This window comes from Gossypium hirsutum, chromosome D01, assembly GCF_007990345.1.
Source record: "Gossypium hirsutum isolate 1008001.06 chromosome D01, Gossypium_hirsutum_v2.1, whole genome shotgun sequence".
NCBI classification, from domain to species: domain Eukaryota; kingdom Viridiplantae; phylum Streptophyta; class Magnoliopsida; order Malvales; family Malvaceae; genus Gossypium; species Gossypium hirsutum.
In genome coordinates, this window is record NC_053437.1 from 61,298,265 (window position 1) to 61,442,443 (window position 144,179).

Consider the following 144,179-nt stretch of genomic DNA (forward strand, 5'->3'; position numbering starts at 1 on the left):
ATTCGCAAAAAAAATCGGTTGGGATGCATTCTTGAATTTTCGATTCAAAGTATTACATCCATTCAAACTACAATACAATATTATAAATTTTATTACGTACCTAATATTAAATTTCAAATCCTTACGAAAATGTTATATAATTGAAAAATTCAAAAACTAACATCAACTTCTGATCGTTGATCTAACAATAGTCGAATATCTTCGAGCTCGTTCGGTACCCTACATGACTCGCGTCATTATTCCACCTATTCAAATAATATGTTATTTCACAAATATAATAGAAAAATATGATAATTATATTATTAAATTAATCTTACCTTATTACGAGTGGAAATTGATAAGGGAAGTTTACTCGAGGACGTAGAAATGATAGGCGGTACCATGCTCATGACTGAAGGAGTATGCAACCACTGATTTTAATTTTTTGTGTTTTCGTTGCTCGACTCATCTATCAATACAATATCGCCAACACAGTTAACTCCCAATTGAGTCACCCGACTTCATTTAAGTCAACTAGTTGTAGGAGCCACCTTAAAAGTACCAGATTTTGAGATTTATCTAGCATTAGAAGACCTTCGATTAACCTCAATATGAATGCTCATGTGAATTATTGTCTTTCAACCGCACTAGAGGAGTTGTCGAGATATGATAAATTGTCTTTTAATCATTTCATTTCTATTCGACTACCACTAAACTTGTACGACACATTGCCTAATAGTTGATAGCAAATTGCGCTTCAATCGCCAACACGCACTACCCCCCTAACGACCGGCCCACCAACCGGTAAAACAAATTGTAATGCTACATCCTCGAGTGTAATTGTACACTCACCGCATGGAAAATAGAATGTGTGTGTCTCGGGTCTCTATCTGTCCAACAAAGTGCTAATATATGAGACACGTGCAAGAATCCCACTTTTGCAAGTGTTGTTCAATGACATGCGGTGCCCTCGCACTTAAATTGTGTATATACGTCTCAATAATTCGATCTTCGGTATGATTATATAAGCATAAAATATTAAATATTAAAAATATTAACAACTTAATAATTATATTAATTAACATAAAAATGTAATGATATTTTCTTACCAATTATAATTGGACGTTGGAAATGTGTTTGTGATCCAAACGAATAAGAGGCATCAACATTTTTAATTTTATGAAATTCAATTAAAACCAAAGAAATTACAAAATATAGTGAAAAGAATAGATGGATTGATAGAATTGAGAGAAGAGGATTGAATGAAGAAAAAAGAAAACAAGTAGGGTATATATAGAAAATAAAATATTCTTTGGGAGAAAAAAGAAATTAGTGGTTTCTGACCGTTGAAAAAAAAAGTTTTTTGACTGTTAAAAAAATTAGCCATTGAGAATGTTGGACTGTTGGATGATTACCATTGGGACGAAAATGCCTCTAAATGACCTGTTTCTCTAAGTTTCGGGGACAAAAAACGATCTATAACCCTAATTTTGTTTCAAAACTGACATATTGCCTAATTATCCCTTTTATTTTCTATCAAATTACTAACTTGACACTTAAATATAATTATAATTTAATTTAAAATTATTAATTTACATATAAAATTAATTATAATATACATTATAATTACAATTTAAAACTAATTATAGTATATGTAATAATTACAAATTATAAACATATAAATATTATTATGTGAGTGATGGTAGTTTAGAAGCTTTGGTAAGTTTTATATATGCTTTAGTTTATGTTGGAAAAAAATAGATTTTTTGGAAGTTTTGAGGCATATTCTCAATTAGTAAATGTAAAGATTTTGATGTCTTAATTGATTTATTTAATTTTTGGTATATAAATATTGGTCGTAAAGATGGATGATTGAAGATTATGCGTAAAAAGTGTCCAATTGAATCCCTTTGAAAAAAAATCAACAAAAAAATTATTTGACCGATAAATTTTATCGAGAATTATTTTTTGAGAAATTGACAATCGAAAGATTTCACTCCAATTTTGAAATAATATCGATAACAAATGAACTTTGAAGGAACAATTTTATTATTGTTGAATAAAAGCAAGATGGTATAGTCTATTGGCCGATCATACCTACTTAAAAGGCATAAGATTTGACCAAGTGCAACTTAGGTTGGTACTCTAATCTTGGGGTACAAGAAAGCTATAATTTCTGAAAAATAATAATAAATTAATTATACAAGTTTGAACTTAAGATTTAAGTGTCATACGTTTTACTAAGAGTGGCATGTTGAATTGTGTAAATGCACGATTATTAATTTAACAATGCCTCTGAAAGATTCTTTAAAAGTGGCCACAAGACTTATAACGAAAAAGAGTATGAGAATCATTTCTTTATTTATACTCAAATATCAACAATTTATACCCACTCATTACGACATATTAAGGCCTAGTTTAGGAATGTTGCTCAAAAATATTTTTGGAAAAATACATTTTTGGGAGAAATTTTTAGCTTCTAAAAAAATGTTTTGGGGCCAATTTTTAATTTGGAAAAATACTTTTTTTTACTAAAAAAAAAACAGCTTATTTAAGAATATTTTTCCCAAAATAATTTTGATACCTTGCCCTAAATATGATATTAGACATTTAAGTTAGTTCTAACAAAATGAAAAGTCGACAAATTAAAACTACTCGCGTCTAAACTCTAACTTATCCTAAGTACTTTCCAAAAAAAAAAAAAAGAAACTTGGCTAATTTTTACTTGACTTTCATGATTGCTTTACCCTCCAACTTCAAACTTGTTTTTGTAACAACAAAAGACTTCCAAGTATAACATTTTATCAAAGATTCAAATTTTTGAATAAAGAATTTTAAATTTTGAAATCTTAAATTTTAAAATTACTTAATTAAGAACTTTCATGAACAGTCGGGCAGTCAAGGATGTTTACCCATAAAACTCACTTGAGTTTGAACTTCTAAGAGAGTGAGTAGTAAGCCTTTATTTATACTTTTGTTTTGGATGTAGTATGTGCGTATGTAGTGTGTGTATGCCTCTATCGTGTGTAACTACTAGCTCTAATTGTACAGCACACAAAGATTCACTTAATTAGACCACGGAAGTCCATAATTTGGTTTTTATTTTTTTGAAAACAAAATTTTAAAAATCTTTCTTGGTGGATTAACAAGTTTGCCTTCAATCACAAAATAATAATAATACCATGTTTGGTTGGGTGTAATGGATAATCCATTACACCCCTAATTCGTGGCCCCACCGATTACCCTGTTTGGTTGGTTGTATTGCCCTAATACGGGCCTATTACGCTGTTGACGAATTCCCTATTTTCCCTTATGCCGCGCCGATTTGCAATCCCTTCCAAAAGAAAGGATTACCTAATCGGTCCTCTTTTACCCTCCCAAGCCTCTCCCAAGCAGTCATCACTGAAATCAATCTCCACCCACCCTCTCCCTCCCAGCATCGACAGAAGCTGCCAGAGAACCAAAGCTCCAGCCGGTCCCGACTTCCATCTTCGCATATTTCGCCGACTCCACGGTCTCAGATCTCCAGAGGCTTTGAAGCGGCAAGTGAGTAATCTCCAGCCGGTCATCATTTCTCATCTTGGCATCTTTCCTCTCTGTATGCATTAATGGGTGTTATTGCAATTTTTTTTTATAAATACGATTGCGATTGTTTCAGATCATGGTGTTAGTTTCTTGGTAAATCGACATAGGGTTTCTTGCTGGTTATGATTTTTTTTCATTATTTGTTTGGTTGCATTATTTGCTGGTTATGGTTTCGTTTCAACACTTAATCGATTTCCCTTTTCTCATTACAGGTTCTTTGTTCCAACACTTCTTCATCACAGTCGTCCCCGATTTGCTCATTACAGGTTAGTTTTCCATTAGTATTCATGGTTTTGTTTGTATGTTTCCCCAATTGCATGTTTGTATTGCTGTAGCAACTTTTGTTGTTTCCTTTGTATGGTTTTGTTTGTATGTTCGTATTGCTCATTACAGCTTTTGTTTGTATGGTTATGGTTATTGCATGTTTGTATGGTTTTGTTGGTAAATAAAAAAAGCAACGTTTATCCGAAAAAAATCAAGTTCAGCTTTTGTTGCTCATTTTGCATGTTTTGATTCATTACCCCCCCCCCCGATTTAAAAATGCCAACTAGATAACAGCAAATAATGCAACCAAACAAATAATGAAAAAAATAGTTTCAATACAGCTTATTACTAGATTACCCTGTTTGGTTATTCTTGCTGCCTCTGGTGAGAAAAAGACTTCCCCTGCTCTATTTCATCTTTACTTCCATGTTAAGTGCTATTTTCAATTATTTCCTTTGTTAGAACTTAAATGGAATTTGATCTATCTGTTGGCTTTGCTAAAATGATGAATATAGTGCAATAGGGATGCTTTGTATGTAAGGATTATTAGTACCATGAGGTCCAAGATTTCTGATATGAACTGAGGAATCATATTCGTGAGCGAGACATCTCTATTGATATCATTTGCTCCACTTGAATAGTTGTTGTTAGATATTATTTTTCTACCTCTTGATTGTTTCTTCATTTACATGTGGTTTCACTCTGATTTTCCTTCTGTTTTGAGATGATATTCTCTATTGATTTTCATTTTCTCTGCTAAAATATTCGTATTGATACAGTGAGCAATGGAAATTGTCTACTGTTTTCAATTCAGACAGTTTTTTCATATTGTTGCAATGGAAATTGTTTGCTGTTTTCAATGAAACTGGAAATTGTTGCATTTGTTTTGATATTGTTCTTGATTTGTTCTGGAAATTGTTTTGATAGTCTGCTAGAAATTGTTCTTGATTTGTTAGTGAGTAGAAGATGAAACTGGTTCTTGATTTGTTTTGATATAGTTCTGTTATGATTTAGATTTTGAAATCAAATGCTGTAAATGAGTTACTTGAGCTATTATTTATATTCGATTAAGGGTTAATTATGTTGTTTTCTATTAAAGACTCAAATAATTATTGAATTATTTTACAAGGATTTTTTTTAGTTAATAAGCTCTTTTTTTTTTAAATTATGTAAAAACAATCAAATTTCAATTTCGATGCTTATATAATGTTCAAATTTAAGTCAATTTAGAATACTGAATAATTAGGTATCAATATTTGTAATTAAAATTTTTTAAGTATATGGTCTAATTGATATTTTTCATTTCTGGGTTATTAAAATAAATATTAAAAGTGTTTTTTTAAAGAAAGTAGTACGTATTCAAATCTAAAGTTGAAAACATTTTGAATTTAAAATAGGTTATATGTTTTTATTTGATATTTTAAAATTACAAAAATAAATAATTATAGTTTGAATAATATATTTTCCATGTAAACGATTATACTATAAAATTACTCAATTATTGGCGTACCAATGCACCAACTTTTTACTAATATATAATTTATTAGTGAAAGCATACATAAAAAAATTTGATACAAATTTGATATATAATTTATTAGTGAAAGAATACATATAAAGAGTACATACAAAGTTGATACTAATATATAATTATGTTCAACCTTTAATTGATATTATTCAAATAATAATAAAATGAGTTTGAAAATGAAATTTGATACAAAAGAAAAATAACAACAGATGATAGATGAATTGATGAAAAGAAGAAAGATGGATGGTGCTGGTGGTAAAGTGGTTGGATAGATAGTCTAGCCTTTTTTAGTGAATTTGTACCTGCTTTTAATTAACCCTGGCTCATAATACCACTTGCACAGTTTGTTTTTTCTCCTTTCATCCCTTTCTTATTTACTTGGGTTCTTAGTGCTAGTAGTGGTCTTAGCCGAGTTGGTAATAGTTGAAGACGATGTAGTTTGGTTAATATTGGAAGTTGATGGTCTAGTAGAATGTGTGGGATTAGGTACTTGATTTAAGACAACCCACTTCCCAGAATCAATCTTAAAGAGCATTATGCTTACAAATAATGGGCTTAAATCACAATTATTTGTACATGTAAATACAATACTACATTTCAATCTTTTCCAATCATAATTGCAAATACAATACTACTTTTTAATAATTATTTGTACATGTAAATGAGATAAAAGTTATATATATTTTTACAAAATGAAATTTAAATTTAAAATGTTATAAAAGTCTTAAAACTTCAATTTCATTATTAAACCAAACCCTCATTCTTCATTTTATTTGTTTTAAAATTAGAAAACCTTAATTAAACTAATCATCAATAAATAAACTAATCAATGATCAAACCTTGAACATGCTTTATTAAACCTTCAATTTCATTATACGAAATTATATTTAAATTTTAAATTTAAATTTAAATGTTCAAACTAATCAATGTTCAAACTTTGAACATGCTTTAATAAACTAATCAATATATTTATACGAAATGAAATGTAAATTTAAAATGTTATAAAAGTTTTAAAACTTCAATTTCATTAGTAAACCAAATCCTCATTCTTTATTTTATTTGTTTTAAAATTAGGTCACCTTAATTAAACTAATCATCAATAAATAAACTAATCAATGTTCAAACTTTGAACATGCTTTATAATTTTAAATTATAATGAGTTTAGTTATAATCTAACAAATACCAACAATTAATTTTAGGTCAATTATACATATACCTTTGAACTTTAATATATTTAAAATGTATTTAAATATATTTTCTTTCATTATTTTTTGGGTGATTGATAAAGAAATGAAATTAAAGTTGTAACGATATCATTTAATAGATACTTTTTTGCTTCGTGTGTTCTAAATTTGTGCTGTTTATTTTTATTTGATATTGTGTAATTGCAACTTCAATTCTTTGATAGTGTGTTCTAATTTTAATATGTTGCAGTAATGGCTCGTCTGCCTTTAATTGCACAAAGTGTGAGGCGTAAAAGAATTGGTATTGCATTGACAATATGGTTGGAAATCTGTAGAATTGCGGTTTGGTTCTTATTTAGAATGGGTGCCAGCCTTAGCCTACATAACATACTTATAGACCAAGGATTAGGTCCTATACCTTAGATTTTTATGCAAAACGGGATTATGTGAAAAGGCTTGTATATGCTAGTGACGATACTTGTATTGAACAAGTTAGGATGAATAGAACTGCCTTTTTTAAACTATGTGAGATGTTAGAATCGATAGGGGGATTAAAGTCGTCAAGAAACATGCTTGTTGATGAGCAAGTAGCAATGTTTTTACATATCATCTCCCATCACCTGAAAAATCGAGTTATCAAGCATCACTTTAGAAGGTCCGGGGAAACTGTTAGCAGAGCATTTCATAGTGTTTTAAATGCTGTCATACGCTTACAAGATGTGTTATTTAAAAAGCCGGAGCCAATTACAGTATTCTTCTGACATAAGGTGGAAATGGTTTAAGGTATTAGACTGAGTTTTATATATAGCTTGTACAACATTTAGTTGATTTAGATTTAAATTAGTATTCTAACTCAAGGTTTTATATCATGTGATATAGAATTGCTTAGGTGCTCTTAATGGAACCCACATCAAGATTAGGGTTCTAACAGTTGATAAACCTAGATATCGAACGCGAAAAGGTGACGTAGCAACAAATATGCTAGGTGTTTGTACACCTGATATGCAATTTGTTTATGTTCTTCCTGGTTGGGAAGGTTCAGTTGCTGATGGACGGGTTCTTCGAGATGCCATTAGTAGAATGCATGGACTAAAAGTTCCTCATGGTAAAGTGGATAGTTAGAGGACTTTGATATTGTTCATTAAGATCAAATTTTTTGTGTTGAATTAATCATTTTTTTAAAAAAATTTATTTTATAGGTTGTTATTATCTAGTTGATGCTGGATACACAAATTGTGAGGGATTTCTTGCACCTTTTAGAGGACAACGATATCATTTGAAAGAGTGGCATCAGGGTTATCACCCAAGTTCTCCGCAAGAGTTTTTTAATATGAAACATGCCTCAGCACGTAATGTTATTGAAAGATGCTTTGGGTTATTAAAACTTAGATGGGGAATACTTAGGAGTCCATCGTTCTATCCTGTAAGGGTGACAAATGAATTATTATTGCATGTTGTTTTCTCCATAATTTTATTCGAACCCATATGAGTATTGATCCTATTGAAGCGGAGGTGGGAGAAGGATTACCTAGTAATGTGGTGGATGACGATGAACCGAATATCATAAATATTCATCCATCGGATGCTTGGGCTACTTGGAGGATGGAACTAGCCAACCAAATGTTCAATGAATGGCAAGCATCTAGAAATTAGTTAGGTTTAGGGACAAAATGAATTTGAGTTAATTTGTTTATGTTATTTTATGTATCTAGTTTGTGAAACTTTTGTGGTGTTTGAATTGATTTTTGTGTTGTACTAAATTTGTTGAATTATAATTTAATTTCTTTTCATTCAGCATGTGTTATAATTTATAATTTAGTATTGAGCTTTTGATTCATGATATTGAACTTAATTATAATTTTATAAAGTGTTCACCTTTTGATTCATGATATTAATAGTAATTAATATAATTTGTTATTTTTTTCTTAAGATAATTATGTCAGGTGTCCCAGAATCAAATGCTTCTTCTCAAGCTTCTCGAGGAACCAAAAGAAAATGGGTTCCAGAAGAAGATGCAGCATTGGTTTCTTGCATGGTGGACTTGCACAATGTTGGAACATTTAATGCTGATACCGGGTTCAAAAGCCGGTTATTTAAACGAGTTGGAAAGAATGCTACAAAAGGTTTTACCAAATGCAATGTTGAAGGCGAAACCTAATATTGAATCAAGGATTAGGTTACTAAAAAGGGAGTGGTCAATCGTCTATGACATGCTTAATGGCCAAAACAATAGCGGTTTTGGTTGGGACGAGCATAGGTAGCTCGTTGTTGCTGAAGATGCGGTTTGGGACTCCTATTTAAAGGTAAGATTATTTCAAGTCTTTATTATCTTATTTTTACCAAACTTATAACTAATATGATTTCCTCATTTTTTTAGAGTCACAAAGAAGCTGCTCAATTCAGACATCGTATTTTCCCTTACTACGACCAGCTTACTACCATATACGCAAGAGATCGAGCAACTGGGAAAGATGCTCAAACAGCTGCTGATGTTCTTGAAGAAATAAATGCTAAGGGTGTACCTACTACAGGTATGGATGAAGAAGGAAACTCATTCTATGACTGCGAAGCTGACGTCTCTTTGGATGACATGGATGTTTCTGCTGCGGAGCCGCGACGAGGTAGAGACCAAGGGGGTTCCTCATCTTCAAACAAGAGAAAGAAGAAATCTGATGCTCGTGATAATATGTCTTCTTCATTTGATGAGGCTGCCACTTTATTGGCCGAAAACATGCGGGCCATTGGCGATCAAATCAGTAGGAGTATTGCCTCCGATGTGGTAGTTCAGCAGAAGTCAGAAGAATTCCAGATCATCCAAGAGAAAGCTACAAATTTATATTCAGCCTTATGGGAAATTGAAGGTTTAACCGACGATGAGCGGTATCGAGCTTTGAGTAAAATTCCAGATCATCCAACTCAAATGCTCGTTTTCTTTAGTTTACCTTCTGCTGCGCGATTGGAATGGGTCAGAAGATTTCTTTCTAACCATTAAAAATCAAAGTTCAAACTTTTTGATGTTGTAAAACTATATAACATATGGATTATGATGTAGAATTTCATTTTCATCTAACATTTTCTTAATATAAGTTAATTATGTTTATGCAGAATATAATTTTATATTATGATTTTAGTAAATTCATATAAGAACATTTATTATTAAGAATTTTATGAAATTATATATCATTATTAAATTATATTTAATATTAATTATTTTAAATTATATAAATTCATATAAGAAAATTTATTATCAAGAATTTTATGAAATTATATATCATTATTAAATTATATAAATTCATATAAGAAAATTTATTATCAAGAATTTTATGAAATTATATATTATTATTAAATTATATTTAATAATAATTATTCTAAATTATACAAATTCATATAAGAAAATTTATTAGTTATAATTATTTTAAATTTTATTAAATCATATATTTTAATTAAAATATATTTAATATTAATTATTTCAAATTATATTTTATAGTATCATATATTATGATTTTAGTAAATTCATATAAGAATATTGATTATTAAGAATTTTATTAAATCATATATTTTAATTAAAATATATTTAATATTAATTATTTCAAATTATATTTTATAGTATCATATATTATGATTTGAGTAAATTCATATAAGAATATTGATTATTAAGAATTTTATTAAATTATATATTTTAATTATAATATATTTAATAATAATTATGTTAAAATATGATTAAATTATTTATTATTGATATTAATAATCTTATTAAAATTTAAATAACAATAACAATAATCATTTACCCAAACAAATTTATGCTAAAGGTATTCTAATCATTTTAGTTTTTTACATTATGCTATTACGCCTCTATTCCATTACATTCAACCAAACAATTGATTTGCTATTACGCCTCTATTCTAATAGAGCAAACCAAACGTGCTGTAAAATTGTTTAGTGGGCTAACTTCAAGTCATCATTTAAAGTAGCAAATGTGGAACTTTGTATGAAATTAAGAGCAGAAGTATCAATTCATATGATTACATAATTTGTTATAAGATCTTCAATAATTTTGAACACACAGTTTGCACCCAAAATCCAAAAGAGCTATTTGTGTTTTGTAAAATGCTTGTTTTATAATCATATTCATGTTAAAGAAGATATAAATGTTCTGGCTAGGATATATATGGTGCCAAAAGGACCCAAGCCTAAGTGGTTAATTTTCGATATATCAGTGTTCAGTGGACAGGCTAAATGGTCAGTTTCCTATGTCACCAGCCTACAGCCCTCTACACAACCCCCTATGTTAGAACCCAGATTGATGCAAATGCTAAATACTGAAAAACAGAGAATGATCCTTGAAAATCTGACGACAAATATATATACTCAGCGAAATACAAAATATATAATCCAGTATAAAGTGGGATCTAATCCCAAGCACTTGTCATCCCCGGAGCATATCCTCCACCATAATTCCCGGGAACTCCGTATGCAGTGCCACTATTACCTCCGCCGTAGTGATCTAGGTTCCTACCGACTGAACCCTCCCTTCTGAAATCACGCCCACCAAAACGCCCTCCTCCTCCTCCATATCGTCGGTTTTTATTACCACCATAAGGAGCCCGGGATGCATATCGGGTGAGCCATGCAGGTACCTCTTGATTTGCTTCTTGCATTAGCTCAGCTAGCGGCCTTGCCATTGACAAATTGCCTTCGTTAAAGAAAGCTGTTGCCAATCCTGTTTTACCGGCACGCCCTGTCCTTCCAATCCGATGGACGTAATCATCAATGTCATTAGGGAGATCAAAGTTGACCACGTGAGCTACATGGGGTATATCAAGACCACGAGCAGCCACATCTGTTGCCACTAAAATTGGGGTCTTTCCGCTCTTGAAAGATCTCAATGCTAGTTCCCTTTCCTGCATAAAAACAAACCATGCATTTATACAGGCATTCAGCACGTACATTGCAACACATCTCAGACCAGCTTTCAACTAAAAACCCCGCTCTACTAGGACGTAGTGCAACTTCCAAAACCAGACTTAATCAGACACAAGAAGTCACCTTGAAGACAGTAATGCTCAATAGAATAAAAGAAACTAGCATATAATATAGGCAAAAGAGCATTAAGATAAATTATCATATCGAGCAACATATTTCCTAACAATTACCTGTTGAGTCCTATCACCGTGGATAGTGGTTGCTGGGAATCCATTCATGCACAACCAATGTTCCAATGAGTCAGCTCCTTTTTTTGTCTCCACAAAAACTAATGTCAAAGCTTGCTGAGAAGTAAAAGACATACACGGATCAACAACTACCAATTATCTCAGACCTATAGATTCAGTGAGACTAGATACCAGAATTAGCACCCTGAATGGTAAATATTTATCACAACATATATATACAGTAATTAACTCCAATCCAATGTATATCGTTAAAGGAACTTCAATAAGCAAGCCCATTTCTGATGGTCTCACATTACCTTTCCATGAGCTCCATTTTCCCTTTGTGCATGCAGAAGATCCATGAGATGACTTCTTTTATCAGACTCTTGAACAAATTCAACCCTTTGAACAATCAAATCCGTGCTAGAACCAACCCTCCCAACAGCCAAGAATATGTAATTTGCAAGAAAATCAGATGCAAGTCTCTGCACAATCACCGATTAACAAAAGAATTCAAACATATATAGAGATAACAAAAATAATTCAAACCAGCACTAAGTTAAATTCCAATGCAAAACTTGACAAAAATACGTCAAGAAAACCAGCTATAATACAGAGAAACTATATTTAATAGTTATAACCAACCTGTATCTCTCTTGGAAAGGTGGCACTAAACAACATTGTCTGTCGCACACCCCGATTAGGCATGTCCATTTGTTCCACTATCTTCCTGATTTGTGGCTCGAAACCCATATCAAGCATACGATCTGCCTCATCGAGCGCTAAGTATCTTATCATCTGCAATGATACTCTAGCCCTCTCTAGCAAATCAACCAATCGCCCTGGAGTTGCCACTAGAATATCAACTCCTCTCTCCAGCTCTCGCAACTAAGTATAGAACAAAGCATTATTATTCAGAAGTAGGGTTTTGCAAGGAGACTGATAAACCATCTAATCATTACAGATTTAGAAAGAGAAAAAAAGGGTCACATAAGAACAAAAAGAGAAATGCCAGGCAACAGAATTTGATACGGAGCATAAAATGAGTTTACTTAATAGTTAATCTAAACAAGCTAGTATACATATTAGCACAATTCAACCTAACCATATATTCCATGGAGAATATATCTAATAGCTTATGAAACACAACAGACCCCCCCCCTTTCACACTCTCACTCAATGAGGATAATACTGTTTGAAATTAGACAGAAATATCGAGTCAAAATCAGTCATCTCTCTGCACCATTGTTTCTCCTATGAATACATAGACTTTCCTTTCTGCTTGTTGCATTGATAATAAATAAAACATAAATTTTGTAAAGAATCCTGAAACCAAATATAACATAAAAGGAAATTGATATTCAAAACTTAATTCGATGCGATAATAACCTGTTGGGTAATTGGTGCCCCTCCGTAGGCAACTACAACCTTGACACCAGTTTGATATGAGAATTTTTTAGCCTCGTCGTGTATCTGAAATTTAATATTATCAGAATAAAGAACACATAGCACCATTCTAAAACATCAAATGTTCTAAAGAATAAGAATCTTACTTGACAAGAAAGCTCCCTTGTGGGAGATAAAATGAGAGCAAGAGGGTAAACAGTTCGTGCTACACGCGGTCTCTGTACATACTGTTCCCGCATAATTCCACTAATAATTGGAAAGCAGAAAGCAGCTGTCTTCCCAGACCCTGTTTGAGCACAAGCCATTAAATCTCTACCTCCTAATACTATAGGGATAGCGTGTCGTTGAACTGGAGTCGGTTTCACATACTTGCATCTCCTAATGTTTTGATTCAAAAGCTCCCCTAAATCTATATCAACAAATGTATTTACAGGCGGTGGCACATTTTCACCACTAATTTCCACCGGAATGTCCTCGTAAGCATCGAAATTGATCCCCGAATTCTCTTGTTCACCACATGCTTGGTCCTTAACATCAGCTTCATCATTATCATCAAATGGATTTACTTCCCTTTCTCTCCTATTCCAACCACCACTTCTATTGTTCCAACCACCACCACCACGTCCAGAAGAGCCATATACCTGACCCTGACGCCCTATTTCGGGCTTAGTCCCGCCGCCACCGCCCCCAATGCTTGGCCGGGACCATTGGGACACGCCGGTGGTACCATTAAAACTTGTCCTCTCAGTAACCGGTCCTGAAAGGTTATGTGTGTCGGAAGATGGACGGTTACGAAGGTGGGGCGGGACATAAGTGGACCGAGTTGGACGACGTAAGGAATTGTTGTCTGAAACTACAGTTTCAGATGCAGAGTTTGCTACAGAATCTGCCCATGAAGTTGTCATATTTTCCCAACCCTAAGAAAAAAAAACAAAAAAAAAAACTAACAAACACCTAATTCAACCACAAAAGAAAAACCCAAAATCCTCCAAAAAAAAAGCCTTCTTATCTCCTCCTCCTTGTAGATCAGACCTTATCAATGAGAATGCAATCAAAAGTCAACAAATGACAATCAACAAAAAAATTTCTGGAGAAAAAGTAAGAAAATAATCAAGCAAAAAGAAAAAGAAAAAAATCAAAACAAATCCCACAAGAAACAGATGAGAAAGAGCAGAAACCTTGTTGAAATTTCTTTTAGCAAGATGGGGTAGGAAGCTGAGAAAATGGGGGTACCTCGATTTTTTATAGTGTTGTTTGCTTTATGGATTTAAAGAAGAAGAAAAAAATCAGATTAAAACCTCTTCTTTTTGGTCTTTTCTGGTCTTTTATTTTCTTTGATTTTTCTTTCGCTTTTGGTGTTGGCGTTGAGCTAAAAATCTAAGAAACGAGAGAGTGTGAGAAAAAATCTACAGAAGGTTGTTTGGTGACCGTACAATTTGGGGCTTGCGTCATAATTAAAAGATCCTACCAACGGGTAACGGCGTCTTAAATTTGTGTTTAATTATGGATATTATTTTTTTTATCTTTTTAATTATGGGATATTAATAATAATAATAAAATGTGTTTTTAAGTTCATTTCTAATTATATAAATCTTATTTAAGAATTAAACTGCCGCATTAATTAATTTTTAAAATAATTAAACCATTAACCCTTTTTTTTAACATTTTCAATTACACAAAACTTCATACTCTTCTTTTCATAATTTTTGAATTTGTATTTGTATCAAACATTTTTAATTGTTTTATTTATTTGCTTGATATTAAAAATTATAATTACACAATTATATAAATTATTATTTTTTTGACAATATTAACTATTCTAAAAAATGAGAAAAAAAAAAGTAAACAAGTAACAAAAGGCATTGTATGTGATATGTTAGTCCAAATCATCATATATAATATATATGAGTGCGAGAAAGTAATCAACAATATGACAAATAAATATCGTATGCAATTTTATTTACTTACTCTAGCATTCTATATTTGTTGGGTTATAGGGCAATTTTTTCATCATCTAAACCTGAATATGAATTTGTATCATTAATATCATCAAGATCTTCTTCTCCATGTACTTTTCAAATTATGAATCATCTTAATTTCACCTACAAATGAATGTATGACGTATGCGACATGTTAACACGATCCAATCTCTTTTAAACTATACTAAGTAGTGGTGTTAACGTGGGAAATCTTTTTCTAAAACAACAAATGTCCTCTTAACTACATTTTGAAGTTGTGCATGTCTCAAATTAAAGAGTTCACAAGCTGCAGTTGGTACTTGTGTTTAGCTTCATTCTCTCAAATAGTATCGTATTATTTCACATGGTTTAAAAAACTTTTTTATTTATAATATAACTTTAAAAAATTTTATAAAATTTCAATAGTTTTTATAACATTTATGTAAATTATACGTGGATGCAAAAATAATATAGAATTTATAATATAGTATTTATATATCTAATTTGTTATTAGGTTAAAAATAGTGCGAAATATTTCAGCTTGATGTGTTGAATAACAAAAATATAATTTTTTTTAAAAAGTAATATATTATCTTACAATTATTATATAATTATATTTTAAAATTAAAATATACATCTAAAATTAAAATATATTATTATTGTATAAAAATAGCTTTTGTGAATGTGTAAAAAAACAATTTCTTAAAGCATGTATGGGTGTTTGGGAAAGCAGTAGGGTAATTGGTATTTGCTTGTAATTCCCCTCGTAATTACCTCAATTCTCAACCACTTAAGAATTATAGAGTGTAATTGAGGTGTTTCAATTACAATGGTTGTCCAAACATGCCACAGATGTGCAATCATAAACAGTTACATTAAAATCTAATTACTAGGTGACTTTCCAAACACTATCTTAAAAAAAAATCCAAAATTGTTAATTAAGAAGGATGTGCTTTCCCCTAAAACACGTTCTACAAGACATGCTTTTGCCCTATTAAATGCCCATTTAACAATTTCGATTGTCTGTTTTTTTTCCTTCTTAATTCAAACCGTTGATCCAATGATAACTAAACCTAGACCTTTGGATAAAGTTCAAATTTTATATTTGACACAAGTTGATATAAATCGATTTTCAAATAAGTGCTTTTCTCTTTACAACATTAAGTTGTTATATTTCATTTTCACGATTGAAGTTGGTAGTTTTCGAAACATAATTTGGATACTCGATTTTATAAATTAAATTGTTTGAAGTAAGTAACTAATTGCTTGTTGTTGTTACTCTTGTATATGATATTTCGTCCAAGTTTTCAGATATTATACATTTATGTTTTAGTAATTATGTTGTAACAATTTGTCAGAATAATTATCTAAAAATATCTTTATGCGATTAATATAAGTGAAATTTAGTTCGGGTATAATTACTGGTTTATATAATATTCTCGTATTTACTTTGTTTAGTGTGTCATGTTATACAAGTTTTAGTGTAGAAGATGAGAAACAAATTTATTATTTATGACTACGGGCAAATCCATAATACTGAAATCAAGGTTGTATTTGATCAGCTCATCCTATAAGCTTAGCTTTCGACAAAAGCACAAAATTGGATGAACTTATATAAAATATTAGTAGGAAAGTTTGAGGTTCAAACTAGAAGAGATTATCTAAGTTGAAATATGGATTTTGGACATCATTAAACCTAGTCAAATATGTTATAATTGAGTTGAATGACAATGAGGATATCAAAATGATGAATGATGCACATTGTTCAATTGAAATATTGCAACAAATATACATACCCAGTTTGACAATGTAGAGGTAAGTGGTCTAAGTTCACCAAGAATTCTCGTTAATATGTCTCCCAATGTTAGCCAGCAATATGAAGCAGAAAGTCCAATAATATGATTGTGTAATAAATGTTGGATCTTGTGCTCTGAACGCAGTATTTTCGTCTATGTACAATTATATTTTTTTAAATATTATTTAATAAAATTATGCATGAATTGGATTAATACCCTTTGTATATTGCCCCTAATGATTTTTGCACGCAAAGCAAAATGAAAGCAAATATTAGCTCACTGGTTATTTAATGTTTAATTGGAGTAATATTACGCGGTCAGATCGTAATACAGAAGACGGCTTGTCTTAGTAGATGAACCTAAACATGTCCTTAGTCTAATTGGAAATGAGCAAACCAATTGAAAAACTAATATATTGTTTATCAAATCCAATTTGAGAGATGTTTTGTCTTGAGCATCAGAACGAATAACTCCTAGAAGATAGAGATATAGATGTGACTGACTGGATTGGTAGTACATCAGACAGGACCCATGTAGAATAAATCATGAATATGTTTATGAATTTATTTACTTGTAACGTAACGTTCATAGTATGTCATAACTTAATTCTAAATAGATGATGGACCATGTATGTATGACTCGTATAACTTAATGTAAGTAAAAACCTAAATTCAAATAGATAAGGAATCAAAAGTTGGTGCATTGAGTATACGACTTCTACAGTATGTAGCATAATTTACAATAGTGGAAATCATAGCCCAATTCATGGGTAAATGATATCTCTCATTGGCATTACATGATAGATGAAAAGTAAACGTGGCTACATGTCATTTATCTTTGTGATGAATTACTTAATTACTATTTGATAGTGTTTGGCTTTTCATGAAGGAAGATGTAATGCTTACCATGAGATAAAAAAGATCATATTGAGAGAACAGATTTATCCCAAAGATATTAAGGATACCTTATGAAGGTAACACACTTACGACAAGGTCATTAGACGAGCATTAATCAAGTAGCTTTTGTAATGGTATGTAATTGGGAAGAGCTCAGTCACGATACTATGGTGGAATGACGTTGTGACTAAATTAATTTATAATTAATAGCCCAAAAGTCGAAACTTAATTATAAATCATTTGAGCCCTAATTACATATGTCCAATTAGGCCATCTACTAGCTCATTGAAATAAAAAAAATGAATTGCATGTTGAATAAAATGAACATAAATGAATATGAATTAATAAAGTTAGAGAAATGGTTTATGACTTATGTAACGTCCCGTAAGTAAGGGATGTCGGGAAATATACTTTCGGGACCACGCCTTTGAGTATCGAGTTTAAAAATATTAATATTATAATTTAGGAGTTACTTTAGAAGTAAATTGAATATTAAATTGATAATTTTAATTGCTAGGGATTTAAATTTTATTATAAGAAAGAAATAGTTGCAAGGACTATTTAATTAAATAGTCCATTTTGTTTTGGTCAAATGGAGTTAGTGGCTACGTATGAGAAAAAAAATAGATATATAGATGATATCGTTAATAATTATAATAGGATAACTACTATATATGTAAGAGAAATAAATAACAGAAAAAAATAATGTAAAGAATAAAATAATAATAATAAGAGATAAAAGAAATAGTAGGTGAAAAGAAGATAGGGGAATGGAGTAAAATTTTCTTTTGTTTTCCATTTGCTGGCGAAAAATAGAAGAAGAAGGGGGAGAAGGGGATGTTCAGCCATGGGTGTTTAATGCATGTATAAAATTGTAAGTAATGTTTAGTTATCTTGGCATTAAATTATGTTTTTGAAGATATAATGCTATGAGCTAGTTTACCCATGTTGAAATTTTAAGAATGAATGGAAATTGTGAAAGTTATCATGGATGAGAAACTCAAAGGTTTGGGGTTATTTTGTTGAATACTAAATGTTTTTGAGGTGATGATTTGAGTATAAATTTTGTAGACTAAATTGGTCATATTGGGTGGTGATTTTATTGATAATAATTCCTAGGGACTAAAATGTTGTAAATTCAAAATAATATAGCTTAAATTGTTAATTTTGTGAGTAAAGGGACTGTTTTAGTGGACTGTTCTTATGCTGGAAAATTTGGGACTTATTTATTAAGTCCATTAAGTATATAAAATATTTTGTGATATGAAATTGATTAGCAATAACTAAAAATGAGTTAAATGCTATAAATAGTTTTAGCAAGGTATGACTTCTTTAAATTTAAGATTATTGGGGTTTGATAATAAATTAAATGTATAAGTATGAATTATTGAAATAAGAAGGAAATATGATCAATCAAATTTGGATGTTAATAGTTGAGATGAATAAATGACCGTTGTTGTTAAATGAAAGTATGCACTATAATATAAATTTAATTAATTTTAGTGGAAACAAGAATGGTATTATTTGAGTTGAATTGTTAAAAAAAATAGATCAAGAGAAGAATAGAGCGAGTATAGCCGTGAAAAGGAGAAGATCACTGAGTAGATATCCGTCGTATTTTGGTAAGTTCTTGGACTCAGACTTAATCATCTAATTACTATTTAAATTAATTAATGCTAAATTAGCTCTTGATATAAAATGTATCTATATTATCGAAATAAATGTTAAGGAAAATGAATGAGGAATTTGTGGAAGTAAATAATTGTACAATCGTTGATATATATTCGACTAGAGCTGGACTCACTATGAATTTTGTTGATATATTCAACTAGCGTTGGGCGCAATCTTTTTCAGCTTGTTTGATTAGTGTTGGGCACATAATCGTCGGTTAATCCAACTAGCGCTCGGCGCAAACACCGTTGGTTCATCCAACTAGAGCTGGCCTCACAATTATTATCGTCGGTATACCCGACTAGCACTGGGTGCAAATAGTGTTGGTTTATCCAACTAGAGCTGGACTCACATTCTACTGTTGGGAAATCCGACTAGCGCTGGGCGCAATCTCCTTTGCGGTTTACTGCTAGGCACCGGGTGCCACGACACTAATAGATCTTACGATAAAGTCACTTGAATTATCGAAAGAATTGAATTCTTATTTGGTTAAGTTAGAATTTCATATTAATGGTGACTGAAGTTGTGTTTAACTAATAAATGGAACCTATTAATGATAAATTGATTTACATGTTTTAGGTTAGATAAATAGTAGAATCGAACTTGGCATCCTGTAAGAATCCTGTACTCAATATTGGTGATTTTTCTTTTTTTGTGTTTTTGGCATGGACTTAGGATGTAAATTTAATGTTAGCATCTCTTTTGTTTATTGAACTTTAGGGTATATGATTTTGTAAATGTAAATAGTTGTAAATACATGTTTGAAGTCTTATGCTATAGTGGAAGTAATGTTTGCTTAAGTTGATCATTTTGGTATTGGTTGTTTGATAGGTAAAGTGAAACAAATTGTTATCACTTAGGTTGTGAATTGGATAGGAATGATATAGGTAGGTTGTGCATTTAGTAAATTCAATAGTTGTATGTGATGATGTTATATGTTTTAAGCTTGATTTTAGGTGGGTTTGAATGCCTATTATATCATAGTCATATGCATATTGTTAAGTTTAGGTTGATATCAAGTTGGGTGAGAAATGTGGCTTGCAAAATGACATATCTTTGTCCACACGGGCCTGTGTCTCAACCATGTGTGACACACGGGCAGATGACATGGCCGTGTCCCCTGATATTTCTATAGATTGTAAGCTAGAAGCTTCACACGGCCTAACACACAGGTGTGTGGCTTGGCCATGTGGCACAAATCAGTATACCCTCTAGTTTTTACACGGTCTGGCACACGGGCGTGTGGTCTGGCCGTGTGACCCAAGTCGGTGAGTTACACAGAGTAGGAGACGGGCTGGGACACGGTTGTGTGCCCCCAATTTGAATGCACACACGGCCTGGGACATGGACATGTCTCTTGGCCGTGTGAGACACACGGCCTGGCCACATGGGCGTGTGTCCCCTGCACTTTAAAATAAAAATTCACTGTTTTTTCTAAAAATTTCGTAAGTACTTGGTTTAGTCCCAAACCATCTCTAATGTCTATTTTAGGCCTCGAGGGCTCGTATTAGGGACTATATTAATGAATTTAAATGGTTTATGCTCCGTAACCCTATTTCGACGACGTATACGGGTTTAGGGTGTTACAGGTTAAATTTTGAAATGAATGTGGTTTCTCACTAAATATGTAAATGAGCTGAGAATTAATTTAAGGTTTTTGAATTATTATTTAATTAAATAATTGAAATTAAAAAATAGAATTAAATTAATTGGTTTGAGAATCCGTTGAATATGAAGATTAAATATATTTTCTAATAAATTCTTTTACGATAAAGTTGCCATGACTTTAATGGAATTAGAACTGGATTGAGAAAATTATTAAATTAAGATATTAATTAATTTAAATTAATTCAATAAATAATATTTATTTTATTGAATTAAATTATAAAATGATAGATTAAAAGTTTAGGAAACACATATAATTGGACTCAATACATGAGAGGCTCAATACTACCCCCTCTCTCCTTATTGAACTAGGAGACTAGTTTTTCGATCAGATCAGTATTATTTGTATTATACTAATTCAACTAGGATTCATTTATCTCTCCCTATAAATAAATGACAATAGCAAGACTAAAAGCACACAACTTTGACATATTGTTATTCTGTTCGAATATAGTTAGAATTTATTTCTAAGCATAAATTCTATTTTTTGGAATAACAATTTTATCGGTTTTTATAAGAGAGAGACTTACTTTCCTACTAAAAGTAAGAAATTTATTTCTAATTCTGTGTTTTATTCGAAATTGTTCGAGCTCACACTTAAAGCAATGTGTTGTGTGAGAATAGCGGAGAAGGTCGTTCGGTTAAAAGCCAAGAACATCTAAGATCCATCTCACTCATATCACAAATACTTTTCGAAAAAAATATTATTACAAACATCGCAAACCGACTTGATTTTCAAAATTTTTATGTTTTCTTTTGCTGTAATCGGGACTAAAACTTTTTCTAACAATTAATAACATCACATGTAGCATCGCTATCCAGAATCCTTGAAGATGAAGGTAAAGAGTGTTACAATCTTATTTGACGTTGGAGCATGCATCTGCCACTGTCAAAATTATAATGAGGACAAAAATATTTTCTATTTTCAAAAATAAAATCTAACAATTTTTTAGATATTAAACTAAAAATCAAATTAAAATAAATGAACAAATTTATAATTTGTCACTTCTATAAATTTTATTCTTTTGAAGAAAATAAATTAATATTTAATGTACTTGATTAAATCTTTTGATGTGGTACATCAATTTTAAAAATGCCTCTACTTTATCGCCATCTATAAGTGTGGTACTTCCATCTAGTGGTAAAAGTTTGATTTTGAGGAACATATGGACCAATTCTAGGATGCCACTATTTGTCAAAATTTTATTTACACACCTCAGGTAACTTAATTAAAAAATAAAAATAAAAGCATTAGAAAAACCCTCATAAACTTATGGTGGGTTTGGATGGGCAATTGGGTACGGTGCATTTAGCTTATTTTTTGTCTCACGCTACAGTATTTAAGGTAAACGCACCGTCCATCCAAACTCACCCCTAGTCTTCTTCTTTATCACGTTGTGTAGTGTTAGGTTGTTTTGGATGGGTATTTATTTTCAATGCGGTGAGTTTAATTTTTTTTATCTCACGTTACTATATTATTATAGCATCTAATCTTATCACTATCGTTACTTTTACATTAATAACATGTAAACATATCGCCCATCCAAAAAAACTTTTAATCTCTTTTGACAATTCTTTGATGCAGCTGCTAATGACGGCCAACACTTAGCTTCCTCCAACACATTCTCCAATAATCCATCATCATTCATTTAGTTATAGTGGAGCTCTATTTTTAATGAATTTAAATTGTAACACAAAGCTATTATTATTGTTACTTTAAGTTTCATTATGTTTGAATCATTGTTGGTTATGGAATAAATTGTTCAAGAAGAAGACTTGCTTTGATGCCCATTTATTAACCAAAATTTATAAAAAAAATTATTAATAATAAATAAATCTAGAAATATTCTTCCTCAAAATATCTAGAAATGTAAAAAGAAAGAAAGAAAGTAAATATCAAATTTATAAATAAATTTTGATTTGATGTGCAATTTGATGCATGAATATTGATTTTGTGTAATTATATACATGAAATTTGAATTAAGATTATATGTAAACATAAAACTTTAATTTTGATTCAATTGTATACATTTAAAGAAATAAATACATACATTTATTTTCCTATCGTAAAAGATGCTAATTCGACAATAGTGTTATTAGTTTGTTAAAATTGAATTAAATAAAAATATCATGTATAAAATTACACAAAATTAAAGTTCATGTATGGCATTGCACATTGAATTAAAGCTAACGTATAATTTTGATATTTATCCCCAAAAAACTAAAAAGGAACTTAGAAATGAGTACTTAAATAGAAGGATATGAAAGATAAATTTCCAAAATTGATAATTTTTTTTGTTAATTTGGTCACCTAAAAAAGAAGTTAATCAAATCGGTCACTCAATCGTTAAACGGTAACAAAATGTTGATTGTGCATTTCCATATTAGTTACTCTAAAATTAGGGTAAACTACCCATTAATTACTCTAAATAAGAGTCGTTCTTATTTTGGTCACTCAAAATAATACGTGAAAATATATTGTTAATATTTTTGTTACTGTTTAGCAGTGGAGTGAACATTCAATCAATTTTTTTTTTGAAGTGAGCAAATTAACAAAAAAAAATTGGATGAGCAAAATAAAAACGAACATTATTTAGAATGACTAATGGAAAAATTTACCCAAAAATTAATAAAGTACGGGGATAAATATGTCATTATCTCAATTTGAAACTATTTGCAAAAGAGAAATTATTTTTGAAACTCAGATCTGCGCCGGACACTCCCACGCTACACGCTCCTATCGTTACCTGCATTCACGCGCTCTTTCATTTCGTCTTCGTCACAGAAGCAAAGAGACATAAAGAGTGTAGAGAGAAGAAAAAGTAACATTTCCCAAACCAAACTAGGGTTAGGGTTATCCCTAATCCGCATAAAGTTTTTTTTACACGCTCTATTCTTGCTACTTAATTATCAAATATGGGCGCACCAACAGACTCAGCCCTCGATCTCGATGAACAGATCTCGCAGCTCATGCAATGTAAGCCACTTTCGGAGCAGCAGGTACTTTTTTTTTCACGATCTGTTTGTTTCTCAAGAAATTATGGAAATTTTGAGCACTTAATTTAATTGTATAATTATTTTAATAGATTAGGCTTTATTTGGCTGCGAAATGAATACCAAAACGATTTTGAATTGAATTTTGTTTTAAGATATTATTCCAATAGCACTAATTTCTATCGCCGTGTGAATTTTTAGTTATAATTAATGAAAAAAATCAACTTTTCTCTCTCTTCCATTTAAAACATTTATATATTCTTTTGATTTATTTGATGTAGTTGATTTTGAAAGAACTTGGTGTATTTGCACGAGAACTTTTGTGTGTTCGCTGCAAGACTTTTCTACGTTTTACTTGTATTGTTTTGTTCTCAGGTTGATCAATAGAAGTCCTCGTTTTTCTTCCCTGTTTCATCTGGGTTATAATTGGTTGTAACTCTGTTTTCGTGTTATCTTGTTTAGGTCAGAGCATTATGCGACAAGGCAAAGGAAATATTAATGGAAGAAAGCAATGTCCAGGTTTATTATTTTACTGTGTTTAGTCTCTAACATTAGGCTTCCATAATCAATGTGTTTATTAGCCTATGTATGTTGGAGATGTTGAGATTCCTTATTCTTGAACAAGAAAAAACATTGATTTGTTTTGTTTTATTATTCTTTTTCTCTATCACAGCCTGTAAAAGCCCCTGTTACAATTTGTGGTGATATTCATGGGCAGTTTCATGATCTTCAAGAACTTTTTCGAATTGGGGGGAAGGTACTTGTTTTGATTGTGGCCTTTCTTTTTCCTATATTCTGTTCTTCTGTTGAAGATTAGATTTAGAGCTTGCAGAGGTATTTTGATTTAGCAAATGCCACTGTAGTGAGGGTATTTTTATGTTATGTTCTTCTGAATGTGTTAGGCAAGTAAGCTTTTTGTCTCTGGGACTTTCCTGCATAAGTTTTGTTTTCATAAATTTTTCTACTTAAGCTTTTACCTTGTTTAATTATAATGATATTGCCATTCATAGGATTTATTATAACTTATCATACTTAGTTGCCTCATCTGTTACACAATTTTTGGTTGCTTTCTACATTGCTCATATCAGTATTTATATTGAGACTATGCCTTACGGTTGGTTTTTATCCTAATTAACAGTGTCCGGATACAAACTACTTGTTTATGGGAGATTATGTGGACCGTGGGTACTATTCTGTTGAAACTGTTACGGTATGTACTGTTGAATTGAAAAATGCTTTTTTTTCTACCCTTGTCATGAAATTTTGTTTTTAATTTCTGCTAAAGTGTGGTCTAAAGGCAGAAACATCACATTACGAAGAAATTGGATTAAGATTTTTAGGATTCTGTCTACTAGCTGTGTGAATGATATGTGGCCAGTTCCTCTTATCAGCACCAGAGAAGAACACCTGACTTGTTTTAGCATCAGTGGCCTTTGATCCTATCATTTTGAGATCCCTTTGCCTATTGGAAGATTCCTTTTGGTTGCAAATTTTTTTGTTCAGAGTTATTGCATTTCTCATATTTAGCACCTTTGGCTCTCTATCTAGTGGAAGGAAGTTAAATTCAATGAAATGCTGAACGTAATTGGGAACTTTTTTGTACGGTGGTTTTTGTCACTACTTTCCATTTCAATGGGAGCATACTTCATGCTAGATGTTCCTTAAACAAGTCAAATAAGTTTTCGTACTGTTACTTCGCTGATCATAAAGATACATATTATATTAAATTTATTGAAGGTTTTGCATTTGCTAGCATAAGCTTTGTAAAATGACCTCTATATCAAAAGTTAACTTAAGCATATATGCCTTGCATTGGGATGATACTGATTTTCTGTTTTTGCTCTTTCAGCTGTTGGTGGCTTTAAAAGTCCGTTACCCCCAGCGGATTACCATTCTCAGGGGAAATCATGAAAGTCGCCAGGTACGAAGTCTGCATGTTCTTCCAGCCCTTCTCACCTTGTCCAATTACATCTGTGCAGACATTGGCACAAACATAAACACACACAGACATGCAAAAGTTGCCATTTTATGGTGCTATACTTCACATATCAGTCTTAACTCAGAGTTTGATATGAAATTTTGACCAACTATCTTATTCAATTTCAAGCTAATTCTTGAGTCATTCATTTTGGCAGATCACTCAAGTTTACGGGTTTTATGACGAATGTCTGAGAAAGTGAGTTCTGCGATAACCTTCATCTTACAGGATGTAGTATCATGAGCTTCTAATCTACTAGCTTTACTAAACTACTCTATTTTCCAGTTAAGAAAATAAATGGTATTATATTTGCTTCAATTTGTATGATAAATAAGGTGAATAAAGTGTACTCATGTGGAAACAATATAGTTGTTCCATCTTCTTGCAAATCCATATTAATGCTTCTTCTGGTGGTTTACTTACAGGTATGGTAGTGCTAATGTTTGGAAGATCTTTACAGACCTTTTTGACTATTTTCCATTAACTGCTTTGGTAAGTTGATCCAATGCAGTGCGTAAACTCTTTTGATTTTAAGTAATAGCAATGGGATGTCAAGGAAAGAAAGATCTGAGAACATACATATCAACATTAGTGATATTTGACCTTTATGTTTAGTCGGCTTCTTTTTATCTGGCTTTGCAGTTGACTATTATTTTTGTCCTCCATGCATTTTGTTGTTGTGGTATTAGAGTATTATATAATTATTAAAATGTTTAATCCAATTTCAGTTTTGGAGATTGAATAATCTCATTTTGCCTTATTCATTGAGCATGAAACATTTGGGATTTGCAGCTTTCCATCTATAATTTCATTGTAAAGCATATTCAGACCATTTTAAGTAGTACCTAGAAGTCTCTTAGTTCCTATCTTAAAAATGGCATAAAATCTTTTTAGAATGTCCACGGAAGCAATTGACTGTTTCTTGTGCTTGTTTCATCTAGATTAAAGATGCTGCTAAAAAATTCCACCAATATGCTTTTCACTGCAGAAGATTAATTGTTTAATGAATATAACCAACTTTATTACTATATTGTTTTACTGCTGGTTAAAAAGATTAACAAACTTCATAATTTGGACAATTTACCTTTGTACATAGAACTGTAGTCAAAATCTGTAAATTAGATTTTGGTGTTACCATTAACTGCTGTTACTGTTTTCCTCATTTAGGTGGAGTCAGAAATATTTTGTCTGCATGGTGGGTTGTCCCCATCAATTGAAACCTTGGATAATGTAAGAAACTTTGATCGTGTTCAAGAGGTTCCTCATGAAGGGCCCATGTGTGATTTATTGTGGTCTGATCCAGATGATCGATGCGGTTGGGGTATCTCGCCACGTGGCGCTGGATATACTTTTGGTCAGGTAACTAATATTCAATTCAATCATTCTTTTGATGTTTTGTGGTTGCCTTTCCTTCAGTCTTTTTAATTATCAAAATGTTGCATTCTTCTCTGCAGGATATATCTGAACAGTTCAACCATACAAACAGCTTAAAATTGATTGCTAGAGCTCATCAACTGGTTATGGATGGATTTAACTGGGCGCATGTAATCATGATTTCAAAATTTTAAATTATTGCTCTTTCTGTTCCCTACTGTTAGTCTCTCGTCTACTTTCACAAAGTTTTAGAATAAGGCTGAAGACTTTGGTTTATATAATGGTAAATTTTACTTTTTTTTTAATGGCAAAAAGTTAAAATAATAAAAATTATGAAAAATAGTTTTGGAAGATATAGAAAGAGATTTAAGTCTTCAAAAAAGAACGACGACATAGTTTTGGGACATCCAGGAAAGGAAAGGTAGACAACTAGTGTGACGGAGGAGTATTAACTTTTGCTTGTATGCTCATTATAAGTTGCTTTGTTTCTGAATCCAAAATTATTTCCTTGCAACAGGAACAAAAGGTAGTTACTATATTTAGCGCCCCAAATTATTGTTATCGCTGTGGGAACATGGCATCAATCTTGGAAGTTGATGATTGCAAGAACCAGTCATTCATCCAGGTTTCTGTTTCTGTCCTCTATGTTCCCCTCCCTCTTTTCCTTTAACTATCAATGCATGCGCATTTGTACAGAATAAAGGTTTAAGATCAACGTCTTAACTTTTGAACTTGAATTGTATGATGCTTTTTTCTTTTGTTTAACATTATTAAGTTCATCTTGCTGCAGTTTGAGCCAGCTCCAAGGAGAGGAGAACCTGATGTTACCCGTAGAACGCCTGATTACTTCCTCTGAAGCTGCTACATTCCATAACTGATTCAAGATACTCCGCTTTTCGGCCTCTCCTCTCCCCCTTTACATTGTCAGGTAGTTGCCGATCCTTTACAGAAATCTTTTGCATCTACTGTTCTTTTGGTGATTTGGGGGGGGGGTACCAAAAGCATACATGGGAATGGGTTGGGTTATGAACTTATGATCTATAATCCTATCATCGAGTTGATCAATTTATCTTACACTTGGATATTCTGTTGAAGAGATTGTCATAGCTGGTGAAACTCTGACACTATCAGAATGTAAATTTTTGTGTTTGTTTTTGATTACCTGTTCTCTTTTTCTTTGGCTTTAACCCATCTTTTTGGAATGCGTAAGTTCAATATTTAGTGGGTGTTTCCTTTTGTTTTTCTTCTTTTTGTCATACACACCAGCTGGATTAATCTGAAGTTTAATTCTATATTTCTTTTAAATCTATTTATCTGATTTAGGGTTAGTTAATATATATTCATAATAATAACATTGTATTAAATGCATCAGTTAACCACTTCAGTTCTTATTTTCAATGTGGGAATATTATTTAGGGTAAATTATACCCAAGGTCATTAAACTTCAAAACGTTACAAAGTGATCATTAAAGTTTTCAAAAGTTTTCATTCAAGTCTTAAACTATATGAAAGTTTTTATTCAAGTTATTGGGCTATTAGGTTTTTTCTAAACAAAAATTCGATTAGTGAGTTCTAAACGACAATTCGATGATTGATACGGTTGATTTTGGCTTGTAGGATTGTGACATTCAAAACAAATTTATAAAAAAGAAAAATTGAACTCTTTCATTAAGAGAGCTTTTGATACAATAATCATTCTAATCGAATGAAAATTTTTGAATAATTTGATTATTTTGTGATTCTTGGAAAGTTGAAAAATTAAAATGTAAATTTATTAATTAGTGAACTTAGTTTATCTCGGCTTATTCATGTTCCCTTTTATTCATTTCCGATTTTCTGGAGGTGATTAGCGTGCAAGTTTCGTACGTAAGAACCAAAATGATTTCATCTCCCAAAGATTGGTGCCATATCCAAGGGCTCCCAAATTTCTTCAAATTTCTACATTTTATTACACATGAATCTATGATATAAAATCATGAGAAACGTCCATCTTATCCCATGTTTAGTGCTTACATAAAAATCCTATTTATGGTTAATTGGTAAATTCTCAACTCTTATGGTTTAATGGTGTTTTTGAGGCTTCCAACAATTTCCATTTAAAAATTAGACAATTTCAAGGCATTAATTAATACTTAAATATTCAAATATACTTGGAAGTCGGAATCTATAATTTGACATTGGAGTTGTGCCGTTACCGACACTAAGAATTAGACGTTACATGGAAATTATAAGTGGAAGTGTGATATGTGTCCAATTGAGACGAGAAGAATGAATAAATGCCTTGTTAAAATATGTAGGAAATAATTTCGAATGTATCATGCCAATAAGGATTAGTAGTATTAACGGATTATTTATGGATGGGTGTGTACACAAATTCCACCTTTGAGTGGGTCCAATTTGTTTCATATGGTAATCCCACCTTTGAGTAGCGACTAGGAATTCCCAATAGTCTTGGGATTGAATTGGTGCGTTATCTCGTAGATCCCCGTCTGCCAGTTTACTAAGTGCTACAAATGAATAATTCCTAAATGAATTTTAATTTAATATGTAATTGTATATATGAATTTTAATTATAGTTTAAATGTATACTTGAAACTTTAATTTTGATATAATCATGCACATTTAAAGAAATAAATATATCAATTTATTTTTATATTGGATAAGTATAATTATCTTATGTGTGCAATATATAAACATAAAATGATGTTATATAAATAATTAAGTTAAGAAGTTACAATAATTTGATCAAATCAAAATTTCATGTATGAATTGCACAAAATCAAAGTTTATGTATACAATTGCACATTAAACCGTAGTTCATGTATAGTTTTGAGATTTATCCCAATGTAATGTGGTGCAAATCTATATGGCTTGTATGAAATAAAAAAAATATTTATAAAATAAAAAATTAATAACATAAGATTTTAACAGTTGTTTAATATCCATAAAAAATAAATTTAATATTTATGTTTAATTAAAATATTTAATTATATTTATTGTATTTATATTTATATATTTGACAAAAAAAACATGTGACAAATTTAAAGCAAGGTTGGATTCAATTTCTTTGATCCAAAATTTTAATCTAAGTATTTCAAAAATATATATTTTAATTTTGACCTATATTATGATATGAGAGGAAATTTAAACTCAAAGGAATTAACACAGTTATATTGATTATTGAATTATAGAAAATGCAACTAGAAGAAAAAAGAAATAAAATATTAATTGTGGCTTACACATTTTTTCAAAGCAACACAGAATCAACTAAAACAGAAAACCTCATCTTCAGGATCTAAAACTATAATAATCATATAGGTTGATATGTATATATGTATGCATGTATACACACATATTCGACTCACCACCTTCTGGGTTTTTATAATTAGATTTAAAAGATGGTAGCTATAATCTTTGACGGATCAGCATTAAGGAAGACGCTTTCAACAGGCCTATGGATGAGAGCTTCGCAATAATCGATGTCAACTCCGACGGCCAACATATGCGGCTGTTTGAAGGCAAGTACGAAGTGGAAGGTAACCCCGAACAGATCGCTGCGCTTTACAAAAGTATCCATTGCGACGAAAGCGTTAACTCTGATCAGTTCAGGGTTGAGATGAGGAATCTCTTGACTCATATTGCTGGTATGTTAGATGCTTGCCCCATCCAGATGGAATTCTGATTATGATCATCACTAAATTACAATGTTTTTTTTTTATTATCGAAACATGTATATGAATTTGAGGGTAAACCATGTTTGGTTCGCCCTGTAAATCCTCTGAAATTTGCTCAACCTTTTTTAAATTACGGTGTTAGTGTAGGAAGGTACGAGTTCAAGGCATTATATCATGGATAATTGTAGGCATTGTATCAAAAAATAAAATAAAATACGTGTTTTATGAAAGTACTTGTACCATATGTGACATTATCCCTAAAATTTATGATTTCACCCGTAATTAAAAATATTACTTTTTGAAATTGAATTGTTTGGCAATCACTTCTTAACAATGACTAAATTCAAAAATTGAAATGGTTGGTGCATCTAAGCGACTGTAGTTGTTTGATTAAGCGACATTAGAAACTAGAAAATTGTACTGGTGATCTAGAACCTCTTAAATTAGTTATCGAATACGTTGCTTTTCTGTAAAAATTAATTTCTCTCCTTCTTTAAGGTTGAAATTGGTTGAATTAGTTAAAAAATAAACTCATCTTTCTCAATGCGAATCTTACATGACACAAGAGTGATGTTTTTTTCCTCCCTTCTTATTTCAATCGTTAATTTATAAGGATTCGATGACATCCCAACGCCACCATTCTTGACGTATAAAAACTTTGAGAAGCAAATCGTTTCAATCCCTTGCGTTATATTAAAAGAATATTAATTTTTCCAAAAATTAATATATTATATTTTGTGTTTTTTAATTATCTTTTCTTTTTTAAAGTTATATTTTTCAAAATATGCATTAACATAATCATTTTCGCAATATCAAAGAGTTAAAAAAAAAAAAGAAAGAAGAAGGAAAAAACAAAGTTGAAATCCTAGTTTAAGTTCAAATTTTCTAAATGATCCAAAACAAAAGCTATGAAAAAAAAAGTTCTTAATTTTATAAACAATATTCATCTTTATTGAATAAAAAAGAAGAAGCCATACTTAAAAATAGCTTGTTAAAATATTTTTATTTTTATTCTTGATCAAATAGTAAAAAATATTGAATCTATTGTTGTTCGTGAAAGTCTTTCTTTTCTCTCACTCATTTATCAATTCTTAATGGAGGAAGATGACCTCAAATTGAAGAGGGAGGTTCTTACTGCCAAATTGAAGCTTCTTAAGATTCCTAGTAAGCTTTTTCCCACAACGCATGTGAATGATCTTTTACAACAAAATATGGAAGTAGACGTTTCTCCTATTTTTACAATAGATAATGCAACAAAGTCTTCACAAGCTGTTGTAGCTACTCACAAGGCTCAAGTTTTGGATATATTAATGGATGAACTAATTAATTCGATCAATGCTGAATTCAAAGGTTGATTATAAAAAAAAGACAAAATTTGCTGAGTTGATTTGCGACTTTGGGAAGATAATTTGGTGATGGGAAGTCCCTTTGACATCTTTGCCAAAAAGGAGGATACTATTGGTAGCGATAAATGCTCAAATTGCTCTTGTTGATTCGTTTGATTTTGTTGTTGCTATTGCTGGTTGGTTGATGTGATGCATTTTTTTCTTATGAGGTAGTTTTTGAGCAAGACCAATGCCAATAAGTTGTGGCATTGCCTGTTCATAGAACTTGTCATGTTTAAGTTACAAATTTTGGCAACAAAAATCCTTGAGTTTTGATTCTTGCTAATACTTTGGATGTCAGACAACCCATCTTTGATATCCAAATTACTCATAACAACATATCTTGAAGATTAGTTTGGGTTTGGATCGAAGAAATCTACTTCCCAAGTTTAGTTGATCAAATCAAATCGGGCAAAATTTAAATGTATATCTTGAAGATTCAAAACTTATATTGAGCTAATTGAATATACTTTTTATACTTATTATCTTTCTTGTTTTGGGAAAAAAATTGATTGTAATTGATATAGTATGTTAGCAAGTCTCAATTCCATATAAATCGAGGAGACTTGTATAGGTGATGCATCGAACTGAGAGCATTTATTCTTGTTCATTGAGGAATGTTTCTTTTGAGTGCATTGAGTAAATAATCAAGTGTGTGATTTGGTTAATGTCCTAAGTTTTTATTGGGGGGGGGGGAAACTTAGAGGAGAGTTGTCTAGATTTTAGGTACAAAAGTGAGGAGTCTAATATGGTGAGTGTTAGAGGTTGAAATCACTTGTTGTATGAGGTGCTAAAATAGTGGATATTCTCTCTAGGCAAGGCCTCGCAGATGTAGGAAAATTGAACTGTGCAAACATATTGTGTGTTCATTATTTTTCTACATTGTTCATCACTAGTGCCTAAGCAGTTGGCATTGCTTAGCACTGCTTTTGGCACTACTTGTTTTTTGCTTGCAAAATTCAAATTTGGACCTATAATATTTTCTATTTGGCTCATATTAATTTATTTTTATTTTCAAACTTGAAGTTGGCTATGATTGTGTTTGGTTTTGTTCTTAAACCTTGATACTTTGTTGGATGTATGCACTTTACAGGTTGATCATACTTTATTGATAAATCATTTGAGATTTGCTACATGTTTTTTTATGCTTGATAAATGATTTAATGAACAATCTAAGTGCAGTGTGCTACAAGTGTGACAGATTAGTTCTAATATTTATAAGTGTACAATGAAATACTTCGAGTATTTTAAGGATCAAACTGAAGAGAATTAGCGATTTAATGATTCCTACTTGACAAGCATGCAATAAAGGTGTCTAGCTAGCTACTCATTAATTTCTATATTACAACAATACATAATTTTGAGGTTAAATTAATCTAATTAACTACTTAGCACTAAAAAAGACAAAATTGCAAAATAGACACAATTAAATGACAAGAAGTAATTGGTTAACTTTCAAGTTACTAATTAACCCTTGGATTAGGGATCTAAATCACTAAACTCTTAATTTGGCTTAATTTTACATCTCCTTCTCCATTTTACCAACTTAGACAAATTAGTCCAGTTTATCTCACAACCTTACCAAACTAATCTGAGACTATTGAATTGGCGCTAAATAAGATCTCCTCTCGGTCACACTTATATAAATTTTTCCTTAGGTTCGTCAATCCTAAGTTTTGAAGTCTATTCGATTTAGTCCCTATACCAAAAACTTACTAGACAACACTTCCATCAACCAACCACCTAATATTTAGCCATTCATCCTCATTTCTCAACAAACAAAAATAAAATAAACACCTAAAGCATGCATTAAATTAAGTGCAAGAGATAATGTTAAGAAATGTTAGGATTTTCTTGAAAGATGCTTGAAGTAGATGACAATGGCAGCAAAGATAATGCACAAAAACACTAAAGATCAATTTTTTATCTAAGAAACTAAAAATAGGACTGAGCTATATTAAAACATTGGAATGAAAATGAAAATACAATGCAAAGAACAAGCACTTAAAGGTAAATAACACCTAACTACAGTAAAACTAAGTAACTAACAGCTAACACCCTAAAGCTATATCTAAAAACCCTAAAAATGAAGAAGACAACTCTAAACCTAAGCTAAAAAGATGAAAGAAAAAAAATAAAGCAACCTCTTTTAGTTCTCAACCAAAAGTGTCTTTTAACATATTATTACAACCCAAAATTTTGGACCAAAATGCTCTAGACGTTGTATTTTGATTAGTGTTGGTATTGGACAAAAACTACCCCTTGTAGTCATTTTTCTTCTCGTTAGGAAATGGTATCACAATATCCAAGCTCTGGTATCACGATACTCTAGGCATTATTTGTAACACCCCCTACCTATATTCGTCGCCGGAATAGGGTACGAGGTATTACCGGAGTTTTTCAAATTAATTTTTCCGTTATTACGAGTTAAATACTATTATTTTATTGAAACATATTATGGCGTCCCTTAGATGGGCCTCCGAAGCTCAAAACATACACCGATATCAAACCAAATCAATTCAACATATTTTCAAGATAGATTTACGCATATCTATAAGATAACCTCATCACATACCAAAATCAGGATTTGATAGCCATACCAATGACTAACTTTACATTCATTTCATATTAACATTTACTTTATCAACTTATACACGCCATTAATTTCCAAAATAAAGTTTCTTAATATACCAAAATGTTGAAGTTGATAGTGTGATGTGTCTCCGACCGAATCTGACCTCCAAGCTCTTAATACTACGAATCAGGGAAAAAGGAAACAGGGTAAGCATGTTGTGCTTAGTAAGCTCATGTAACAAGAATTATACTTACCTAATATTTTCAATACAATAAATATTCATACATCCATTCAATCTACCATTTACCTATTACACACAAACTCAACCAAAACATTAATCAAATAGCATCATATGAGTTCAATACAAAGATTAATGATTGATGAGCTTATCAATTCCATGTTTTCTATTACACTTATTATTTCTCATATTTATCTCGTTGAATTTCTCAGAATTTCGATGGATTTTCAGAGGTACACTTTTAGCGTACTATTCTGGGTCCGTCAATTCATATTCATGTGCATACATTTCCATTTCAGAGAGCACACTCCCGCGAACCTCATCCTTATAGCGGGATTATCAGTCCAGGCTAAATCCCTTGTAATATAAACTTATAGAGTATTGTCGGGATTACCAGTCCAGGCTAAATCCCCTGCAACGACAATTTACTCTAATGAGCTTGGATCTCAATTACCAGTCCAAGCTAAATTCAAACCCTAATTTAGATTACCCGTCCGGGCTAAATCCATTTTACACATATTCTTCGGGAGGGCTATATCAGGATAGGATCACTCGTCCGGGCTAGATTTTTTTACCGTCAATTTCTTTTTAAAGATCCATCGAATTTTCTTTTCATTCAACCGGGATTACCTCCCCTTTTTATCAAATATATCAATGTTTCATCAATTTTCATACAATGAACATTTAAATCATATTCACATCAATAACATACATTTCAAGCATTTAAGAATATAATTCAGGTTACACGAACTTACCTCGATACTTGTTCGTATTCAAAAATCTACTAATCCCGAACTTTTTTCTTTCCTCGATCTAGCTTCGTATTTAAATTTTTTGGATCTAAATAAATAAATTTAATCATCAATTTAATACATTTCATGTTCATATGTAACATTCTCTATAATTCCACTATTATTTATAGTTCATTCAAAGTTGTCTACTTGACTCATAGTCACTAAATTATTTATATCTCAAGTTACAGAATTCCAAATTAAAAACCGCTTGGTGATTATGAAACTAGACTCAAATAGCTTTCTACCATAAAATTTTTAGAATTTTTGGTTCAGCAAATAAGTATAGTAAAATCTTCAAACTTACCCCTGTTCTGCTGTTTGACAGCTTCGACCTTTCTTTGCTAAAAATTAATTATCTCTTAGTAAAAAATTTGGATTATGTTTCCATTTATTTCTATTGAAAATAGACTCATTAATAATTTAAACATGTAAATTTTAACCCTTAATTAAGTTTCTCCAATTTTTGATGATTTTCCAAAGTCAAAACAGGGAACTCGAATTCATTCTGACATTGTCTCACAAAATTTATTATATCTCATGATTTAAAATTCCATTACTTACACCGTTTCTTCTATGAGAAACTACACTAAATAATCTTTAATTTCATATTTTGTTCATTCTCTAATTAAATTTCCAAAATTTATGGTGATTTTTCAAAGTTAGTCTACTGTTACTGTCCAAAACTGTTTTAGTGCAGGATGTCTATTACCATTTTTCCCCTAAGCTTTTAATAAATGATAATTCCGTCCTTGCTCAATTAACCTCTCAATTGAGCTGATTTTTCTCAGTTAACACTTTATTCTATCACTTTAAACTACTTTATAACCTTTGGGAATCAAAATTTTGGCACTAGACTTTAATTCCAACTTTTTCACAATTAGGTCCTAAAAATCAATTTCTATTGAAATTACCTAATAAAATCATCTCATAAACAAATTAAAGCTTGAATTTCATGCTATTTCTTCATAAACTTACAGCACTAAACCATGGTGACTTTCAATTTCATCCATGAAATCAAAAACTAATGAATTTAATAGTAGAACCTAGTTGTAAAAGTCTTAAAAACACAAAAAAATTATAAGAAAAAGACAAGGATTAACTCACTTGGTGCAAAAATTATGAAATACTAGCTTAAAGAACCCCTCCTATGGCGTTTTGGCTGATGAGAATGAAAAGAAATCACAAGAAATCTAGATATTTCTACATTAGTCCTAATTTTATTTAGTTAATTATGCAATATTCCAATTTTACCCTTAAATCATCCATTTTCTTGCTGATTTCATGCCCTTGCCGTCCAACCCAAATAAATTTCGGGTCTAATTGCCTTTTAAATCCTTCCTCATTAGACACTTGAGCTATTTAATCATCCTAGCCATTTTTACACATTTTTCCAATTTAGTCATTTTCATTTAATTGACTACCCAAACATTAAATTTTTCTAAGGAAATTCTAATACCACATTACTAACATTTCATAAGTATTTATAAAAATATTTTTGACTCGGTTTTATGAGATCGAGGTCTTGATACCTTGTTTTTACCCAATTTCTTCAATAATTTCTTTTTCTAACTAACCACTAAATCGGTAAAATTTTTCTATTGATATTTTTATACGCTTTTCCTATCATATCAATATTCATGCAAAAATATTAAAATAAATTTCTCTTTAAATCGGATTTGTGGTTACGAAACCACTGTTCAGATTACCTTAAATTTAGGCCATTACATTATTGAACTTGAGAGTCTTGGAAGGTCTTGGTAAATCGATACCCATCCTTGGTATTGCGGTATCATTAGAAATGGCCTCAATTTCCTTCTCTTCAGAACTGTCGAGGGTATCACAATTTCCATGACTCAATATCGTGATACCCCCCAAGAGGTGATTTCTTCGTTTTCAGGTCATCCTTGACTTCCTACAACACTTAATTAAATTGTTAGGTTCCCTATGGTGCATTTGGCCAACTCAGGTTTCAAAAAGGGCATAAAATGCACAAAATCATTTATTAATGCGAAAAGCTAAAACTCAATAAAACTACGTTAAAAACACCTAAATCGTTCAAGAATAAGCTCCTTAAGTGTAATGGAGAGCCTATTTTGACGTATCAAATTATGACAGATTAAACTCCGTCACACTTAAGTCTTTACTTGTCCTCATGAAAACACACAAAACATGCAAAAGACGACCCTTAGACTAAATTGAGCAATAGGAAATATGATAGTCAAAAATTGAATTTGTACAAGACCTTTCTCACATGCAACTTAAGATTGATGTTTATCTAACTCGAGTACTCCTAAAGTAAAAATTCTCAATTCAATAAGTTAAAGAAATAATAAATCTAGAGGCAATTTAAATGAATACATATATTCAATTGTGTTACCCTTCAGAATAGACTATACAGATACATAGTGGATACAGAATGCGAATCAAGAGCATTCATCAAGGCAAATATACAGAAGTTAAGAAGATTATGAAATGGAAACGTTTAGGTTGAAAAGGTTTTCTAGGCTTGTAACATTCAGAGGCTCAGTACGGTTTGGATTTCAAACAAAAAGATAGCTCAAAATGATGTGTGTGCATGGTGTTATCTTTGTGTTTTTATGTGTTTATTTGCATGTTTTCTATTTTTTTTCTCTATTTTCAAAAAAAAATTCCTTGTTTTTCTTTGACTTTGTTGTTCTTGCATTGTGCTTGGACTATATTGGCAATTGGTTATTGGTTGTGGATATTGAATGAAGTACTTTTGACTGTCAAGCATGCAAATTTTGATTGATGTTAGAAAATTCGGTTATCGTAAAGGTAGAATAATTAGATCAATAAGTTAAATTGCATAATAGATTGGAGGTAATTGTGCTTTATGAAAATATGTAGAATTTGTGCCAAAGGATAGATAGATTGTATAGATATTTGTAGATAGATAATGTTTGAATCAATGGTTGTTCATTTGGATAAATATGTGCATGATAGAAATTATGTTTTGGGAAATGTTTGGGAAGGACCTAAGGCATTGTTTGTGTTAAAACTAACGTTGGTAATGCCAATATAGAACGATCGCAAAGCAGCAAGAAAAGGAAATATAAAACATATATATTTTATGTGGAACCCTTTCGGAAAAAAACCATGGGCAGAGGAGGAGAAAAATCAACTAATGTTGAAAACTGAATGATATAAGAGGAGTTACGACTACATCTATTTAAAGATTTGAAAAATCTTATTCTAATCAAAGTCGAATAGAGGAAGTGTAGTTCTATATGGATTTTTCTTGTACTGCATGGCCCTTGGCCTTAAGCCCTCCATAGATCTCTTAGTTTTACCACTGTATTATTTCTTTAATAGGATTTTAGGCCACACAACTCTAACAATTTGATTACTCAACAGTCTAAACGACCAATCTTTATGATATGTACCCCTTAGTTCCCATGATTTGAGCTTTAAATAATCCTTTCTTGATGAGCTTCAATTGTTAAAATCGTAAGCCTAAATTTAGTTATAAACTCGACCCTTCTTTGTCCTTAATCTTAAATGCACTATGAAATGGACATTGAGCCATGGACGTTGAGGGTTAGGTAGACACATTATGGTGGGTTCAATTTGTTCTCAAGAGAAAATAGAAGAATTTGTTGATATGGTGCATATAGAACCTTGCTAAGTGAACTAGAACGAAAAAGAAAATTGAGTGAGTAAAAAGCAATGTGACGGTTAAAACAAAAGTGAGTGGAATAAAAGCATAGTTAGTGATAAAAGCATTGTGAGTGGAAGAGTGAAAGTTTTAGAAAAAAGAGCTCAAACGAAAAATTAATTTTTAGCCTCAAAGAAATCTTTCAGTTCATAATGCACTAGTACTCACTAGCTTGTTGTATGCACCAATATTAAATAATATCTTCCAAGTTATGGAGAGATAAAGAAGGTGAGAGAAGGAGAAATAAGGAGGTGAGTTTAATGATTAAACAATTTGGTCCCTTACCATGATATCCCACTTTTTCTCCCAAATTCATTAAAAATTTCCATAGCCACCCAAAAGGAGAAGTGAAGTAGAGACACTAGAGAGTTAGAATATCATCTTGGAAGAAAGAAAGTGGAAGTGGAAGTGGAAGTGGAAGTGGAGAAAGTTGTGAAAAAAGTGAAGAGATTAAAGAGACAAGGTAAGTACGTAATTCAAGAATTTTACTTTATTTAATTTTAATCTAAGTATAGAGTATGCTAAAATAGTTGAATTAATTATGAATATGCAAATATTAGGTATAAAAATTGTTAGTGAATAATGATAAGTATCATTTAAATTTTAATTATGTTACAAAATTAAATTAGTACATTGAAGTAATAGAAAAAAAAGACTAAATTGTAAAGTAAACAAAATAAGTTATGTGGAAATTGAATGTTGAAAAGAGAATATAAATGAAGTGTGATGAAATAGTGATGATGTAAAAAGTGAATGTATGGTAAAATTTCAAGTAACATTGAATTTATGATTTATAAGGACTAAATTGTAAAGTACACAAAAGTTTATGATTTAAATAAAGTATTATGATAAAGAGTTTAAATGAAGTGTTAAGTGTTAGTGAATTAATTTCAAAGTGATTTTAAGGTGAAATTATAGTAAATAATGAATTTTCATGATGTTAAAGATTAAATTATAAACTTATGAAATTTATAATTGAAACTAGAGAGGTGAAGTGCCTGAGAGTTACTATGTGAATAAATTATTTGATTAAAGTGTTTATATAATAAAAAATAATTTTGATGAGAGTAAAAACTAAATTGGAAAATATACAAAAATTAAAGTATGAAAAAATATTTTTATAAAGAGCATTATTACGGTCAAGCACTTGATAAAAATGCATGTATGGATAAAGATATTTAATTTCCATTATTATTCTAAATTTGGTGCACATTTTTCTAATATTTCATTGCGCCCTCATATTTAATTTAACTATTATTAAATAAACAAGAATCAATTGTAAACTTTTTCAATTCAAAATTATTTTTTATTCACAAGGTTATGGATGATTTATATTTTACTTAATTTTTTTCAAATTATTAATGCTAAATTAAAAATTCACACACACTAATTAGTAAAATTGAAAAGTTAAGCACAAATTGTATTTTTAAATAATAATTCACAAAGTTAATTACTTTTTAAAACATTTATTTTGATTTAAAAAAAACATTTTCCGACACATTAAAATAGCTTAACCAACCACCTGATGATCAGGATCGCCACTCATCCCAGCAGAAAAACCTATGGACAATTTTAATCTCATCTATTCTTATAATAATATACATACATATATATATATATGGATGCATACCACCTTGAGGGTTCAGAATTCATCGACGAAAAAGGAAACTAACGAAGAATTTGTTTGATTGAGAGATGGGAGTGGTAATCATTGACGGATCAACGGTGAAGAACTTTGTGACAGACGAGGAACACTTCAATAAGAGTATGGATGAGAGTTTCGCAGCTCTTGATCTCAACGAAGACGGTGTCCTCTGCCGGTCCGAGCTTCGCAAGGCATTTGAGTCTCTTCGCCTCATCGAGTCCCACTTCGGGGTCGACGTTGCAACGACACCCGAAGAGCTCAATCAGCTATACGATTCTATTTTCGACAAGTTCGATCTCGATGGCAGTAACACGATTGACCCACAGGAGTTCAAATCAGAGATGAAGAAGATATTGCTTGCTATTGCTGATGGTTTGGGATCTTGTCCTATTCAAATGGCTCTCGAGGATGATGACCGAAGTAATTTTCTAAAGAAAGCTGCTGACCTTGAAGCTGCCAAGCTCGTAGCCAACCATGGCGATGGTTCCTAATCGACGCTGCATGGTTTCTCAATCAATTTTTATGGACTGTTTTGTTCAGATTAAGTTTACTTCTCAATCATTTTCTCATTGGATTTGTTGTTTATGGTAGATGAGTGAAATATGTTAGGATTAGAATCTTAGGATACCCCATGTTTTGTTTGTTTTGTCCTGATCCTGGATAAACAAAATAAATATATCTTGGTTTGCAAGGATTTTTCTCAGGGTGTTTCAAGCTTCGGCCGCAATAAAATATCCCCATCATTAAGCATTCTCAGGATAAAAGTTAAAAAAAAAAAAAACTTGTTTTACCCTTTTGGAACAATTTAGAACCTTGAGAGCTAAACATCATGAAAGAAATTGCACCATCTTGGTTGGTCCCAACTTGCATGAAGTACTTCCGTATATCATCATCAAGCCAACTATGTTGTGGAATGTGTCTGGCTATTAGGTCCAAACTTAAGGTGCTTTGATCAGCGGTGAGACTAAATAACGACGGTTGATCAACGGTAAGACTAAAAACAACGACAGTTGTGAAATTAGATATTATAATGACAAGATTAAAATTAATTATGAGATATATACTTCAATTTAAATGTGATCGGGGTAGTGAAATAAAGATAAAAAATGATCCTTTAAGGACATTAAATTAAAATATGTATGCATATATAATAAAAATAACAAAATCAAATTTGTTTTAATATAATATAACGTTAGCTAAATCTACCGACCACCTTAAAATCCTCCAAAAGATAAAAGGCATACATGCAATGGACCTTGTTGCTAGGCAACACCATTCCTTCGACTGTAATGAAAGTAAAAATTGAGAGAAAAAATGCAACACCCCTTGCCCGACCCGATCGTCAGGTCCAAGTTACGAGATGTTACAGTCGTTGCCTGAGCAACTACGGATAGTTAAGATTCAAATTAAACATAAATTATACAATCATAACCATATAAGTTTATAATCGCCATATACAACCTTTCTCGAGTTTTATACAAGCCTACGTATGCTTTAGAATTGACCCGAAATCGAACAGGGACTAATTTGCAGCAATTCCAAAATTTCGAAACAACATCGCAACTTGATGGGTTTCCTTGTCGCAACGTGACATACTGACTTTCCTCATTGTGACGACCAAGATTCCTCGTCACGCTGTGGCCTAGAATCCAAGTCTCATCGCGACGACCATCGGTTGACATCGCGACGTAGACTCTGTTTTAGGCACAAAATAGGCCTTTTGGTACCCATTTCAAGCCAATTATATCATTAACCTATTTGGTGCATATTTACACCTTTGTACCTGCACAAAACCAATTAAAATACATACAAAACATTTCATATATCCAATCCCAATATCAACTCATCTATTAAGTCTTAATTGGCACTAAATCAGATCAAAACATCCCAATTAAACCATTTCACGTCTCACCTATTTCATCATGCTTTTAAACCATTCAAAACAACCATTAACCATGATTTACTAAGCTCAATTATGCTGCTTAAATACCATACACAATATCACACAAGTTACCAAACACACAACTACACAATTGAACATTAACATTCAATAATTCAAGCATTTACCAAGTTTAATCAACTATCAACTCAAAGTTAATACACATAGTAACACCTATGTACATGCCACATAACCGAGCTAAAACGATAAAAAATCTACCAAGTCAATGGTAGGATAGTCTGGTCTTTAAACTGATCCAATCAACAGGTTTCGCAAATTAACAATCTACAAGGAAAATGAAAAATAACTGGTAAGCATAATGAATGCTTAGCAAGTTCATATGAAATTTACTTAACGTATTGATCCTTCTTTTTCAAAGCATCCATGCTTTAGTGTATTGATCCTTCTTTTCCACAGTTGCATGTAGTGGAAGGATCGGTTCAACAAGCTTGTACAACCATGTGCACTTCACCCAACACTTATCTAAATCCTTTTTCAATTTCTCTTCACGACACCCAACAACTAATGACACTTTGACTCTGGGTCAATGTCACTAGTTGCAATTACTACCTCTCATCGATTATAAGGTTTATTATTGAAGCGACATCTTTGAGTGTAATGGTCATTTTTCGCATGCAAAATGGATTGTAGATGTATTTGGTCTTCATCTTTCCAACAAGGCAACAACCAACTCCAGAATGATGTTGAACTTTGTCATCGTGGATGCCGCGTATAAATCAGTATCCTTCAAGCATTCTTTGATACAATGATCATGTTTTGAGAATTTTAAATTTATGTTGGATTCAAAGAACTTGACGTTTCCACTATTAAAAAATAGAAAATGATAATATTAATTTAAAAAAATTCACAAAAAATTAAAAAGATTGGAGTTGGAGTTTTCATCATATTGACAACATAGTTGGTAATGTGCTTGGCCATTTTTCCCATTCGTTCACAAAATGAACTGTATCTAATTGGGTTGGTTTAGCCAAAGACCAAATAAATTTCTGGATTAAACCTCACAACCTTGAACTAGACTTCCATAGATTTCGAGGTACTACGCATATACTTCACGGTACAACCCTCTGACATACATGGTACTAACTCTTATAATAATTAGACATCATCTAAACACAACATCTATAAATGTCAAAATTAAGATTAATTATTAGATATTAGACATGTGGTGGTAATCGAAATTTTTCCCAAATTTAAGATTAATTATTTGTTTTTTTTTTCAGTCAAAATAATACGTGGTTGGATAATAGATAGCGTCTCTCTCATTCTTAGTAGTTCTGTAAAAATTCGCCTCAATTCTTATAAATATAGCTCCTCCAAGAATAGCACGAAAGAGAGATCTTTCAAAGCAAAGCCAATAGGCCAATCTTTTGTCAATCATCAGTCTTCTCACATTCTTCGCTCTTTCTCACATTTTCTTACCTAACCCAAAGTAGCCATTTTTTTTTAGCCTCCTTTCTTGTTTTCTTTCATTTTTAAGCTTTTGTTTCTTTGTTGTTTTCATTGATTCATCAAATGTTACATCCCACAATTTTCATCATTTTTTACCCTTGAGCTAAATGCTACGGTGAGATAGAATTTTTTCCCTATATTTTGGAATTTTTTTATGAACAATGTAAATATTTTTTTTTCTTTTTGATTCCGTTTCAGTTCTTTGTTTTTTCATATATAGAGAGAGAAAAGATTGTATGAAACTTTAATACCATGTCATTTGCATCCCTTTCCAATACAGCTAAAATTTAGGATGAAAATGTTGGAGTGACATGCTCTTATTATAAAGAGATACAAATGATATATGGTATCCCATTTATCATATATATTTATTGCTACAAATAATCAAAGAGCATGAAACATTCAAACTGATTTCTTTTTACTGCAAACAGTTTGCATTAATTTTATGTTAAATCCGCAATTACAGCGCTAATTGCATTTAATAAAGAAACAAAATATAGTAATTAACAATATTATAATTAGGGTTTTTGAGTTTGTACTAAACAGAATCTTATAAAGATTCTGATATCTGATAATTCTACTCTCTTTTTGTTTATATTAATAGGTATTGAGACCTCATAAACCATTTATTGTGTGAAGAAGATATAGTTTGAATATCATGGGAGCAAAATTTTCAAGTCCTATTAATAGTCTCCATAACTTGGAAAACCAAGTTCAAGCTCTCTTTACGAAATCAATAAGTTTCAAAGATGTGAATGTGAAGACAGTGATGCAATCATTCAGTTTCAACAGGCTTGTTTCAAATCCAAAAGGATTAGAACCAAATGGTTGTGGGACTGGGAGCATGCAACTTGAAGAACCTTCAAGCTTTGACAAAAAGGAAATACTCTCACATATTAAGGAAAATAATACAGTGTTTGTTAAACCAGAAAGCTGTAACAATATCTCACAAAGATCAAACACTGAAGAAAAGTCCGGTCCCGGCTTTGCCGAGCACGGTGGCCGACGATATCAAGCCGCATTGAAGTTACAAAAGGTGTACAAGAGTTTTCGAACAAGGAGACAGTTAGCTGATTGTGCGGTTGTTGCTGAGCAAAGATGGTGGAAATTGTTGGACTTCGCTGAACTTAAACGAAGCTCGATATCGTTCTTTGAGATAGAAAAACCGGAGACGGCGGTTTCACGATGGTCTAGAGCAAGAACCAGAGCTGCCAAAGTAAGTTTGTGTTGATGAAGAAGGAGGTGATGTTAATTGAGTTAAAAGCTGAGTGATGAAATGTTGGTCTTGTGTTTTTTGCAGGTAGGAAAAGGATTGTCTCAAGATGAAAAAGCTCGAAAGCTTGCTTTGCAGCATTGGCTTGAGGCGGTAATTACCATTTATATAAGTTATTTTTAAGAATTTAATCTTTTATTTTTAAAATTTTTTTTGGCTAAATTAGAAAAAGAAAAATTAATTGGCCAGAAAATAAGTCGTTTTTGGAAGGGTGTGAAAGCACGTCCAATTGAGAGTGCTTTCTGCACAGTTAGTGTGGAAGCGAGTTCAGTTGGACGAGTTTTCCTACTGACATGTCAGGGAAAGCATGTCCAGCTGGACACTCTTTCTTTGTAATTATCAGAAAATACATCCAGCTGAGCATGATTTCCTTAATATGTTAGCGTGAAAGCTCGTACAGTTGAACGCGTTTTCACACACTCTCTCTCCAAAAACTGTCTATTTCTTAAAATTTCAAAAAAGTCGACCTATTTTGCCAATTAATTTTTTTCGGCATATTTCGCTAATTTAACCTTACAACTGTTTACACTTTTAAAATTATTTTATTAAATTATTACAATATCATTTTTTAGTTATATTACTATTAAGTAGTATTTTTTTTAATTTCAAAATATCATACTATTTAATTTAATAAAAAACTAACATTGCTAATAATTTAACTCAAATTTTAAAATTTGAAAAAAAAAACTAAATTTATAAATAAAAATATAAAGACTAAATTCTAATTTTGTAAAGATTACGGGCATATTTTAAATTATAAAAAACTACTAGCTTTTCAGTTTTCATATTTATTATCCTTCTTCATCATGTTTTATATTGTTGATACTAACAGATCGATCCTAGGCATCGTTATGGTCATAATCTCCAATTTTATTATGCCCAGTGGCTTCACTGTGACAGTAGACAACCTTTTTTCTATTGGTAAGATTTCTATGAATTATGAAACAGTTTTGAGGAAAAGGGTTAATGTATTATTTGGGGTTTAAATTTGGTTAGTGTTTTTATATTAGGGTCTGAATTTTTATTTTATTCAAGTTAGTCTCTAAATTTAGTAATTATTTTATATTAAGGCTTGACTTTTTTTACCAAGTTAATCCCTAAAATTTGGCTATTGTTCTCACATTGGGGTTTGAACTTTTTTTATTATCCAAGTTAGCACTTGATATTTCCTTTTTAAAAAGTCTAAACTCCGATATAAGAACAATTATCAAGTTCAAAGATCAGCTTAGACCAAAAACACATTTAGGACCTAATACGGAAATAATTGCCTAGTTCAGATTCTATTGTGACAATAATTGTCAAATTCAGAGAATAATTTGAACTAAAAAAATTTAGACCTCAACGTAGGAACAGTTACAAAGTTGAAGCTCAAAAAAAGATTAACCCTTAAAAGTAAATTAAAAAGAAGGTACTTGACCAATACATGTGTTTCGTAACATAAAGGCTTGATATTGGAGATGGGAGAGAAGTAAATCTTGAAAAGTGCCCTCGATCAAAGCTTCAACAGCAATGCATCAAATATCTGGGTCCTGTGAGTTTAATTTCCCCCTTTTTATTTGAGCAAGTTGAAGCAGGTTTGGTAATATGATGTTGGATTTGCAGGCCGAAAGGGATGCATTTGAAGTAGAGATAAGGGATGGGAAGTTTTATTACAAGCAGAGTGGGGAAGTTCTTGATACCACAGGAGGACCAACTGATGCCAAGTGGATTTTTGTTCTTAGTGCTTTTAAGACTTTGTATGTTGGAATGAAGAACAAGGGAACTTTTCAGCATTCCAGTTTTCTCGCCGGCGGAGCCACGTTGGCGGCCGGTAGATTGGTGCTGGAAGATGGTGTTTTGAAGGTAAAGAAGGAAACTCAATTTTTGTTTCTTTTAAAACATATATACTTTTATTTAAACTTTTGATTCAATTGATGTTACGAATTAACCGTACACCAATTCGATTGTTGAAATTATTAAATTACCCATACATATTTGAAGCAAGTTAAATTATATTATCATTCCATCACCATGCTTAAAATATTATATCATCACTACAACCAATTTTTTTTTTAAATTTTTCTTGTACAATTTAGTATTATTATACCTATTTTTCACTCAGATTATTCGTATCTATTTATACTTACTATTATTTAAATTTTTGACTGAGTTGATATCACGAGTCGACTGAACACCTATTCGGTTGAAATGATTAAATTACCCTCACTTTAGAGAATAATTAATATTATTACAAGAATATTTTATTTTTTAAAATTTTTATATAATCTTCCAATACAAAAATTAAAAACGTTAACACAATACTAATAAATTTATATAAAAATTTTCGGTACTTTATCAATAATTATTTATTAAAATAATTTTATAAGTCTATTATATTTTCGTTCATCTTAATAAAATTCAGTAAGTAGTAAAATGATTGTTAACTTGATAGGCGATTTGGCCTCATAGTGGACACTATCTCCCAACTGAAGAGAATTTCCGGGAGTTCGTTTCATTTCTTCAAGAACATGAAGTTGATCTCACAAACGTAGAGGTAATGAACACCAAATTCTTTTTAATTGTTTAACTTAATATGAGTAAAAGTATGTGTTAAGTTAGATTGTATTATACCTCCTTTACTCGGAAATTGAGTAAATTAATCATTCTACATTGGATTAAAAAGTAAATTGATTGTTTTTGTCAAAACTTTTATACATTTTTACGGTCAAAAATTGGTGCGACGGAGAAACGTTACCTATTACGTCTACCTCATTTTGACATATAGAAACTAATTTTTAATAGTAGAATTGGATGAAATTTTTAACAAAAGAAAATCAGTTTACTCTTTAATCTAACGTATAAGGCTTAATTTAACTAATTTTTGAGTAGAGGGAGTAAAATGCTATTTGATTCAGCCCATGGAACTTTTACCCTTAGGATGCAAATTTGGGCACTAATCCAATTCTTGTGATGGAAATTTTAACAGCAAAGCCCTTCTGAAGATGAAGCCATTAGCTGGAAGAACAGTAGTATCCTTGAAAGCAATGATCCAAAAGATGAAGGCTTGCAGCCAATTGAGGCAACTAATAACAATGAAAACTCAATTCAAGGGAACACTGATTCAAATGACCAAGATTCTAAGGCTGTCCAAAATGCCAATAAATCCTCATCAAGATCATCAGTATGGTCAAAAATAAGTAAACTCAAAATACCAGCAAAAGACGATGTGTTCGATATCTTTAAGAAAGAAACGTTGCCACTGAGTTGCCGCAATGAGTGTCCGAAACCCACCGTGGAAGGTGGCTATGAAACGGAGGAAGAATATCTATCCGATGAAGATTTTCTCTTCACTAAAATCAATTTATTTGGTGATGATGACGATGATAATGAGGAAGATAAGAAGCTATTCCAAAGGACAAATAATGAGAAGGATAGCCTCACATAAAGAACCGAAGTCATATCAATTAGCACATCAATTATCCACCAAGTGGTCTACAGGGCCGGGCCGCGGATTAGCTGCATGAGGGATTACCCATCGGAGCTTCAGTCCCGAGTTTTACAGCAAGCACACTTGTCCCCAAGAAGTGCCAATGCATTACCTCGAACACTATCACGTTTTGTGTTGACACCAACATCACTGGGTACACGAACAAGTTCACTTAGAAGTCCAATTGCACCTCTCCCTACAGCAAGTGGTATAAAAGAGAAAAGCAAAAGCGTAGGCAGTTTTGAAACACAACTGTGAATTCCGCATATCATTTGGCTCCTGAATTTGATTTTTAAGATTCCATTTGGTACTTAAGTTTGACGTCAAAATTTAATTTGGTACCAAAGAATCTTTAAATACCAAAATGAATATTGAAACCAAACTCAGATATCAAATTGAGACAAAAAAAAACCTTAAATACTAAATTAAATATTAAAACCGAACTTAGAATTAACCCTAATGCATATATAGTTAGGGCATAAAACATAATTTTGAGCCTTTCTTTTTATATGTTGTTTTTCACATGCACTATAGTGTTGTGAAAAATGAAAAGATAAGTTGAAAGGGGTATTAGATTTGGTGTATATACCATTGAGTTTAGAAAACATAATTAATTAAGTTCCTTTTTGAGCTGTAATCAACAGATTTGTAAATCCTACTTAGATGAGATTTGGATTTGTAAATCATGAATGAGATTTGATTACTCTTGGCAATTTAGAAGGAATTTTTTTTTTTTGAAGTTTCTAGCTATTCCCAACTTTTGTTTTTCAACGTCATTTTCTCTTTATCATCAAATTACATTTAAAAAGAAATTAAAAATTGTTGTTAATCCTTGTACTTATATAAAATTTAAGATTTGATCTCTATATTTAAAAGTTAAAGATTCAATTCTCCTACATTTTTAATGTAAAAATTCTAGTTCAATCATTACCGTTGTTCATAATTTTTATTAAAACTTATTAATTTAACATGTTTATTTTTTGCAAATCACATGTTATATCATATGAGAAAATCCTAATCAAAATTCTAAATTGATTAATTTTGACAAAAAATACTTACGATTTTAATGATTAAATTGAGATTTTTAAATAAAAATGGTAGAACAACTTAATTTTTAACTTTTCTAAATATAATGACTAAATTTCACAATTAATCAATCTACAGGGATAAAATATTTTAACCAAGAAACTCTTGATTGTGCAAACTTTTTTCTCTTGTAAATCTAACACTCTAAGCGGGGCACCTTGCGTCCTTGAATCGATAACCATCTTTCGGCTGATCTAGCTTCTTTCGTCTCTCGATATCAACAAGGGGTAGTACAGGAATATTCACATGTTGTCCATCAACTACGCCTTTCGGCCTGATCTTAGGCCCTGATTCACCTTCCGTGGACGAACCTTATGTCTAGTTATACTAAAATTTCCCATATCAAAGGTTAAGATTTTTTTTTATCAACTTTCATTAAAAAAAAAAGAGTTAAAAGAAGTCTTGTAACTCCGACAAGGGGTTAAAAATCTAATCCTTTAAATAAGTCCCGTGCAACAAATACTTAGTAATCCGATCGCAATCCATATTACCTTTCCTAAGAGAAAAGGAAAAGGAGCAACTATAATTAGGAGGAATGAGGGAATATAGCAGCAACTTCTCAAAGTGTACCATTTTTACCAAGCAATGCATCAATGCAAGATTTGTTGTCGGATTCAATGGAGGATGGTTTTACATAAACGAGTTGTTTAATTTAAACCTTTGAATACGAGGTTGGAATTGTTGACACTATTTTTTTGATAAAACGGGGTTGACTTGGATTTTTTAAAAATGAAAACAAAAATGGGAGTCGCCACCAATCTTTTTTGATAAGGTGTGATCGGGCCACCTTGAAATGTGGTTGTTTTTAATAAACAATTTAATTTTATTAAAACAACGATTTTGGTCCACGAAATTCAGAAAAACGGGTTCGGGAGTCGGTTACGTACGAGGAAGGGTTAGCACGCTCGACACGCCCAAAATTGATACCTAGTTGATTAATTAATGTCTTAGTGTCGAAGATTAAAAACTTTAAAGAGTTTTTAAAATACGATCTTTTATTGAAATGGAAAATTTTCAGGAAAATGGTGTATTTCACGTTAATCGAGAAAGAGAATTATATCCAGTAAGTTAGAACACAATGTCTTGAATTCCCGATGCGTGAATGGATGCCAAAAATTTACTTATTTAAAAGATATTTAGCTATCTCGGATTTAAAAGAGAGATCATGCCCAATAAGTTAGGACACGATCTTTTTAATTCCCGAGATCGTTTAAAACTCGAATTTGAAAAGATTCGTGTATTTAGATTTATTGTGAAAATCAAAACCCAGTAAGTTAGGGTACGACCTTCTCGAATCTAAACATGGAATTTTGCTTATTCAAAATCGTAATTTGTTTATCGAGTCTAACTCGAAATAGTAGAAATGAAACTCGGTGTTAATAGGCGTATAAAACAATACTGAATACGTTGGTATAAAAATAATACGAGCATTGCAACAAAAATGAATGAATATAAAAAAGGACAAACTAATTACATGCGAAATAACAAATATAATAAGCAAGTAAAGTTAAAATGTTCTTTTAAAATAATGATGTAAACGCAAATAAATAAATAAATAATGAGAATGAATAGAATTATAAAAAGACATATATGTAATGTATATATATTGATGAAAATAACATCTGCATATTGATATATATAGATGTGTATATAAATTTTTAAAAAAAACTATGAGCATGCGTATGTACATATATAAATAGATTATAAAAATATGTACATGTATATGTGTATATATATTATAAAAATGTATGTATATATTTATTATAAAGTATATATAAAAATATAAATAAGGATATATTTAAGTCAAAGATGTATATGCATATATATAATTAAATCTAAAATTAAATGGCACAAATGAGTAAATAATAGTAATAATAATAATAATGATAATAATAATACAAAATTAAAATATATTTAAACTTAAATAATAAAAAAATAGAAATATAATAAAAACAATGATACACAAATAATAGCCTAATATAATAATATAATAGTGAGAAATAAATAAAAAAATAACCGAATTAATTAATAAAACAATAAAATAGCAAAAAAGGACTAAATCGAGAAAGAAATAAAATTAAAGATCCAAAATTTAAAGAAAGTAAAAAAGATTAGGGTCCCATTGTGCCGTGCGTAAAAATGAAGGGGCCGAAGGGAAATATTCCCACGTTACTCGAACGGCGTCGTTCCAAAGGACGATATTTGCGCATGGTCTATGGACCGAATTGAACCAGAGGCAAAAGTTTGTGGCCAAAATCAAAAGAAGAAAAGGATCATATTGAACGCTCCGCGAAAGTGGGGGGACCAACCGCGCAAATAGACCATTAAAGTCAAAACGCACGGATCTGCTCTGCGGGTCGGGTTGACGCGTGGATCCTTAAGGGGAAACGACGTTGTTTTAGGGCTATCAGAACCAGCCCTAAACGACGTCGTTTAGTATCTCTATATAAATCAATTTTTTTTTAAAAAAAAATCATTCCTCTTCCCCTTTTAAAAAAAAACAGAGGGCCTTTCTCAATCTCCCCTCTCCGGCCTAGGTCTCCGATCGAGGGCTCCAACGCACCTCCGCCGTAGCTCCGCCGCAAGAGGCGGCCGGAGGTGCAAAACTCAGCCTTTTTTAGCCCTGTTTGGAGCTCGTCTCTCCTAGAACCAGGATTCGAGGCTGAATCCTTTGAAATGTCAGTATTTCCTCCATTCTTTTCCTTTTTATTTCCGTATGCAAAAAATAAAAAAATAAAAAATGAAATAGAAAGATAAAAAAAAACAAAGCAAATCACCTTGAAATTATCTCTGTGTTTTTTATTTTTTATTTTTTTCGTGAAAAAGAGGATCCTAGGGTTTCTGAAAATTTTAAGCTCTTTAGGCTTATCGGGCCCTAGGGTAGTGGGTTTAGGTTTAGGTTGGGTTTGGGCCATGTTGGGCTTTTGGGCTATTGCTGTAATTGGGTCAGTCTATTTATTTTTTATTTGTAATTGGGTTAGTTGGGCCCCGGGCAAAATGGGCTTGTACAGCTGCCCCTCTTTGCTCATTGTCGTGTAACGAGAACAAAGCAAAGACTAAGAAAGGCCAATTTTGTCCGGTTTCCCCGAATCTTGACTTCTTGGTGCCTTTCTTCTTCAGATAGCCTTCTCGCAGTCCACTTTTTCTTGTTGCTTCGATCCACTACACTACACTTTAGAGAGATCTGGCTTGTAGCTTCAATCTTCTTCGCAGCAACTTCAAAGGGGACGGGATTCGTGGTTTTAGTCTGCTCCACCTCAACTTCGGGGAGACGAGACTGGATGCGATCTGCTCTACTGCAACTTCAGAGAGATAAGATCTGTGGTTTTAATCCGCTCCACTGCAACTTCAGGGAGATAGGATTGGTTTCTTCTGTCTACTCCACTACTGCTTAGGGAGATAAGACTTGATGCGATTTGCTCTACTGTAACTTCAGAGAGATAAGATCTATGGTTTTAATCCGCTCCACTGCAACTTCAGGGAGATAGGACTGGTTTCTTCTGTCTACTCCACTACTGCTTAGGGAGATAAGATCTACAATCTTTAACCTACTCCACTGCTGCTCAGGGAGATAGGATTGGTTTCTTCTGTCTGCTCCACTACTGCTTAGGGAGATAAGACTTGATGCGATCTGCAATCTTCAACCTACTCCACTGCTGCTCAGGGAAATAGGACTGGTGGCTTAAATCTGCTTCCTATTATCTTGGGAAGATAAGATTCGTCGTCTTCGATCTGCTCCACAACTGCTTAGGGAGATAAGATCTACAATCTTCAACCTACTCCACTGCTACTCAGTGAGATAGGACTGGTGGCTTAAATCTGCTTCCTACTACCTGGGGAAGATAAGATCCGCTGTCTTCGATCTACTCCACTACTGCTTAGGGAGATAAGATCTACAATCTTCAACCTATTCCACTGCTGCTCAGGGAGATAAGGCTGGTGCTTTCGATCTGTTCCCTGGGGAACATGACCTGTAAAATCTATTTCATAGACCTATTTATGCCTAGTGTTTAGGATGTCATGATTAAAATGACTCAAAATCTTCTAACTAAATGTGTATGCATGATATTTGTATGAATGCAAAATGTCATGAAAATGATATCTTAATGTTTGAGTTGTAATTGCTCATTATTCATTAAGGCTCTATTATTATCACGCCAGAACGCCATCTTGTTCGTCTGGTAACACTCATCTCTTACTTAATCGGATTGACCCCACTGTAATCTTCAAAGTTCAATCCACTATAATCTTCAACGTTCAGTCCACTGTAATTTTGGGACATAAAATTTGAACCATCTTTCTCCCACTGTAATTTAGGAGTATAAGGTCTGACTCTTTCTTAAGCCTCTCCCACTACAATTCAGGTATACATGATTCGAATCTCTTTGGTCTAGTACACTATTCTCAGGGTGTCGTACCAAATTTTTATGCACAATTGTAGTCCTTTCTCTTCCAAGAAACCTCTTCTTATCACTCGATGATCATTACTTGTTTGTTCATTGAAGCTTTGTCACGAACACGACATTTTGTCATTTTGTTCAATCCATGTTTGGACAACAAAATGTGAAAGGATTGTCTTAATTTAGACTTTTCCTCTCTAGACATTTCGACCTTTAAACTTGGTGTGTTCTAAATAATAGTCCTGTTTCAGGTTCCTGTATTATTTAGAAGCTTTCAGAGTAATATGTAAAACTCATTTTGCTTGAATATTCAGTCCATTAATCGTTATTTCAATGAAAAATGCTTGAAAAATATTATCACAATTGACAAAATAAAATTTTATTGACAACAAAACTCGAAATGAATAAATTAAGATAGTAAATTTTGCTAAGACAAGATGAAAAAGATTATCACAATGGATAAGATGAAATTTTGTTGAGAGCCAATCTCGAAATGAATAAATTAATCAAGATAGAAAATTTTCCAAGATTCAAAATGAATAAGATAAAAATAGGTGTCCCAGATATCGCAGCATGAGCTTCTCTGCATGAGCTTCTTGAGGACCCTTTTGAACCTGATGTGTGTTTTGAGGATTCAAAATGTTTTGTCAATGTCCCAAGATGTAACATCACTCTTTCTTGCTAATTCAGGCATAGTAAGACTACCACATGCCCCACCTTCGATCAAAATTTGAATTGCGCTTTTTCTGGGTTTTCAATTCAAAACCCCTTTAGTCTCAAGACGCCCTTTGCGGGTTTTCACGTTGGCCTCTCATTTTTCTTTACTTTTCTTTTTCTTTTTCCTTTTTTCCTTTTTCTTTTTCTTTTTTATGAAACATTCTTTGATTGAATTTGAACTCGTGGGATTAGGCAAGTCCTTGTTATCCTTTCCGGTCAAAATCAACACTTTTCCAGATAAGGCCTTCCATATAAGGTCTTTTCCAGTTTGGCATCCACTTCTTTTTGAAGTCTTTTATGAGGGGAGAATCTTCTTTGGTACCAGGTCCTCCTCCTGGAATTCTCTGAGGCGAACCTTTTTGGTGAGCTTGCATCATTTCTATTTGACAATGACAAATAACTTTGAATTTCTCCCATCACTCGGGATCGAATCCAAAACTCGGAGAGAAGGAATCTTGATCGTAATGAGCAAAACTACGGTAAGCCAATATGTTGCCCCGACAAAGATTTTTTTTTGTTTGCGCTGTTCATCTTGGGGCGATATGGTATTTATCTTGAACAGACTGCAAACTTATGATGTCATGCCGTTGTTCAATTCGATGCATTGTCTGATATGAGTCTTTTGACATTCCATATTGACATATGATTTCTTTTTCAAAAATTTGATGACCGTCGACTTTGTGACATCGGCATATGAAGCAGCTTCTGCCCACTTAGCGAGATAATCGATGACCATAAAGATGAATTAATAATCGCCAAAAACCTTATGTGAGATTAGCTCAATGACATCCGTGCCCCACATAGAGAAAGGCCATTACTTCAATTGATTCTTTGTAAGGTAGGATCTTGTTCTACCATCCTTAACAAATCAGGAGATAAGCTACAGTCTCAGTTATCTCCAAAGTCTCGAGGTTCCTCTGGACACATATCTTGCTCAAAAAGAGGTTCTGAGTCAATGGCAGTGTCGCTCATATCATTGATATCTAGAGACCTGTTATAGGGACGAAAATAGATCCAAATAATAAAAGAATCTAAGAATATTTATCTGTATAGTATGGTTATGAATAAAATGGAAACAATAAAAGAATATTTGCTCGAATTGAGAAACAAAGATACATTTTATTGAAATAAAGATACTAAACATAAGTCCATCTTACAAAAGGATTCTTATTGCTCCTAGGCTTAGAGCAATAAGCGTGTTTTGGACATTACTCCGAATTAGCTCTAAAAGGTATAGGGATCTATTCCACAGTCCCATTGTTCAAAACACTCCCAAGTGTGTAAGGGTAAATGTCTCATAAATCCTCTTCCTCGGCTCCTTCTTCGGAGGCGGCGTTAATATTCAAATTCCCCAACATTCCTCTCGGGGCTTTGATTTCTTCAAAGAATTCCAACTCTTTAGTATCCATTAGGCTTTGCACCAAGGCTTTGAATTCAGCGCACTCCTGGATTTCATGGCCTTCCTCAGTATGGAACTTACAGTAGCTCCTCATCCCTTTTGGTCTCTTCTTCAAATTCTGAATGATTAATCCCATGTCTATCATTTGCTTCAAAACCCATTTCAATGGGGGTTTTTACTTCCACAACATTGATTTTGGTATTCTTCCCTCAATTCTCAATTATCGCGTTTGCCCTTAGGTTTGAATGACTGGGTAACAGATTTCCTGCCACATTAGGTCCATATAGATCGCCAAATTTTACGATACCCATCTTGATGAACCTTTCAACTAGCTTTTTAAATGTAGTGCAGTTTTCAATCGAATGTCCCGTTGTTCTCGCGTGATATTCGTATTGGGCGTTCGCATCATACCATTTCGAGAACGGAGGTTGTATGGGTTCTGAGTAGAACGGAGCTACTACATGCACATCAAATAGATTCTGATACAAGTCTTTATACATCATTGGGACAAGCGTAACTTAAAGTTTTTCAGTGCTTAGCCTAGAGTTGGATTCTTGCTTTGAGGGGCCTTAATAGCTAGCAGTTACCGTCCTTGGCTGGCCTACAGTGACCGATTTTGAATACCCTTTATTATACAAGCTTAGGTTGCTCACTTCATTTTCTTTGTTCTTTGGGGTTGATCTTTTGACACTTTTCCCCGTATCTATCTTTTCACTTTTTATGGCATTTTCTATCATCTCGCCAGACATTACCATATCTAAGAAGCTCATGGTAGCGCTTCCCAACATGTGGTTAATGAATGAGGCTTTTAGAGTGTTGATAAAAAGTATCGTGGTTTCTTTCTCTAGAAGAGGTGGCTGGACTTGTGTCGCTATCTCTCTCCATCTTTGGGCATATTTCCTGAAACTCCCACTTTGCTTCTTTTTCATGTTCTGTAGTGTAATTCTATCAGGCGACATGTCTGTTATGTGGCTATATTGCTTCATGAAAGCCTGTGCCAAGCCCTTCTACGGGTGGATATTGACACGGGTCAACTGGTTGTACCATTTGGCAGCCGACCTGATCAGACTATCTTGGAAGCAATGAATTAACAGTTGATCATTATCAACGTATCCTGTCATTCTTTGATAGAACATCGTGATGTGAGCTTCAGGACAACTAGTCCTGTTATATTTTTCGAATTCTAGAGCCTTGAATTTCGGCGGGAGTACTAGATCTGGGACCAAACTTAGATCATTGGCGTCAACCCCGTAAGGGTAATCAGCATTCTCCATTGCTTTGAGTTTTTCTTCCAACCTCCTATACTGATCTTCAAGTTGCTTTGGCAGTTTTAACCTTACTTTTTCTATTTCTGCCATTTCATCTAAATCAAGAACTGCAGGATTGGTTGGATCATTCATTGGATTGGAACTTGAGCATGTCGGGTAATTCATTGGTGCCGAGGTACTGGCCTGATATCACTGGGGTCTGTTAGTAGCGGGCGCCCCTTGTTGATGCGCGTTGGGTTGGGCCTGGACGCTTATTAGGGTAAAACTTGGGGGATAGTCAGGGTCTTCATTATCATCCCCTAAATCGACTACAGAGTTTTTTCATTTATCATTCCCTCCAGCCACTAGCTGCGCCAATTGACTCATCATAGATTTTTAAGATTCTAGCATGTCTTGTTGGATTTTCTCTAGTTGTTCTTGCATCTAGGCTTGCATCTGTTCTTGCAATTGCTCTAATCTCTCTAGTCTCTGATCTATTTCTTTGGTTTTGTAGCGAGTACTGTAGTGATATCTATTTGGTGGATTTTTGTTAGTTTCTAGGGTAACTAAAATAATTTTACCGAATTAGGGTCTTTTAATGGTCCTTAATGCATGTAATGTCATGTAATGCAAATGAATGCAAAAAAGATGTTTTTTTTATTCAATTCCATTTAGAAAACTTTACTAAAAAACAAATTTCTTTACATATAGCAGATGCACGTACGGCCTCGCCCTCATATTCCAAGAAACAACATTGATTTTCCTCTTTATCCAAATATAAATTTCCAATGGATGCCACTACTAGCTCCTTCTTGCTTGATCCTGGTTGCGATCCATCGTCTTCCCATCCTCGTAATGCTCATCAGCTTCTTTAAGGAAGTTAAAATATCGGCGACTCTCAAATAATTAGCTTGAATCTTCTGGCCAGGAAGTAAAATCATGTACTCTTCCATCATCTTTCTTTCGTCGTATTTCTTAGAATGTATTCGGGCAGCCATATTATCTTCCACTTTATCAAGAAATCCATTTTCCATGACAAGCTTTCTAATTTAGTAATCAAACTTGAATCAACACCTTTTTCTAAGATAAAAATGCAATGCAATCAAAACGAAAGAAAGCATGTTAGTATAAAGCAAAAGGAAACAAGAAAAATAGACTACCTATTTGGGTAACCACTAGGGGTTTGAAATGGTTCTACCTAGGGTGGGCTCCATAGGTCTTCTACATGTGCTTTGGTTCTAAAGCAAAGGTATCTGAACGATAAATTCCTCGATCCTCACCCATTATAGGTTCATATGGACCAAGTTCAGTTCAGGGGAATATATTTCCCTATGGCTGCACGGAGATGAAAATCTCACAAAGACATAGGTACGGATGTATCCCGAAAGCAATCCACTATCCTGCACGGAGGTGAAGACCTCACGAAGGAAATAGCTTCTCACTCCCACTTAAAAGGAAATAATCTAGCAGTTATGTAATGCAATATGCAGAAACACATCAAAATTTCAAACCGATAGAGTAATTACAAACCAAAGTACTAATAACCGTAACAAAAACGGACAAAATACAACAAAATGATCGCAAATTTAAACCAAGTTTTCGTGTAACCTCTAAGGATTCGGTGTAGTTCTACCTAGGGTAGGCTCCTAGGGCTCATTATATGCGGTTCGGTTCTAAAGTAAGGGTACCTGAATCGGTAGATTCCTCGATCCTCACCCATTATAGGCTCATACGGACCAAGTTCAGTTCAGGGGAATACATTTCCCTATGGCCATGCGGAGATGAAAATCTCACGAAGACATAGGTACGGATGTATCCCGAAAGCAATTTACTATCCCATGCGGAGGTGAAAACCTCACGAAAGCTTAGTTTCTCACTCCCACTTAGAAGGGTATGACCGAGTGGTCATGCAATGCAATGCAATGCGCAGAAATATATCCAAACTTAAACTAACACAACGATTATAAATCACAATGATGAATATCATAATAAAGACAGATGAAATGCAACGAAAGGATCGTATATTTAAATCTAGTTTTCAATTTTCGACAAAAAGACAAAAAGTAATCAACACGTGGCTTGACTCTCTTTTTAGATCCCCAGTGGAGTCGCCAAGCTGTTGACACCATTTTTTTGATAAAACGGGGTCGACTTGGATTTTTTAAAAATAAAAACAAAAATGGGAGCCGCCACCAATCTTTTTTGATAAGGTGTGATCGGGCCACCTTGAAATGTGGTTGTTTTTAATAAACAATTTAATTTTATTAAAACAACAATTTTGGTCCAAGAAATTTAGAAAAACGGGTTCGGGAGTCGGCTACGTACAAGGAAGGGTTAGCACCCTCGACACGCCCAAAATTGGTACCTAGTTGATTAATTAATGTCTTAGTGTCAAAGATTGAAAACTTTAAAGAGTTTTTAAAATACGATCCTTTATTGAAATGGAAAATTTTTGGGAAAAGAGCGTATTTCACGTTAATCGAGAAAGAGAATTATATCCAGTAAGTTAGAACACAATGTCTTGAATTCCTGATGCGTGAATGGATGCCAAAAATTTACTTATTTAAAAGATATTTAGCTATCTCGGATTTAAAAGAGAGATCATGCCCAATAAGTTAGGACACGATCTTTTTAATTCCCGAGATCGTTTAAAACTCGAATTTGAAAAGATTCGTGTATTTAGATTTATTGTGAAAATCAAAACCCAGTAAGTTAGGGTACGACCTTCTCGAATCTAAACACGGAATTTTGCTTATTCAAAATCGTAATTTGTTTATCGAGTCTAACTCGAAATGGTAGAAATGAAACTTGGTGTTAATAGGCGTATAAAACAATACTGAATACGTTGGTATAAAAATAATATGAGCAATTGCAACAAAAATGAATGAATATAAAAAAAGGACAAACTAATTACATGCGAAATAACAAATATAATAAGCAAGTAAAGTTAAAATGTTCTTTTAAAATAATGATGTAAACGTAAATAAATAAATAAAGAGAATGAATAGAATTATAAAAAGACATATATGTAATGTATATATATTGATGAAAGAAACATCTGCATATTGATATATATAGATGTGTATATAAATTTAAAAAAAAAAAACTATGAGCATGCATATGTACATATATAAATAGATTATAAAAATATGTACATGTATATGTGTATATATATTATAAAAATGTACGTATATATATTATAACGTATATATAAAAATATAAATAAGGATATATTTAAGTCAAAGATGTATATGCATATATATAATTAAATCTAAAATTAAATGGCACAAATGAGTAAATAATAGTAATAATAATAATAATAATAATGATAATAATAATAATACAAAATTAAAAGATATTTAAACTTAAATAAAAAATAGAAATATAATAATAGCAATGATACACAAATAATAGCCTAATATAATAATATAATAGTGAGAAATAAATAAACAAAAAAAATAACCGAATTAGTTAATAAAATAATAAAATAGCAAAAAAGGACTAAATCAAGAAAGAAACAAAATTAAAGATCCAAAATTTAAAGAAAGTAAAAAAATATTAGGGTCCCATTGTGCCGTGCGTAAAAATGAAGGGGCCGAAGGGAAATATTCCCACGTTACTCGAACGGCGTCGTTCTAAGGGACGATATCTGCGCATGGTCTATGGACCGAATTGAACCAGAGGCAAAAGTTTGTGGCCAAAATCAAAAGAAGAAAAGGATCATATTGAATGCTCCTCGAAATCGGGGGGACTAACCGCGCAAATAGACCATTAAAGTCAAAACGCGCGGATATGCCCTGTGGGTCGGGTCGACGCGCGGATCCTTAAGGGGAAACGACGTCATTTTAGGGCTATCAGAACCAGCCTTAAACGACGCCGTTTAGTAGCTCTATATAAATCAGTTTTTTTTAAAAAAATCATTCTTCTTCCTCTTTAACAAAAAACAGAGGGCCTTTCTCAATCTCCCCTCTCCGGCCTAGGTCTCCGATCGAGGGCTCCAACGCACCTCTACCGTAGCTCCGCCGCAAGCGGCGGCCGGAGGTGCAAAAATCAGCCTTTTGAAGCCCTGTTTGGAGCTCGTCTCTCCTAGAACTAGGATTCGAGGCTGAATCCTTTGAAATGTCAGTATTTCCTCCATTCTTTTCCTTTTTATTTCCGTATGCAAAAAATAAAAAAATAAAAAATGAAATAGAAAGATAAAAAAAAACAAAGAAAATCACCTTGAAATTATCTCTGTGTTTTTTATTTTTTATTTTTTTCCTGAAAAAGGGGATCCTAGGGTTTTTGAAAATTTTAAGCTCTTTGGGCTTATCGGGCCCTAGGGTAATGGGTTTAGGTTTAGGTTGGGTTTGGGCCATGTTGGGCTTTTGGGCTATTGCTGTAATTGGGTCAGTCTATTTATTTTTTATTTGTAATTGGGTTAGTTGGGCCCCGGGCAAAATGAGCTTGTACAGGAATATACAATTTTTTTTATATTTTTTATATTCGTTTTATAGTTTATGTTTGTGATCATCCCTCTTAATAATATCATTTTCAAAATTTGAACATTAAAAATATAAAACTTTTTCTATTTAATTAAATAATAATTATTTTTAAGATAAAACTCTAACTTAACTCCTAAGATATAATATGGATATCAACTATTCAATTACTTTTTGAAGATAAAAGCTGACCATGCAAAGCACAACTAAAAATATCTTATAAAAAAGTTGATAATTTTTTATTTGATTTTAGTTGTCAAATTATTATTATAAATCATCTAAAGAAAATATTTTAAGTAATAGAAGAATAAATAAAGAGCAGGAAAAAAAATAATGCTTAAGAAATTTCATATGAGTTATTTTAACATCAAATTTGCTATCATATATCATCATCATTATTTGAGAGAGAAACAATTAGAGTCAACATATTGATACTTTTACGTTGATTGAATTTTAGGTCGGTTAGCATTGGCATTATTGTCAATATAAGAGAACGTAAGTTTGAACGTGCTAAAACGCGTTTATCTTTTTATTTAAGAGTTGAGAAGAGAATACACCTAATTTTAGACCTTGTATAAAAAATATATATTAATGTTTTTATACTATAAACAAAGCCGGTAACTAACCATTCAGAAAACCTAATTATCTTTAAATAAAAATATTATTAGGAAAATATTTATGCTTTTTAATAATTTATATAATTTTTTTAAAAAAAAACTACCCTTCTAAAAATTACATTTAATTTCAAAAATAAATATCTCTTTCTTCAATTATATAATAGAGTGAATATTGACCGAGTAATATGGGATATCTTCGCCTGATTGCATGCTAGATAGTATAAATATATTTTTACTTTATCAACTTAATGAATACAAATTTCAAAAAAAAAAAAATCAAACAATATAAATTCTCTTATATCGTTTTAATTTCTTTATTTTTGGATCACATCTTTGTAAATTATTTTCCTTTTTTTCACAAATCTTGATTTTTCAAATATTATTGCTTCTCCAATATCAACATTTTTTCTCAACAATTTAATTTTAAAAATAAGTGAAATAAATAGATATTTAATAACATAATAGCTAGTGATATTTGACAATATTTATGATTTAATGATTTCAGCTCTTGAAAAACAACCATGTCAATGGTCTTGAAAGATACAAAACTTGAAGTTACTTTGCCAAAAGGTAAGAAAATTGCTTTCTTTTTTCCTTATTTTTCACCTAAGTGAAATTTACAAGACAAATATATTCGCAGCTATGACAATAACGGGAGTCGTCGTGAACTCCACTAAAAATGAAAATGAGAAAGCACAGACTCAACCTTACACTGAAGTTAAGCTTTTTAACTGGAGCTTTCAAGACCTCGAGGTATTTGCTTCTATTTTTTTTCCTTTTCCCTTTTTATATCATTACATTAGGGGCCTTTAAAAATGGTAAAATTCCTTTGTAGCTCCTTCAAATTTTTAAAATAATAAGTTAGTATAATGGTAAATTTATATTTTAATCCTTCCAAATATTTATGATTTATCTTTGACCCCTTTAAGCAATTTTCTGACTTCACCTTTGATTTACTTTGTAGCCCCTTTAATTTTTTTTAAAAAAAATACAAGTTAGTATAATGGTACATTTGCAATTTGACTCCTCCAAAAATTTATGGTTCATCTTTGGCCCTCTTAAAGCAATTTGCTTTGCCACTAATTTGCTTTGTAGCCTCTTTAATAAAAAAAATTTATAAGTTAGTATAATAATAAAATTTCAATTTGACCCTTCAAAAAATTTATGATTCATCTCTGGCCCCTTAAAGCAATTTGCTTTGCCCCTGATTTGCTTTGTAGCCTCTTTAATTTTTTTTTTAAAAATTATAAGTTAGTATAATGGTAAATTTTCAGTTTGATCCCTCCAAAAATTTATGATTAATCTTTTATCTTCTAAAACAATTTTTTTGGCTTCCTCAATGATTACAATATTGAGGAGGCTAATGGGAAATTATAGGTTTTGAACCCCATGTCATCTAAGTGCTCGATGAAAGCTTTAGTCCCAAACAAGTCTTGGCCCTTTTGCCTATTAAAAACATTGGTAATTAACATGTATGATTTATGGATTTTTAGATAGGTGATATCTCTTTGAGTGACTACATTGGCGTTCATGCATCAAAGCATGCAACCTACGTACCACACACACCTGGTAGGTACTTGGTTAAACGATTCAGAAAAGCTCAATGTCCAATTGTCAAGAGGCTTGCACACTCATTAATGATGCACGGTCGAAACAATGGGAAAAAACTCATAGCAGTTAGGATCATAAAACATGCAATGGAGATCGTTTATCTCCTCACTGATCAGAACCCAATTCAAGTCATTGCCGATGCTATTGTAAACAGGCAAGTGTCTCAACTCTCAATGACCTTAAAAACTTTTCTCAACTATGGTTCATTTCACCACTTAATGCTATAACCTTTCATGTTATAATAGTGGACCTCGTGAAGATGCTACCAGTATCGGCTCAGCTGGTGTTGTTAGGCGTCAAGCTGTTGATATTTCACCTCTCCGCCCTGTGAATGAAGCCATCTATCTAATAACCACTGGTGCTCGTGAATCTGCATTCAGGAATATTAAAAGCATCGCCGGATGCTTGGCCGATGAGCTTATTAAAGCTGCAAAGGGATCATCCAACAGGTGGTAAATCAAGGTCTTCGTAAATTTTGTCCGTTTTGTCTTTGCTTTGAAACTAAGAACCAGTGGCAGATATTTGGACTAAATTTTAGGGTCCTAGTAAAACTTTCAAAAAATTCATAAATTTAATGAGAATCTATTTTAAAAAAATTGGGGGGGGGTCTAATTAATTTTTTTAATTTTTTGTGAGATTGAGAATTTACAAAAAAGAAAAAAGAAAAAGAGTTTAATTACAATTTTAAAAAAAATTAAAAAATATAATGAGAATTTTAAAAGTTTTGAGGGAATAATTAAAATTTTCTAATGAATTCAGAGGGGGAATATTATTTTCAAAATTTTAGAAATTTAATTAAAATTTTCTAAAAATTTCTAATTTGAAAGGCGAAAGCCCCTTAGGCTGCCATGTCGGTTCGCCTCTGCTAAGAAGTGCTTTCTCATGCGTCTTTTTTTATGCTAATTACTCTAATTTGGTGTAGCTACAACATTAAGAAGGATGAAATTGAAAGAGTTGCCAAGGCCAACAGTTGAGGAAGGATTTTGGAAGAAACAAATTACACCATGGCATTTGGAGAGTTTTTTTTATTTTTTTTAATAAGACATGTTTTGGGTTTGTTATTATATGGTTAAAAAAAGAGAGATTTAGTCAATTTTATTTTAAATATTTTCATAAACTTTTAATTATTTTATCTATTTAATGTTTAATTTTTTAAGAGTTTAATATTTAGTTAAATCAATTCTATTTTAAGCCTCACAGCAATAATAAGATTTGTTGAGGCAATAGATCAAATTCAATTTTTCCTCATAGAACATTCAATTTTAATACCTTCATAATTAAAAAAAAAAGGTTTTTTCTACATTATAATAAATTATTAATTTATTATTATAATTAAGTCATGTCATTTTTTTAAGGGTAAACTATAAAAATAATCACATTTGTTTGTCTCAGATTACATTTTAGTCACTTATATTTGAAATGTTACATTTTAGTCACTTACGTTATCTTTTTGTTATGAAATAACCACTCTTCCGTTAAGCTCCGTTACTTCCCTAATAGCAATCCTACATGACAATCCTAATGAGTTTTAAATTCCAACTTGAATGTTTAACTAGGATAAAAATAGTTTTTTTAGTCAAAATGGAAAAGAAAATTAAAAGAAAAAGGAGACATTCAAGTTGACATTTAAAACTCATTTGGACTACCACGTAGGATTGCCGTTAGGGAGGTAATGGAGCTTAATGGCAGAATGACCACTTCATAACAAAACGATAACGTAAGTGACTAAAATGTAACATTTTAAACATAAATGACTAAAATGTAATATGAGGCAAACAAAAGTGACTATTTTTGTAGTTTATCCTTTTTTAATGTTAGGACTCAACTATTGGTTGGACACTTATATTTATAATAATTAAATAAATAAACTTGTATAATTATTTTACAATTAATATTTTATAATTTTTTAAACAATCTTATTATATATTTTGATCATATCTGATCTTTTTGACAGCATGTCTAAAATTATCCATAACATCCCCTAACCCATAAATAGAAGGATAATGCATTTCAGCGCACTCGAACCCACATCCATGCCAATCGAATTAAGATTCAATTGGCATAATTTTCTTTTTAGATGTATATCAAAAACATAGTTGATAGTCGACTATAAGTAATTTGATAATTATAATTTTATATATATTTACGACTTGAAACATATTTGATATAAAAAATTATTATGATAATAAAAAATTTAAATTATAAGTTAAATTTAATTTTGTTAAATATAAAATTTAAAATAGAAATTATATAATTTTTAGTAATTATTATAATATGAGATAACATGATATTATCATCATATGTTGCCTACTTAAAAAAACATATTATAATTAATTAATTAATTAATTTTAAAAATAATTATATTTCCGAATCATGAATTTAGATTTATTCAACAAAATTTTATATAAATACAAGATTATGCATATATAAATACTTGTTTTTATATCGCTATTTTCGTGCGATATTTAGCTTAAACAATATTCATTCTAAATGTTGATCTATTGAAATATGCATGAATTTATTAAATATACATTAAAAAATAAAAATATAATTAATTATAATTCTATCTATAAATTAAGTTAAATAAATTATAGAAAATAAAAACTATAAATAAAATTAACACAAATATATATTAAATTTTTAAAATTTAATTTTAATGCCGAAAATATTAAAATTATTTTACAGTAAACTGTTGAACCTAAAATATATTTTTAAGTAAAATCACATTTTAATAACATAAATTTAAATTAATTTTGTTTTTTTTTTCAAATAACATTAAGTTTTTTCAAAGAATTTAAACAAAACTAAAATTATAAAATATTAATACAAACAAATAATGCTTGCATTACATGAGAATCCAAATTATTTTATTTTATTTTAATTTTGTATATTAGATATATACTGTTATTATTAGATTCAAAGCATATATATTATTATTTATTGAATTTTATTTTTATACAAACACTTAAATAATACAGAGTTTTATTATTAGATACATATTCGATGAGAAATGATTGTATGCAACTGTAATTTCACCTCATCTTTAATATTTTAGATAAATATGAATTTTCTAAGGAGAGAAAACTAAAAATCAAACAAAAATCTGATTTCTTATTCACTTGTGGAAAAATAATAAGAATAACTTGAAATTATAGTAATCCGCGCAACTTCCAACTAGTTTTCCACGTGTCTCTTTCCAATTTGTTTGTTGTCATCCCTTGCACCCCACTTAATTTTTGCATTTTCCAAAATCACCTTTTTCTATGAATATGAAATGTCAATGTTAACCCTCCCATTGAAGTAAAACTGTAAAGACTCCTTTAATTTTTGTTTACTGAAACCTCAGTTCTCTCTGCCTTTTACTCTGCTTCTCCCTTCCTTCTTTCTTTCATCAAAAGTTCCTTTTCTTTTTTTTTTTCAATTTGATTTTGCTCTTTAATTCATATTTTCTTTTTTTTTCTTTTTTCTGATTTCTTCGTTTTATGATCGACGGCCCACGTCCGCACTCATGACTTTGATGACTACTCCGCCGGTAGATGTACGTACCATTCTTCCCTCTCTTCACTTTGAATAAATACTTCGATATTTTTCTTTGATTTTTTTGTCTTGGTGGAAATGCTTAAAGGATTTTTTCTGAAGTTCTCTTTTTCTGTTATGTTTTTCAATTGATAAGTGATTAATTTGGACGTGGATTTCGTGGGATTGATAGTGTTTTTCTTAATGTATTCAGAGTGTAATAATTAGGGTTTTAGTTGAGAGCGTTAGGGTTAGGTTTAGGTTGATCAGTGCTTTGATATTTTGGAAATTTGGATTTTGTAACAGCAAGAAGACGAGGAGATGCTCGTGCCGCATACGGATATTGTTGAAGGACCTCAGCCAATGGAAGGTTTGTGTTTTTATTCCTTCTAGAATTCTTTTAGTATACTGTAATTCGAATTTTTTTTCTGACAATCTTAAGTTGATCCAGAGTTCGGTTTTGTTTGTAATTATGGTGTGATTATGGAATAATAAGTTGATTAGTTTTAGTTTATTTCTTTTTTGTTGATTTCATGATTTTGCTTAATTCTAGTTTCTCAAGTCGAGCCGGCTAATACAAATGAGAATCAGCAAGTGGAGGAACCTCAAATAATGAAATTCACTTGGACAATTGAGAATTTTTCTAGGCTGAACACCAAGAAGCACTATTCAGATATATTTGTTGTTGGTGGCTATAAATGGTAAAGTGGGAATTTCTTTGTTGTTATTGGAATTTGTTTGGTTGGTCGGGTGCAATCTCTCATGCTATTGATTTTTTGGATGTTGTGCTGATTCTTCTCTGCAGGCGGATACTAATTTTTCCAAAGGGAAACAATGTGGACCACTTGTCAATGTACCTAGATGTTGCGGATTCTTCCGCATTGCCATATGGTTGGAGTAGATATGCTCAGTTTAGCTTGGCGGTGGTTAATCAAGTCCATCACAAGTATTCAATAAGAAAGGGTATATTCTTACTGTTATTAGGTTTGGTGTTTTTCGTAAGTAATTTATAACAGCAGCCTTTATTGCATTTCCTACACTTTTCATTCCTATACATGGAGGTTTCACTTTAATGCAATCTTGCATTGCCTGGAAAGAAATTGTTTCTTGTGCCGGTAGTCAATGCTCAATTGTGTTTCTTATGTAGTGTTCATTCATTAGCTTTTTCACGGTAGGTGATGGTTCAAATTGTGGACATAGTTACAACCATGCTTTTTTGTAGCTGGGCTAAGGAATGAAAAATAGGAGATTCATGATTTGGTTCAACCAATTATTTATTGCACTTGGATTTTGGGAAGACTTGGTTTGAAAGGAAATATAATGTTTACGAGAATCTGTTGTAACATATATAAAATTTCAAAATTAGGGAGGTTTTGATCAAAACTAGAAGTTTGTGGTAATCAAAACTGATTTAGTGCTCTGGATGTTAGGATATTCTTTTTGATGATAATGACTATTTTAGTGGTTCTCAAAACATTTTCTTCTCAATATATTATTTTTTGATATTCTGTCTATATATTACAACCTTATATTGAATTCATTTTAGATTTTCAGACAGCTATTTAGTTACGAACAGGATATAACTTTATTTATTTATACCCCTTTTCAATATTAATTTCTCCCACAAGCATTCTGGTCCAAATAGAGTGAACAGGATATTTTTTGTAATATTTCCTTGTTCTATATTTTTATGCATTCTATTTTCAAGGTGATTTAATTGGGAGTTGAGTTTTTAGTGACAATTCTAGTATATGTTTTGCATGTTTTTGCTAATGTTCTGGTTTTGGCCACATCTTTTTTGTTTTATTTTAGGTTGACATGATCCACTTCTTTTTTGTTTTATTTTAGATCAACATGATCCACATCATTATGCTTTATTAAATGTTGACATGATTCGTCTTATGCCCCATTTGTTTCTTGAACGGCCAACAGATTTTTGGCATTCCTATTTTATTGAGATCAAGTAATATTGCAGAATTGAAAAAGAAATATGTCCATGGATAAATTTGATGAGCAGAATCAGTATGAAAGGATTAATTTCCAGTGTTATCTGAAATTGATTTTTTTGTTCACGATAGGGTGATTAGATGATGCCCTTTCTTAGTCAGATCATTTTTGTTATGTTTATTGCAAGCAGTTGGGTGTTTAGTGTATATAGTTGATATATTGCTGGAAGGAAGAAACCTCTGTGATATTGAAGATTCCTCTTGTTATTGCTAATTCAATAGTAAAGTTCATCCAAACTTATCTAGTGTCTTGCTTTTGACTTTCATTTGCAGACACTCAACACCAGTTCAATGCAAGAGAGAGTGATTGGGGTTTCACACCATTTATGCCTCTCAGTGATCTTTATGACCCTAGTAAAGGGTATATTGTGAATGATACTGTTGTTGTTGAAGCTGAGGTTGTTGTCCGTAAGATATTGGATTATTGGTCATATGACTCAAAGAAAGAGACTGGTTTTGTTGGACTTAAGAACCAAGGAGCAACTTGTTACATGAACTCGCTTCTGCAGACCCTATACCATATACCATACTTCAGAAAGGTGTGTCTCTTGTTTTTCCATTCAAATTGGATTGTTCTTGTGCTCTTACTTTAATTGGAGTGAAACATGTAATTTCAATGTTTTAATTCAGGCTGTGTACCACATGCCAACAACTGAAAATGACATGCCTATAGGAAGTATTCCTTTGGCTCTGCAGAGTTTATTTTACAAGCTTCAATATAATGACACTAGTGTTGCAACAAAGGAGTTGACCAAATCTTTTGGATGGGATACATATGATTCCTTCATGCAACATGATGTACAAGAACTCAACAGAGTCTTGTGTGAAAAGCTTGAAGATAAAATGAAGGTACTCACTTTGAACTTTTTTTTAATATTCCCCGTTATATGCATATCAAATCATGTTATTGATTGTTCCCCTTTTATTTTTTCAGGGAACTGTTGTAGAGGGGACAATACAGAAGTTGTTTGAGGGTCACCATATGAATTATATTGAATGCATCAACGTGGATTACAAGTCTACAAGAAAGGAATCATTTTATGGTATTTATTTGTTACTGATGTTTCTAACAACATTAATTTGGAATACTGAATGTATCCCATAAAAGCAAATAGTGAGTGTGTATATTTGTTCCAGACCTTCAGCTTGATGTCAAAGGATGTCGGGATGTTTATGCTTCTTTTGATAAGTATGTGGAAGTTGAGCGCCTTGAGGGTGACAATAAATATCATGCTGAAGAACATGGCTTACAGGTCAGTTACATTTTTTTCCACTTGAGGTGGTGAGAACTGGGCTAGAAATTTTTTTATAAATGACCCATTTATTGTCAGAATATTGCATAAAGAAAGGCTTGACAATTTGTTTATGGTTGAACTTTATCTGTGATGAAATTTCTTTCCTGGGGGTTTGAACTTTGAAATAGGGATTGAAGGTTTAACTCATCAAGTCACTTTAAGCCAGGCCATATTCTACTGGCACAAACTTGGGTAATCAGATTAATTTAAGTTCAAATGACATGTTGTAATTGTGTGCCAAAATCTGTTGCTCATTTCAGGATGCGAAGAAAGGAGTCTTATTTATTGAATTTCCCCCTGTTCTTCAGCTTCAGCTAAAGCGTTTTGAGTATGATTTTATGCGGGATACAATGGTAAAGGTCAGTGTTGGAAATCAGTTTACTTCTGAAGATGTTAGATAGTTGGGGTGCTTTTGTTACTCATATTTTAGTATTTATTTATAAAATATTTCAAGGCTTTGGTCTATGTAATGTGATATGCTAGAAAAATAATTCTACTGATTCCTTGCCCTGCTGCACCAAATCCAATCTATATACTCAAATTCTAATCTCTATGTTTAATAGAACTTTTCTTTTTTTCCCCCTGTCAAGTCTTCAGATCCCCTTTCTTCAATATTATTGATCAATCATGTTGTGAGGTATTTTGGAAAACATTGATAAAATCTTCTTTATATTTGAAATCATAACATGCCGCGATCATATTGCTCCTATTAATGAGTGAAAGTGTATAAATAGATATATTTTCTTAAAACTTTTATGTTGTTGCTTTATCTTTACTTAGTATGTTTTGCTTTTCATTACTGGAATTACTACTACTGTCTGATCTTGTTTAAAATTTTGCCAATCACTGTTTGGAAACTGGTTCCCAGTGATCATGTCCTTTTAACTGTGGGAATGGAACTGTTTCTTTAAGTGGGCGTTGTGTTTTTCATGTGAATTTAGATACTATGCATGATAGCATGGGCTATTTGGATTAACAGTTGCTGCCATTTTCTAGATAAACGACCGCTATGAATTTCCTCTTCAGCTTGACCTTGATAGAGAAGATCGGAAGTATCTTTCGCCTGATGCTGATACGAGTGTTCGCAACCTTTACACTCTCCACAGGTATTATTGTCTAGGGATTTTTTATATAATTCACACCACTAATACTTCTAATCTGTTCCTAACTGAGGCAAGTTAGTAATACTTTGTACAAGTTGTTTCCCTGCTTTACTACCTTGCTTGCCCGGAAATTTTTTCAATGTACTGTTTTGTTTTACAGTGTCTTAGTTCATAGTGGAGGAGTACATGGTGGACATTATTATGCTTTTATCAGGCCGACCCTTTCTGACCAATGGTGAGCAGCATTTTTGCATTGATAGTTGACTAATATGATCACAATCTCATGTGCTTCTATGTGTTCCTATTTTTCTTGAACTGAAAAAAGATTCTTAGAGAATGGTGTGATTGGCTTAAAATATGTTCTCTGTGATTAGTTTTAGTATTTAATGATACTGTTTAGCATGAAATTTCAATGCTCCTTTTTCTACATTGAACTAATAACATTATCATACTCTATAGTTATTCCAGAACTTGGTGTTGTTTTGAGACTTGCACTTAATATATGAATGGCTTGTGTTTAGCTCAGGCATTTCTCAGTTGTTCAAATTAGTATTGTCTTCTAGCATTGCTTTGTTTGGAGTTTAGTTTTGGTTTTCATCGTTGATCTCAGTGTATTATATGTCATCACATCCAAATATATTTTGGCCTTTCGAGTACTTTTCCATTTAATATTGGTTTTAATTAATTTTTTACTTTAAGATGGGGGAACCCTTTAATAGATATCTCTGTTTTGTCAGGTATAAATTCGATGACGAACGGGTAACGAAAGAAGATATGAAGAGGGCATTGGAAGAGCAGTATGGTGGCGAGGAAGAGGTAATGTTTCTATATTCCACTTTAAAAACCCTGTCTATTTGTGTATAGTATGTCAATTTATTTGATTTTTTGCCTTTATCTGTTGATTCAACAGTTGCCACAGACAAATCCTGGCTTCAATAACACACCTTTCAAATTTACAAAATACTCAAATGCATACATGCTTGTTTATATACGTGAAAGTGATAAGGACAAAATAATTTGCAATGTTGATGAGAAGGATATTGCTGAACATTTGAAGGTAATATCTCCATTTACTTGCAACTGATGTGAAAGCTCTAACTTTTGGCTTTATGCTTCTATTAACATAGATGTTGTTGATCTGGAGTAATGATTTAATTTCTAATTTCTCAGATAAGGTTAAAGAAAGAACAGGAAGAGGAGGACGACAAAAGGAGATATAAAGCACAGGCTCACCTTTATACTATTATAAAGGTTATATATTACATTTAAGGTTTTGGAATTTTTAGCTATTTTTACTTTTCATCTTCGCATTAGTGAATACCATTAATGCATTTAGGTTGCAAGAGATGAAGATCTTCTAGAACAGATTGGAAAGGACATATATTTTGATCTTGTGGATCATGACAAAGTTAGGAGTTTCCGTATTCAGAAGCAGACACCTTTCAATGATTTTAAGGTACCACTTATAACTTATAATATGCAATTGAAACAAAATATCTCATCTGATTATTGTGGTTGTTGAGTGATGACATTGCTATCTATTCTTTGTCCAACAGCATGTTTCTGAAATGTTTATTGAAATCTGAGAATATGGACTTGAGTTATTTTGATAGATCTTCTGGGGATAGTGGTGCTAGAGGGTAATTTTTGGGGAGCTTGGTGTTTCAATATTTGTCATGTGGATGAGCAGATGGCATTTGTGTTGGCATTCTATAAATTTATATATTATGTGCTATAAGTATGTCTTAGCATCCTTCTTACTTTTTCCTACTGTCCTAATGAGCAAACGACTTTCTTTCTGTCTTTGGAATTTGTTGTTTTGGGTTTAGTGATGTTATCATTTTCCTTTAAATGTTTAATTCGGCTGGTTTCCAGGAGGAACTTGCAAAAGAGTTTGGCATACCAGTGCAATATCAACGTTACTGGATTTGGGCGAAGAGGCAGAACCATACATATCGTCCGAATCGACCTTTAACCCCTCAGGAGGAGGCTCAGCCTGTAAGTAGTTATACTTTTTTGTCTTCCTGTTTTGCATCTATTCTTTCTCATTGTTATGTATAGTTTATATTTCCTTAACTTTGCTTCTCAATTCTAAGATATCTAATAGAAGGGGACCAGTGCTGGATTTACATGGGAGTGGGAATAATAGATGTTGATTCAAAAGCTTTGGCTAAATTTATAGAATTATGTTAATTTAAATGGTTCTTTTAGCAATTTTTTATTCTTTGGAGAAGTTTATGATAAGAATTTTTCCAAGATGCTTTCATTTAAACAAAGGTGAACCAATTTTATGGGATGCAGTAGTTGATGAGGAGCACTGTTTGTCTTAGTTTTTGGATTATTATACCTATTATTTAAGCGGCTTCTATTTGGTTGTTTTAGGTTGGACAGTTGAGGGATATGTCAAATAAGGCTCATAATGCAGAGCTAAAACTGTTCTTGGAAGTTGGGTGTGGACCGGTAATGTTGTTTTGTTGATCATTGTTTTAAGTATTCAGATGGTACCTTGTTTTTGTCTCATTTTGTGGGTAACTTCAGGATTTACGGCCTATTCCTCCACCTGACAAAACAAGGGAAGATATTATGCTTTTCTTCAAGCTTTATGACCCTGAGAAAGGAGAATTACGGTATTTACACTTTCCTATTTATCTTCTGTATTTCATGTTTCTCATACTTTCTGACATTGCACGTTGTTCCATTGCAGTTATGTTGGTAGGCTCTTGGTAAAACTTTCTGGTAAGCCAATAGAATATATAGCCAAGCTAAATCAAATGGCTGGCTTTGCTCCTGATGAAGAAATTGAACTTTATGAGGTTTGTTACTCCTTAAATATGTCTGCAATGCATTGACGCTTAACTAAAATTTCTTGATCAAATTATCTTACTTGATTTTCGTAACTTTTAGGAAATAAAGTTTGAGCCTTGTGTGATGTGTGAGCATCTTGATAAAAGATGTTCATTCCGGTTAAGTCAGGTATATTTTGCTTTGGGACATATATCTTTTTTCAATGCAAATTGCCAGTGATACCATCTTTGCTTGCAGATTGAAGATGGGGATATTATAAGCTTTCAGAAGTCTCTTCCAATTGCAAGTGAAGAAGCATGCCAATATCCAGATGTGCCTTCATTTCTGGAGTATGTGCACAATCGTCAGGTACTATTAGTATGTGGAGACTTGCTGAATATTTTATTGGTATTTCTCAGGTTTATGTTTACTGATTTGTTCTGGGAGGCTGATAAATGTTTATATTATACCCTGTGTCCTTCCTGTGAGGCATTGGAGGTCCACCATTTGCACCCGGGTATTAGTTTTATAAAACAATATGTACAAGATATAGTACCAGAGAGGAGAGGAGATGCCTATATTTTATACTCAGCTCCTGTAATATTCTCTTCATTGACATGGGACCTTCATTCTTTCAGGATGTTAATTAATTGTTGATCATAAAAGGAAAAAAAGGAATACCATATTGATGGCTGTTTCTATTTAATTTTTTGAAGAAACTGCATTGAACCTAACAACATAGCTTCTATAGGCAAAAGGTTTTAGATTGTTTCTGTGAATTGCCCGTAACAATTTTTATTCTTCAATTTGTGTTTGGAGTCTTGCAACTCAATTAAGTTTTTGTGATTTGATGCCTACTTAGATTGTTCATTTTCGTTCTCTGGAGAGACCAAAGGAAGATGATTTCTGTCTAGAGTTGTAAGTACTTCTAATGCAAATTACTGTTCAGAAAGTACAAGAATTATTACGTAGATGTCAGATACTTATACTTGGTTTCTTCTTTAACATTCAAGGTCAAAGATACATACTTATGATGATGTTGTGGAAAGAGTGGCTCACAAAATTGGCTTGGATGATCCATCCAAAATCAGGCTCACATCTCACAACTGCTACTCTCAACAACCTAAGCCTCAACCTATTAAATACCGAGGAGTAGAGACTCTTTCAGAAATGTTGGTCCACTATAATCAGGTAGCACATATGGGTTTTGACATCCTTGCTATGTCTCTTCCTTCTATGCAAAATTTATATTGACTGATCACTTGTGTTTCTTAATTTACAGACTTCTGACATTTTGTATTATGAAGTTCTGGATATCCCTTTGCCAGAATTGCAAGGTCTGAAAAACCTGAAAGTTGCTTTCCATCATGCTACTAAGGATGAAGTAAGTACAGAATTTGTATCTACTCTTCCCGGTTACCTCTTTCTTCTATGATCTTACATGGTTTATGGGCCTTTTGTGTAACAATATTTATCATGATTTTTAGGTGGTAATTCATAATATTAGATTGCCCAAACAGAGCACTATTGGAGATGTGATTGATGAACTTAAGACTAAGGTATGTTTTGGATACTATTGTTCTATATTCTAAATGCTTGAAGCCTAAAGATGGATAGTGTTATTAAAGATGATGGGCTCCTCTAGCTCTGTTTTTGCAATGAAAATCATTTTCTAGTCTCCTTTTATTAGAGGAAAAGTAGCTATTGTTTGAATATGAGAACCGGCCAGAATCTTTGCATGTTTTCATATCATATGGAAGATTCTATCTATCATATGTTAATGCAGAATCTCCCATTCGAGGTGTATTATCTTTATAGACTTCCCATGCAACTTGAAGTTCATACTGACTACAGCTTTGCTTTTCTATTCTTGCACTATGAAACAGGTGGAGTTGTCACATCCTAATGCAGAGCTTAGATTGCTTGAAGTCTTCTATCACAAGATCTACAAGGTAGAAATGGTTGAAATCTGATTGCTAGTTGCAATTTAGATTGTATATGAATTTAATCTAGAGTTATTCTAGACAGTTGAATCTGAAGCATCCTAATGGGATCGCAGATAAGTATGTGTGTTTCTTATGTGACTCATTGTTTCATCTCGTGTTTTTTCTTTTCTCCAGATATTTCCACCCAGTGAAAAGATTGAGAACATAAATGATCAGTATTGGACATTGCGTGCAGAAGAGGCAAGTTTTCCCTTTTCCATCCTGTTGAAGTAAATAGATGAGGACTGTTCTTTATTAAAATTATGTGGGTATAGCTGTTCTGGTGGTTCATCGAAAGTATAAGTAACATTCTATTGTTTGTACCTTAATTTTTCTAGAATGGCTATTGAAGAAAAGTAACTTCATATTGGAACAAGTTCTGGTTACAAAAGCTGGTATATTATATGGCGAGTAGGGTATTCTAAAAATCTGTATCTTGTCATTATAACTTCTTTTCATGTTTACATTTGGGTTATATTATTTTTAGAGTATTTTCATGTAGTTTTGGTGCTAAGCAAAATTTCTTACGAGTTTGTTCACAATAGAATAAGCATCTCTGGTAATTTCTTCGGCGATGTTTGCACAATCTATTAACAGATCTAACTTCTTCATTTATGTAAAATCCCAGGTCCCAGAAGAAGAAAAGAATCTTGGTCTCAATAATCGATTGATTCATGTCTACCACTTCAGTAAAGAGACTGCCCAGAACCAGATGGTATACAACATGGATGAATTGATTAGTATTCATGATCTGTTTTGACTTTTGAGATATTTGCTGGAATGTCCAGCTATTCTACATTATTTGCATGTTCTAAGAATTTATATTCTTTTTTCTTTTAACAGCAAGTGCAAAATTTTGGTGAGCCCTTTTTCTTGGTCATTCATGAAGGTGAAACTCTGGCTGAAGTTAAATTGCGGATACAAAAGAAATTGCAAGTTTCTGATGAAGAGTTCTCCAAGGTGTTTTCATACTTTTCTTACTCATCTTTGCCATTCCCTTCTTTCATTTCACTTTCCCCCCAGTGAACCTACAAATTTACCATTTTTATTCTCATTTTCACAATGCCTTTCATGCCCTTACAAGCCATTATGTATATATGGGACCCTGAAATCAGGTTTTGACTCCCCTCTCCTGTTGTTTTTCCTATCTCTTTGTTCAGTGGAAGTTTGCATTTATGTCATTGGGTCAACCAGAGTACCTACAAGACTCTGACATTGTGTTCAAACGTTTTCAGGTATATCTTGGTTTCTTCACTGTGTTTCTGTCTTCACAGTTGATCACCTATATTTATAGAATTTCTTATTATTTTTGGAAACTGGTTTTAATTTATTTGTGCATACACTTCAGAGAAGAGATGTTTATGGGGCTTGGGAGCAATACCTTGGGTTAGAGCATTCTGATACCTCTCCTAGAAGGACTTATGTTAATCAGGTACTACAATATTGTTGACTCTAGTTCCCTACGAGTTATGTGTATTGTACTTTATTACATATATTCTCCGTATTGTATGTCTAATTGTAATTTGCATACAACTATTGCAGAACCGTAACACATTTGAGAAACCAGTTAAAATATACAACTAGTAGAAAGCTAGTTATACATTAGCAAATCAGTCGATGTGGAGATCCTTCAAGTGATGGCATTGTAGATACATGGAGAAAAATACATTGGAGGAAACAGTTGAAGCTTGCTTGGAGAGAGAATTTGTGTAGGACTTGATTGTTAGTTTTATAGGATATATATATATAGTTTTCATGTGGATGGGGGAGGGAAGATTTTCTTTGATGTAGTGTTTTCCCACTATTGATATATGCCTAGTCTTGTGCTATATTGCTTTTCTACGTTTCTCATTTTTAGGAAGGCACCTGAACGCCCATCCTCGACCTGAGAGGTTGCTGCTGTCTTTCTTTTTGTACACAGCTCGTGTAATTTCAGCACATATGAAGATTTTGGACCTGATATATATCGGGTATAGTTGGTTGCACATATGAGTTAACTGCTTCTGCAGTATCTTCTCTTTCTGAGGTTTTTATATTTGTCATAATTTTGATTTTCTTCTCTTTAAAGCTAGGCTTAATAAATTCTCAAAGCTTCAGTAAGCATGTTATCTCCACGGCTTCCCCCACCCCCAAAGAAAAAAAAATGAAATGAAAAAAGAAGAGGAGAAATCGATATGCTTTGATTAAATGATGCGGATACGTAGGTACAACTGTTTGCCTTTACATGAGGTAAAAAGAAGAAGAGAAATTAATGTAAAAGTAATATATATTTTTTTAATTTGGTGGTGGATGTGGTATAATTCTGAATTTCATGCCTATTAGAAGTTAGTATTTTTGTTATCATAATTAATAAAATCATCAATTCAACAATTTATATGTGGTAAATTAGAAAAGAATCAATTATTCAAGTTTATATGTTTTTATCGACAATTGGATTAATTTTAGTAACGTGCAATGATTAAATTTTAACAAATTAAAGGGACTAATTTCTCAATTTTTTATAAAGTAAAGAGATAAAAATTCATAATTAAACCTTTAAAACAAACTTAGCAAATACTAGAGATTGTATGATTATAGAAAACATAAAAACATAAAATTATCAAAATTTTCTAATTTTTCATATATAAATTATTGAATTGATGATTTTATTAATCCTTTGCATATGAATTTGATAAATAGCTGATATTGAAGTAAGTAATTTAATGATTAAGTTTAATAGTATTAAATAATTTGACTAACTTAAATTCAAAAAACATACAAAGATCAAATTATGATAAATGATAATAAAAGGACTAGCTTCTAATTTCCATAAAACAGATATGAAATTCAAAATTGAACAACCCTAAATTTTAAAAAAAAAAAACTAAAAGTGAGGGAAAAAAGGGTTCCTTAACAATTTGGCTTCACCCCTTTTTACATTAAAATATTATTTTTTATTTTATTTTATTAAAATATTATTTTTATAGCTAGTGTCGCCTGTCACATTGGCGGCATCCAATTTTACTGTAAAAAATACCCCATTTTTGTAATTAATCTACAACGTATCTCATTTTTGTAATTAAACTTTTTTGTATTATTTTGATAAAAAATTGGTACTTTAGAACCATTTGTCTTGACTGTAGTCATGTAACAGCCTGATTTTCAATGGTGCCAAAAAAAGCGGTTTTGGAACCTCATCTCCATATATTGGGTCCATAAATATTAAATATGAATATTTAAGGAGTTGGGATGAAAGTATATTAAACTTTGGTTCGATGATTTTGTTGAATTAATAGTTAATTTAGGCATAGGGACTAAATTGTAAAAATTTTATCGCTATAGGTTTTTAGTTGACATGAAAATATCTTCTTTTCACACTTCTTCCTCTTACCAAATTTGAAAGAAAAAAAAAACCTTTTGAAGCTTCAAACTTTCAGCCAATATTAGGTGTTCAATTAAGTTATTTTCTTGTTATTTTTATGCTTTTGAAGTCATGAGAGCTTGATTTAGCTAGCCCATGTACCAATTTGCAAAAATTTAAAATTTTTAAAAGTTGCTATTGTTGATTTCTTAAAGAAATTGATGTTAAAGTGATAGAGTTTAAGTTTAGATCATGGAAAAGGACTGGATTGTAAAATTTAATTGTTAGTTTTGTACATAGGGACTAGAGTGGATAAAATGTGGAATCGTTATGAAATTTCGGTATAAATAGGAAGTAGAGGGTCCCTAATGTATGTAACTAAAGTCGATTTTTAAATCGAGGCTCAAAATTGAAAAATATGGTTATTTCGAATTCAGGAACTGAATTGAATAACATGTAAAACTTTAAGGGTATAAAAAATGAGATTATATAGGTTCATTCATGTCATGGCATATTGTATAAATGTTTGGTATTGATGGGCTGAATGGAATAATTGTATAGATCAATAATTGGATCAAACCGAAGGTAATTAAGAAAAAGCTAAAATTATCGATTAGTCCCTGAAGATTTAATTTGTTTGGTGTTTTGATCAGGTAAGTGTAACAACCCGGTTTTGACTCTAATCGGACATAGTGGTTTCGGGACCACAAGTCCGAGTCAAAAAAAATATTTTAATATTATTTTCTGTGTTTATTATGTGTGAATTTACTAGTGCAAAAATTTCGTGCTTTAATTTCGCCGTTTGAGTGTCCGATTAAATAAAAAGTATTAAATCGCGTAAAATAAAAATTTAATGGTTATTTTTAAAAAGGGGCTGAAAGTGGTTGTTCTTTTAATATGGAGGTTTAGTTTTGCAATTTAACCGTTAAAAAGAATAGTGGGCGGCATTATGTGTATAATATATATAGTTTTTATATTAACTATAAATGTTATAATATATAGTATATTATAATATTATAATTAAACAAATAAAGACCACCATCATCTTTTATTTCCTTATCATCTATTCGAAACTAAGAAAAGAAAATAAAAGAAGAACAACCAAGCTATTCGGCCATCTTTGATGCTTGATTTAAGGTATGTTTGGTTTCGGTTTTTGATGATTTTTACGTTTTTATGATCGTTGCTTCGTGTTATATCTAGCCCATGCTTTAATTTTAGAATTTGATAGTGATTTTGAGACATGCCATTTATGAATACTTGAGCTTGGTAATAGTTGATGATGAAATATGAAAGATATGTGATAGATTATAATGTGTGTTCTTGAATTTTTGATGAATTTAATTATTTTGGATTAATTTGTAAAAAAATATTTAATTGAGGGACTAAAAGGTGAAATAAATGACATGCAAGGATCTATATGGGTCTATGAAATATTCGGCCCTAACATAATGTGGGCAAAATTTATGTATTTTGTGTTTTGTGCAAAATGGACTAAATTGTAAAAAGTGTAAAATTTCAGGGGTAAAATAGTAATTTGTCCATTTATATATTTTTAGAGTTAATTGAATATTTTGATGAATAAAAAGGTTTAATTTAAATGTGTTTAGATCAAGAAATGAGGAAAACGGAATTGGATCGGGGGAAAACGAAAGTAGTCGAGTAGTCGATCGTGTCCGCTGATATCCGAGGTAAGTCTAATAGCTATTTAATGTTGTTAAATCGATATATAGGTATGTAAATGTACTGTATTTTGTTGAACTTAAATTTAAAGGCATATTGATTGAAATAAAATAAAGTATGAATGATATACATGTATTATTAATGTTTGAATATATATAGGTTTATACTTATATAAACCTTTAAATTTAGTTGAAGTATAAACGATGTATAAGTATATACATGTATAAATTATTAGATTAATCAAAGATATGTATAAGGCATATGTATATATATATGTATAAGGTTTGAATGATTATATAAGTACATTTATATATAAACTCTTGGATTTGATTTGTGGTATATGTATGTTATAATTGTATATATATAGATTCGAATGAGTATGCAGATATATGTGTTGTGTATTGAATTTAGATATGTCATATATATATGTATAAGTTTATGTTTTGAAATTGAGTATGAATTTATATATTTATATGGTAGATTCGAATATGTATAAATGTACATGTATAATTTCTTGAATTGAAATTAGGTTTGGAATTATATATGTATACATGAAGTCAAATGTGAACGTATATGCAAATGTACAAGTTTTGTATTGAATAAATGGTATGAAATTATTAGCTTAGATTATTTTAATATGTTTGAATGTTAAAGACACATAGTATATTATAAGTTAAATCTTATGATATTAGTAGTAGAATCAAAAGTATGAGGTTATATATACAAATATGTTTTGGTTGAATTATTGAATTATCAAGTTAGATTTGGTGATGGAGATTTATATATCCATGTGTTTTAAAAATATAAGTAATGAATTTTGAGCTAAATCTCTATACATGGATTTTATATACTATATATATAGTTTGAAAATAAGATGTTTCAGACTTTACGTCTAGCAGGCTTGATGCCGGTGAATTACTTCAGACTTTATGTCTAGCAGGCTTAGTGCCGGTGAAATGTATCAGACTTTATGTCTAGTAGGCTTTGTGCCGGTGAAATGTATCAGACTTTATGTCTAGCAGGCTTTGTGCCGGAGGAATATATCGGGCTTTGTGCCTAGCAGGCTTTATGCCGGTGTTTTATACAAGTCTCTATGTTATAAAAATCTTATGTGAGTAATAGTAAAAGCTAAATTATTCAGGTATGTGTTAGCCATTTGCTTAATTAGTGTTAAGGTAAGTTGATTGTTATAATTTGATAATAGTTTCAAATGAAATATATAGTATGAGTTTACCATTTGAATATAAGCATGTTTTGACATAATGATTTATTGAATATTTGGCTTTGCTCAATATTTATGTGTATTTGGCCATATGGTTTGTTTATATGAAAATACAATGTGATTATTTTTTTATTATTATTTAAAGTGTTAGATGGTACGAAATATTAGGATATTTGGTTTATTTTATCTTAATGATGGAATAAGTATTATTATGCATTTATATATAAATGAATTTTAAATTTTTTTGCGTATAACTTTCTAAGCTTTAATAGCTTAATGTGTGTTTGTATTTGTTTACTCTGTTTTATAGATTTTCGAGTCGCGTTACGAGCTCGGGGATCATCAGCATAGTCTATCACACTATCGACTGTCTTTGGTATTTTATAAATTTTGAATTCGAACCTATGGCATGTATAGTCTAGTTTATATGTTTAATTTTGGGATGTGTGAATTTGAGCCATGCGAAAATGGCTTATTCATTTTGGTTAAGTTTGGTTTTATGGTTGTGATCTATTTGATATATATATGATGTTTAAGCTTATGCAAAAATTTCGGTTATTTATATGGTAGTGTGATGTGTTTAGCATATTTGTAAATAGTTTTATAAATTAGTATAGTTAAGCCTAATTTGAAAATAATATTTGTATTATATGTAGTATAGTTAGTAAATTGAAATGACATAAATGTTTGGATAATTGCTTGATTTATGATATTAAATTTTGATCGGTAATGCCTCGTAACTTTAATCCGTCGATGGACACGGGTCGGGGTGTTACAGTAAGTTTATATGGTATTTATTTATTGAAGTTGTTATGTATTTGATTTGTGTATATGTGTTTGATTGTGGATTAATTTATTGTGAATTGGTTCTAAAGGCTAAAATTGGACTAAGTTGAAAAGTGATGTTTATGTATGTAAAAGATCCCCGTGTGAACTTAGTAAATGTTAAGATGCAGTTGGCATGCCAATAGGGTCTTGTGTGCGCTTGTACGGAATTGATTATAGATGTTAATGAGGTCCAACATTTGTTGTGGAATTTATTAGAAAATATCCAAGTGCACTTCCGTAAGTTAAGCCGATGTCCTAACCTCTATTATTATCTGAAAAATAAGAACTAAAAAGGGTGGGCTTTTAAAGCCCAGTGTGGGTCAATTTTCATAATAACATGAATTAAGACAGAATCTCAATAGAATAACAAATCACATATACAGAATCATATAATCTTAGAGTCACTTTTATCTGTATGCATATCAATGATGTCGATGCAAACATTTTCAAAAAACAATGCAGATTTTCAGGAAACATTTCCTACCCATCTTCGCTACAGTCCATAATGAGTTTCTCAAAACTCGTCTATCCAAAAACACACCAATTAAGTCATCCCGGGTTACTTGGGAACCATGACTCGCCACCCCGGGTTGCCTGGCAAAGATAGCTTATCAAAACGCAATTAAACTGCTAGATCAAGTATATGTGGGATCAAGCTACTATATTGCAGTCGAGATGCTAGATAACGTGGTTAAATCACTAGAATGTGTAGGTTATTAAAATGCTAGAATCTTCCTCCTTTCAATCATATCTTAACCCTATGCATATGATATGACATACAGAACAAAATTTTCAGTAAGCATGCTTTACATGCAAATAAGAATCAGTGTAATGGCATGCTTAACATGTAGATCAAAATCGGTGTAATGGCATGCTTAACATGCGAATCAGAATCAATGTAATGGCATGCTTAACATGCAAATCAGAATATTGACAGAAACAGTGGCATGTTTATTTTTCATGCATATCAAATATCATCATATGTCACAATACATGAGTGTCAAGAAATCGTATAACACCACATTTAACAGAAAATCACACAAACACATTCATATTATCACATTCGAAAGTTCAAAATCACTTACTTGAAATCCTCCTTTCTATCAGATTTATCATTTCATTTGAATATATAATGTATTCGCACATTTCACGTTTCTTTTTTTCTTAATTAAATATTTAATATTAGAAAATTTATTAAATTAACAATAATTTCACACATTTTAAGATGAATAAATCCCTACATCTGATTTCGCAAAATCCGATGATATCAACTTTGAATCCAACTCCTAGGGATGAGATCAATCCTTAAATCTTTAGTTTTTGACAAAATTTCGTATCGTATCAAAATAATGATATTTTGGTGAATATATCTTATTTTAGTGATTCAGTAAGATACTTACTTAATCGGCTGCCCAAAACACACGCTTCCAAAATATAGAGTACGGATCCAGGATTCACGAATATCACTTCAAGAATGCACAACAAACCTTAATGTTAGAACCGTCCTAATCGAGAATAAAAGTGAAAGAATTAATTGTGATTTGAGGATCTTCAATACTTACACAATAACGAGAGTACTTTTTTTTAAGGTAAGGATACAAATCCGAGCGTACGAAGATGAACGTTTCACAAGTGTGTAAAAGCATTATTAGATTTGGTTTTAATAAGTGAAAAAGAATATATTATCATTAGAGTTTAAGGATCACTTATGAAAAATCCTGAGGAATAGATAAATCTTTGATCCCACAATATTTCGTTTATAATGGAAGATTATCTAATGAAATCGCCATTCAAAAATAAAATAAATAGATATTAGAATCGTATATGGTCTATGAAAAATAAGAGAGGAGGATTAGAAGTTCGATTTTAACAGAAGAAATGAATAGAAGATAAAAGTCGGCGAAAATGGTGATTTACGGCGGTGGAGGCGCGACGATGGTGCGACAGTGGTGAGAAAGAAGGAGGTGTGGAAGAGAAGGGAAGTTCTAGTGGTGTTGTGGTGATTTGGTGAAGAAAAGGTGGCCAATGGTGGTGGTATGATGGCAAAATGCAGAAAAAGTGGTGGTGGAAGGAGGAGAAGAAAGAAAAAGATGAGAGAAAGTGAATAAAAATAAAAATGGATGTTTTAAGGTGTCTAGGTACATTGGTCGACCATGGTATGGTAAGGGAGAAGGAAATGGCAATATGGGGAACATAGACACAAAAAGCGGATCAAGGAGTGAAAATGGGAGGTATTGGGGGAAAGTTGACTCAATAAAATAGGAAAGAATCTTCCTCACAAGGCAACTATGGGGTGGACGGCAAGGGGGTTGACCATTCCTTTTTATGCTAAAAATTTAAATAAAAATATGTAAATGATGGGAATTGAACCTAGAATCTCTAGAAATTTATTCGAGCTCTTTGCCACTTGACCACATACTAGCTTGTTCAATAAATTGACGAAATAATAAATAAAAATATGGCATGTGATAGATAGCCAAGACTAGTCATTTCCCCAATTGGAATTGTAGATGACATGATAATCCTTTTGAGTATTTGAATCAAATGCTCATTTTGATTTTTTTACAAGATTACAAACTCATTTATATTATTTACTGTTACAAACTCATTTAGATTATTTACTGAAGTAAGTTATCTTTCTGGCAATATAAACGTTCTTATAATGCCACTTATCATCAATTTGAACTTAAACAATCAATGAACTAATATTTGCTTGTCACAATTTTGCTATGCATGCAAAACATGAAAGAGAAAAACACAAAAATATTATTTACTGTTACAAACTCATTTAGATTATTTACTGAAGTAAGTTATCTTTCTCGCAATGTAAATGTTCTTATAGTGTCACTTATCATCAATTTGAACTTAAACAACCAATGAACTAATATTTGCTTGTCACAATTTTGCTATGCATGCAAAACATGAAAGAGAAAAACACAAAAGACATAATAGTGAAATATGAAATTAACTTTATTTATTTATTTATTCATTATTCTAATACATAAAAAAAAACAGTTGTGATGAGAAAGTTGGGTATAAAATAGTATGTTAATTCAAGAGGAGATGGTCAAACGAAAGGTGGAGTACAATTGCTCTCTCACCTGTTGTGAAATTTTATTGGTGTAGTTCAAAAGGTCATAGGGGTTTCCGATGCCCAATTCAATATCCAACTAGAGAAGAAAGTAAGTATGAGTTTGTGACTTTTGTTGAATCTTCTTACTCTATTGGAAAAGAGATTTGTGATGGCGAACTTTGTGAACCGAAAAAAGATGATAGTGAGAAGTTTTTCCTCGAATCTATAGAGTTAGATGAGATACAAAACGTCATTTTCTCCTACTGAGATGTATTGTACTAAATTAAATATTCATAATATTATGAGGGGGATATGAGAAGTGAGGAAAAATCATGTGAAAAGACTGAGAGAAAAGAGACATTGAGTGATAAAAGTCTACTTGATAATCCACTTTTGATGAGTGAAAATACATATGACGTAAATTGGAAAGTTCTTAAATGAGAAAAATAATGAAAAGCAAGAAAATAACCATGAAAAAAAGAGGAATGATTATGTTTTTTTCTAACCTTAAACTGAATTTGTCTAGTGGACTTGTTTCATTTTTTTAGGATTTTGTTGATCCTTTAATAGGAGCTCAATTAACCCATTCCACCTACGATAAAAATTCTTTCTTATTCAACCAAAGGCAATATTTGAGGACGAATCTTTTTTAGGAAAGGGAGAATGATGTATGCACGAATGGGGTGAAATTTATTAAATACCATTCACTGAAGCTGCCAATTTTCAAGTTTGGAAAATGAGTCGACTTGCGAGAACTCTTTAGATGGATCCAAGCATTTTTGAGTTGATATGTTTTCATAGTATTCAAATATATATCTCTTAGCTTCGAAATGCACTTTGAATCACTCAATTTTGGATTCGAGAGCTCAAATTATGACCGTTTTAGTAAAGATTGCGCGAGCAAAAATTCTGGATGGGGTTAATTCAGAAATTACAAGTTCCGGACTTTTAATTCAAGTTTAAGTCATATTGGGTCCTATTTAAAGCTTAATTTTTATTATATACGAGCCCAATTTTGTATTTATTAGGTCGTATTATTTCATTATTTATTTATTCCAAATTTTGGATTTGTTTAAAGTATTTTAAGTTATTTAAAAGCTTTATGTCAACAAAAAAGTTTAGTTTAAAACTACTTCTTGTTTAGGTTAATTAGAGTTTCATCATACTTAAGAGTTTTATTTAGATATACTTAGCTAGCCTATATAATGGTCTCTTCATTGTACACATTCATAATCCATCCAGCAATTTCTCTCTTTGAGTTTTTCTTTTTAAGAATTTCTCTTGAGTTTTAACAATTTTTTCAGATTATGGGGATCATCTTTTAACTTTTTCTTGCCAAGTTTTCTTTTTTAGAGGAGAAATTAGAGCTGTTTGAAGGAGGTTGTAGATCCATCTGATTTCAAAGACTCCTTAAGATTTCTACACACCACTTTTCATCTTTTCCATCTATCTTGTTTCGTTTCTTTGTTATTTCATTATATTCTTATTTAATTGTTTCTAATCTTTAACTTGGATTCATTGTTGTTTTTCTATATTAATTATTTTTTTTAATTTTTAATTTTAACAATACTAACAATATATTTTGAATTTTGAAAAGTAAAAAAATTAAACTTCCCGAAAGATTAAATTTTAAATATAAATAACCTAAGAATGGTTTGTGATTATCCAAAGAAAATAAACAAAAAATAAGGACGGTTTGGATAAGATGCTTTGAGAAAAGAAAATTAAAATCCGTACTTATGTACATATTTATCTGGACTTGTCCAGTGAAAAAATAACCCCCACCGTACCCATGGTGGAGCTCTCTATTCGCCCGCACCAAATGGATCCTAACATTGTCCTATTTATGAACCAGAATCAATCACTTCATTTAGCTGGAACTAATACTCCTATGATTGAAGATTGAAACGAAAGCCGAGCTCCAATTGAAAACTAAGAAGAAACCAGAATTCCCAGAATTCTAAGCTGAATGCAAGTTGATCAACCAAGTTATTTTTTCCTAATAAATAAACAAAATTTGTTGTCTAATTGTATTTATAATAAAGAAGAAGAAGAAGAAGAAGAAGAAGAAGAAGAAGAAGAAGAAGAAGAAGAAGAAGCATGAAATTGATGATAACAACAACAATGTATAACAAAATCCAACTGTGTTTTGACCCATGAAATTGTATGCGCCAAAATGAAGCATTGTTTACAACGTTTTAGCTTATCTCAACCTTCCTTGATTTCATCGAAGCTCTTTGGATATGCCCCCCCAGCATACTTTCTCGTCCTCCACAAAAGCTACCAAAAAAACCAAGAGAAGTGGGAAGGAAAAGAAATCGAGGCAGGCAGCTCGTAAAATGCGATGCCGAGTCCAGCTACAATCCCCCGACGTTCCTCATCGGATCCGGATCTCACCGTCACAACGTCCAAATCCAAGACCTTAATCGTTACACCTCCGTCTAGTCGTTCCTCGGCGTCTGTTAGCCGTGGTAAGAAATCATCTTACTGGATTAGTTGGAGCAACATCAGTAAACTAGGCGACTTCATCGACCAACGAAAAAAAGAGTCCGATTTAACCGAAGAGAGTCTCCACGAACATAACAAGTTGCATGGAATATATTCTCATAAGTTTCGTCTTAATAATTTCATTGGTGATGACGAAGTCGATGAAAAGTACAATAAGTGCAGCCCTTATTACAAAGGCCTCACTGATTCGACACTTAGGATTAACCGTGAAAAGAACGTGTCCGGAGCCGATAGTCCTGGTCGAGAAAGCCAAACGACGACTGTTTTCAGTACGAGTTCGAGCTCTCTTTCGATTTTGTTCGGTAAAGTTCAAGAACTCGGTTCTAGTTGTTTTACTTGTACAAGAACTGGTGATTATTACAAGGATCCTGATGTTCTCAAACCTGTTAAGGCAACTAATCCTTCATTACCAGTACCATGTTCTAATACAACTTCAATGAAGGATATAAAACCGGAGATAAAGGAGGCTGAGGACAATCCTCCTGATGTTCAATTAGTTTTTAAGGAGAAGCCATTGAGGGAGAGAGTACGGGAACCATCGGCTGCACCACCGACGGTAACCAAAACCGTTGTCGAGAGAAAAGAAGCCGAGGTGAATCAAAAGTTCATATTGGCGGATAAGTACCGACCCAAAGCTTTAAAAGATTTCATCTGCAATCGAAGTGAAGCACTTCGGGTGCAGGATCTGGTGAGACTTGTTCATCTCCTATATAGTCTTTGTTTGCTGTTCCAATGTTCATATCATATTCGGATTGTATAACCGCTACCACAGGTGAAAAGCGGAGAATTTAGTCACATTATATTTGAAGGACCTGCCGGTGTTGGGAAAAGAACTATGATGACAGCTGTAATTCGTGAAATTTTCGGATCGGATCGAGTTCAGGTATCATAATATCGAATCCAGTAACAATATTGGGGAACGATTCTGTTATTGTAAGTAGATTTAAACCGCGTTTCAAGCAAATAGAGACTCATAAATACCATAAAACTGAGTTTTACAGTGTGATGTTGGCATATTCGTTGCTAAGCTACTTTATTATCTAGCCAACTGGCTAAATGGTTTCATGTTTTTTTTCAGACCAGGGACGAGTGCAAGCCATATTATTTGAAGGTACGTAATTGATAAGTATAATATGTTAATGTTTAAATTTTCAACATTAATTTTCTGAAGAAAAATCAAATCAAAAATATTGATTAAAATATTAATGTTATAATAATATTGATGTGATAATTTGCATAATTGTTCATGTGTATACTATACGTCACATCAATAAATGATTTAAAATTTATAAAATATCTAAATTTCAAAAAGAATAACATAAAGTATACATGAATTCATGCCCGTTTTTGACATTTTTGAGGCTCTAGACGAAACAATAAATTGAGCCCCTCTTAAAAATAATTATAAAATGTAATAATCTAGGTATGTAACAATAAAAGCTAAAAAAATTTTGGAGCCCTAAGAGATGAAACATTTATGGTGAAAATTTGAATAAACTAGGTATGTAATTAATTTATTTTAGTCTGAAATTTGTTTCTCATCAAAAGCTAAAATAATATTTTTTGGGCCCCTTTTTAGTCCTAAGCCCTGAGCGGCTATACTCTCAAACAATTACCATGCGGATGTCATATTTAAAAATGTAATGTTTTATTCAGTTTTATCTATATAAAAAAATTCAAATTTTTTTATAGATTAATAACCAAATTAGACTATTTTTTAAAAATTGATGGTTAAATTTAATTTTAAAAAAATCAAATTAATCAAATATATAAATATAAAAAGTTGTGATCTATGAATTTGAGAACTTTGTTTATAATAAGAATGCAAAAATAACAGGGGGAATCAGTAAGAAGAATGGATGTAAATATAAGGGAATCATCCAAACATGTAGAAGTGAATCTTTCGGATCTAAGAGGATACGAGAAGCATGTGATTGTGGAACTAATGAAGGAAACACAACCTAATAAACCTTTCTCATACGACCCTCAAAACTATAAAGGTAATGTAATAACCCCCCCCCCCTCTCCACATACAGCAAAATCCTATACTTTTTAATGCCTCTCTGATTCTTTTTCTCCTGCAGCAATTGTTTTATGTGAAGCAGACAAGCTAAGTACTGATGCATTACTGTACATTCGATGGCTGTTAGAAAGGTATAAAGCGGGAAATAAAGTTTTCTTTTGCTGCTCCGATATCTCTAAGCTTCAGCCGATTAGATCACTTTGCACTGTCATTAAGCTACTTCCACCTTCAAAACAAGAGGTGGGTGGTGAACAAATATATATATTCGAAAGACCATATATAACAAAAAGTTTTTTTTTGTTTTTTGGATGAAGTTGTTTTTTGTTGATGTGTGAGTTCAGATTGTTGAAGTAGTGGAATTTATAGCAAAGCAAGAAGGTATAGTTTTGCCACCTAAGTTTGGTGAAAGGATAGCTAATAGTTCAAAGAATAATCTGCGTCAAGCCATTCGTTCATTCGAAGCCTGTTGGCAATCAAGGTGAGGAAGCTTAATCATTTGACTGTTTGTTTATAATGATGAAGGAATAATAATGTAAATGTTTGTGCTGGTTAACTTCAGTTATCCTTTCAAGGAAGACCAGATAATATTAACGGGATGGGAAGAAGACATTGCAAATATAGCCAAGAACATGGTGGAGGAGCGAAGTCCAAAACAGTGAGTGCTGTGAGTTTGCTTAAATTTGGATCAATTTTGACTGTGTAGCATTGAAATGTAGTTTGTGGTTTACTCATGTGGAATTTACAGGCTATATATCATTCGAGGAAAGCTTCAAATTCTCATTGAGCATGATGTATCTCCTGACTTTATATTCATGGTACGTAGCGATCACCCCCCTCCCCCCGCCCAAATAATAATAATTTGCCCAACACCAACCAGTTAATTACTTTGTATCCATGGATCTAAAAGTAATTATGCAGAATATTTAAAGTTCAAACAGAATTGAATTGATGGATAAATCAGTGATACCATTGGTCTTCGGTTCGATTGGTTTGTCCGGTTCAATTGAATATATAATTTTAAAAATTTTAAAAATACAAAAAAATAGAGAAAATCGGTTTGATCAGTTTGTACCGATTCACAAATCAACCAGACCAATTCCTTATTTCGAATTAGTACCTCGACTGGGCCAATTCGATTCTGAAAAAAGTGCTCTCACTTCTTGTACTATTTATACATTTGAAATTTGGTCCCTCCACTTCTCAAATTTCAAAATTCAAATCTAATTGTTAACACAATTAAAATTCTTATATTCAATTCATTGATGTGACATTTTGAAATAAAAATAATACTTCTTATTTTATATACTAATGGTGGAAATTTTTAACTCCATAAGCAGGATTAAGATTTTGCCACGTGTTTTAAAATTTTTAAATACAACTTAAGGATTGTTGGGAATCAACCCGGTTAAGCAACGAACAAGTAAAAATAGTGAAAGAAATTGAAATTTTAAACACAAAAATTTAACGTGGAAAAACTCCTCCAAAGAAGATAAAAAATCACGGGCAAATATAATTTTACTATAATGGCAAAAGAACGAAGAGTACAAAAGATTGAGATAAAAACTAAACCCTGAAAACCCGAAAATAAAGAACCCTCAAAACGTAAACACAAAATTCTCTAAATGTGTTATGAGCTTTAATCTCTAATGGATGTATTTTCTAAGGTTGTAAAAGAGCCTATTTATAGGCTAAATTCATAGGTCAAATAATAATAAAATAATCTAGACTAATTAGAGTTTGATTGAAACAAATAAACAGAGTTTAACTAGAAGATTATTTCTTAAATTTGACTGAAATAGGAGTCATACTTAACAAATCTCCACCTTAACTCATATTTCCACAACTCCATCTTTGCCAAAGCTCGCCATGAGCCTATCTTGAACTATACAGGGAATTAACTGAGTCGAATCTGTGCTTAGAAACTGGAAGACTTCTAGCCTTCAACTTGTACACTACCAAATCAAAATTAACCTGGGTCTGATTTTTATGAACACAATGCCCTAACTTTTCAAAACCTGCATCCAAAAGAGAACCTCTCTTTAACGAAACGGTCATACATTTTTCTCTCATATGACCAATTTGCCTCAGCTCCAAACGAGTGGACTTCGACTCCATAACGGATGAGGGACGTCCGATTTCACCGGTCACTGTAGAACTTTTCAGAATATAAAGACTACCGGTCCTTTTACCTTTTAAAAAAACGAGAGCTCCACGAGATACCTTAATGCCGCTCGACTCGATGTTGATTATACATCCTTTCAAGTCTAAAATACTCAAGGAGATTAGATTCTTTCGTAAACCAGGTACACACCTGACATCTGAAAGTGTTCTAATCGTCCCATCGTGCATCCTAATTTTAACAGTACCAATACCAATTACGTTACTAGATGAATCGTTTCCCATGAGCACAACTCCACCTTCAACTAAACTTTATGTGGAGAACCATTCTCTATTGGGACACATGTGGAAAGAACATCCCGAATCTAGGATCCACTCGAACATAAGTTTGGAGTTATCGTTCATTGACACTAACAAGAAATCATCACCGCTTTCATCAACCAAATTAGCACCAGCCACATCTTCCTCATTACTTTCAGCAGCTCTTTTATTTCGCAGTTTATAACAATCTGCTTTGACGTGACCTAACTTTTTATAATAGCGACACATTTTGTCTCGCTTCTTTGATGCTACCAAAATGGAAGCTTGCCTATCTGCCTTGCTATCCAAACCAAACTCATTTTCGAGTTTGTTTCGACTCAATAAATGACCCTTCACATCTTCGAACGAGAGTGTGTCTCTGCCATAAATCAGGGTCTCCTTGAAATACTTGTATAAATGGGGTAAAGAGCACAATAATAGCATTGTCTGATCTTCATCGTCAATCTGAATCTCAACGTTCTTTAAATTATTTAAAAGAGTAATGAATTGACTGATGTGATCTCTAAAAAGCTCATCTTCCTTCATGCGAAACATAAATAGGCATTGTTTCAACACTAAACGGTTAGCCAGAGACTCATTCGCATAAAGAGTTTTTAACTTTTTCCACAGAGCGGATGAGGTCTTCTCCATCAATACCTCCTGCAATACCGTATTCGCGAAGCACAACTGGATTGCAGACAAAGACTTTTCATTAAGCTCTTCCCATTCGGTTTCATTTAGATTCTCAGGCCTTTTCCCTATAACAACCTTTTTCGAGCTTGATTGAACTAGAATTGCCATTATCCGAACTTGCCACAGATTAAAATTTGTCTCACCATCGAACTTCTCAATTTCAAACCCTGTTGTTGCCATTTCTAAACGAGCTGATCTATGAAAATTGAATTAGCTCTGATACCACTTATTAGGAATTAACCCGGTTAAGCAACGAACAAGTAAAAATAGCAAAAGAAATTGAGAAATTGAACACACAAATTTAACTTGGAAAAACCCCTCCAAAGAGGATAAAAAACTACGGGCAAAGATAATTTTACTATAACGGCAAAAGAACGAAGAATACAAAAGATGAAGATAAAAACTAAACCTCGAAAACCCAAAAACAAAGAACCCTCAAAACGTAAACACAAAATTCTCTAAATGTGTTATGAGTTCTAATCTCTAATGGGTGTATTTTCTAATGTTGTAAAAAAGCCTATTTATAGGCTAAATTCATAGGTCAGATAATAATAAAATAATTTAAACTAATTAAAGTTTGATTGAAACAAATAAACAGAGTTTAACTAGAAGATTATTTCTTAAATTTGACTAAAATAGGAGTCATACTTAAGAAGGATATATGACAAAATCTCAATCCCATTTGTGTAGTTAAAAATTTCCATCATTTGTATACAAAAATTTCCACCATAAGTAGGCAATGGTTAGGACCCCTAGTTGGCACCCTAAAATCAAGGTTCAAACCTTGTTGTTGCCATCTTCTCCCTCAATTTTGTAATATGTGTAAGTCACATTACACTTCTAAATAAAGAACTCAAATATAAATCTTATATAAATCTTTGTAACAACATTGTAAGGAGGGGCGGCCTTGAAAGAATTAGTCTTCATAAAATGTAAAATGAACATTAAGGATACCTTCCTCATACCAAAAAACTAAGTTGTTGAAATTGGTAACCAAAATAAAATTACAAAATCTTTAGTGTGTGTTTGAAGGAGGAATTTGTAGAAGGGATTTCATTTATATCAAGGTTTTCAAAATCCTAAAAATGAATTTACTTGTTTGGGTAAATGTATAAGAGAATTTTAAAATTTGTGAGTAATTTCAAGTGGGAATTTCAATAGCTCAATTCCCCTTGTCAAATTTCATCTAAATAGGTGCTTTTTCAAAATTTCTCATAATTTTATTTGATTTAATACACATGATCATACCATAAGATAAATAAATAAATAAAAACTTAAACTTCAAAAATTGTTTTTATTTAATTATAATATATACTTTTTAATTTTCATTTTATTAAAACCATTTATAATCTTTTACAAATATAATTATATCCATATTGAATGTTTTTTATATTATTTATTTTAAAAATTATTATTTATATTTTATATTTATTTTATAATTTGTAAAATACCAGTGACCTAATTTTTTTTCTAAATCAATTATTTATTCAAATAAAGCAATTACAAATCCTAACATTTTGAATTGATGAATTCTAAAATATTAACATTTTTAAAATCTTAAAAACTTTAAAATTATTCATCCAAATACACTCTTAATGTTTAAATATATAGTTTACTATAACAAAAAGAAATAGTTTACTATTCCTTCACTATATATTTTACTATTTATTTCTAATTCAGTGTAATAAACTAAAAGAAATGGAAGAGAAAATTCGATAAAAAATTCAAAGTCCAATAAATTATCAAAACCGATCTAAACTAAATAAATTTGGATTAATTTGTTCAAAGATATAATTTTTTTTTATCTAAAATAAGTTGTTCTAATTATATCTGCTCTTTTTGACATGGTGCCTAGAACTACCCCTAACTCCTCCTGAACCCATAACTAGGAGGATAATTCGTTTCAGTACACTCGAACCCACGTCCTCCTACATTGACAACAATACACATATCAATTGAACTAAAACTCAATCGGCTAACCTTAAATATTTTTGAATTAGTGTTGTTGATTATTAGTCAACCTTAATAATTTGCAGTCATTGGTTGGAGAAGTGAAAAAGCACTTGGATGAGAACTTGCATCCTCAAGTAGATGTTTTATATGATGAATACAATGTAAGAACTCCATGATCGATATTTCCTTGTAATTTGTCTTAATTATTTCCATTTTAAATTTGTGTTAATTATTGTTAATTTTGTCCTATGAAATTAATTAAGAGGGATGATGAAAACATGATTGAAAGTGAAGATGAAATGGGGACGAAAGTTATTGATCCGGTCAAAAAGAACAGTCGGATTTTCTCCAGAATCGAAGGTAAGTATGTACCTAATTAAACAAATGGCATTTAATACAAGGGTTAATATACAATTTGGTACCTAAGTTTAGCTTGAATGTTCAATTTGGTACCTAAATTTGGCTTTAATGTTCACTTTGGTACTTAATTTTTTTCAATTTGATACTTGAGGTTTTTCTTGTCCCAATTTAGTAACTAAGTTTGACTTTAATGTTCAATTTGATACTTGAGTTTTTTTCTTTGTCCCAATTTAGTACTTATATTTTTTTTTATCGGTTGGTTAAAACTCGGACTAAATAATTGGTTCAACAAACACATTTTATAATTTTATCATATTTTTTATTTTAATAATTTATTTAATTTGAACCAATTAGATTCAGAATCAATTTATTAGATGAACTACATTTTGCACAACTCTACTTGGTTTTCTTATTTAACACAAATTTATATTGAAATTGTTGGACACAGAGTTTATAGCCAGATTCATGAGCTGGTACAATAATCAATCAAAGATGGCAAATGCAGCAGCCACATTCTTCTGGCCGCCGGTGAAGGGACTTCAGTACAGCAGCCACATTCTTCTGGCCGCCGATGAAGGGACTTCACCCTGACCGTTCCTTTGCCAGTTTCTTCAATAAGTAAATGAGGTAGTGGACAGTGAATCAATTAGTCAAGTTAAATTCAAGATAAACATCAAACTTCTTGTGATCTCCATATTGGGCTGCCTGCTCTTGTAAAATAAGCTTCATTTTCATTACTAGTTAAAAGCAAAAGCAAAAGTGTAGCACCCCAAACCTGACTCAGTTGTTATGGTCGAATTTGGAAAGCTACATTGGCCACTGGGATGGCCCAAAAAAACTTTCGTGATTTCAGACGTGCTTTTTTTAAACCATTTGCGCAGTTCGTTCAAAACTAGTAAAATCGAATGTTCAACTTTATTTTCAATCTCATTTCAAAAACTATTTATCTATGAAAATGGCTGAAATAAACTTTCGGAATTTTGAAAAAAATATTTTAAAATTATTGGCTTATCAATTCAAAACAAATTAAATAAAGCATTTATTTTAATTTCATAAAAACCGTGCAAATATCAGGAATCGAAATAAATAATATCTCAATTGTAAACATTCAATCATTTATTCAAAACTATTTCGGATTTTCAAACATACTTTTAAATCATTTGTCTTTTCATTCAAAATTGGAGAACTAGATTATTCGTCATTATTTTTAAAAAAAATATATTAACTTTATAAATCAAATGTCTTTAGAAAACTCATTTGTAAACATTAATAGTTTTGAAAACTAAGTCTAATTTTATTAAAAACTCATTTTTCAAAAATGAAGCAAAAAAATGTGTTATTGATAGATTCTATTTTAAAAATCGAGTTTCAAACGAAATCTTATCAAATACCAATTTATGCAGTTTTTAAAACTTAATGTCATGCAAGCAATTTATGCAAATCAGAATGAAAAATTCTCAAAATAAAGTCTCATCCCACAGTCCATACTCAAACTTATTACAAACCCAAAATATCAAAATAAAATTTAATTACTTTAATTTAAAAAGACTTCCAAGAAACTCCTCCAAATGTCGTCATCGAATCCTAACTTCAGGGTTATCTGTAAAATCAAAAAACTAAAGGGGGTGAGCTATAAAGCTCAGTGTGAGATTAACATAAACACAATCACATACATATAAACATAAACAATATTATATAATCATAATAATCATATCAATTTCATATAACTGAATATTTCATACTTATACTATGCATGATCATGTCATTGCATATTTCATAAAACGATGCAGATTTTATGAAAACGGTCCTACCCATCTCCGCTACACACCAAAATCGAGTTCTTCAGAACTAGTCCATCCAACACACCAATTTATGAACAGTGTCTCCAAAATCACAGATATACTGCCACATAATCAAAATCGTGAACAATGTCACATTAATGCAGATAAACTGTCACATACTTCCGCCTTTCACATATCCCACCTCATGCATGATCTATGGCCAAAATCACTTAAATCATATAGGCATGTTTAACATGCAAATTACATATGTACACATGGTACCAAAATTTCACATTTTATAAATCATGTGAAAATCACATATGTCATAAGATCACATAACATGAGAATGAGATTTTTGTAATTTTCATATCATTAATAATCAACAAGTCACACATCATACATATCACCAAAATCAATGGTTTCAAATCATTTACTTGACATAGTCCATAACAATGGGTTTTATCGCTCTTAATGGATACATAAAGTATCCTCATCAAACATAATTTAAATAATAATTTTAACAATATAAAACATAGGTTTATTTTTGTTTAATGTTAAAACCCACACCTGATCGTAGATCTGATGTGCAACAACTCTCTAAGAATGCCCACACGTGGATCTAACAATTAGATTTACCTATTCAATCAGTAACAGTGATCTTACGTTAATAACAATCATTATTAATGTTGATACGATAGTTACTATCGATTTCTATTAACACTTACCCTTAGAAATAATCACTCAGATTAGTGATTTTGATTCCCACGTTAATGGTCTCTCGAGTTGGTGTCAATCGGCCCTTCAATAAACATGACATACGAGATGGTAATACTTGATAAATAATTCACTATGACCTTAAAAATATTTGGTCAAGAGAAAAGTAGGGAGATTTCTACTCAACCCTTACACTTACACTAACTTGGTTGAAACGAGAGGATCGAAGAATCGTCTTGAACACGAATTAGAGAGGAACGGAGGATCTAAATAGCAGGACTATTTTTGAAAATAGGTCAATGAAAAAGTTTACGATTAAGAACTAATTAAAAATAAATAATGCAAAATTTTTTTATGACTAAAAAGAATAACAAAGGTTGAAAATTGAAGAAGAAAAGAGGAAGAATCTCAACCGTCGGAAGTGGTGCTATGACGACGACGGTTCGACAACATAGGTGGCGGCTCGGTGGAGGAGAAGAAAAGAATATTGGTTCAGTCACTCACTTAAAGAAGGAGAAAGGAGAAGAGAGAAAAATAATAAAAAGAGAGGATTTGCGCGATGGTTGTCATGGTGATGGAGGGTGGCGCTAAGGGCAGCGGTGGAACAAAAAGAAGAAGAGAAGAAGATCATGGGTGATGAAGTGGTGGTGTTTAGGTCAAATGGTGGAGGCTAACGGTGGAGGAAAGGAGACCAAAATCAAAATAATGGTGGTTCAAGGTGGTGCAAAAGGGGAGGAAGAGAGAAAAGTGAGGAGCAAAGGTGGGAAATGGCAATGAAAATGAAAAGAATGAAAAGATAGAAAAAAAAAAGAAAAAGGGTGTTCTTCATCTTATCTAGGTTCAATGAACATCACACAAGGTAAAAGTGAAGAGAATGGTATATTGTGGGGACAAATGAGCAAAAAGGGGATCATGTAATGAAAAGGGGGCTATTGAGGGAATGTTGACCATGTAAACAAGGGAACAAGGGAAGAATCTTCCCAAGTATGGCAACTATGGGTTGGACGATAAAGGCATTTAGCACATGTAAAAATTCACAAAAAAAATTTAAATTAAAAAAATGGTGATAAAGAGACTTGAACCTAAAACCTTTAATAAATATATTAAACACCTAACCACTTGATCATTTTCTTCCTTATGATTATTTTAACAAGAAAATAATTAAAACATGGAATGATCTTTGCTAAGGGTTTGAGACAAATTTGCACCAAATAGAAATTAAAAAGAGGGAAGGGATTCGAACACAGGTCATCAATGACAGCTCCACCACTACTCAATCACTATAACTGATATTTATTTATTAACAAATATGCTAAGGTCATCTAAAAAAATTCAGACATAACCATTCTCGGTATTAACCCAATTTTTACTAACTCGATTTTTGGGATGTGACAAAAAGTCATCGATTAGGATCAGAACTAATCGAGCCAGATAGTTAAATTTGGATCACTCTATAATTAAGTTTAATTGAAGTTTTATTTGACTATGATCATAAATGTTTTATTTATATTATTTTATTTGTTCTTTTTGTGTGATAGGTTGTAAATCAACAAGTGGTTGGGTGCAATGGTAAGTCACATTACACTCTTAATGGGAGAACGTAGGTTCGAACCTTGGAGACAATATCGTTGGGAGGGGTAGCCACAAACCCCGAACATGAACCGTAAAACGTACATGCATCATACTAAAAAAACTTGAGCCTAAAATGAGTTGAAGGCCACACAACACTCCGATATTTCTCCTTCTTTACTTAAATTTTATGGCATTCTATTTTATCAATAATGATTATTATTATCATTCATGAGTTAGATAGTAAAAAAATCGATACTCTTTAAATAAAGTTTTAAATTCAAATCTTCTAAATGAAAATAAAAAAATTATTTTATTTAATAATTCAACCCGACTCGCTTTCATATTTAATTACAACCAATTAGATAGTTAAAAAATGTAAGACAAAAAATATATTATTGTTTATTTTGATTTTAGATTGGTGACAACACATAAATAAATGGTATACAACTTTTCTTTTTATTGGTACAAATGGTATACAACTTGATATGCTAATTGATATGATATATTTTTAGGGTAAGTTATATCTAAGATTATTGAATTGTTAGTATATTTAGACATTGATCACGAACTTTAAAAAGTTATAAAATGCTCACTGAATTATTCGAAAAAAAATTATTTGAATAATTGAACTGTTAAATTTTTAATGAACGACTGATATAATCGTTAAATCACTATTAATATAATATAATATAATATAATATAATATAATAAACTACAGCAATGATCATCAACTAATATTTTATATTTCTATTATTTCCTTGTAATTAGTGTCAAACTTAAAACGTAGCGTTTTGGGTTTAAGTATTTTAATGAAGCGATGTGTATCATAGGGAGTTAAGTCAAGGTTTACGAAATGAGTCGTTTTGGCTAAAAGTCGTTTAAATGAAAAGGGTGCATAGTGTGTCTCCTATGCCACGTTGTCACAAGGTCGTTACCCACTCTTTTTATTACCCAATCAAAGTAGGGGAAGACTGTTAAGGAATTACAACAAGGGGAAGACCGTTAAGGAATTACAACACAATTTTTTGACTTTCTTCTTCTCGTATTTTCTCTCTACTGCTCTTTTCTTTCGTTATTCTCTTCTTCTTCTTTGATTTTTTGATTTTTTTCTTTATCAAAGGTATCAGAGCTTCAGTCAATCCACATGGCTAGTGATGGGATTACCATAAGGTTGCAAAAGGAGATGGGACTATTGTTGCAGGAGCTATCTCAGTTGCAAGTAGAGGTCACACAAATAGATGTTAAGTGTTGGATCCGATGCTCTAAGTGTAGTATTTTCGTCTAAGTACACTTGTAATCTTTTTGAAATAGATTGATTAATAAAACTATTAATGAATTAAATCAATATATTTTGTATACTCAAATGATTTTTGCACGCAAAGTAAAATAGAAGCATATTGCTCATTGGTTATCTATTGTTTAAATTGATACTAAGTGGTGTTAAGTGGTCGGATTGTAGTATGGAAAGATAGCTTGTATTAGTAGACGAACCTAAACATGTCCTTAGTCTTATTGGAAATGAGCAAATCTGTAACGCCCCTAACCCTTAACTGTCGCCGAAACAGGGTTACGGAGTATTACCAAACTTTTCAGACCAATTACGAACATTCCATATCGTTTGATACACATATCAGAAACCAATCACAATTCACTCACATTGACCCTTATATGAGTCATCGAGGACCAAAATATGCATTAGAAACAAGTTGGGACTAAACCAGAAATGCAAAGAATTTTTTTCAAAATTTCAAAATTTTGCCTAGATGCAAGGGACACACGCCCGTGTGGCCGGTCGTGTGAGTCAGAGACATGCCCGTGTTTCAGGCCGTGTGAGCATTCAATGTGAGGCACGCGATTGTGTCCCATCCCATGTCCATACCCGTGTAACTCTCTAACTTGGACCACACGGCCAAGCCACACGCTCGTGTGCTAGGCTGTATTTAAGGTGTAGGGGTCACACGGCCAAGCCACACGCCCATGTGCTAGGCTGTATTTAAGGTGCAGGGGTCACACGGCCAAGCCACAAGCCTGTGTGCTAGGCCGTGTGTAAAAACCTGGGCATTTTATTTCTAAATTTTAAGATACAGGGGACACATGGCCGGACCACACGCCCATGTGTTAGGCCGTGTGTAAAAACCTGGGCATTTTATTTCTAAATTTTAAGATACAGGGGACACATGGCCGGACCACACGCCCATGTGTTAGGCCGTGTGTCACACACGATTGAGACACACGTCCGTGTTTCTACCCGTGTAGACGAAAACAGGCCATCTTAAGGCCACTTTTCTCACCCATTTTGATATCAACCTATACACAATATTTCAATACATCAATAAACCCCAAACAAGCAATCAACACAAGCCAAAATCATGTCTTAAGCAAGACATAACGTCACAATACTCAATTACCTAAACTTACCAATTTAACCCATTTCATTGATTTGTCAAAATCTACTACTAATTACATACTTACAAGCATATATCATTAACAACCATACTTCAAATTAGTTCATTTCCAATCCAACCCTATACATGTCATATAAACCAAAGTTTACATTGCAAAAACTAAGATTAAGTTGGATAGTGTGGCTTGGTGTGTTAATCTGATCTCTCGACCTTAGGTTAATCTACAAGAGCATTAAACTATACAAGCAAGCTTAATGAATCTTAGTAAGTTCAATAGGTTAAACATAGATCTTACCGACTTAATATAATAAATTAAATAATAAATAAATCATACATTCTTCATGTCAAACCCAACATAAATCATAGAACACACTTCCTTCAAATCAATATCAATAATAAATGATAGATCTTTCAATTTCAATCACATAAGTATTTTACCCAATCTTACCGAATCAAAGAACCGCTTACGAATATGAGTACATCATATTCAAAAGCCCGAAGGCTGCACAGAAGCACATAAGTGCTAAACAGAAACCTATAAGGGTTGAACGGAAGCACATAGGAGCTGATCGGAAACCATAAGGGTTAAACAAAACTCATATGAGTCAACAGAAGCTCGTGAGAGCTAAATGAAAAGTAAACACGAAAGTTTACAACAAATGTTGAACCTCGGTTTACATGAGTACATTTGCCGTCAATTCATCCTTTTGCATTTTATAGTCAATTCATCCTTTGCATATACCGTCAATTCATCCTTTTCATTTTACCGTCAATTCATCATTTGCCACAGAACGATTGTACTCAATCCTGCGTTCCATTCATTTTGAGCATTCAATTCAATTTCAAATTTTAACAATAATTTTATTTTCAACAGTAGATATAAATAAATACATAATATCATTCATCAATTTAATAAATAAACATTAAAGTTTAACCATACGAACTTACTTGGGCTAAATTGTAGGATTTGTAGTAATTCAGGGACTATTCTGCTAATTTTCCTTTTTCACGATTGTCTACAGGCTCTTGATCTAAAATATGAAATTATTTATTCATTAGCATATATTTCAATTTCAATTCACTTCATAAACAATACCCCTTAATTTTTGAAATTACATAATTACCCCAATTTTTACAACTTTTACAATTTAGTCCCTTACTAATTAGTCTACCAAATAAGCTATTTTTTTCTCAGTTGATAGTTTATCTAAATATTCTAAGCTATCATACAGCCCTTGTAATAGCCCAATTTTGACCCTAATCGGAATAGTGGTTTCGGGACCACAAATCTGAGTCTGAAAAATATTTTAATATTATTTTGTGTGTTTATGATGTGTGAATTTAAATGTGTGAATGTTTCGTGAATTAATTTTTTTGTTTATGTGTTTAATTTGACAAAATTATCTAATTGCATAAAATGTGAAATTTGCTTATTAAGGTGTGAAGTGTTTATTTGGTAGTGGCTTTTAAATATGAGGTTCTTAAAGGGCAATTAGCCCATTTTAAAGGATAGTGGACGGCATGATTGTTAAAATATATAGTTTTTATATATTAAATATAAAATTTAAAATAATAATAGTATAATATTAAGCTATTATATCATAAAACATTAAAGAAATAAGCCATGTTCTTCATTTTTTTATCACCGAAACTAGAAAAGAAAATTAGGTTTGAAGCTTTGAAATATTCGGCCATTGAAGACTTTGATTAAGGTATGTTTCTGTTTCGATTTTTGATAATTTTTACGTTTTTGAGATCGTTGTTTTAAATACTTCAAAACCCATGTCTTAATTTTGTGAATTGTTGATGATTTTGAAATGTGCCATTGATGAATGTTTGAGTTTCATGATGTTATTTGATGAAATATGAAATATAAGTGTTAGATAAACATGTTTTGTCTTTAAATTTTTGGTGAATTTGAGTAATTAGGGCTAAATTGAGAAAATAAATTTTTGAGGGACTAAAATGCGAAATAAATGACATGCATAGACTTATATGAGCTTAGTGCATATTCGGCCAGGCTATTGTGCAATGAAAAATTAATTATTTTGTATTTTGTGAAATAGGGACTAAATTGTGAAAAAATGTGAAATGTTAGGGGCAAAAATGTAATTTTCCCATTTATGTGTTCTTAGACTAAATTAAATGAAAATAGGTTTAAATGAGATTTATTTGAATATGTTTAGATCAAGGAACCAAGAAATCAGATTTAGATCGGGGGAAATCGAAAGTAGTTGAGTAGCCGATCTAATAGTCGACGACATCTGAGGTAAGTTATTAAGCATATATTTTGTATCGTTTTAAATCATCTTAGTATCTATGTAATTATGTTGAATTGAATGGTATATATATACATGTAGTGAACTTTCGGCACTAAGTGTGCGGGTATAAAAAAAATTATGATAATGAGATTAGCACTAAGTGTGCGAGTTTAATTGTAAAACACTAAGTGTGCGAGATTGATTATTAAGCACTAACTGTGCGAGATTGATTATTAAGCACTAAGTGTGAAAACTTATTAAATATTTTCGAATAACTATTAGTATTGAGTGTTCGACTTATTGAGTAATCATGATTAGTATAATGAGTAAATAATTGGAGTTCTTGAGTAATAACCGTTGTGGTTGTATCCAAGGTTGAGCTTTGTAAGTATTAAACCTATGTGGTGATTATATTTGGAATCAAATATATAAGATGATTCTTTATATCACATGATGATGAAATGCATAATGTATTTGGCCTTGTATTTAAATTTGAAGAAATGTTTATGGTTGAGTAATTATATTGATTTTAGTTAAATCATAGTAATAAGTTAATAATTATCTTAAGATACGGTAAGTTAAAGGTAAGATGATTTAGTAGTATGAATTGATTAAATATTATTCGAGATATCAAGTTAAATTGTAAAGTTTATTGCTTGTAACTTACTAAGCTAAATTAGCTTACAATGTGTTGGATAATTGTTTTGATGTAAAAATGTTGCTCAATTTGGTATATATATGCTGCCTAAATTGTTGTATATATGCTGTCCAATTTTGATGTAAAAATGTTGCTCAATTTGGTATATATATGCTGCCTAAATTGTTGTATATATGTTGTCCAATTTTGATGCAAAAATGTTGCTCAATTTGTTATATATATGCTGCCTAAATTGTTGTATATATGCTGTCCAATTTTGATGTAAAAATGTTGCTTAATTTGTTATATATATGCTGCCTAAATTGTTGTATATATGTTGTCCAATTTTGATGTAAAAATGTTGCTCAATTTGGTATATATATGCTGCCTAAATTGTTGTATATATGCTGTCCAATTTTGATGTAAAAATGTTGCTCAATTTGGTATATATATGCTGGCTAAATTGTTGTATATATGCTGTCCAATTTTGATGTAAAAATGTTGCTCAATTTGTTATATATATGTTGCCTAAATTGTTGTCAATATGCTGTCCAATTTTGATGTAAAAATGTTGCTAAATTTGGTATATATATGCTGCCCAATTTGTTGTATATATGCTGTCCAATTTTTGGTGTAAAAATGCTGCTCAATTTTGTTGTATATATGTTGTCCAAATTGTTGTATATATGCTGTCCAAATTTTGGTGTGAAAATGATGTCTAGTTTGGTATATAAATGCTGTCCAAATTGATGTATAAGGGCTGTCCAAACAGGGTAGATTACCTATGCTGTAATATGTAGTATAGTTAGTAAATTGAAATGAAATATGTGTACAAATAAATGTTTGGATATATGCTTGATTTATGATATATAATCATATATGTTTGGAAATGTTTTAAGAATTTGAATGATATTAAATTTTGATTAGGTAAATGATAATGATATGGTTGAATTTTTGAAACATGGTTAGTTTATGAAATTTGATTAATGATGCATGTTGATTTTAATTGGTTATGTGATTAAACATATATATATGGAATGAAATTTCGTGGTTGAGTTGGTATAATTTATGAAATAAAAAAAATTTTGAGTTGGGTTTTTAATCGGTAATGCCTAGTAACTCTAATCTAGCAATGGACACGGGCCGAGGTGTTACAGCCTTTGATCAACAAAATTTAACATCAAACCCTAATATATAACATTTTCACAATTTAGTCTCAAAATCAATATCTATCCAAATCACTTTATAAAATCATCAAACAATAAAATTAAAGCTCTAAATCCATAATATTTCATCAAAACATCCAGCAGTCATCAATGGTAACTTTCAAAATTTCCAATAAAATAAAAAACTATTGAAATAGATAGTTAGACCTAATTATAAAAGTCTCAAAAACATAAAAATTTCAAGAAAACGGCAAGAATTGAACTCACACGAAGGAAAAAAATATGAAAAACCAGCTTTAAAAGCTCTCCTATGGTTGTTTTTAACTGAAGATTGATGAAGAAATGTCTAGAAAATCATTTAATTGCTATTTTATTTGTTTAATTTACAAAATTTACAATTTTACCCTTAGTTCACATTATTTCATTATTTATTTCTATACTCATGCCGCCCAGCCTATATAATTTAGTCCTAATTACCCTTTAAGTCCTCCTTATTTACTATTTGGGCTATCTAATCACTATTTCTTTAATTAGCAAGTTTTGCACCTTTTTCAGTTTAGTCCTTTTTAATTAATTAACTACTAAAACATTAAAATTTTCTAACGAAACTTTAATACTACCTTAATGACACTTCGTAAATATTTATAAAAATATTTACAGCTCAGTTTATGAAATTGAGACCTCGATACCTCATTTTCAAAACCACTTAACCTAATAAATCCTTTTAAAACACAAATCACTAATTCATAAATCTTTCTAAAATCATATTTGGCTCATAAATACTAAATAATAAAATTTACAAACTCACTCATCAAATTTGGTGGTCCCAAACCACTGTTTTCGACGCCACTAAAAATTGGATTGTTACAAAATCGATTAAAAGACTAATATGTCGTCTATCAAGTCCAATTTGGGAGATGTCTTGTCTTGGACATCAGAGCGGATGACTCCCAGAAGATAGAAACATAGATGTGACTCACTAGACTAACAATACATTGAACAAGTCCTAAGCAGAATAGATCCTGAATCCGTTTATGGATTTATTCACTTGTGACATTCATAGTGTGACATGCCTAAATCTTGAGTGGATGGAAGACTATGTATGCATGACTCGGTTTCCGACGCCACTGAAAATTGGACTGTTACAAATTCAATTAAAAGACTAATATGTCATCTATCAAGTTCAATTCGGAAGATGTCTTGTCTTGGACATCGAAGCTGATGACTCCCAGAAAATAGAAACATAGATGTGACTCACTAGACTAACAATACATTGAACATGACCCAAGCAGAATAGATCTTGAATTCGTTCATGAATTTATTCACTTGTGACATTCATTGTGTGACATGCCTAAATCCTGAATGGATGGAAGACTATGTATGCATGACTCGTACACTTTGATGTAAATAAAAACCTAAGTTCAAATAGATAAGGAACCGAAAACTGGTGCGTTGGGTGTATGACTTCTGTAGTATGTAGCGTCATTCACAATAGTGGAATTCATAGCCCAAAACATGGGTAAATAATATCCTCTCATTGGCATTACATGGTTGATGAAAAGTAAACATGGCCACAGGTCGTCCGTCTTTGTGATGGATGGTTTGATCATTATTTGATAGTGATTGACTTTTAATGAAGGAAGATGTAATGATTATCATGAGATAAAATGGGATCATTTTAGGAAAATGGATATTATCCCAAAAAGAGTAACGCACTTATGACAAGATCATTGGACGAACACTGAGTAGTTGCTTTCATAATGGTATGTCACTGGGGAGAGCTCAATCACGATACTATAGTTAAATGACTTCGTAACTAAATGAGTTTATAATTAATAGGAGAAAAGCCAAAACTTAATTTTAAATCATTTGAGCCTCAACTACATATGTCCAATCGATTCCTTCGCTAACTTGTTGAAACCATAAATGAATTGTGTGTTTGAATATAAATGAACAAAATGAATAGAAAAAGTGAAATAGGAAACATTCAGGAATGATCATGGTTTCTCTGAAATGGAGAAATGGAATTATTTGGAAATGAATATAAGTTTCCAAAAATGGAAATGAAAATGAAAATAGAAACTTGCAATCCTATATAAGATTACTTAAAAAATGATGGAAGAATAAATTTATGTTTTTAGACTATTTTGAAGCCCAAAAATGAAAATAAACCATTCAGCCATAGTGAACATGTAGAGTTGTGATATATTGAACGAATTTTCTCAAAATTTTACAGGGGTAAAATCATCAAAAATTTATCAGGGGTAAAATTGTTAAAATTTTACTAGGGTAAAATAAAGATGAGAAAATTATTTAATATGTAAATATTAAATTTTATTTTGGGAAATAAAAAACTAAATCGGGTTGAATCATATTACAAAGTATTGGGTCAAAAAGGCCCAGAAAATACTCGTAATTGGACCCAATGTGAGAGATGCCCAAGACCCCTCATATAACATGAAGGGGGCGACAACCCTAGTAGAAATAAAACGGTGAGTTGTTCACCCCTCCCCTACTCTAAGTAGGATGTTTTTCTATTTAAAATAAACCTCTATAGCTCTATAAAGGTTCTACCTTCTCTTCCTATAAATAAATGGCACCGGTAGACCTATTTAAACAACTTTTGAGATATTGTCATTCTGCGAAAAAATAGAGAGAATTTATTCTCAACTTTTAAATATATTTTCCAAAATAACAACTTTGCCCGTTTCTATTAAAGAAGAGAGAATTTTTATTTTCACCCCAAAAAGAAAACTTTTTCTAGTTCTGTGTTTTGGTTCAATTAGTTCGAGTCCACACTCGAAGCAGTTCATGTTATGACAATAGTGGAGAAGATCATTTAGTTGAAAGCCAAAAAAAATAAGGATCCACTTATCAGAAAACACAGGTACGTATTCGATTAAAGTTTATTGCAATAATATCACAAACAGGGTCAGTTTTCAAAATTTTAATTTTCCGCTGTGCAAGAAAACCATTTTCAAACCGGATTTTTTCCAACACTAAGTTGGATGCACATTTCAGCAATTTCAAGGGAAAGTTTCGATCAGAACTACAATCTTTATTTAAGTAATATTTGGGCCAGCCATCTGTGAGCTCTCATGATGTACCACAGGACAAGAAGAAGGGAATCCTGGGCACACCTCCTCCAAGGTTTTCATTCAAAAAAGGGTTGGCAATTTCACCTATGGAAAATTTGGGTCGAGTAGGGCAACCCCCTCGAATGTGCACCTCAGAGGCGGTTGGAAGGACCTACAGGTTGGATTGTCCCAGATTTGATGGGAAGGATTTTCGGGGATGGTGGTCAAAGCTCGAACAGTTTTTTTTTGGCTGAGAACATGGCAAATTCAGCTAAAGTCAAAATGGTTATGTTCAGCTTGGAAGGAAAAGCCCTAAATTGGCACCATTTCTTTATTTAGAGACACGGTGGCCTGGAATAGCTCACATGGAATACATATGCTCGAGGGTTAACAGAACGGTTTGGCTAAGTTTATTTTTGAACTCTATGACCGAGTTGATTTCCTTCAAGCAACAAGACATAGTTGATAACTATCATGACCATTTTGTGAATCTTATAAACCAGTTGTATTTGCTTCAAAATTTTGCATCGAATATTTTTGTCAACAATCTTAAGGTAGAAATTAGATAGTATATAAGGCTATTTAAACCTAAAACGATAGTGGAGGGATATATGATTGCTTAAGAATTGGAAAGGTATTGTGTTTAGCACCATCAAAAAGATTGTTCCTGAAGGTAGAGGTATAGCATACTCCAAACCATTATTTGCTCATGTTAAGAGCCCAATAACTAGTGGTGGATTTGTTTCTTAAGGAGGGCACAATTCAGCAACCACAAGTAAGAAGGCACCTACCAAATGTAACACCCCTAACCCGTATCCGTCACCAGAACAGGGTTACAGAGCATTACCGAAATTTACAAAACGTATAACAGACATTTCATATAATTTATCAATCATATTAGAATCTATTCGTAACCTATCATATTGTCCCTTTTATGAGCCCTTAAGGCCTAAAATATGCATTAGAAATAAGTCAGGACTAAATTAGATACTTAGAGAATTTTTCGTAAAATTTTAAAATATTTACAAGATGCAGGGGACACACGCCCGTGTGGTCAGGCCATATGGGCATTTGCAATAGGGACACACGGCCGTGCCCAGCCCCTGTCTGTACCTGTGTAACTCTCTGACTTGGGTCACACGGCCAAGTCACACGTCCGTGTGCTAGGCCGTGTGAACATAATATTTCGCATTAAATAGGTGTAAGGGTTACACGACCAAGCCACACGTCCGTATGCCAAGCCGTGTGATCAATTTTGAGCATTCTGTTTTGAAATTTTTAAGATGCAAGGGACACATGGCCCAAACACACGCCCATGTGCTAGGTCGTGTGTCACACACGGCTGAGACACACACCCATGTCTCTACCCGTGTGGATGAAATAGGGCTATTTCCAAGCCACATTTCTTACCCAAATTTTCCTTCCACCTATATAAACACTTAAACATATTCTCAAGTTAATACAATACATCCAAATCAAGCCAATACCAAGTATCATATATGACATTTTAATACATATGATCAAGTCTTCATTTTTATCAAGTTAACCTAACACATATAAAACCATCTTTGTACTAAATATGCCATTTCATCCATTCATCAATTTCAAACACATATTAACCATGTATAGACTCTTATGTACTCTTCAAAACATACCTATTACAAGCCATTCCAATGGCTAGTTACAACCAAAATCACATACACGCCATTAATGGCCCAATTCAACCTATATATGCCATTATAACCAAAATTAATTTACTAATTATACCGAAATGAGCCAAGGGATAGTGTGACGTTGCTCCGACCAACTTCCAACCAAATTGAGCTTCCGAATTACTATAAAACAGAAAAAATAAAACAAAGTAAGATTTAAAGCTTAGTAAGTTCGTATAACAAGAATTTAACTTACCAACTAATTCACATTTAAGGTAAATAAATAAACATGCTCAAACCAATTTGGCCAATTGCCTAGCACATATCCTTATCAAGCATGTTAGTCATGTAATTCACATAATTACCAAGAAACATGAATGAGCTCATCAATATTCAATTTCCACATACATGTATTTATCATTTCAAATGTCCATGAACATGTAAATATCATATCTTTGTATTTCAAGTATTTCTCATAGTAACTCATCTTGAATTCATATCATCTCATATCGAAACTTTACCCATTGAATCATTTAAAATATTGATGGATACAAGGGTAGTACACATGAAGTGTACGAATTTGAAATCTGTCAATTCATATTCAGGGGTGCTCATTAGAGCACATAATCAGGAAGCCCTCTCTCGAGTCATATAACAGGAAGCTCCGGAAAGCCATTAACGGAAAGTTTATCAAGGTTGTATAACGAGAAGCTCATAAGAGCCATAATCGGGAAGCTCATGCGAGCCAATAACGGGTAGCTCCGAAGAGCAATTAATTAGGAAGCTCCAGATAACCATATATCATGAAGTTCAAGCGAGCCATATCAGGAAGCTTCGTAGAGCCATTAATCAAGAAGCTCACAAAGAGCCTTTAATCGGGATGCTCATAAGAGTTGCGGTGTGCCCACAACACATACAGGATCACTACCGATCGGGATGCTCCGAAGAGCTATTAACAAGAAGCTCGCAAGAACCATATAACGAGAAACTCGAGAGGGCTAATAACAGGACGCTCATTCGAGCTGTGGTGCGTCTGCAACATATGCAGGACCACAACCAATTCGGGAACCCTATATCCATCGAATTTCATTTATTCAATTGAGACTTAATGTTTGTCAAGCATTGTCAAATATAAGATTCATTTCATATACATAGAAAAAATACAATCACATACATACAATTCAATTAACACATATGAGTTCTCAATTTAGTTACACAAACTTACCTTGACAAGTGTTCATGAATTGTAATCTATTAATCTGATACTCTTTCTTTTCCTCGATCTAATTCCATACAAGTAAATTTAGCTCAATTTAATACAATTCATGCTCAATTCAGTCCAATTCGCATCTTAGGCAAAATTACTATTTTCCCCTATACTTTTACTTAATTACGATTTCATCCCTAGGCTCGGAAAATGAAATTCATGCAATTTAATCCTTATTCCAAGCCTAGCCAATTTTTACATATCACAATAGCAGCCCATGTATTTCATAAAATTTAGAATTTTTTTCATGAATTTTACATTTTTACAATTTAGTCTCTAAATCACAATTTCACCAAAATTCACTTTACAAAAGTTGTTTATCTATCAACAACCTTTCATTTTCTACCATAAATTTAATAATTCATACATATTCATCCATGGAAAACCCTAATACTTTGATAACTTTATAAATTAATCCCCGAGATAGCTAAATTAAGCTATTACGATCTCGAAAATATAAAAATCATTAAAAACGAAACAAGACTGCTTACCTAATTAAGCAAAATAAGTTGGCTTGAGCTTAGGTTTTCATGGCTAGGGTTTCCATCTTTTTTTAATTGGAAAGATGATGAAAAATGATGATATTTCTTATTTAATTAAAATATCATCTTTTATTATTTCATCTTTCCAACTTAATTCATTTCTTTATTTAATTTTCCATGGATGAATCATCATACTTATCTACTAACTCCTCTTAATGGTCTATTTGTCATATAAGGACCTCAAATTTTGAATTCCATAGCTATCTGATACCTATAGCTACTAGAACTCAACTTTTGCATTTTATGCAATTTGGTCTTTTCCATCTAATTAAACATGTATTCGGCAAAAATTTCTTTACGAAATTTTTATATGATATTTCTATCATAATGCAGACCATGAAATAATATTAAAATAAGTTTCTTTCCAGACTCAAATTTATGGTCCCGAAACTAATGTTCTAATTTCACTAAAAACGGGCTGTTACACCAAATCACTCCCCCAATCTAAGATGGAAAAATTGAGGAAAAAAGGGCTTTGTTTTTTGTGTGTTTCCAAATACACACCGGGTCATAAGTGCACTAAGTCTCAGTTTTATCAGTTGTTAATAGAACCATAGGGTGATTCTCACAATGAGGGCCACAGGTCACCTTCTGAGAAGTACCAAGACTATTCTGAGTAGTTAGAACCTACAAAGCCAGAGATTGAGTCAGCCGCACCAGTGTTACTTTGCGTGCACTTGAGGGGTCTCAAAGGAATAATACCATGAGATTCTTAACAAATATTAGTCAACTGGAGGTTATTATTTTGGTTGATTCTGGAAGTACACATAATTTTGTGGACACCAAATTGATGAGGAGGTTGAATTTACCTAGGGATCAGTCTTGTCAGTTGACAGTTATGTTTGCTAATGGAGTCAAATTATCTACTCAAGGGTCGTGTAGGTCTGTCACTTAGGAAGCACAAGGGTACATGTTTACTACTGACTTCATGACTCTACTTGTCAAGGGATGTGATCTTATCTTAAGCATCCAATGGTTGTTATCATCGGGGTTGATCATCTAGAATTTTTCATCCTTGACCATGCAGTTTGAAAACCAGGGTTAGTCTTGTACTCTTCAAGGCATACTTCTTGGAGCCTGCATATTTTATATAGTTCTCAACTATCTAAGTACTTCAGTCTTATGGGACAGGGACCTTGTCCCATGATCCTAGCTATCAGCAACCACACATCTTTGAATTTACCATCCCAAGGCATGCACAAGGACATACAAGCTCTCCTCGATAAATTTGATGATGTGTTTCAACTGTCACGGGGTTTACCTCCCACAAAGGTACAGGACCACAAGATTCCCTTACATGATGAATCCAAGGTCATCAGAATTAGACCCTGTCAATATCCCACAGTTTAAAAATCTAAAATGGAAAGGCTCATTCAAGAGATGTTACAGGTTGGGATTATTAGGGACAGTAGCAGCTTTTTTGCATCCCCTATTGTCATGGTAAAAAAAGAATGGTAGTTGAAGGTTGTGTGTGGATTACAGACAACTCAACCAATTAACAATAAAGGACAAATTCCCAATTCCTATGATAAAAGAGTTATTTGATGAGTTAGGGCAGACTAAGTTCTTTTCTAAATTGGACTTAAGATCAGGTTACCACCATATCAGAATGCCGGAATGAGACATACATAAAATAGCATTTAAGACTCACGAAGATCACTATGAGTTCCTAGTCATGCCTTTTGGCCTGACAAATGCACCATTCAGCTTTCAATCTTTGATGAATGGAGTTTTTAAAAGGCTGCTAAAAAGGTCAGTGTTAGTGTTTTTTGATGACATACTTGTATATTCCACTGACTTGTATGCACATCTGACTTATTTGGGAGAAGTTTTACACCTTCTGAGAGAAAATCAGTTATTTTCCAAGAAGAGTAAATGTAATTTTAGCAACACTTAAGTGGAATACCTGAGCCACATTATCTCTATGGGACAATTTCCATGCATTCTTCCAAAGTAGAAGGGGTGCTTAACTGGCTAACACCTCAGTTAGTCAAGGAACTAAAGGGCTTTTTTTGGTTATCAGAGTATTACATGAGGTTTATTAGGCATTATGGACTTATTTCCAAACCTCTAACCACTTTACTAAAGAAGGATGTACCCTGGTGTTGGTCTGACATATCGCAAGCAGACTTTGAGTAGCTAAAAAGAGCAGTATGCACAGCACCAGTTCTAGCCTTACCAAATTTTCAGGAAGAGTCTTGGGTGGACACAAATGCTTGTGGACAGGGATTGAGGGTAGTGTTGCATCAGAAGGGAGTCATATTGCCTATTTTAGTAAAGGATTGGGAATCAAACACCAAACATTATCCATTTTTTACAAAGAAATGCTAGTTGTATTGCTAGCTGTAAAAATTTGGCACTCATACCTAATGGAATGCACTTTCAGATAAGAACTAATCATCAGAGTTTAAGGTTTCTCTCTGACAGGTAGGCTATTACACCCTATCAACAAAAGTGGATGGCCAAAATATGGGGTATGATTACTCCATCAGTTACAAGAAAAGAGCTCAAAATATTTTTGCTAATGCTTTATCAAGAAGGTCTCAATTGTAAAAAGGCCAGCCTCTTCAGTGTGAAGGAAATATCACTTGGCCTGAGATATAGGGCTAGATCCTAAATTCATGCTACAGTGATACTAAATTGCAGCAAATCTATCAAGATATTCAACAGAAACCTTCATTGCATCCAAAATATTCTTGGGATGGCAGTACCTTAAAGAGGAAAAGAAAAGTGGTGGTAGGGAACAATGGCAATCTTAGGAGGTCTTTGTTTGAGCTTTTTCGTAGTGGATAAATTGTGGGACACTCAGGTATCCATTCTACAAGGCATAGAATTTTGAGCCTTCTCTACTGGAATGGGCTCTCTTGAGATGTCAAACAGTGGGTCAATGAATGTATAGTTTGCCAAAGAAACAAGCATGACACCTCAGTATCACTATGCTTGCTGCAACCCCTTCACATACCTGATCGTGCTTGGGCAGCAGTTACTATGGATTTTGTTGAAAAACTCTCTTTATCCAAGGGTAAAAATACCATAATGGTAGTGGTAGATAGACTAACCAAATATGGTCATTTCTTAGCCTTATCACACCCATTCTCTGTCTTAACAGTAGCTCAAGTTTACCTAGACCAGGTATACAAACTACATAGAGTTCTTGAATCTGTAGTTTCTGATAGAAACAATATCTTTATCTAGAAGCTCAACTTCACCACTCTACTACCTATCACCCACAAACTAATAGCCAAACTGAAGTGGTAAACAAGTGCTTAGAAGGGTATATGAGATGTATGCCTGGTAAGAGACCAACAAACTGGGTTTTATGGATGCCATTGGCTAAGTGGTGGTACAACACTACATACCACACAGCTATACAGTGCACACCTTATGAATCTCTATATAGTTAAAAGACTCATCATCACATGCCTTATTTGGTTGGCTCTTCTCTTATAGCTACTGTAGATTGAAGCTTACAACACAGAGAAGCGGATAGGTAATTGCTTAAATTCCATCTAAAAAAAGCACAAGAACGAATGAGACAAATGGAAAACGGGAAATGATACTTTAGCCTAGATACTTTAGCCTATAAACAGTGGCAGGAAAGCTTGGAAAGATGGCCTATAAACTAACTCTACCCGAGGACTCGCGTATTCACCCCACCTTTCATGTGTCCGAGATTAAGAAGTATATTAGTGCAACTCCTAGCTCTACTATTTTGCCTCAAACAGAAGTTGATGGCAACTTAAGCAAGATAACAATTAGAATGCTGGAAAGGAAAGTAATAAAAAGAAGAAATCAAGCAACTACAGAAGTCTTAATGGGATGGGCTAAGGATTCGACATGGGAAAATTTGGTTGATCTCAAAAAGATGAAATCCTTTTCCTAAGGATTCGACATGGGAAATTTTGGTTGATCTCAAAAAGTAGTATGCATTGTTTGATCCTTGAGAACATGGATCATTTTCGAGTGAAGAATACTTGTTATGGAATAAACGGCAGCAACGATTATCAACCAATATTTTATATTTATGTTATTTCCTTAGATTAGTGTCAAACTTAAAATGTTACATTTTAAGGTTTAAGTATTTTAATGAATCGATGCGTATTGTAGGGAGTTGAGACAGGGTCTTCAAAACGAGTCATTTTGGCTAAAAGTCATTTAAATGAAAATGGTGCGTAGTGTGTGTCCTATGTCAGGTTGTCATAAGGTCGTTACCCACTCTTTTTATTGCCCAATCAGAGTAGTGGGAGACCGTTAAGGAATTACGACACAATTTTCTCACTTTTTTCTTCTCCTATTTTCTCTCTACTGCTCTTTTCTTTTATTATTTTCTTCTTCTTCTTCGATCTTCCGATTTCTTCTTTATCATAAATAAACCATTTCTACCACATCATTCATGATACCTCCAATTATATTATCCATGTCATTTCTAATTAATAAATTTTGTCAACAAAATTGTCCAAAAATATTGCCTTTTTATTTGATTCCTATTTTGACTAATCATGTTTCCATGCACGTGGCTTGTTTCCATTTCTTGCTTTCACCATTAAAAAAATGGCTTCCACACTTTCTCATCATGCTTTCACTTTAAGCAAATGTTTGTTTGGATTAAGAACACGAAAAGTGAGGGTGTCAAATCAAAATCAGGTGAAGAAGTTTACCACATGTCATGTCGTGGTTGTGACACGGAGTGACTTTAACTGAAAATAATTAGGGCCAATTAACTTTGACAGTCAACTATTAAAGTTAACAGTCAAACGATCTTTTTGATGCATTTTGACAGTTTAAGTACCTAATTGAGTGTAAAAAAAGAGAGAAGGGGCTTACATTTTTTTTTTGAAAAAGTTTAACGGTCTTTTTAATACATTTTAAAAGTTCAAGTACTCAATTGAGTCAACAAAAAAACAATGACTTAATTACTTTTATTGAAAAAAATTGAGAACTTTTTACATCCTTAAGACTTTATTTTTTAACCCAATTTGTAACACCCCTAACCCATATCCATCGCCAGAATAGGGTTATAGAGCATTACCAGAGTTTACAAATTAATTTACAGACATTTCATTTCATCAAGCATCCATACTTATAACCAATAAAAATCAAAACATTAAAGAGCTAACGTTGGCCAATTTAACTTATACATGCCATTATAACCAGAATCAAATAATCCAAAATTACCGATAGAACCAACGGATAGTGTGATATATCTCCCACAAGCTTCCAACCCAATCAAGCTTCCGATAATCATTGCAATGCATCTAATAATTATACATATTACCAATAATAATTCAATTCCAATAATAAAACACATATTTATATAATATTCATCACCAAATAACATTCGCTTTAATTAAAATTATACATAATATAGTTCATACGAACTTACCAGGCTAAATTACAGAAATACCAAAATTCAAGGACAATTTGGTAATTTTCTATTTTTCTCGAATCTCCACCCAATATTGATCTAAATTAATATTTCATTCAATTTATTAATTTAAATAATAAAACAATTCATTTCATGCAATTTGGTCACTTTTTGACATTTTTACAAATTTACCCTTAAAATTTTACTTTTATTCAATTTAGTCCCTGAACCTAAAACATGCAAATTACCCATTTTTAATGAAAACTCATGCTAGTTGAATAATCATATATTTTCCTCCTCCTCCTCTCCATTCCACATCCTTAATGTATATAACATGCTTATATGTAACGTTATCTATAATTTCACTATTTATTTATATGTTCATTCAAAGTCGCCCACTTGAGTTCTAGTCACTAAATTATTTATATCTTGAGCTACGGAACTCTGAATTAATATCTGCTAAATTTATATGAAACCAGACTTACATATATTTTTACCATAAAATTTTCAAAATTTATGATTTAGCCAATAAGTACAGTTTATTCTTTAAAGTCATTCATGTTCTGCTGTCTGACAGTTTTGACCCTTCTTCACTAAAAATTAATTATCTCCTCGTACGAGATTCAGATGATGTTAATGTTTGTTTCTATTGAAAGTAGACTCATTAATTATTTAAAAAAATAAATTTAGGCCCCTAAATATTTTTCTCAATTTTTTATGATTTTCCAAAGTCAGAATAGGGGAACCCGAAATCATTCTAACCTTGTCTCACAAAATTTATTATATCTCATGATTTACAACTACATTGCTTACACTGTTTCTTTGATGAGAAACTAGTCTCATTAATATTTAATTTCATATTTTATTCATCTTCTAATCTTATTCCCACAATTTTTGGTCAAAGTTAGACTACTGCTGCTGTCCAAAACTGTTTTAATGCAAGATGTTGATTACTAAGTTTAAAACTCCCTTATTCCTTTTTTCTATAATATTTCCCATCACTTTCTCGTATTTACCTTCACTAATATATCAAGAACATAAGACCTTATTTAAGAAAACTCTACTATAACATCATTTCCATGCTTTTTCAATAATATCAAACTTAAAAATATATTGAAATCTTGATGTTCTTACCTTGTCCTATTAGTTTCAAACTTTAACTTGATTTGATCTCTCCTCCAGCTTCTATTTTTTGAATCTAACTTGATATTCTAGCTCCCCATAGTCTCCTTGTTATCTTTCTCTCTTTATGGATACGAAAATTCTTTTGATTTCTAGGTGAAAATGATGAATTTTTGGTGGAAAGACCAAATTATAAAGAAAGCAAAACGTTCTTTCTATCTCTCTTCTTCTCACGTTGGTGCAGGGAAAAAATGGTGGGATGGTGATTCTTCATCTTCCTTTTCTTATATATATACTAAATAAAATAATAATAAAATAATAAAATTTTATTTAAAAATCAAATTAAAATATTAATAAACTAATATTTATTTAATTAATTAATCTAAAATATCTCCAACATCATCATTGCATTCTAGATTTCTCTCTCTTCTAATTGACCATTTTGCCCTTCATAATCTTTAAAAATTCCATCCTTGAGTCATCACTTAATTTGGTAAAATTGTGATTTAGTCCCTCAATATTCTTTACATTTTCAATTTGGTCCTAATTCATCCATTTTCCTTAGTTTCTAGATTATTCCATCCTTAAAATATTTGCACCATTGGTCCTTCAAATTTTTTATATTTACACTTTACCCCTCAAATTTTGAGTATTTACTCTTAATCAACAAAACTTTTCTCACTTTTGCGATTTAATCCTTTCTTGAATTAATATATCATAATATATTTCTCAATGTTTCCATAACTCAAAATTTCCCTTTTTGTCACTTTATTTCCTTATTTTACTATATCAAGGATACCTACTTTCTTACTGTAGTAATTTTTGGGGTATTACAGTAGTAATTTTCGGGATATTACACAATTTATTCCGGTTTTGGTATCATGTAACAGCTCAATTTTCAATGGTGTTGGAAATAGTGGTTCAAGTCCACTAAATCCGGCAAGTGAGCTCGTAAATTTTATTATATGGTGTGTATGAGTCGATTGTGAATTTAGGATGGCTTATGAATTAGTGAATTATACTTTAGAAATATTTGTTAGATTAATTGGTTTTGAAAATGAGGTATTGAGGCCTCACTTTTATAAGCCGAGCTGTAAATATTTTTATAAATATTTACGGAGTGTCATTAAGGTAGTATTAAAGTTTCGTTAGAAAATTTTAACGTTTCGATAGTTAATTAACTAAAAAGAACTAAATTGAAAAAGGTGAAAAACTTACTAATTAAAGAAATAGTGATTAAATGGCTTAATTAATGAACAAAAGAGGACTTAAGGAGAAATTATGCCTAAAATAAAGGCATGAGGCGACATAAGCAAAAAAGAAAACAAAAATCATATGATTAAAGGGTAAAATTATAAATTTTGTGAAATTAACTTAAATAAATTGAATTCCAAACTTTTCTAGGCTATTCTTCTTCAATTTATCAGCCAAAAACACCATAGGAGAAGGTTATGCCTAAAATAAAAGGCATGAGGCAGCATAAGCTGAAAAGAAAACAAAAATCATGTGATTAAAAGAAAAAATTATAAATTTTGTGAAATTAACTTAAATAAATTGTAATTTTGAAAGTTACCATTGATGAGTACTGGATGTTTATAATATATTAACATAGATTTGAAGCTTTAATTTTGTTATATGATGATTTTATTAAGAAATTTCAATAGAAATTGATTTTAGGACCTAATTGTGAAGAAGATTAAATCTTAGGGTTTGGAATTAAATTCTATTTATCAAAGGCTGTCTAATAGCTTATAACATTTAGATAAAATGTTAATTGAGAAAAATTATCTCATTTGATGAGTTAATTGGTAATGGACTAAATTGTAAAAATTATAAAAGTTTGCGTAATTGTGTAATTTTAAAATTTGAAGGGTATAAATTGTGAAATGAACAAAACGAAAAATTTTATATTTTAGATCAAGAGCCCATAGATCAGCGAGAAAAAGAGAAATTAGTTGAATAGTCCCTGAACTACTGCCAATTTTACAATTCAATCCAGGTAAGTTCATATAGTTAAACTTTCATGATTATTGTTAATTTAGGAATGGTATAATATATTTATTCATATTATGTTGTTGAAATTAAGATTGCTGTAAAAGTTTGAAAATTGAATTGAATGTTTAAAATGAGTAGAACACAGGATTGAGTACGAACGTTCCATGGCAAAGAATGAATTGACGGATAAGACCATGGTTGGACCATGGCAATGTTTAAATGTAAGACCATAGCTGGGCTATGACATTTTAATGAAAAGACCATAACTGGGTTATGGCACTATGAACGTAAGACCATGGTTGGACCATGGCAGTATATATACATGTATAATACCATAGCCCAACTATGGCATTCTGGTGATAAGACCATAACTGGGTTATGGCACTACAAATGTAAAACCATGGCAAGGTCATGGCAATGCATGTGTAAGACCATAGTTGGACTATGACATAAAAAGAATAATGTACCCATATCTGTAAGTCGTTCTTCGATTCAGTAAGAAATGGTAAAAGACTTATGTGATTTAATTGAAAGATTTGTAGTTTATTGTTGATATTGATCTGAAAGAAGTGTGTTTATTAATTTATATTGTATTTGACAGGGAAAAATGTATGATTTATTAACAATTTATTTTATTTTATAATATTAAGTTCGATAAGATCAATGTTTAACCTATTGAACTTACTAAGCTTCATTAAGCTTACTCGTGTTGTTTAATGTTCCTGTAGATTAATGTGTGGTCGGGAGATCGGATCAACACATCAAGCTACACTATCTAGTTTGTTTCGGTAGTTTTTACAATGTAAAGTTTGGTTTATATGGCATGTAATTTTTTGCAATGAAATAGTTTGAATTGTAGTTGTGGATCTTAAATGTACATATGCATGTAATTAGTAGTAGAATTTGATAAATCAATGAAATGAGTTAAATAGGTAGGTATAAGTAATTGAAATATTTGTGATGTTATGTCATGTTGAGAACATGTTTTAGCTTGTATTGATTGCTTAGTTGGGATATATTGGTGTATGTGAATGTTGAGTGCAGGTTAATGTCAAAATGGGTGAGAAAAATGACCTTAAAATGGTCTATTTTCGTCCACATGGGCGTGTGTCTCAGCCGTGTGTGACACACGGCCTAGCACATGGGCGTGTAGTCTGGCCGTGTGTCCCCTGCACCTTCAATTTCAAAACAGAATACCCAGGTTTTTACACACGGCCTATGTAACGCCCCAACTTTGGGCCTAGATGGAAATAGGTCTTGAGCGTGGGATCACATAAAAATTTATGTGTACAAGGAAATGACATAAATGAACATCTGTTTTAGTAGTTAAGTGATTTAGGAAGAGTTAGGAGTGTTGGAGAAGTCCTGGGTTCAAACTCGGGCCTTAGCAAAAATTTTTATTTTTGCTCTTAGGTGAATCTTGGTCTTAGCTTGAAGGCTTTGTAAATATTTTTTTGTGGAATCATGACACAAAAGAGCCTGTAGTCCAGTGGTAGGTGGCGTGTTTCTAATGCTAAGGGACTTGAGTTTGAGTCTTGGTTTGCGCAATAAGGGGATCAATTTTTGATACCTTGCATGGCTGGAGTTTGTGTTGCAGTAAAATTCTGATTGATGAGATGCTGGAGTGTGATATGTGGAGGATTTCAAAGAGAGGATTGGATGAGAGATTTTAGGAGGAAAAAGGGGAGTTTGAGTTGTTGAAGGTTGTTGCCGAATTTGCTAAGAGAAAAATAGAGTATTCGGTTTTGGTCATTTCCTGAGTGTGGGTATTCTTTCATTTGTTTAGTGGCCGAATACTGCATTTCTGGGAACTCTCTTCTTTGCTTTTTGGTGCAACGTGAGTTGCTCTTTTGGGCTACTGTGTGAAAGTCGAACATTCTTTTACCATTCGAGTACTTTGGGCAATTTGGTTTCTTTTCTCTATTAGCCGAATACCCTTTTTCTTTTCTTTTCTTCCATCACTTCACACTGTCAGCAGAATCTCTACTCATCATTTTTTTTCTCCATTTCCTTTCCCTTCTCTTCCCATTTCAGTTAGCATTGGCCAAATGATTGATTAGTTCTTGTTGGCCGAACTCAAAATACCATCCTCTCTTTTTCTTTTTTCAACTTCTTTATTGTGTTTAAACCGAGTTTCTTCTTCTGCTAATCCTTGGGGTGGTTGCATACTCTGCTTATTTTTCTCTCTAAATCCCGATTGTTTCCATAATCTGCCGATGGTATATTGAGGGGATCAATTTTTGATACCTTGCACGGCTGGAGTTTGTGTTGCAGTAAAATTCTGATTGATGAGATGCTGGAGTGATATGTGGAGGATTTCAATGAGAGGATTGGAGGAGAGATTTTAGGAGGAAAAAAGGGAGTTTGAGTTGTTGAAGGTTGTTGTCGAATTTGCTAAGGGAAAAATAGAGTATTCGGTTTTGGTCATTTCCTGAGTGTGGGTATTCTTTTCATTTGTTTAGTGGCTGAATACTGTGTTTCCGGGAACTCTCTTCCTTGTTTTTTGGTGCAACGCGAGTTGCTCTTTTGGGCTATTGTGTGAAAGTCGAACATTCTTTTACCATTCGAGTACTTTGGGCAATTTGATTTTTTTTCTCTATTAGCTGAATACCCCTTTTCTTTTCTTCAATCACTTTACACTGTCAGTCGAATCTCTACTCATCATTTTTTTCTCCATTTCCTTTCCCTTCTCTTCCCATTTCAGTTAGCATTGGCCAAATGATTGATTAGTTCTTGTTGGCCGAACTCACAATACCATCCTCTCTTTTTCTTTTTTTGACTTCTTTATTGTGTTTAAACCGAGTTTCTTCTTCTGCTAATCCTTGGAGTGGTTGCATACTCTGCTTATTTTTCTCTCTAAATCCTGATTGTTTCCATACTCTGCTGATGGTATATTGAGTTGATATCCGCAAGCGATCCTGACAAATCGGTAGGTATTCAAAAGTTCCCTCTCTTGTTCTCTATTACTGTGAGATGTGTACGAATCCATTTCCTTCTATCTTTTCACTAAAAGTCGAATGTTTCTTTCCTTCATGTTCTTTAATGGCCGAATGGTGATCCCTTCCTCTTGATGTGGTGATCCATAGGTTAGGTGTTCCCAAGAAGTGAAGGGGTGCAAGGGTTACCAAGCCGTCGAGGTCCGTCCTTCTGTTAATCGATTAAGGTAATTTCGATACCTTGTTTTTGGGGAGGCTAAAATTATATTTCTTCTCTTTTTCATCCATTCGAGTTTTGGCTTTTGTATTTTGGTTTGCTTACTGCTCTTCCTATCTCCCTTTTCTCACTGGCTTTTGTGAACTGATTCTTTTCCTTCTCCTCTTTGGTTGCTTATGCGCTCTCTTCCTCTTTCCATCCTTTAGCCATTGTAACTGAATTCATCCTTCTTCCCTTCTTTATTCATTCTTTTCAATTGCTCTATCACCATCTTCCTTTTTAATACCTTGGTCGAATACCTTGTTGCTTGGTAAGTGATTATACTCTTCACTTCTGGTTAAATCTATTTTATGTTCCCTTCTCAAACCCCTGGCGGTTTAGTCTTGGTTTAAGGGATTCTCTGCTCCTACATCTCGTACTCTCTCCATTCCTATTTTTGATTTGGCAAGTAATCTCTGTTAATCGGTAAGTCTCTCAGTTCCTTCCAGTTCTCTCTTTTACTGTTTAAGCCAAATGGTGAAATCATTTATTACTGATTCTTCTCTTTTCTCCTATGTGTATGTTCTTTTGGGTTCTAGAACTTCCGATGGGTGAAGAAGGTGCTAGTAAGAAAGTGATAGCAAAGGTACCGGTTGAGTTTGAGCGCGTAGCCTCTACTCCCAAGTTTAAGCGGTGTAAGGTGTTAACTCTTCGAGATTTTCTGCCAGGTGCGGAAGGGTGGCTGCACCGAGCTCTGGATCAAGTAAGCAAATCACAGTTGACCGATCTAGTCAAGGTTCTGGCGCTCGTGGATTTTTAGTGCTCTACGTAATCAGGTGTGTATCTATACACCATGAATCATTACTGTCGTAAAGTCGAAAAGCCAGAAATACGATGATTGAGGCCACATGGGCGTGCGAATGCTCGTGTGGTGAATCGAGCCCACAAATATGGGCGTTAGACTGTAGAGGCCACCACGAGCATTCTCGTAGTCTTGGGCCGTTACGGGCCTCGTTGGGCTGAAATTGGCCATGTGGGCCCAATAGGCTCGTGGGTCCCACACGGATAAAAGCTACGAAAAGTGGCAGAAACTGGATTGGGCTATGTAGTTCGTATAGCCGTTATTGAATTTGGTCCATTGGGCCATACGAGCGTGTGGGCCCACATGGGCCGAATATTGGGCTTTGGGACCATTTACACTGTTTTGATCGTGTGGATTATCTGTGTCGCTCGAGGCGACTGTAGACTGTTGGGAAGGTCGTTATTGGTACTGAAACCCTAAAATAGGTATAATAACGGTAATGCCCCTGTAGGGTAAAATGATCATAATACCCCTGTAGGGTAAAATAACCGTAATGCCCCTGTAGGATAAAATGACGGTAATACCCCCATAAGGTAAAATAACCGTAATACCCCCATAGGGTAGAATGACCGTAATGCCCCTGTAGGATAAAATGACCGTAATGCCCCTAAAAGGTAAATGACTATTTTGCCCCTCGAGTGTAAATGATTGATTTGTCTGTGATGTGTATGACTGATTCTGAGCATGGCATTCTGCATACACGACATACTGCATGGGGTTGGGATACTGTTATAGAGGAAGTACTGTACTGGTGGCTCTGTCACAATCACTGTTACTTGTGGCTTAGCCACATATACTATTATTGGCAGCTTTGTTGCGATACTGTTGCTGGCAGCTTTGTTGCGATGTTACTGATGGCTTTGTGGCGATCATATTACCGTTACTGATGACTTTATGCCGATTATATTACCATTACTGATGGCTTTGTGCCAATCATATTACCGTTACTGATGGCTGTGTGCCGATCATATCACTGCTACTAATGGCTTTGTGCCAATCATATTACTGTACTTATGGCTTGTAGCCATTCTGTTTATAGCTTATAGTTATCCTGTTTACGGTTCTTAACCATTTTGGTTACTGGCAACTTTGCTGCGATACTGTTTAGTGCCGCAACTGGTGCTGATATTGGTGTGTTGGCTAGGTGGGTCAATTTTATCCCTACATGGTGTGTTGGTTGGTACGGGTGGTGTGTTGGCTAGATTGGGATAGGTTGCATGATTGTATTGTTGCATTTCTATTTCTGATTCTTATACTGTAATGGGCTAAGGCCCACACTACACTTTTTCTATTTTGGGCTAAAACCCATATTGTTTTGTTATTGAAAAGGGCTCAGGCCCAGACTGTTACTGCTTATATTACTGACTAAATGATAGGGGATTACACACTGAGTTTTCTTAAACTCACCCCGTTTTTAACCTTTCACGTAATCCCCAGCGATAGACGGTTCGGAGCTGCGAGGGACTCAGAGAGGACCACACAACGGCACTTATTTTATTCTGTTTTGCTCATTTACTTAAGCAATTTGATTTTGATTCGAGTTGTAATAAGGCCTTTAAAATTCGGGATTTTATTGATTGTGATTCTTATCTGCTAGAAGGAGAACCCGGTTTGCCAAAATAATAACTATTTTCAAACGCTACATTTTCGCAACTCAATTTTTTAATAACACATTTTCGCAAATCATTTGTTTTAATTTAAACTTCCGCAACAATAAGGTTTTGAAGGTAACAACGTTTCTTTAATAAACCTCGATTGAAAATAAGCAAACGCAAACTGAGGTTTAATACAAGTTTTAAATGGCAAGAAGTTTGAAATTTCAAGAAGGGTTTTTAATGAAAACATGGTTTTCGAAAAATACTTCAATGTGACACACTAGATTCGACAATAACGTCTAGGCCGAGTTTGGGGTGTTACAGCCTAGCACACGGGCGTGTGGCTTGGCAGTGTGACCCCTGCACCTTGCACACGGCCTAGCACATGGGCGTGTGGTTGGCCGTGTGACCCAAGTCAGAGAGTTACACGAGTAAAAACACGGGCTGGGACACTACCGTATGCCTCATATCAAATGCCCACACGGCCTAAGACACAGTTGTGTCTCCTGGTCGTGTAAGCCACACAGCCGACCACACAGGCGTATGTCCCCTGCTTCTAAGAAAATTTTTGAGATTTTGGGAAAAATTCCCTGAATACCCAATTTAGTCCCGATTCACTTCTAAGGTGAATATTGGGCCTCGATGGTCCATTTAAGGGACAATATGAGCGTTATATGATTGACTCTTAGTATGTGTAACAAAGGTTGGGAAATGCCCGTATTTAATTCGTAAAGTTCGATAATGCTCCGTAATCCTATTCTGGTGACGGATAAGGGTTAGGGGTGTTACATATCAACTTTAACATCAATTACTGACACAGAAGCCAAAACTGAGAAAATTTCCCCTCGAATTTGAGCCTTTTCCATTAATATTGCATCTATTTATGCCATGACATTAGGATTTTAATGCATTAGATATGTCACATAACTTCTGGCATTACCATGGAAAAATAATTTTACATGGCATACTATGATAGAAGGGATCATAGATAATGTAGTAAGAAATGGCTACTTAATACAATTAAAATTGTCGATTAAGTCTTAGTTCAATTGGCATCGGCGTTGTTACCAGTGCAGGAGGATGTGAGTTCAAGTACACTGAAGCGCATTATTCTCCTATTTAAGGGTTGGTGAGAGACTATGAGTAGTTTTAGGCATTGTATAAAAAAAACACTACAACTAAAATTTAATCCACACTTATTTTTTTATTATTAGTATTAATTATAACAACATAAAACTATAATAGTAATAATAATGATCTCATAAATTTTTTATTTTAAAATATTAATTTCAAATTTAACATGATATCATGAGCCATAAATAAAAATATAAATAAATTGATAAAAACTAAAAGAATAATTTTTATAAGTTAATTGCTCCAAATATCCTCAAACTATGACCCTTATCTCTGTTAGAGTTGTGTGACAAAAATTCTAAGAGATTGTTTGCAAGTCAAGTTAAACAAAATCTAAGAGATTGCTTGCAAGTCAAGTTAAACAATATATATTTTCTTTCTAAAAGATTTAGTAGTATAATATATTTAGCATTTATTAGCATAATATATTTTACATTGATTAGAATTAGACTTTTTTAACCTATAAATAGATGTAGTCGAAATTGCTCTTATATCATTTAAATTTGACATTAGTGAATTTTCTTCTTATTTGCCCATGATTTTGTCCCGAAAGGGTTTTCACGTAAAATCTGTGTATTTTTTCTTTGCGGTCTTTTTACATTGCCATTATCGGTGTTCAGTTATTAACAGCCTCTAAATTTCAAAACATTCTAATTACATCCCTAAACTATCAATAATATATTAATCAAGTTCTTTCATTATTAAACCATTAAATTACACATTAAATCTTATGTAGCTAAATATAAAATAAAATTTTTAAATAAATAGAACGTTGTTACATAATTGTTAAACATAAAAACTAAAAATAAAGTAAAATTGAAAAGAAAAAAAAGAGCGAACGATAAAACTTCTGTAAAAAATTTGAAGACCTCAGAATTAAGATTTTTAACACATCTATTTACAATATTCATTTTTTCTTAAATTTTTCATTTTAAATATGTCACATAAGATCTGACATGTCATTTAAAAATTAAATTAATGATTTTAGTATCTAAAAGACCTAATTAATATAACCTCGATAGTTTAGGAACATAATTAAAATGATTTAAACTTTAGAAATCAATTTAAAATAAGGGTCAAAATTTAAGATGTTTTCAGCAATTAACTCAATTTTTATTAAACAAATTTATTTGGGCTAATATCTTATTATCTAATTAAAACCTAAATATTAGGTTAAAAATTCCCATAAACCCTTAGCCCATACAATTGTGCCCTAGTTTCTTTTCTTCATTTCTTCCCCGTCGCCGCTGGTTCTTCTTCTTCTCCTCTCTTTTTTCAACCGTACAGCTTTAACTTTTTTCTTCTGATCGACCACCGCCACCGCTTCTTCTTCAAAACCTAATACCAGTTTCGGAAGGATCGGACACATATCCTGTGTGTGGCAGCCGTTCAGGCGAGTCCGAGCAACAGAGGTTTGATGAACACGTGATATCTAGGAAATTAGGTTAGAAGTGAGACGTTTTGAAAGAAAATTTTCATTATTGTTTGCTTGGATGATTATAGTTCTTTTGCGGGTTTCTTCTTTTATCGTTTATGTGATTGAGATTTGAGTTGCAATACTGAATGCTTTTAGCCTACTGCCTGATATATATATATGAAATAGGTGTGTGGTAATGGTGAAATCAAAGCAAAGACAGCTCGGATTGAAGCATTCAAACAAAAAAAATGCTCGAGGTGGCCGCTTAGGCACTTCATATCCCAACTTTGAATTGGATCTGCTTGGAGAAGATGGTTGGGTTGTAGTTAAAAAGCAGAGAGTCACCATTCTTATACCTCCATTACCTTCCTCTAAGAAATCAAAAATGGCAAACCAAGGACCTGGTCAATTGCAAGGCCCGAAAAAGGAGGATGTTCAAAAGTCTCCTAAATCCACTCCATTGGCTCATAAAATGGGTATGGAAATTGCTAGACAACAAATTTCAACTTCACCCACGTTTCCAGCTCTGGGTCCTGGAGTGGAGGAACCAAAGAAACCTGGTGGAGTGGTTGCTTTGAAATCTCATAATAAAATTGTCAAGATTGTAAGATCAATGCATTGTCCTAATGCTGCCTTTTCAGGGAGCATGTTACTGAATCGAAGGCTAAGGGTTTCAAATCTTGAGAGAAAGCTTCAACAAGCTGGTGGCCTTACCAGGTGGTTGAAATCACTAGGATTAGATCAGTTTGTAAGGATATTTCAAGCAAAAAGTATCAATAAATTCCAGTTAGTGAATCTAAATATGCAAAAGCTAAAGGATATGGGTGCAGATGCAGTAGGTCCAAGGAGAAAATTGATCCATGCTATTGACTGTGTCTGTCAGCCGCTTTGTTTCAAGGCCTGAATCTAGTTGCCTTGCAATTTGCTGGATTAGAATGTAGATATTGAACAATAGAATATGTATCCGTTATGAACAAGGACTATATTGAACAATACAGTTGATTTCCACTTGCCTTATCTGCCATGTTTCCTTGTTTATCTGTTGTATCTTTTCATATAATTCAACTCTATTGCTGGCAAACATTGACAGGTTATTAGAATGGATTTGGATAGACAGTGCGTATATTTGCGATTAGTATAAAAATAGCAGTAACGATGAGATCAAATATTGTAACGATATTGTAGCAAAAGATAAAAAGTAAGTTAAATTGGTGTGTGAAATTTAGAAATAATGAATAAAATATAGTAAGATTTCTCAATCCTCTAAATGTAGTCCACTCTTTTTGTGTGATTAGACATCCTTCCAAAAAGAAACTCCTATTCTAATGTGAATCCTTGAAGGATAATAACTCTCTTTCATCCCTATTAAATGTGAAATTTGTTTTACTGCTTGAGAATAGCAACGTGGCACCGAAGAGTCTCAAAGCCATAGCCTATAGGGACCACTGTGTTCCACTAAACTTGAAACCCTGTTCTCGTTAGCTATCTATCATTCTCTAGAGACTGAAAAAAAAAAGAAATGGAGAAAAATTCTGAAAGAATTCCTTTAATTAATCCATCACCATCATCATCAACAACAGAAGGAAGAGCATCCAAATTTCAGACTATAGGCAACATCATAGTCTCAATAGTTGGAACCGGCGTTTTAGGCCTCCCTTTTGCTTTTCGGGTTGCCGGTTGGCTCGCTGGATCCCTCGGTGTTATCCTTGCTGGCTTTGCTACTTTCTACTGCATGCTCCTTCTGGTTAGTAACTTAGTATCACTTATTCCCTTCTTCAATATTGCTTTTGTTCATTGAACCTTGTGTAGATTCCTAGACTATATTGATTGAAAAGTTGGGTTTTTAATAGGTTCAGTGCAGGGATAAATCAGCATCAGAAAATAAACTGCAAGGGACAATAACATATGGTGATTTGGGTTACATTTGCATAGGAAAACCAGGCAGATACTTGACTGAATTTCTAATTTTCATCTCTCAATGTGGAGGATCTGTAGCATACTTGGTATTCATTGGTCAAAACCTTGTATCAGTTTTCAAAGGTCAAACCTTCAGTGTTGCATCTTACATATTCTTGTTAGTCCCAATTGAGATTGCATTGTCATGGATTGGATCCCTTTCAGCTTTTTCCCCTTTCAGCATTTTTGCCGATATATGCAATGTGTTGGCAATGGGATTTGTTGTTAAAGAAGAAATAGAACGTGCAATCGGGGGAGGCTTTTCATTTCGGGACCGGAAAGCCATCGCCGATAACTTGGGAGGGTTGCCATTTGCAGGAGGGATGGCAGTGTTCTGTTTCGAAGGGTTCGGAATGACATTGGCTCTGGAGCAATCAATGAAAGAGAGGAATACATTCCCTAAGGTGTTAGGCATGGCATTTACTTGGATTACACTTATGTATGTTCTGTTTGGGAGTTTCGGTTATTTAGCTTATGGTGATGAAACAAAAGATATCATAACACTAAATCTTCCTAACAATTGGACAGCCACTGCAGTCCAGGTAATCGATTGATCTTCTCCTTTGTTTCTTTTGCGTGCAACCTGTGTTATTCGGTCTCTTCATTTGCTGTGCTCCTTGGCAACAGATTGGCTTATGCCTAGGGCTCGTATTTACGTTCCCCATCATGGTTCACCCCGTTAACGAAATCTTGGAAGGGAAGTTGAAGAAAATTATGTGGTTTCAGAAGCTCAACAACAATGATGCTGAAAATTCAATTACAGGATTAGGCAAGCTAGGAACATACACCAGCAGGGCGGTTCTAATAATCGGTTTAGCGGTTTTGGCATCATATGTTCCGGGGTTTGGTATATTTGCGTCGCTTGTTGGGAGTACTGTATGTGCATTGATCTCGTTCGTTTTGCCCGCCTCATTTCACTTAACTTTGTTGGGATCATCTTTGAGCTTGTGGCAGAAAGCCTTGGATTGTTGCATCCTATTGTGTGGATTGATTTTTGCAGCTTATGGTACATATAACACCATAGTTGGAATCTGAAAAAAACAAAAATATATATTGGTTATGGTAAAAATTGAATGGAAAATTCAGTTCGATTAGATTAATGAAATATTTGAACAGCAAAAGTAGACTTGTTAAGCTGACATTGTTTTCATTTAAAATACTTGATTTTGATGTATAATTGTAGTCGAGACAGTCTTCTACTCAATATAACATCGAATATACCATCTTGATTAATGATCATCTTTTTAGGGTCCTTTTGGATGGATGGTGCGTTTGCTTGTGGTTAGTGTAAAAACAACAATGGCGGTGAGATTAATTATTGTAACGATGAGATTAGATACTATAACGTAAGACTAAAAATAATAATAACAAACTCACTGCATTGGTTCATAGCATAATGGTAACAGACCTGAAATCCCTCATAGGGGACCTTTCCTTACAAAGCTTAAAAGCACACATAATGAATCCTCCTCGTGCCTTCATGAAAGAGTAGGAAGCTTTATAATTTTTCAGTCTATAAAGTGAAATAAGGCCGGGATCTAACTACCCTTAAAATGCAGAAATGTGCTTATTCACCCATCAAATTTAAATTGTTGTATCTTGACTCCGACCCACATTTCATAATAATCTAAGAAGCATTTTCATAAAGAGTTAGTCCAGTATATTTTTCTCTAATATATACTTATGTGTTGATTTAATATCACATATCTATAGCAACACTTGTCATTAATCAAACACATATTAGTCTCAATGCATTTTTGTTATCCTAGTTCAAGTAATACTTGACTAAAGACGTTTAAGAATGATCATATCTTTTTTTTTTCGATTTTATCATTATACAGTTTATTTTAACATGAAAATAAGTACAGAAAACAATGATGGCAAAGTATTTATTAATAACTAGGTAAATAAGTCTGTTATTGCAATATCATATAATTGGTCTTTGAGCATTCTCCAACATCAACTACAATAGTAACTTTGGTTTGAACCTTTGAGACCATATTGTCAACAGAGAAAGTCAAAAATCTCAAAAATACTAATTCTCTGTGAAACATTAAAGTGAATATAAAAAAATACCTATAAAATAAATTTAGGGTGACTAATAATTTAATGATATTGAATATAATCATTTTAAATAATTTAGTAATCATTTTGTAACTTTTTAAAATAGGATGGCTAATAATTTAATGATATTGAATGTAATGTTGGGAAATGTGTCCATATTATAGTAAACATCTAATTATTTTTTATTTATTTGAACGATAAATAAATGAAGTTAATTTCACATTTCACTAGTATGTCTTTTTTATTTTTTGTCTTTTATATTTTACATGCATAGCGAAATTGTGACAAGCAAATATTAGCTCATTGATTGTGATAAGTCTTAAAAGTAACATGTTTTTAATCACATTCTTGATGCGTTTTTGGATGATTTATTATGTAAACTAGTGAATTTGATGCTCCTAGTCCTTTAAATTCATGTTCCTATACTTCGGTAAGCATAAAGGAGCGGAAGGAGCGAAAAACAAGCCAAAATCATGCAAAAAGAGTTGTTTTCAGCATCCACACAACCTGAGCATTTCCACACGGGATGGCCACACGCCCATGCGCCAACCCGTGTCGATTTTGCAACCTACTTCCCTAACACGGGGAAAAACTCAATTTTTAGGCTTTTTGAGCATTCTAAAGTCTATAAATAACAATTAGAAGAAGACCTAAGGGAGGATGCAGAGAAGATTGAAGAAATTACTCGAAGAACACCATCGGAGCCAACTCAGAAGCGAATCTCCTTCAAGATTGAAGATCTCATTTTAACTTCTTTCGAAGGTTATTTGAATTTCTTTATGTCTTGTAGTTTTTCTGACTTCGGGATGTTTTCTTTTCAGGTTATGAACTAAATTTCCTAGATACCTAGGGAAGATGAACCCTATGATAAATCTTATTATTTGATTTCTGAATTACATGATAAATACTTGATTCTTATTCTCAATTATGTATGCTTATTTCGTATTTTAATATTTTAGGGATATTAATTCATGTTTAATGTTCTTATTTCAGTGGAGCAAAAGTCCTTGTTTAAGAGTAGATCTAGCATAATTGAGTGGAGTTGCACGTAATCCTAGAAATAGGACGACATAAATCTACCAGATTAGAGTCAAATCTAAAAGGGGAATCTATAGATCGAGTTAATGCAATAATAGGGGTTTTAATTAGAAAGAGATTTCGATTAATCAACCTAGAGTCAGTTGTTCTTACTCTCGAAAGAGATATTAACATAATTTAGGGATTTCTATGGATCAAGACACAAGTGAATAAATTATTTAATTTAGATTCAGAATAATAAGTGAAGTCTAGGTGGATTCTTTTCTGGGTATTGTCTTTCTCTTTAGTTATCTTCAAATATATTCCTAATTCATTCTCTGTCGCGTTCTTAGTTAATTTAGATTAGTAAATTTAGATTAAAACAATCATCCCAATTTATCGGCTAAATAATAGAAAATAGTAATTACTAGTACTTTTAGTCCTCGTGGATACGATATTCCCTACTCACCATAGCTATACTATTGTTCGATAGGTGCACTTGCCTTTGTCATAATTATAGTTAGTTTAGTGACCATCAGATTGTCTAAATTCAAACTGAAGATAAGTGGCATTGTAAGAACGTTTACATTGCAAGAAAGACAACTTACTTCAATAGATAATCTAAATGAGTCCATAATCTCGTAAAAGAATCAAAGTGAGTATTTGATTCAAGTACTTAGAAGGATTATTATATTGTCTACAATTCCAATTGGGGAGATGGCTATCGGAGCAGTTGGCTCCACGGGTAAAGACATATATATTTTCATTGGTAGAATGATACATTAGACTGGACCCAAAATGAACTAATTCTGAATCTGTTTGTGAATTAATTCACTTGTGGCGTTCATGGTGTGATTTACCTGAATCCTGAGTTAGTAACTGACCATGCGTATGTAACTAATATGCTTTGATATAAGTGGAGCCTTATGCTCTAAAGATGATCGAGCCCATAGCTGGTATGTCGGGTACATTACTTGTGTATGGTATGGCTTTACTAGCAACAGTGGAATTCATAGCTTGATTAAAGAGTTAATGATATCATCTCATTAGTATTGTGTGGATTGATAAATATGAAACGTGACTACGGGTTGCTAGTTCTCGAACGAGCAATTTATTACAGTCATTTGTTGACAGTGATTATATTAATCATTAAGAAGATACAATGGTGGCAATGGGATAAAATATGATTGTATTGAGTGAATTGACTTAACAAAAGGAATAAATGATATTATATGAGGGTAACACACACATGATGAGGTCATTGAACAAATCAGTTGAATGAATTGCTTTTGTAAATAGTATACAATAAGGATTTTTCAATCATGGTACTTCTTATGGACCGACTACATGATTAAGTAATTGTGAATTATCGGAACGATGCTTTTGGACATAATTGTAATTATTAAAGCCTAATTGTATATGTTTGATTGGTCTCTTCACTAGCTCAACCAAAACTCGATCGAACTGCATTTGAATCAGAAAAAAAATTTTCAACTTTAGAAATAATTTAATTGAGTCGATTTATTCGATGTGGAATTAAATTAGGGGGTCGTGAGAATTGTTCCACTAGAAAATTTGATTAAAGAATTTTCTTGAAAATATAATTTAAAAAATCTATGTGATTTTTAGAAAAATTAATTTTGGTTAAGTAAAATTAAATTAATCAAATTAATAAAAATTAATAGATATTAGAAATTGATTTTCAAGTCAAACAATTGGCCCAATGGGTAATTAAACTTGAAATTTGGTCTTGAGATCGTAAATTAGGCCCAGGAGCTCAAAACCGAGACCAAAACCCAAAAACTGGTCGAATGGGATTCGATATGTGAAACTAGACCGACGGTCCAACCAGTGGCTAGACCAGACCTATCAAGTCGTCACTTACCCAGACCAAACTAGCTCGAGGTGCCGTAAGGGTGACACACCTGCATCACCGAAGACGACAGTGCCGGTGACTGCAACGACAGCGTTCTGGTGGCCGGCGACAGTTGGTATTCGGTGACACACTCTTACTAGGACTTTACTAGAGAATTTAATTTCAGATTAACTATTCCAAAAATAATATTATTTTAATAATTTAATATTAAATTTAATTTAATACTTATATTAATAGTATTTTATTACTTTAATATTAAAAGTGATTATCTTAATATTAATTTTGGTTTAATATTTATCTTAAATATAAATATTCTATTATTTTAATAAGATTCAATATTAAATTAATATAATATTTAATATTAAAATGATTAAGTTTAATCATAACTCTCCCTATATAAAAAGAGTTCTGAATTATTATTTTACAAATACTTGAATTGAATTAAAGAGAAAGTTGTAAAAAGAAAATTCTCTGAAGAGATTATTTTTCTAATTTACAACTTGACCCAAAAGTTTAGAGAAATTTTGAAATTACTCAACTGGTAATTTTTGTGAAAATTTTTTTGATTTGAAGCGAGCCCGCACTTGTCAGACAAGAACTTAAGGATAGCATAAAAGACTATTCGGCCGAAGTGCTCATGTTAGACAAATCGAAAATGTACAATTTTGATTAAGTATTTATTACTTTATCTAATTTTTCTCTTTAAGTTTATTTTAGGTTACATTTGTCAAACCCAGTTTCTAACATGTACTTTATCCATCAATTTAAAATGGAAATGAGGGAGTGAAAATAAATAAGACCTTCCCTTTTCCCCTTTCTATTTTGAAGTTGTGTTTCCTTCACCTTTACACTTCCCCTATAAAGTTAAGTTCGACAGATGAATAGGACCCAATTAATCAATTTACACTATATCTTTTTGTAAAAATATACAAAACAAAGGGACCTCTTTGTAATTTTAAGAAAAAAATATTATTGTAATTATGTTATTGTAGATAAAATCATTAACACGTAATTTATTGAATTTTTATTTTCCCATTTTATTGTATTTGCCAACACTGTTTGACTAAAGCTAGCACCATGAGTTTGAACTTTTTTTTTTTTAATATTTAATTTAAATTTGCTTAATTTGACTTACTCTAGAAATAGGAAGATTTTATCTTGAAAAAAAATAATTAATAAAATAATAAAAACATAATTTACTAAAAAAGTGGTGGAAGGATTTGAAGGAAGTGGATAGAATAGCCAAATATAGTACGGACAAGCTCAGAGTAAACTATTTTACAAATTCCCCCGAAAACAACGCAATTTTAGCTATAATCCAATCCGATCCTCAACTGATTGAATCATCAACGGTTGATTTAGATGATAAAGTGATAATCAACCGTCCATCCATGTTAACCAATCCCTTCGTTATTTTTCCTTTAAAATGGTTGCCTCATTTTCGCTTCAAGTCGACACGCATATCGAGAAAAACTCCAAAAACCAAAAAAGCTGAATAAATCAAAGCGACAACACAAAACAAACTCCCAAAAGAAAAAAGGTCTTTTTTCATGTTAATTCTCTCTTTTTCTCTTTGATTTTCCTTCCCTCCAAACGCCATTGCTATTGTTGCCAATTCTACTTTTGGATTTGTGATTTTTTTCACCGCTTTGCTTGGTGACCGGGCGATCGGCGTTATTTGTCAAAGGAGAAGTTTAATTGATATTGAAAAAAGAATGAGTAGGGATTGATTTTTTTTCCGCCTCGGGAGGTTAATTTTCCCGGGACAATTTGCCTCCTTTTTTCCAGCTCTATCTCTCAACTTTTGCGGTAAGCTGCATTTCTCGTAGAATTTTTCTTTTCCGTAAGATTTTCCAATTCATATTTTTGAATGTTAGTGATTAGTTAGAAACTTGTTTTATTTATTTTTTGTTTGATTGATTGTTTCAGGAACTTTTCTTTGTGATTGAATGATCCAGGAGGAAATTTACATATAGCTGGTGTATGGATTCAGAAATGAAAGGAGGGAAAATTTGGGAGGATATAGTATTCAAGAGAGAATGAGAGGACTTTAATATATATTTATATAAAAAAATCATTTTTAGTGTAGATATTTTATTTTAAACTCTTAGTAAATAATTAGATTGCTTGAGTTTGAATGCATATATATTGATACATGGAGTCAGAAATATTTTCACCTCCAAGAGGTTTGTTAAAATGTTGTAATTGCAGTTGTACTACCTGTGCTTTAATTGGAGCTCCTTCGAAAACTTGGTTCCGGTCTGTGAAACGAAAATATGATGAGTTTGAGACTGGAAACAGGTTTTATGTTCCGGGGGTTGATATTTTTTCCAATGCCCGAGTCCAAATTGAGAATGAATGTGCTGCCTTGCGGGAGACTGTCAGCAGCCAACAAGGGACAATACAGGACTTGTTTACAGATTTGGAGGAAGAGAGAAGTGCCTCGTCTACGGCTGCAACTGAGGCTATGTCAATGATATTGAAGTTGCAGAGCGAGAAGGCAGAGATTGAAATGGAGGCCAGGCAATTCAAGCGTTTTGCCGAGGAGAAAATTGCTCATGACCAACAGGAGATAATGATTTTGGAGGATCTGTTGTATAAGAGGGAGCAGACAATTCAAGCTCTAACATGTCAAGCCCAGGCATACAAGCATAGGATGATGAGTTATGGGTTTACAGAGTCAGAGGTTGAAGGTGAGAAGGATGAACAGGTTTGGCATCCAAGTGTTGCTGAGGACTTTGATGCTGAAGCCGAAGTTGATCTTCCTGCATATGATTATCCACCTCTTAAGTGCAATTTGAATGAGAATCCTGGTAATGATGTGGAAGATGTTGAAGATGTTGAAGACGTGGAAAAATATGCATTTGGTGAGACCCCTCGTGCCCGAGAACACTTGAGGAATCTGGAAGAAAGGATCTCCCAAATGGAGAGGATTCCCAGCAGCAATCAGCTGGATGGAGAGACTCCTGGAACAAGGAATGTTTTCGAGAAGGTGGTAGTCGGACACTCTCCTAGGCGACCAAGACATTCAAGGAAGTTTTCAATGGATAGTACAAATTCATTCATTTCTAGGGAGATGGGTTCAGAGTTTATCAGTGACTCTCCTAGGTTTAACTTTGGTTCTCCCAGGTTTAATACCAGCTTCAAGAAGATGGAATTAGTTTCCGAAATGGATGAGATTTCTAGCACAAGAAGAATGGATAATGCTTCAGAAGTTGGAGATGATATGAGTGACAGAGTGTATACTATTGATTCTGTCCATAATGGAGTGCCATATAGTGGAACTGCTGATCACAAATCTGGGTTTGGAATTTCTGATAATTATGCATCCACTCCAAGGGAGGCATTTAATCTACCAGATGTTTGTGATCCTGATATCAAGAAGCTCTACATGAGGCTTCAGAACCTTGAGGCTGACAGGGAATCAATGAGACAAGCATTATTATCGATGCGAACTGACAAAGCACAGTTGGTCCTATTGAAAGAAATAGCTCAACATTTGTGCAAGGAAATGCCACCAGAAAGACAAGCGACTGTGGGGAAGCCATCTATGCTTGGAGGCCTCTTCAAGGTAATCTTTCTTCACATAAACTGTTATATATATTGTTGACATTTTAGTACAATATAGTTTAGTTTCACTTTTCTGGTTGAAGATTCAAATTTGGGTTATAATTTATATGGAACTTAACATTGTTGGAAGCATCTGTGTTTTCCATGATCTTAAATACCTTGTTTTTTGTTTTGATGTATTGCGACAGTGCCACTTAAAGTTTATTGTCTTTTGATGATTTCCTTTTCTTTTTCCCAGTGGGTTGCATCTTCAGTTTCTTGGAGTCGGAGAGCTCGCCGAAGCAAGTAAGTAGAATAATTGTTATATACATACTTGCTGTTAGATTGACTAGCGTTTTAAAACCGGCGCATTTTAGTTTCTCTTTTCTTGATCTCTATTAATATTTAAAGCATTATTTGGTAAAAAAAAAAAACTAACCAGCAACCAAAATTAGTTATTCGGGTGCAATATGCAAAGAGAACAGTTGACACTGAAACAACAGAGATACTGATTTAACGAGGGAGCACGCGCTTACATGCCTATTTGATATATATTGTGTTGGAAATTGATATATGCCGGTATTTGACAATTGTTATCATTCGTATTTGTATAGGTACCTGTATGGATTATCACCAAACAATGTCGGGTTGCTAATGCTTCTAGACAAGGGCCCTCGACTGAGACAATGGAGATGCCTTTCAAGCACACAAGTGTGAAAGGATACAAAACCGATTCTTTCACTTGCATCTGTAGATGAAGCTAATAATAATTTCGTTAATTGTGTGAATGGTGAATGGGTTTTGATGAAAGCTATAATGTATTTAACTTTGCATCCATTTTTTTTTTACGGATTTCTTGGTGCAGAATTTGGTATTGTTCTGCAGTGTTCTTTTAATTTACTTCTTTTTTGTTTATATATTTTTATTTTTCGTAATTGAATACAATGCAAAAACATGGATGCAAGTAAAAGCATGTTGGTTCATGTAGTTTGTTGGGTTTCCAGTTGAGGTATCTGCAGGTAGGCTAAGGCTATCACTTTTTTTATATTTTTCAGGTTCACGTATGCCGTGTTATCCCTTTATTATTCAAGCAAATGGTTATTTCCCAAGAGTAATTTATACTATTAATCTCATTCACTTATTTATATTTCAATCGTGTGAGCTTAAATTTCTCCATATTTATTGATTTTATTAAAAATTAAAAAAATAAAAGTATTCTCATTTAATTTTTCCAAGACGATTGTTTAAAATTAAAAACTCTGAACTCTTTGGGATTATAGCCTCCCGAATTGTGTGCTTTTTTGATGTTTTGATATTATAATGGGCGCAAAACCAGCCAAGCTACGAATAGGCGAAGAAACTACCGCCCAAATCACAGCCAAAATTATTGACATTGACCCTTTTATTCATATCATGTATCATTGAAGCGTCATCCCAACTTGTCAGAAATCAAATACAGGCAGCTTAGTTGCTGCGGGACAAGACAAAAGTACATCTTAAAACACCTTTACTTTAGAAAATTCAAGTAGGCATATAGTGGATGAAATATTTCAATAAAGTTTCGAATATAGCAAGCTATTCAATTTATATATATACATACTCTATAGAAATTGCGATGCTTATGTAAGTTAAGAAAATATAGTTTATCTTTCTTAAAAGAAAACAATGATTATTAAAAAGAACAAATAAAAACGATACATTCATTGGTACAATACCAAAAAGGTTGGGATACTTTGAACCCTTCATGTAATCAATTCATGGAGTTGGATGGAAGTTGGGAGCATTTGATTAAAAGCCAAGGTGAGGTCAATTTTGATGTGTCAAAGCCATGGAAATCCCAACAAGGTTAACGATTGAAGGAGCTGAAGAATTTTATGCACTATCTAGCTCAAATGGAAATCCGGGAAAGGCCGAAGCAAAAGCAATCATAAGAGACCATACATGCAAGTGGATTGTAGGATTACATCGACTAGTCCCCTATGCTACAAGCGTCCAAGTTGAGCTATACTGGCCAAAGAAGTTGATTTGGCTAACCTTGAGATTGAATTAGATGCCACTATTGTCATTAGCTTTGTCACAAATGCTAACATTTCTGATCTTATACATTATTGC

General features: G+C 32.4%; 9 protein-coding genes, 2 long non-coding RNA genes and 1 pseudogene across 16 annotated transcripts; 9 read left to right on the forward strand and 3 right to left on the reverse strand.

Moving 5' to 3' along the window:
• Nucleotides 1-10,871: 10,871 nt before the first annotated feature.
• On the reverse strand, nucleotides 10,872-14,541 carry LOC107922187 (DEAD-box ATP-dependent RNA helicase 37). Of its 2 annotated transcripts, XM_016852081.2 has the most exons (7): nucleotides 14,273-14,541; nucleotides 13,241-14,126; nucleotides 13,077-13,160; nucleotides 12,333-12,575; nucleotides 12,005-12,172; nucleotides 11,691-11,804; nucleotides 10,872-11,438 (listed from the first exon to the last, which is right to left on the reverse strand). In XM_016852081.2, the coding sequence occupies exons 2-7, from the start codon at nucleotides 13,997-13,999 to the stop codon at nucleotides 10,947-10,949; spliced, it is 1,860 nt and encodes a 619-aa protein (XP_016707570.2). In that variant the 5' UTR covers nucleotides 14,000-14,126; nucleotides 14,273-14,541; the 3' UTR covers nucleotides 10,872-10,946. The 2 variants fall into 2 exon arrangements, with proteins under 2 accessions (XP_016707570.2, XP_040943532.1); XM_041087598.1 differs by having other exon boundaries at nucleotides 13,241-14,541.
• Nucleotides 14,542-23,752: 9,211 nt separating this feature from the next.
• LOC121214016 (serine/threonine-protein phosphatase PP2A-4 catalytic subunit) lies at nucleotides 23,753-28,587 on the forward strand. The gene is made up of 11 exons (XM_041087599.1): nucleotides 23,753-24,080; nucleotides 24,537-24,593; nucleotides 24,748-24,831; nucleotides 25,213-25,284; nucleotides 25,924-25,995; nucleotides 26,210-26,250; nucleotides 26,478-26,544; nucleotides 27,220-27,411; nucleotides 27,507-27,596; nucleotides 27,944-28,051; nucleotides 28,217-28,587. Exons 1-11 carry the CDS (start codon nucleotides 23,997-23,999, stop codon nucleotides 28,280-28,282), a joined length of 933 nt encoding a protein of 310 aa, XP_040943533.1. The 5' UTR covers nucleotides 23,753-23,996; the 3' UTR covers nucleotides 28,283-28,587.
• Nucleotides 28,588-41,427: 12,840 nt separating this feature from the next.
• On the forward strand, nucleotides 41,428-42,104 carry LOC121214017 (uncharacterized). Its single transcript, XM_041087601.1, has one exon. The coding sequence runs from the start codon at nucleotides 41,464-41,466 to the stop codon at nucleotides 41,902-41,904; it is 441 nt and encodes a 146-aa protein (XP_040943535.1). The 5' UTR covers nucleotides 41,428-41,463; the 3' UTR covers nucleotides 41,905-42,104.
• A 3,327-nt stretch (nucleotides 42,105-45,431) lies between these two features.
• LOC121214018 (IQ domain-containing protein IQM6-like) lies at nucleotides 45,432-50,334 on the forward strand (annotated as a pseudogene).
• A 13,455-nt stretch (nucleotides 50,335-63,789) lies between these two features.
• Nucleotides 63,790-66,295, forward strand: LOC121214019 (40S ribosomal protein S5). The gene is made up of 5 exons (XM_041087602.1): nucleotides 63,790-64,078; nucleotides 64,149-64,261; nucleotides 65,002-65,273; nucleotides 65,365-65,568; nucleotides 66,042-66,295. The coding sequence occupies exons 1-5, from the start codon at nucleotides 64,030-64,032 to the stop codon at nucleotides 66,091-66,093; spliced, it is 690 nt and encodes a 229-aa protein (XP_040943536.1). The 5' UTR covers nucleotides 63,790-64,029; the 3' UTR covers nucleotides 66,094-66,295.
• A 2,126-nt stretch (nucleotides 66,296-68,421) lies between these two features.
• On the forward strand, nucleotides 68,422-79,793 carry LOC121214020 (ubiquitin C-terminal hydrolase 12). The gene is made up of 32 exons (XM_041087603.1): nucleotides 68,422-68,657; nucleotides 68,942-69,005; nucleotides 69,189-69,336; nucleotides 69,441-69,598; nucleotides 70,915-71,180; nucleotides 71,272-71,490; nucleotides 71,576-71,684; nucleotides 71,779-71,894; nucleotides 72,197-72,295; nucleotides 72,933-73,042; nucleotides 73,200-73,274; nucleotides 73,777-73,855; nucleotides 73,950-74,096; nucleotides 74,210-74,290; nucleotides 74,376-74,495; nucleotides 74,915-75,037; nucleotides 75,422-75,499; nucleotides 75,578-75,666; nucleotides 75,744-75,852; nucleotides 75,944-76,012; nucleotides 76,082-76,192; nucleotides 76,686-76,741; nucleotides 76,837-77,014; nucleotides 77,106-77,207; nucleotides 77,311-77,382; nucleotides 77,710-77,775; nucleotides 77,944-78,009; nucleotides 78,437-78,523; nucleotides 78,652-78,768; nucleotides 78,969-79,043; nucleotides 79,157-79,240; nucleotides 79,351-79,793. The coding sequence occupies exons 1-32, from the start codon at nucleotides 68,628-68,630 to the stop codon at nucleotides 79,390-79,392; spliced, it is 3,345 nt and encodes a 1,114-aa protein (XP_040943537.1). The 5' UTR covers nucleotides 68,422-68,627; the 3' UTR covers nucleotides 79,393-79,793.
• Nucleotides 79,794-85,119: 5,326 nt separating this feature from the next.
• On the reverse strand, nucleotides 85,120-87,055 carry LOC121214021 (uncharacterized). The gene is made up of 3 exons (XR_005909613.1): nucleotides 86,444-87,055; nucleotides 86,282-86,347; nucleotides 85,120-85,475 (listed from the first exon to the last, which is right to left on the reverse strand). It is a non-coding gene; the product is annotated as an uncharacterized lncRNA (long non-coding RNA).
• Nucleotides 87,056-89,746: 2,691 nt separating this feature from the next.
• LOC107925577 (replication factor C subunit 3) lies at nucleotides 89,747-98,500 on the forward strand. Its single transcript, XM_041086416.1, has 11 exons — nucleotides 89,747-91,150; nucleotides 91,235-91,345; nucleotides 91,541-91,573; nucleotides 92,300-92,462; nucleotides 92,547-92,725; nucleotides 92,827-92,963; nucleotides 93,045-93,140; nucleotides 93,231-93,300; nucleotides 97,633-97,710; nucleotides 97,813-97,909; nucleotides 98,358-98,500. Exons 1-11 carry the CDS (start codon nucleotides 90,299-90,301, stop codon nucleotides 98,498-98,500), a joined length of 1,959 nt encoding a protein of 652 aa, XP_040942350.1. The 5' UTR covers nucleotides 89,747-90,298.
• An 840-nt stretch (nucleotides 98,501-99,340) lies between these two features.
• Nucleotides 99,341-101,230, reverse strand: LOC121214022 (uncharacterized). Of its 4 annotated transcripts, XR_005909617.1 has the most exons (5): nucleotides 100,818-101,230; nucleotides 100,604-100,683; nucleotides 100,416-100,489; nucleotides 100,258-100,326; nucleotides 99,341-99,509 (listed from the first exon to the last, which is right to left on the reverse strand). It is a non-coding gene; the product is annotated as an uncharacterized lncRNA (long non-coding RNA). The 4 variants fall into 4 exon arrangements; XR_005909615.1 differs by having other exon boundaries at nucleotides 100,416-100,683; XR_005909616.1 differs by having other exon boundaries at nucleotides 100,604-101,230.
• Nucleotides 101,231-131,373: 30,143 nt separating this feature from the next.
• On the forward strand, nucleotides 131,374-132,622 carry LOC121202965 (uncharacterized). Of its 2 annotated transcripts, none has more exons than XM_041087607.1 (2): nucleotides 131,374-131,600; nucleotides 131,792-132,622. In XM_041087607.1, the coding sequence occupies exon 2, from the start codon at nucleotides 131,802-131,804 to the stop codon at nucleotides 132,507-132,509; it is 708 nt and encodes a 235-aa protein (XP_040943541.1). In that variant the 5' UTR covers nucleotides 131,374-131,600; nucleotides 131,792-131,801; the 3' UTR covers nucleotides 132,510-132,622. The 2 variants fall into 2 exon arrangements, with proteins under 2 accessions (XP_040943541.1, XP_040943540.1); XM_041087606.1 differs by having other exon boundaries at nucleotides 131,375-131,632.
• A 100-nt stretch (nucleotides 132,623-132,722) lies between these two features.
• LOC121214023 (amino acid transporter ANT1) lies at nucleotides 132,723-134,794 on the forward strand. The gene is made up of 3 exons (XM_041087605.1): nucleotides 132,723-133,349; nucleotides 133,456-134,103; nucleotides 134,189-134,794. The coding sequence occupies exons 1-3, from the start codon at nucleotides 133,125-133,127 to the stop codon at nucleotides 134,594-134,596; spliced, it is 1,281 nt and encodes a 426-aa protein (XP_040943539.1). The 5' UTR covers nucleotides 132,723-133,124; the 3' UTR covers nucleotides 134,597-134,794.
• Nucleotides 134,795-139,832: 5,038 nt separating this feature from the next.
• On the forward strand, nucleotides 139,833-143,050 carry LOC121214024 (myosin-binding protein 7). The gene is made up of 4 exons (XM_041087608.1): nucleotides 139,833-140,327; nucleotides 140,448-142,089; nucleotides 142,327-142,373; nucleotides 142,682-143,050. Exons 2-4 carry the CDS (start codon nucleotides 140,674-140,676, stop codon nucleotides 142,782-142,784), a joined length of 1,566 nt encoding a protein of 521 aa, XP_040943542.1. The 5' UTR covers nucleotides 139,833-140,327; nucleotides 140,448-140,673; the 3' UTR covers nucleotides 142,785-143,050.
• Nucleotides 143,051-144,179: the final 1,129 nt, after the last annotated feature.

What these genes read in the sequence shown, in the direction of transcription:
- LOC121214024 (XM_041087608.1), top strand. Translation starts at nt 140,674, where the DNA reads ATGGAGTCAGAAATATTTTCACCTCCAAGAGGTTTGTTAAAATGTTGT. An exon ending in TGCTTGGAGGCCTCTTCAAG is followed by an intron (nt 142,090 to 142,326) that starts GTAATCTTTCTT and finishes TCTTTTTCCCAG; the next exon opens with TGGGTTGCATCTTCAGTTTC. An exon ending in CGGAGAGCTCGCCGAAGCAA is followed by an intron (nt 142,374 to 142,681) that starts GTAAGTAGAATA and finishes GTATTTGTATAG; the next exon opens with GTACCTGTATGGATTATCAC.
- LOC121214019 (XM_041087602.1), top strand. Translation starts at nt 64,030, where the DNA reads ATGTCAATGGTCTTGAAAGATACAAAACTTGAAGTTACTTTGCCAAAA. An exon ending in TGAAGTTACTTTGCCAAAAG is followed by an intron (nt 64,079 to 64,148) that starts GTAAGAAAATTG and finishes ATATATTCGCAG; the next exon opens with CTATGACAATAACGGGAGTC. An exon ending in GCCGATGCTATTGTAAACAG is followed by an intron (nt 65,274 to 65,364) that starts GCAAGTGTCTCA and finishes ATGTTATAATAG; the next exon opens with TGGACCTCGTGAAGATGCTA.
- LOC121214016 (XM_041087599.1), top strand. Translation starts at nt 23,997, where the DNA reads ATGGGCGCACCAACAGACTCAGCCCTCGATCTCGATGAACAGATCTCG. An exon ending in TATGACGAATGTCTGAGAAA is followed by an intron (nt 26,251 to 26,477) that starts GTGAGTTCTGCG and finishes GTTTACTTACAG; the next exon opens with GTATGGTAGTGCTAATGTTT. An exon ending in CTGGATATACTTTTGGTCAG is followed by an intron (nt 27,412 to 27,506) that starts GTAACTAATATT and finishes TCTTCTCTGCAG; the next exon opens with GATATATCTGAACAGTTCAA.
- LOC121214017 (XM_041087601.1), top strand. Translation starts at nt 41,464, where the DNA reads ATGGGAGTGGTAATCATTGACGGATCAACGGTGAAGAACTTTGTGACA.
- LOC107922187 (XM_016852081.2), bottom strand. Translation starts at nt 13,999, where the DNA reads ATGACAACTTCATGGGCAGATTCTGTAGCAAACTCTGCATCTGAAACT. An exon ending in GGGCACCAATTACCCAACAG is followed by an intron (nt 12,576 to 13,076) that starts GTTATTATCGCA and finishes TTCTATACTTAG; the next exon opens with TTGCGAGAGCTGGAGAGAGG. An exon ending in CCTTTCCAAGAGAGATACAG is followed by an intron (nt 12,173 to 12,332) that starts GTTGGTTATAAC and finishes GTGATTGTGCAG; the next exon opens with AGACTTGCATCTGATTTTCT.
- LOC121214023 (XM_041087605.1), top strand. Translation starts at nt 133,125, where the DNA reads ATGGAGAAAAATTCTGAAAGAATTCCTTTAATTAATCCATCACCATCA. An exon ending in TCTACTGCATGCTCCTTCTG is followed by an intron (nt 133,350 to 133,455) that starts GTTAGTAACTTA and finishes GGTTTTTAATAG; the next exon opens with GTTCAGTGCAGGGATAAATC. An exon ending in GGACAGCCACTGCAGTCCAG is followed by an intron (nt 134,104 to 134,188) that starts GTAATCGATTGA and finishes CCTTGGCAACAG; the next exon opens with ATTGGCTTATGCCTAGGGCT.
- LOC107925577 (XM_041086416.1), top strand. Translation starts at nt 90,299, where the DNA reads ATGCCGAGTCCAGCTACAATCCCCCGACGTTCCTCATCGGATCCGGAT. An exon ending in TCGGATCGGATCGAGTTCAG is followed by an intron (nt 91,346 to 91,540) that starts GTATCATAATAT and finishes GTTTTTTTTCAG; the next exon opens with ACCAGGGACGAGTGCAAGCC. An exon ending in TTTTATATGATGAATACAAT is followed by an intron (nt 97,711 to 97,812) that starts GTAAGAACTCCA and finishes AAATTAATTAAG; the next exon opens with AGGGATGATGAAAACATGAT.
- LOC121214020 (XM_041087603.1), top strand. Translation starts at nt 68,628, where the DNA reads ATGACTTTGATGACTACTCCGCCGGTAGAT. An exon ending in CAAGTATTCAATAAGAAAGG is followed by an intron (nt 69,599 to 70,914) that starts GTATATTCTTAC and finishes TTTCATTTGCAG; the next exon opens with ACACTCAACACCAGTTCAAT. An exon ending in AAGAAAGGAATCATTTTATG is followed by an intron (nt 71,685 to 71,778) that starts GTATTTATTTGT and finishes TATTTGTTCCAG; the next exon opens with ACCTTCAGCTTGATGTCAAA.
- LOC121202965 (XM_041087607.1), top strand. Translation starts at nt 131,802, where the DNA reads ATGGTGAAATCAAAGCAAAGACAGCTCGGATTGAAGCATTCAAACAAA.